The 114,701-nt window shown below is 40.0% G+C and overlaps 4 protein-coding genes across 8 annotated transcripts; all 4 read right to left on the bottom strand.

The window, feature by feature from the left end:
* Positions 1-12,549: 12,549 nt before the first annotated feature.
* LOC307030256 (BTB/POZ domain-containing protein KCTD12-like) lies at positions 12,550-14,222 on the bottom strand. The gene has a single exon (XM_079666588.1). It carries the CDS (start codon positions 14,075-14,077, stop codon positions 13,277-13,279), a length of 801 nt encoding a protein of 266 aa, XP_079522714.1. The 5' UTR covers positions 14,078-14,222; the 3' UTR covers positions 12,550-13,276.
* Positions 14,223-25,385: 11,163 nt separating this feature from the next.
* On the bottom strand, positions 25,386-32,916 carry slc5a7a (solute carrier family 5 member 7a). 5 transcript variants are annotated; one of them, XM_079667017.1, is made up of 9 exons: positions 32,796-32,916; positions 31,760-31,985; positions 30,316-30,429; positions 29,738-29,893; positions 29,484-29,632; positions 29,074-29,217; positions 28,583-28,736; positions 27,682-27,899; positions 25,386-27,557 (listed from the first exon to the last, which is right to left on the bottom strand). In XM_079667017.1, exons 2-9 carry the CDS (start codon positions 31,941-31,943, stop codon positions 26,889-26,891), a joined length of 1,788 nt encoding a protein of 595 aa, XP_079523143.1. In that variant the 5' UTR covers positions 31,944-31,985; positions 32,796-32,916; the 3' UTR covers positions 25,386-26,888. The 5 variants fall into 5 exon arrangements, with proteins under 5 accessions (XP_079523143.1, XP_079523142.1, XP_079523145.1 ...); XM_079667016.1 differs by having other exon boundaries at positions 31,760-31,988; positions 32,796-32,905; XM_079667019.1 differs by lacking the exons at positions 31,760-31,985; positions 32,796-32,916 and adding an exon at positions 30,787-30,871.
* Positions 32,917-35,935: 3,019 nt separating this feature from the next.
* Positions 35,936-43,795, bottom strand: arl6 (ARF like GTPase 6). Its single transcript, XM_079662555.1, has 8 exons — positions 43,623-43,795; positions 39,944-40,097; positions 39,229-39,290; positions 38,953-39,021; positions 38,755-38,849; positions 38,461-38,590; positions 38,300-38,355; positions 35,936-37,161 (listed from the first exon to the last, which is right to left on the bottom strand). Exons 2-8 carry the CDS (start codon positions 40,061-40,063, stop codon positions 37,136-37,138), a joined length of 558 nt encoding a protein of 185 aa, XP_079518681.1. The 5' UTR covers positions 40,064-40,097; positions 43,623-43,795; the 3' UTR covers positions 35,936-37,135.
* Positions 43,796-44,437: 642 nt separating this feature from the next.
* Positions 44,438-103,308, bottom strand: LOC307030103 (ephrin type-A receptor 6-like). The gene is given in 20 exon segments (XM_079666315.1): positions 44,438-45,250; positions 45,538-45,687; positions 46,069-46,262; positions 46,351-46,500; positions 46,605-46,820; positions 46,979-47,049; positions 47,052-47,312; positions 48,177-48,302; positions 52,594-52,664; positions 54,438-54,543; positions 55,303-55,465; positions 55,799-55,923; positions 73,564-73,914; positions 74,792-74,947; positions 83,284-83,512; positions 83,614-83,775; positions 83,882-84,031; positions 84,579-84,707; positions 96,079-96,143; positions 102,757-103,308. Coding segments are annotated over 20 exon segments (3,069 nt in total). The 5' UTR covers positions 102,836-103,308; the 3' UTR covers positions 44,438-45,135.
* Between the last annotated feature and the right edge of the window lie 11,393 nt (positions 103,309-114,701).

The following is a 114,701-nucleotide window of genomic DNA, read 5'->3' as shown; positions in this document are numbered from 1 at the left end:
TGTTTTAGATGACTCTTGTTACTCCAGCCTGACCCATTTAAATATCACAGGACAGTGAAAAAAAAGTAGAGTGTAACAGAACGGGCAGGAGACATTAGTTCCTTCAAATTTAGCTTGAGGGCTAAAATATTTACGGGATTGATTTAAAGCTTCCTTTTTGCAAAAATCAAAGAAAGTAAGATTTGACATGTTTTACTGACGAGTGTAAATCTGAATAGGTTACCATGAGACACATAATGGAAGAGATCTGTCTTGATCATCACTGGAACATTTCTTAAGAACTACTGTTGCTGTTTTTCTGGTTTATGATGCACAGTAGCCAAGTGGAAAAGCATGACCCTAATCTTTGGCCAATAATCTTCCCTATGCTGCCTGTGTGGCTGTATGAAATTGTTTCTCATCTAAAACTCTCCCCGGAAAGGTTCTGTGGGAAGTTTTCTGCTCAGTTGGCCACATGCTTTCTCATGAGCAAAACGTTTCCCGTCTACTGACTCTCTCCTAGTCAATTCTCTTTTGAAGACATCTTTTAATAATGTTTATCTTTGCTAACACATGCTTCTTTTCTTAGTTTGTATCCAATACATACAAAACCTATTCTATGATGTTTGCCGAGTGAATGAGATTATCTTTGAGCAACTGAAATGTATAAATGTTGATGACGTGCCATGGCCAACACAGCTTGCCCACAAGTGTCTCGTGTGGGAGCCCACACTGCCCACAGTAAACCCACACCTATTCAATAAGCTCTCAGATCCACTACGGACAAAAACTGCTCCTTTTGAGATTGAATTACGATTGAGACCTATTTCTCTTAACAACACAGGAAACAGTTGAAGAGTGTGTAACACAACTTGACGTTAAAACGCAACCAAACAACTGACACAGGAAACAGTTAAGAGGAAGGGTGCGTGTCTGGGCCCTGTGGATATCTGGACACTGTCCTCTGCTCTAACATTGTCCAGAGCCCTACCAGACAGGCAGTGACATAAAGATGTCCAGCTCAACAGACATACATGCAGGACACCTTGAGTCTGTTTTTACAGTCCTCACTTAAACTACTATTATGACTTAATTTAATAATAATAATGATGTGTCATGCATAAAGGCAAAACAAAGGTTGACGCTTATTTGAAGAAGAACTTTAGCTTTCTTTACCTTGATTAAATATCAGTTAATCACTCTTACTAACATATTAAATGCAGGTGCTGGCAATTAACATATTCTAAAATGGAAAACGACTGAATATCTAGCCAATTATGATGCGGCCTTGCTAGCAGCTCTGTGAGGCTCTTTGACCTTAATGCTAACTCTGCATGCTAACATGCTCACAATGACCTTAACCTGCTGATGTTTAGCAGGTCTAATGATTACTGTGTTCACCCTCCTGGTGTTAGCATGCAAACACTGATTAATTTGCACTGAACAAAAAGGCTAATGGTGATCTCATCAGTTTGGTTCGTAATCAAATGTCAAATATTGGACACATTTTGACCTGATGATGGCCCTTGGAGGTCAAGACATCATCAAAGTTATGAAAAATAGATTTGGATGGGGACATTAATTGTGTTACCAAAGGTTGAGGAAATCCACTGAATTGTTGTTGAGACCAAAATGAAGGACAGACTCACAGACTCTTCCATTTTCTGTTTTTAAAAAGCCAATTTATTTGGATTCAAATTGCAGGTATTGCTTTGTTGAACCAGTGCACAAAACCAACAATAATGTAGTAACTTTCTATTCGTGAGATGGCCTTAAAGCTCAAATTAAAATGACCTTAGTAGCAATCTCCCAGACACACTTCCCTCCACATCTTGCCCTTTCAGACAGCCCTGGAGGGAGGGAGATGTTGGGCTGCACTTCTTGTGAGAGGAAGCTGGCTGCAGCCACAGCAGGGGAGGAGGATGCTTCCTCTCTTGCTTTCTGTTCCCTGCAGCTGATTGATGCGGGCAGCCTTTTACCTTTTAGTTTACCGGCACAGTGCAGGGCTCAGCTTTGTCACTGGGAGCTGTACCAATCTCCGGTCTGCTGCTGGGAGCTGAAAGCAGCGGAGGCTGGCGACATTTACACCCTGCCTCTACCCAACAAAACTACAGAGAGCAGACAGGGAGACAGAGCTTTATGCTCAGAATACTGAGGTTGAATATTTGCAGGAGACGGATAACATGGACACTGGAGGATCACAAGTTTTAATCCGTCTGTCTGCAGCTAGACCTGGGTTTTATGGTTCCCCCTCCACCGGCTGATGACATGCAGCTTAACAGTTTTCAAAAAAGCCATAACAAATTGACATAGAGAATTCTACAAATATTTTTTGCACGAAAATGTTCTTTACTTGAAAAAAGTCATTTTAATTTTCAAAGGCTCATGACTGCAGCTTGATTCTTCCACTATAACATTTGTTGAGCCAGTTAGAATTAATAAAATAATATGTAAGCCCATATTTGGAGCAGAATTGCAGACATTAGTGCTGCTGCAAGTAATAAAACAAGGCTGTACTTTATAAAGTTCTTACTTCTGCTTTAAAAACAGGATATTAAGTATTTTAAAAAAATTGGGAATTGCATTGCTGTGGCTTTAGTTGCAAGATAGCAGAAGATGTGCAGGTGTGTCTTATTTTATTGCTCGGAATTCGCAAGTTGAAGCAGGGTTATGTCAGACTGCCCTTAACAGAGTCTGTTACGGAGAGGCTAAATTAAACTTAGAGTTTATTATCGTTTTTATTTGCCTGCAGCTGACCTTTTCTCCCCTGAAGGGAACATTTTCATGCGGTTCTCTCACCTGAACCTGCTCACACAAAAGACAATTATGAATCCTATAATAAACTGCACTGCAAGATTTCACTTCTTGTAACTGAAGAGTAAATTAGGTTATATCAAGACGCATAATCTCTTATCATAATAAAACTGAGTTATGTTACAGGATGAACGTTATCTTCATCGCATTGCTACGGGGAAGGAGTGTCAATATTCAAGAAACAGCCTGTAACATTATAGATTGTGGCTTGTTATCACACTCCAAACAAAGCAACATATTCAGTGAGTAACTAATGCTTGCCTTGAAAACATGTGTTTTTAGTTGAACACAATTCAGAATCACTGTTAATGATTGAAGTAATGTGGGAGCGTTAATGGTTTAACTGCCTGGTAACACAAACACTTTACTGGGATAGTGATTGGTTCAGGTGGCAAACACTAACAGAATGAGTCTGCAGTTGTGTAAGCCTACGATATGCTCTGTTACAATATGTTTACTCTACATTAACAGGCAATGGCTGCAAATTATGGTTTGATCAAACAGGGAAGTGTTTGCTCGTATTACTGAAGAGATTAAAGAGCTCTGAAACAAGCTTGAGAACCAGTGAGTAAGTGGACCTTGAGTTGAGATTCTTATGTTGCTGTTTCCAAGATCAGTATTGAAATGTCAAGTTCATATTTTAAGTCATACAGGTGCTTAGTATAATGGAAAATGTCAACATTTCCAATGCAACTGAAACAATGATAAAAACTTCAAGAACAGAAAAACACCTTTAGAAAAAGGAAGCTCAGCTTTGTCCTGCTTTACTGCATTTAATACGAAACTTTACAGAATGTAAAGGGACATTTGATTTTGTATACCACTCTTATGCCACTCTTAAAGCTAAAGCCTGTTAGCTAATTGACTAAAAAGTGTAGCTCCTATTGTCATTAGGGATATTTTGGGGTTCTGGTAGGCAGATGTTATTTTGTTTTGTGTTCAGTGAAATCCTTGTTTAGTTGATAAAGACTTGTTGCCATTTTAAGTAGATTTAAAGGGATTAAAGGATTGTAAAATTTGTTGCTTGCTGGCTTTCTATTACAGTAATTAGCTTTGTTCTGGCTTTGGAACTAATGTTAGGGAGAGCCAAAACATTTCTGTTAGTTCTTCAGAAAATACTGTATAATTAGAAAATAACCCATCCTCACTTCTTTCTGGTAATGTTTAGTCTTGTTTCATTGTTGAATCTATAATCAGAGTGTTTATTAATTTCTCAAGAGGGTAAAAGAAAAAAAAACTAATTTCCTACTCTTTTTCTTCACAACTAAGCCTGTATTTAAGAGATCCTGCAGTAAAGTATTGGTGATTGAACAGCCACTGCTGCCATTGGCTTTGAAAGAGCTCTGCTGCAAATAGGACGTTTCAGATACAATGTAAAATGAGGCAGAATGTTCTTATGTTTAGCCAAAGGCCAAACCATTGTATTTTCAGCTCTGACACTTACACAGAGAGAAACACATCGAATTCATTAATTATTCATGCGTTGTTCTCTTTGTGAACAGTATAATGTGTCTATAATAGAATTTAAAAAAATAAGACATGTAGGTTGCAGTGAGCTGGAGGTAGATACTGCGAGAGAAAATGTGAAAGATTTCACACATGGAGGCTGATATGAAGGAAGCTGTGTTATCTCCAACTCTGTAAATTGGATAATTTGGCTCTCTTTATCTGTCTCCATCCTGCACTGTGTGTGTGTGTGTGTGTGTGTGTGTGTGTGTGTGTGTGTGTGTGTGTGTGTGTGTGTGTGTGTGTGTGTGTGTGTGTGTGTGTGTGTGTGTGTGTGTGTGTGTGTGTGTGTGTGTGTGTGTGTGTGTGTGTGTGTGTGACAGCAAATAAATAGCATACATAAAGTGAAATGTGTTTCGGGGGTGTTTTTATCAAGGACACACAATACACACCACACACAAGGTCAGTATTATGATATAACAGTCAGTGATTAACAATCATAGAAATGCATCCTTATCTCAGAGCAACTCACAAAAAATACATTTAAGGAAGTGTTGTATGTGTCTTATACATTTAAGGAAGTGTTGTATGTGTCTTATCTGTTTTGCGATACAAGTTGATAAATGTCCATGTGATTTAATGTAAAATAACAGGGATACGATTGATTTATATGGGTTATACTCAAGCTGCATAAACCGTGTAATATGCAGGTAAAACATGGCCTGTTGTGCTATAAGATTTGTTTTCTGCAAATGATGTAGTAAACATTTTACCATAAAGTAAAACATGTGAAATTCATTGCTGGTTCACTACAATATTGAGAAACATTGACATATTCACTCTAGTTATATAATCAAAATGTACATGAAGGAAGGTAGTCATTTGGCTCACACATTGCAGTAGTGATGGCTGCACATGTGATGGGAGGATTATACTGTGCATGCAGAGGGTTGTCATTTTACTGAAATACTTTTTAGTGGGATGATTGAAAATAGTGAACAATTACAAAAAGCATTAAATGAGGATTCTTTTTACCAAAAGCTGCAACCTAGTATTCCTTTCTTATGCGTACAGTACAAATACATTCTTAAAAGCTCTGATTCTGATTACACATTGTAACTGAGTTAAACTTCCCTTGGACCTTCGTTCTGGAAATTGTTGGATTCTTTGCTACCCTACCCTGATAATTTAATCATAACATTTCATAGGATGTCATTGCCACTCAGCAATTTAAAGCATTCATCCATTATTGTCTTCTCCTAAATCATTCAAAGTCAGACATACAATGTGTCTGACTTTATGAGCCCCAGTTGCTGTGTTTTTGTCGAGGACAGCGGAGCAGTATTGTGACCTGTTTCTGGAGATCGCACTAGAGGAAGAGTTGCGGTCGATCCTTCCTTTTTCCTGTCCAGATGGCAGCTACAGCTGACAGCAGATATGAGGTCTCTTGTGTTGACATGTCTATCTTTGAAGCTCTTACAAAAGCTCATTGGTGGCAGAAGTGTGTGTGGGAGTGTGTGTATGTGCGAATTTCAGTGGCTGTGTATATTTTTATATGATTTTGTTTGCATATAGAATTACGTAAGGAACAAATAAATCAAAACAGGCCATATTTTTCATCTTTCTGAACTTGGCTTATTTTTACACATTTGTTCAAGCACTGCCTTGCACGGCCCACACAAAGTCCTTTTTCATTAGACTTGATCCTTGGATAATTTGGATTTGAGCCCCAGGAACCCATGAGAGAACAGACATTTGATTACTGTACTTGTCAGCCAAAGACAAATCCCCTCTCCTCCTCCTCCTCCTCCTCCTTCCCATCCTGCTCTGGGGAGATAACAGAGCTCTTCTGTGTCGCAGAGAGACACTCTGCTATGCTCTGCCAGATCGGCTACCAAGTTTTTATTTTGGCTACAATTTGTTGGCTTTTATCTTGGACTGGACATAAATCATGCTAAAGTATAAGGAGAAGCAATTTAGCTGAAACTGATTTGACAGGAATTTGTACAAGTTGTATATTCATTTCAACCTATATGAGGGTAAATACAAGTTCACTCTTCCTACATTTAGTTTAAATAATTTGTAATAAGCAGTAATCAGCACAATTGAATTTTCATGTAAAAGAGAAAGATCCATCATTTGTGTATTCTAGTAGCATGACTTCAGTCTTTACTAGGAAACACATGACTTGACAGCAAACTGAGTTTGATCAAATGTACTATCTCTACTGTAACAGTTACAACAAGTTGCGCATTATCAGGACAATATATTTCATAATGCACTATGTCTGTGTCATAGCATACCTGGATTTCGTGTTCTTCTGTTAAAAAACAAGTAACTTAACATCTTGTCTCTCTCTTCTTAATTCAGTGACCTCTGAATTAATTATGTGTTGTTGACATCTAATGTTAAAAACAATACAATCTGATTTAATTCAGAACAAATTAAATTAAATTACTATTTGGTGCCAATATAGTCTACTGAGGTTGGGGTGGATTTGTGTCACAGTCTGTTTATTTATTTTTGTATTACCTCTTGTGTCTTGTCTAGTTTTAATTCCTGTCTTTAGTTTCCCTCCTGTGACTGATTTTGTGTTCACCTACTGCCCCTGTTTCACCTCTACCCAGCTGTGTCTTGTTTTGTGATTACCCTTGTCCAGTGGCGGTTCTACGGGGTAGCACGGGGTGGCAGCTGCCACCTCAGAAAAATGCCTTGCCACCCCAGCTGCCACCCCATTTGGCAGCTTTGTTTTGAAAGAAAAGTGAGAGACAGCAAGCGCATTTCGTGGCATCTGCGGGCAGTGGCAAGTACTTCCGGCATCTGCCACGGAGGCCGCTACTCCGTGGTATCTGTGGCAAGTATATGCCACAGATGTGGTATCTGTGGCAAGTATATGCCACAGATGCCACAACTTGCCGTGGCAAGTATATGCCACAACCATGCCACAACTTGCCGTGGCAAGTATATGCCACAACTTATATATGCCACAACTTGCCGTGGCAAGTAAATGCCACAAGTTAAGAGTTAAGAGAAGGTTTACGGTAGCTGCCACTCACCTTCCGTGGCAAATGCTGATATTTAAACCCGTATTTATCGCGTAAAATGTCGCTGTTTTGGCATGACTTTATCGGACTGATCTGTACACAAGACTGATGATCTGTTACTGATGGTCCGATCATTTTTTCAAAAAGATTAAACATTATATGTTCTATAGATTTTACTTGGAGAACGTGGTTTGTTAAAATAAATAAACGTGCTATTTTTATGATAATACTCAAGATATATTATTAGTAAGTTGACATAAAGATCTAACATTGTTGACCAGAGGTGGGAAATAGGCCAACTTGTATACTCAAGCACTGTACTTGTGATTTAGAAATAGCCTACTTGTACTTTAGTTGAGTATGTAAATGATATATTACGTAGTAGGTTACTTACCCCACTACAATTCAGAGGTAAATTGTGTAATTGTAGCCTACTCCCCTACATTTATTTAATACGCTACCTTTAGTTACTTACTACAGATTCTGATTAATGATGATACATATAATCAAGTCTTAAATCAGACTTTATAGTTTCTCCTGGAGTAAATTCACAAGATACCCTACTACAGTATACAAAGTCATTAAAACTAGCTGCACCTTGACCAGCTTTGAGAACACTTTCATGATCAATCATTATAATCAAAACATGTAATATGCACTTTAAGTATATTGTTATGCTAATCATTTTGCGCTTTTACTTGAGTAACATTTTAATGCATGACTTTTACTTGTAACAGAGTATTCCAACATTTAGGTTGGCTACTTCTACTTTTACTTCACACTAGAACCGCCAGGGGTCGCTGTATAGCCTACCTAAAACCACCAACGTGTCAAATGAACGAATGCATTGGTTTTCAAGGTACAATATTATTTTATTTATCATACTAGAACACAATGAGTGTTGCCACTACTCGCCGTGGCATGTGCCTTGGCATTTGTGGCATCTCCCACAGAGGCCACTACTCTGTGGCATCTGTGGCAAGTATATGCCACAGATGCCACAACTTGCCGTGGCAAGTATATGCCACAACTTGCCGTGGCAAGTAAATGCCACAGATGCCAGAACTTGCCGTGGCAAGCATATGCCACAACTTGCCGTGGCAAGTATATGCCACAACTTGCCGTGGCATTTGCCATGCTGAATGGGAGTTGCCACAAGATGCCAGAGTTAAGAGAAGTTTTACGGTAGCTGCCACTCGCCTTCCGTGGCAAATGCTGATATTTAAACTCGTATTTATCGTGTAAAATGTCGTTGGACTATCACAGGACTGATGTGCGATCTCTATTTTTCAAAAAGATAATAAATTATCATTTATATTCAATTTTACTTGGAATAGCCTACTTGGTTTGCTAAAATAAACAAACGTGCTATATCTATGATAGTAGGCTAAACATAGGCCTATATTGTAATAAAAAAAGAAATATTGGCAAGTGAGCGTTGCAACGCAAGCCCTTGGCAATTGTCGCTTCTTGAGGGGAGTTTCCACTGCTTGCTACGATAACCAGGTGTATTGTTACTAGTAAAGACAAATAATTAAAAAATAAATATCTGTATTGACACAGCAACGTGTACAATGGTGTTATTAGACTTGGCTACAGACTTAGGGCAGCTGTAACTGATTGCATTTGCCACTGCTAGTGAGATGCTAAGATTTATATTTGATAAATGAGGCAAAGGAAAGTTATATTTTATTGTACACATGTATAAATATGTTATTTTAAATCCAGGCATATGTACTTAATTTGTATTATTTTCGTTGTTAATAAACAGATTAATGTCATTGTATCTGTTTTGTTGTTTAATATTTTAATTCTGGTTGAACATTTTTATTTAAATGCTTCAGATTATTCTTATTAGATATTGATATCAGTGAATCTAAACAAACCATGTTATTCCGTTAAGACAATCATGACAGTATATTAAAAATCGAGACACAATGCATGCTTTTTTATCCACCCTTTTATTGCGTTTTGAAACTGGCGAACAATTTATATTGTTCGAGTTCTTGACAGAACGCTGAGTCATGCTCATCCGTCTCCCCTTGCCAGCTTTTCAGTGCTTGTAGGCTTTGCGCTTGGTTGTCCTTATCCTTATAGCACAAGTAGGCTATTTCTAAATCACAAGTAAAGTAGGCTACTTGATACAAGTTAGCCTATTTCCCACCTCTGGTCAACAATGTTAGATCTTTATGTCAACTTACTAATAATATATCTTGAGTATTATCATAAAAATAGCACGTTTATTTATTTTAACAAACCAAGTTCTCCAAGTAAAATCTATAGAACATATAATGTTTAATCTTTTTGAAAAATAGAGATCGGACCATCAGTAACAGATCATCAGTCTTGTGTACAGATCAGTCCGATAAAGTCATGCCAAAACAGCGACATTTTACGCGATAAATACGGGTTTAAATATCAGCATTTGCCACGGAAGGCGAGTGGCAGCTACCATAAACCTTCTCTTAAATTGTGGCATTTACTTGCCACGGCAAGTTGTGGCATATACTTGCCACGGCAAGTTGTGGCATGGTTGTGGCATATAGTTGCCACGGCAAGTTGTGGCATATACTTGCCACAGATACCACATCTGTGGCATATACTTGCCACAGATACCACGGAGTAGCGGCCTCTGTGGCAGATGCCGGAAGTACTTGCCACTGCCTGCAGATGCCACGAAATGAGCCAGGCCCTACTGAGAAAAGTTGTGGTTCATCGGACATTTATGAGAGAAAATCTCTAATGTCCGAGTGCAAGTGAATGCAGCACAAGACGCGAGCCTTGTAACCCCTCCCCCCCCCCCTGGCGCGAGCTTGGAAATATGATTGGCGGCGATTTCATTTGAACGGGAGGACAGCGCAAAACGAGAAGCATTTCCGATACAAGTAGACAGAAGGAATGAGGTATTTGCGGTCAGGGTATGGCTGGGGTAGGCTACAGCCATACTAATAAATGGCTTAGCCCCACCGTGAAAAATGATGTTAAAGTAAGCAAAATAAAGTCTGCCAACTCGCGCGGAGTAAATTGCACAGACAGCAGTTAGTAAGATTGATTTCAGTAGCCACTTGTCTGGAAATACCGAAGACTAGAAACGGTTTTGAAAACTTTTGTCACGTAGTGATCGTCTTCTTAATAGAACATCTTTGATTATGTCTTCTGGCCAATCAGAATCACGATAACGGCGTGGTGTTGTTGCAGGAAGTCCCGACGGAGAATACTTTTGCTGTAGTACATCTCGATATACATCGGTACAACTATAAGACCCTACGGTTTGATGATTGATAGGTGTGTGGGCTGTCTTTCATTTTGACACACAGAACAATGGGGGCTATCCACCCTTATCCACAATGTAAAGTAATTCACAGCCTCTTCCCTCTCCTCTCTGTGAGGAGCAGCAGGTTCAGCTTTCAGAACAAAGTAACAAAAAACAAAAATGACATTCATTTTTTTAAAGACGTCGTGTAGTAATATATATTTATTTATTTTTCTTCTTAAGAGAGCACCAGATGGGTGTATTTGATGTTAGTATTTCAAAAAATCTCCTGGGGGAGAATCCCCCCAGACCCTCCTACAGGGGTTGGGTTTTCAACTCTTTCACCTGTGGGGAAATTGCAGGATTGGCTCCAGGTCGCCCTTTTTATTTACTACAAGACAAATGTGCCTTTTTATTTCATACAGTTCAATTTGGATTGAGACAGGGAAATAATCTAAACCTCACGCGTGGCGTTTCACTGTCAAGGGGAGCCTGTATGTAATTACATTGCAAATACTGACTTGAGCCCCACCACTGTATGGGTTAGCCCTACCATAGATTACCCAGCACAAATACTCTGGGGCCGCAACTGTTTGCGGTCTACTATGACAAAGAAGAGCCTGTCAAGTTTGGCTGTACTCAGCATTGAATCAAAACACACCATAGCTTTAAATCTTAATAAGTTTGTGAGGCGTTTTGCTGATCAAGATGGTAATCGCCACATTCAGCTGTTATAGGCATGCCAACTTGATGCTCTGCTCACGCATGAGTCGATGAGAATAATAAACTGTTAAGATGATGACCTTACATGTGTAAATATATGTTTCTTCTTTGTGGGGGTCTGCCCCCAAAAAACAGTTTCAAGTCCTGCGAAAGTCAAATAAGACGGTGTGTAAAACTTCACTGCCCAGCCAAAAGAAAGTAACCACTTTGATTTAACTAGGCCAGTAGGTAAGGACTTTCCACTGGATGATTATATACAGTATGTACTGTATATGTTTTAGCTGAATACACTTTTTTTTTTAACCCTAACTGATGCAGTTAGTCATTTCTTTAATGTTTGTTCTTTCTGATATAAAGTCAAGGTTGTAACTGTTTGCAATGAAGTTGTGGGGCGCTGAACTGCTCCTTTGATTATTTTGAATTATGATAGTAATTACTGGTCTTTCAAATTTGAAGGAGGGTGAGCAAGCATCTTGAGGAACGTTCATCATTAACTCCTCCAAAAAATATAGTTTATTTAATAATAACACTGAAGATGTGAATCATAACTGTGATTGACAGCTGATAGGAATAATATGATTGTTAATATTATCATATTCATAAAGACACACATTGATGAGACAGTTCATTAATGTATTTATTGCAGCAGTCTGCATATTTGGTACCCCTGCTGGTCTAAGAGTTAAACCAACTCATTCAGTTAAAATTCATTAAATTACGTGTGCCACCTTATATATTTATATTAAAGGCTTTACTGATGTGCCACAATAATGTCACCTAATGTTATTGAGTTAAAATATCAATATTGTGGCTTTCCAAGTTAACATTGATTGATATGACTGCGATTAAATCAGAATATACTTCTGCCAGGGGATGCCACCCCTCAAATTCTCCTGCCAGCCCATGAATATGTGTCTAGATCCGCCCCTGCCCTTGTGTGTATTTAGTCTTGCTTTCCCTTGTGTTCTTTGTCAGTTTGTCATCGTTTCCCGTGGTGTGGTTCTTAACGTCTATTTCTTTTAACTAATTCACCAGCATTTACTATGGTATGATCTTGTTTGAAGTGAAATATTTGCACTTTCTTTGTTGTTCCGACTTTCAATCTTTATGGTTCTTGTACTTATTGTAAATTGCTTTGGATAAAAGTATCAGCTAAATAAAATGTAATGTAATGAATGTTGGAGGGAAATCCTATGATCACAATGTCCAAATACAATTTTCTAATCTCATCAACTTCTAAAATGCTTTTCATAGTGATAAGGAAAGAAAATATTCAGACTACACAGTGAATTCAAGGAGATGAATACTTTTACGATGTCACACTTTATTTGCTATAGCTTTATACCTAGAAAGAAAAACGATGACAACAGCTCATAGATGGAACATAACACTGAAGCATCTTGAAAACAGTGATACCACAAGTGTGGTTGATAATACAAAAAAAGTAATAGTATGTTAAGGTAGAATATTAAAGAAGCACATGTTGTTCTTATCCATCAATCCCAACATTAAAGACTCCGGACTTTAGTTAAACATTAGGCTATTTCAAGAACATTCCTAGTGTTCGGTGTTCCAACAGCCTCTCCACTACAACATGACAATGCAAGTATAGTTCAGTGGGGATCAAAAGAAACCAGCTTCTTACATTTCTGCCACCTTGAGTAAACATGTCATTAGATAAGAACAAAGCAGTCTCTGTGAAAGCCAAAAAGGCTAATAGGCCAACTCGACCAGTCAATGACATATAAAAGTAGGTTTGCCTATTATTACTCCTCACTTAGTTAGCAATGACATTTAGGTTTCATAGTGGAGTGTGCTCCTCTTGCAGAACAGAGGAGAAAATAGCAGAAAAGTTTAACTCGGGCTGGTTCACAGTTACAAAAACACAATGAACGCTGGAAATGCCAATTTGGGATGTTAATGAAACTTTAAAGAAACAACTATTGTAACTAATATTGCTCCAGTTGTTAACTGAGATCGTGAGCAGGAATGTAGGCAGACATCAGTCTCAGTCACTTCATCGGGAGAAAACATACTCGGTGTAACTGGTCCACAGTTTGTCTTCCCCCGGGTCGTTGCTGCCGTATGAGCAGGTCCCGGTGGAGTTACAGGCCACCATGTGGAAACCGGCCTCTGCCAGCCGGTCAAACGCCTGCTCCAGAAAGTTATACTTGAGGTAATACCTGGCGGTGTATTTGTCAGCAGGGCGGTCCGGGTCACGGCTCTCATTCAGGGTTTCTCCAAAAACCTCTTTAGCCAGAGATATCTTGCTGCACACGGTAATTCTGGCAACCCTGCGGAACTTAGCGTCTGCCTGGATGTCCCTCCCGATAGTGTAGCTGCCTCTGTACCCAATGGTGATGTAGCCGGCGCTGGCCCCAGGAGAGCGCAGCGTAGTGCCCGAGGAGGAGGAGGAGGTGACCGGGGAGCTGAGCTCAGCCTCCTCCGGCTCCCCGCTGTCCTCCGTGAACAAGCTGTCTTTGCTGCCCGATGCCAGTCGCTTCGAGAGCTCCGGTAACTGGAAGAATTCCGCTTCTTTTTGCAGTCGTCTCCTCTCTTTGAAAAATTCGGGCAAGAAAAGCTCAGAGTCCCGCATGTAGTCCAAAATGTAGCGGAAGAGAAAGCCGTCCCGGTCGAAGAAGAAGCGGCCCTTTCCGTCTTTAGGCAGGTCTCCCGGGGAGCTCTGGGTGAACTTGGTCCACAGCAGAGAGTTGGGGACCGCAGTGAGAGTTTCAAGACGGGTCACATACACCTGCCCACCCACGTTTAACTCCACTATCTCGGGGAAAGTTGAACTTTGGCTGTCGGTTTGAGCCATCTCTCTTTCGTTGTGTCCCTGTAAGAGCCCTAACACGGACGGACAGCCTAAGAGTCACTCACTGTACAGTAATGTGTTTACTGGTGTGGCTGTGTGGGAGGAGAAGGAAAAAAGGACGGCCACCAGAGACATTAACTGTTCACTGGAAAGCTCTGCAAAAACATAATGGTGCCTTCGAGGGCCCTTTGGAAAACTCAACGTCACACTTGTAAAACCTTGACATCATGCATGCATTGGGGTGACACATATACATGTTCTTAGAAAACAACATTGTCTTTCCAAGAGTTGGATGAGAAGACTGATACCATGCACTAGGAAATATATGTTGTATTAACTAAATGTCCCAACAGCTGGCCTATTATACAGTATCAAGATGTTTACATGCACATCTTAAAACATGCACTGTTACAGTTTCAACTACCAAACGTTAAAGCAGAGTTTCATTATTGTGTTTTTTAACAGAAGAACACAAAATCCAGGTATGCTATGATGCAAACATGCATTATGACTTAATTTGTCCTGATAATGTGAATATTATTCAGTTAACTTATTATTACAACTGTTTATAATGTAGTAGCCTTACGTCACTATAATGGATGGTTAACATCTGCATTGCCTGCTGTAATGCCCTTTATGATAAGTCCAGTAAGGATGTGTTTATCTCTGTAACAGGAAACTTGTGTCTTTCTGTAGCAGCGTGCAAAACAGTAAGACATGTGACTTAAGTTCATGAACATTATTCCTTCAGGCTGCAGAAAGAGAAAGTCTGTGGTCTGTTTAGAGGCAATTGGTTAATTATAGAAGCAGTGAAGCTGTTACTATGAAGAAGACTTTATGAAACAACTCTCCGTTCATTATATTTACATAGAGCACTGTGTCATAAACCTGGCACATATAATGAGTGGAGTCATCATAAACTTTGTTTATTACATGAGGTTTAAAGTTCATTCTTGACCTGGGAAACAACATTCACTGCATTATGCATTTAGTACTTTAGTTGTTCTGCTTTCAATCACATCACATAATCCTGAGTAGCAGAAGTCAGGTTAGAGTTATTTTCGGGTCCATGCCTAATAACTGTGCTCAGAGGTCAAAGAGACCTAATGCATGATATGTTTTGTACAGGGTACATCATGTTGTCAATTTTGCCATGGAACAGTTGTATTCTGGGCGCCCAGGGATTCAATCCTCTGCCCTCCAACTTTTTTTGAACACTGCATTCTTAGCAAAGGAATGCTCAAGTTATTTATATTGTTATAACCAATGTTGAAAACATGTCCTTGGCTAGGAGTCATTATTTTGTTTCTAAGATAAATTGCAAGAACCCAACACTCCTGTACAACTGAGAGGGGAGATTTGTGTCTGGGGTCTTTGTGTGTACACCCCTGCACTAATATAATAACAGGCAAAGGTCAGTGCACACAATGTCTCAAAGACCTAAAGGGTAAAATAAAGCTGGTCTGACGGACCTGTGCTGTCTTCACAATCCCCTTAAAAGACTCTTCCTCAAATCCAAGTCTTAACCCAATATTGATTTTAGCTTAACACCAAAGAGCTCTTTCATTTACTCTTGAAGTGCAGTGTTGGCTGTATCATATTTCAGAGAGCACATCAGTATTTCTGCTGAGGAGAGGCACTGACCCTATCGCTCATCATCTGAGTAATTGGCCTGCTATATCAAATGTATGATTTAGTTTAATGCATAAAAAGCATCAGCTACTTTTGAGAGAAAATGTTGCTAAATATCTATCTGAATTTTTGGAAACAACACAAAAACATTTAGAGATACAGCTGCAGTCTCCAGAAATAATACAGCATATGAAAACAACCATAACAATCTTACAGTCAAAATCCTGTTGGTGCAGTTGTGCAATAAATATGATTATGGGATACATCTTGCAGAGTTTTTGAAGGTCTGAAAGGAAACGGTGTTCATTTAAAGATAAGACACAAAACATTGAAATGAAGGTAAATATTTTTGATGAAGCAAAACTGAGTTAAAACATCTGTGTATTCTGTCAAATCCAGGAATAATGTATGTTTTAATAAACTCTGTGAAAACAAAGAAGCTCAAATTAAGCACTAAAATACTTGTATATGTTTTATGTTGAATAATTTTGGTCCAAATATACAACAATTACATACAAACAATGATTGTTCCATCGTGTCATCAAATAAATGAAGTCTTCCTTTTATTAGGACATTACAAGCTCCATCAAAGACATTAAAATGATTATTGGCGTTTCTCCTCGAGACATCTCAAACGTAAGATTAGAGTGACATCTAGTGGACAATTAATGAAGAAGCAGGTTGTTTTTGAGTGACGATACTACTTGTGTACAATCCCAAGCCCAACTTCAAGATGACTGGCAATGCAAACGAATAAATAAATTGATTAAAAAGTTTTAAAAAAGTCTTATTCATAAATGTCCCAACAAATGTAAAACTGACCACTGTATATAATAAAGGCACCATGACTGTTTATGGGCTTGTGAAATGTTTTCCATTTTGATTCCCAAAAAACAGATCATTTGTTAATATAAAATAAATGATCAAATCTCTTTCTCTGCATATACACCTAACAGTTGTCCTCTGTCCAGACTGGACCTCATATCTGTGCTATGGTCTTAAAGGTTAACATTTCTCTCACTCTGGCTGCAGATAATTGGACAGATGAAGTTGTAAAGTGTAGCTTTTCAGCAATTTAACGAATATGAAGGTTAAGATATTGCAACTCGTTTAATTATCCTTCTGAGATTCCCTCTATAACAGTCTTAGACATTCATCATTTGGATTTGGTTATTTAGGTGTACATTATGAAATGTTATATCCTGATTCAATGGTTTGTATATAGAATGGTTTGTATGTTGATGTAGGCTAAGGCATAACACGTTTGAAGGGGGGACACATTTTGGAAGTTATGTTGGATTACAGTGACTTTTCAGAACTTGCACGCTGTGTGTTGGTAGGTGTGTGTGTGTGTGTGTGTGTGTGTGTGTGTGTGTGTGTGTGTGTGTGTGTGTGTGTGTGTGTGTGTGTGTGTGTGTGTGTGTGTGTGTGTGTGTGTGTGTGTGTGTGTGTGTGTGTGTGTGTGTGTGTGTGTGTGTGTGTGTGTGTGTGTCTCTGTGTGTGTTAAATGCTGTATTATGACTGTGAGCTATCATGTGACCTTCTGCCTGTGACATAACGCTGCGTCCTGATATGACACCCAGCCAAACACTGTCAGTCTGCAGTGTGCTGGAGCCGGACCCCCTCAACACTGTCTCTGTGCTCTCTAAAGCACCCGGCCCATCATCCATGGTTTGTCTCCCCTCTCTCACCTCCTCTCACCTCCTCTCCAGTGAAACTACTCCTCTCTGACACAACCAAAGACAGAAAACCCTCTAGTTCAGAAGTTATTGAATATTTTCCACAAAACACTCACCAAAAAATGAGGGAAAGCACATTTCTCCTAACTTAGTAGTGTAGTATAACGCAGGAGACTTATGTGCTAGGTGATTTTGGCAGCACTTGAATGTCTAACAGTGGAGTTATTAAATATTTCAAAAAAATTGAATACATAATTACAATTATTTAAAAGCATATTTCTTCAAATTAAGTGTTGTAGTTTGACCACTGGTAGTCCATAAATGTGGGAATATATATTTTTGCTAGCGTGTTACTGTATGACAGACATAAAAAATGTTCAACAACATTAAGCAAAGCATATTTTTCCAAACCAATTGGTGTTGTTGACAAACAGGAGACAGTTAATGTGCTAAGTGGTGTTGGTAGAACTTGAATGTATAAAAGTGGAGTTATTCAATGTTTCCCAAAATAAACAATTATTTAAATGTTTGAAAAAGCTTGTTTCTTAAAAATTATGTACAACCAGTGGGAGAACATTAATGTGTGAAGTGATTTTGCTAGCATTTCACTGAATAACAGACGGAAAAGTAATTAAATGTTTTCAATAAAAATGTTCAGCAAAACAAAGCAAATTCATTTTTTCAAACGTGTTGGTGCAGTTTAACTAACAGGAGACCATTAACGACTACAATGATGTTGGTAGCATGGTACTGTAGCCCATGACGGGGTTATTATTGAAAATGTTTGCACTATGTATTTTCACTGTTGCACTTAGTCCCTGGGCCCAGCTCAAATTATTGGGTTTTTTATGACAATTACTGTGTAGGGTGTAGCTTGTTGTTTACCCCATTAAGGTTGTTGAGATACGTTTTTTTGTGATTCAAGAATGTTTAGTTTTTTGATGTATCGATCCGTCAAGTTCAAATGTATCAATATCTTTCCAACTGTATCGAACTAAACCCTCTCCTCTGTCAAACTGTCCTAGCCGGGTTGTTCCGGGAGTTGGAGGGGTTTTCAGTTGGCTGCAATCTGCAACTCAACACTAGATGCTGCCAAATCATACACACTTAACATTGTGTTTTTTTTTTTAAAGGAATTAGTCACCCTGATCGCAAAATAAAATAAATGAAAGACCATACAGCAAAACAAATTGAAAAGAACATAGAACATAACACATGGAGCTTATAAACCTTTTTCACAGAACACATTTTAAACCCAGCTATAAAGAATGAAAGCAATGATGGGGGGTGGCAGTTCCAGGGTCTATGCAGAGCCATCACTTATGTTATTAGTAACACCTAGGCATTTTTCCTTCTATATTTAGATGTCCATTTAGTTTACACGCACGCACGCACGCACGCACGCACGCACGCACGCACGCACGCACGCACGCACACACACACACACACACACACACACACACACACACACACACACACACACACATACACACACACACATACACACACTATGCCACTAGAATCTAGCAAAACTTCTAAATATTGTTCAACCAATCTTGACAGGTTTTGCAGAGCTGCTCAGTTCAGATACATTTACAGTTGCTTTTCTCATCTAGGGTCAGTATTACGACTAGCAGATTCATAAATCATAAAGTTGTGTGTCTGCCATTTTAGAGGTCATAACATTGACTTACATTTATGGAGAGTAACCTAAACCAAACGTCAAACCAAGTTATAACTCTAAAATGTAATAATTGATTTCATGGGGACCACACAAACACACACACACACAAACATACACAACACACACACACACACACACACACACACACACACACACACACACACACACACACACACACACACACACACACACACACACGCACGCACGCACGCACGCATGCACGCACACACACATGTGGGTATGTGTGTGTGCGTGTGTGTGCGTGTGGTTTCTTGTCACCTTCTCTCAGGGTTACGTCTGCACCCTTTTGCTCTTCAATCAGCTCTAATGGATCCTCTGGCTCAGACTTAGCCAGGGCACTGATCGTGATACTCAAGATGTTCAAACACACAGGGTGGGGCTCGAGGCTGGATGTGCGTCGTGATGAGCTAAGAGGTACGACAACTGTCCTCACATTTTCTTCCTGTCTTTGTCCTTTGTTTCTTCTCTTGTGCTTCACCATTACAGTCCCTTAACGCTGAACCTCCTACATTAAACCTACAACAAATCAATGTTACACTGTCGAAACCAAAATCTGAAACCAAATCCCCAATGTGATGGACTTACAATAAAACATATCTCGATTTCTCTTTCTTCCAAACCTTAAGGCCAAGTTACTGCAATAATTGCATGACATACAAACAGTCTGTTCACATCTTCCCTCTGTGTCTTTGTGTCATGAACCCCCCACCCTTCACCACCACGAGGGCCCTTGTGTGCATGTGAATAGTTCACGTGGGTCCCATGCACCCTCCCTCCCTCAACGTCTTCGTTCTAGTCCCCTGGGGCTAATGTGTGGTTTGGTGTGTGTGTGTGTGTGTGTGTGTGTGTGTGTGTGTGTGTGTGTGTGTGTGTGTGTGTGTGTGTGTGTGTGTGCGTGCGTGCGTGCGTGCGTGCGTGCGTGCGTGCGTGCGTGCGTGTGTGTGTCTGTGTGTGTGTGTGTGTGCGTGTGAGTGTGTGGGTGAGTGAGTGTGTTTAGATGTTACATTATTCTCCCCACTGACTTTCTATGGGAAGGGAAATTGACCGTCCATCCAGCCGCCCCTTTCTCGCTGTCTTTAGAAAAGAGAAGGGCTGAAGGGGGACATGATGTACGGGAGGACAGCCTTCATATGACAAGTCTGTATACATGTTCACATGCATCTGTTACAGTTGCTTTGGCTCAATTTTCAAAACAATATGCAACATTTCTTGATTTGGCCTTGAAATGTCACCTAGCACACAATTGAAAGCATCCGTATGTGAACTGTTTGCATGTTTAATACCACATTTTAACAATAAGATTTTCATAATTAAATTATTTTGTAAGGAAGTAACTGATTCCCATAAATGATATGTGTTCATTTTGTTAATCAAATATGTTTTATTATTGTTAATATGGTTAAAACAGTCTAGAGTTGACCTTTTTACAGTAAATCCTACATTAATACAACAATATTATAGTTGTAACTGCATCAATTCATCTTCTCTGTTCGGATTCAACCATAACATTTGGGTTTAAGAAATCAAGCCATTGACATTATAATAATGTGTAAGTTAGTGATCAATTGTACAATCACATTGTAAAAATGTAAAGCAATTTTTTGTGAACCCTAATTGACTTGACACTAACAGCTAACAAGATATTGCAACATTTTGACAGGTATCAAAAGGAAATTAATTGTTTTACTTTGAAATTCCTCCACTGCCTGCTTCTGAAAATGTGAGTTACAGTATTTGGCAAGGCTTAGAGCGTAATATGAAACAAGGTGAAACTCTTGCAGAAATATATTTGAGCAAATACATATCTATAGCCCCTTATGAAATCGAACTTCTAATGCAAAATATATTTTTTGTGTCTCATTCCCTGCACCACTGACTCTCCATGCGTCCATGAACCTAATGGCTCTCCACCACTTGTAAAAACTTCTTCCCATTCTGCAGCATACCTATGTAATGAACAACACGGAGGATCTGAGTACCTGTTTTAGTCACAGCTCTAATTCCTAATGTGTGGTTTGGTGTGTGTGTGTGTGTGTGTGTGTGTGTGTGTGTGTGTGTGTGTGTGTGTGTGTGTGCGTGCGTGCGTGCGTGCGTGCGTGCGTGCGTGCGTGCGTGCGTGCGTGCGTGCGTGCGTGCGTGCGTGCGTGCGTGCGTGCGTGCGTGTGTGTGTGTGTGTGTGTGTGTGTGTGTGTGTGTGTGTGCGTGTGAGTGAGTGTGTGGGTGAGTGAGTGTGTTTAGATGTTACATTATTCTCCCCACTGACTTTCTATGGGATGGGAAATTGACCGTCCATCCAGCCACCCCTTTCTCGCTGTCTTTAGAAAAGAGAAGGGCTGAAGGGGGACATGATGTACGGGAGGACAGCCTTCATATGACAAGTCTGTATACATGTTCACATGCATCTGTTACAGTTGCTTTGGCTCAATTTTCAAAACAATATGCAACATTTCTTGATTTGGCCTTGAAATGTCACCTAGCACACAATTGAAAGCATCCGTATGTGAACTGTTTGCATGTTTAATACCACATTTTAACAATAAGATTTTCATAATTAAATTATTTTGTAAGGAAGTAACTGATTCCCATAAATAATATGTGTTCATTTTGTTAATCAAATATGTTTTATTATTGTTAATATGGTTAAAACAGTCTAGAGTTGACCTTTTTACAGTAAATCCTACATTAATACAACAATATTATAGTTGTAACTGCATCAATTCATCTTCTCTGTTCGGATTCAACCATAACATTTGGGTTTAAGAAATCAAGCCATTGACATTATAATAATGTGTAAGTTAGTGATCAATTGTACAATCACATTGTAAAAATGTAAAGCAATTTTTTGTGAACCCTAATTGACTTGACACTAACAGCTAACAAGATATTGCAACATTTTGACAGGTATCAAAAGGAAATTAATTGTTTTACTTTGAAATTCCTCCACTGCCTGCTTCTGAAAATGTGAGTTACAGTATTTGGCAAGGCTTAGAGCGTAATATGAAACAAGGTGAAACTCTTGCAGAAATATATTTGAGCAAATACATATCTATAGCCCCTTATGAAATCGAACTTCTAATGCAAAATATATTTTTTGTGTCTCATTCCCTGCACCACTGACTCTCCATGCGTCCATGAACCTAATGGCTCTCCACCACTTGTAAAAACTTCTTCCCATTCTGCAGCATACCTATGTAATGAACAACACGGAGGATCTGAGTACCTGTTTTAGTCACAGCTCTAATTCCCAATGAGAGAAGCTAATTCATGGCTCGGACTCATTTAGACTCAGAGGGGTTTGCGGTTGGAGGAGCAGTCGCCTCTTCCTCTCGGTGAGCTCCAGACGGTTCTACCTGCAGCCGTCCCGAGCAAAACAAGGCTGGTCCTATAATTAAGTCTCGGGCTGATTGAATTAGAGCAGTCGCTACATTCATTTTGCGAAAGATGCTCCTCAGTTGCTTGGAGGGACTAATGGAAGAGACGGAGAGATATGTGGGAAACAATTAGACATGACATGATGTCTGTGCCAAATATTTTTCTTCTATATTTACCACACACTTATCATATATCCGATTGAAACCTACATCAATTCTTCTTCTTCTGCATCCTTCCCTCTCCTCCGATGTTTCAATTAGATGCCTTGCAATTACATTACAGGGGACATTACTTAAGAGGGACATAAATAGTGGCCCCGCCAATGTGATGGTGCCTCAGCCAGATGAGATATGAGCTGCCGTGTGTCACGATTTCTGGAGAAGAGACAATCTGATTAGGAAACCATGTTCGATGCTCTACATCCTTTTCAAATCACACATTTTTTACTGTTTCTGTACTTACAATAATACATTGAAAGCACCCCCTCAACTTAAAACACGAGTTAAAGATATTGTTCATTAATTTTGATGTTTGACCCTCAAAGTGCCGAATGACGGATGTTTGGATCTGCTGACGTAGAACATTTTCTCTGCATATATAAGCAGGATTTTGTGACGATGTGGTAGCTTAAGGCCCCATAAAGAAAGGAAAAAATGGGAACAGGAGAGGTAGAGGGATTTAGATTTTTTGTGTCTGCTAGTATGAGTCATTCTCCAAAATTGTAGGATACTTAAACTGTCTTAATGTGATTAAATAGTGTCTTTCATGAGCAGTCCCTGCCAGGTACATTTCCATTTTGCATACTGCATACGCCCAGTTTATATTGCAGGAATTATTCAACTGTTTTTATGATTAGTAAACTGAGCGTCACGTCTTCAATTGGTGGAGTGCCCTTTTAAACTAAAACTACATTTTCGACTTTGATATTTTGGGGAATGTTTATTGTTCTACTGTGTAGTCCTTAAATGAAAATGTTGTTGAGTTAATGCTAATATTTCAGGCATTGTTGCAATTAAATTATTTGTGTTGATGCTATTATGTTGACCTCATTCATGTAACGTGGTAGCCTAGTCTGATAGTTGTAATTAGCTAGATTTACCACAGGTGCTCAGGCTGGAAAAGGGCAAATGTGGGTCTGAGTTAAACAAAAATATTTCAGATTACAAATCAGCAGCCAGTGTGATACCTGGACAGTCTCCTTGCTTCAAGTCCTCTCTCTGAAGGTAGCCTGACTCCAGCATGCTGATTATCTGAATGCAAGGTCTGCTCTTTAATCTCATCTCGTCATGTCCTCGTAGAGGAAAGTGCTCAAATGGGATCTTGATTCCAAGAATTCCTTTTTACCTTCTGAGGAAAGTCTGGGAATAGAAGGTAGACAGCTTTAGCAGATAAAAAGTTAGTGAAATAAAAAAGGTTCATTTTCAGATTCCATCAGCCAGAGTTAAAGTCTGCTGGTTCTCCTTTCTGATAAGTACATAATATAATAAACAATATTCCACCTGTCCAAGAATACCCAAAAATATGTGCGAGAGGTTTGAAGGGATAACTTTCATGGTCTTTAACCAGTTGACTTAACTTTAATTTAATAAATATGAAAGTAAAATGACATAATCTGGAGTTCTTACTGTTAAAATAAAGTAAATATTAGCTTTGGTGGAAGAACAGACAAACACAAAGGCCCAAATAATTTGAACATGCAGAACAAAAGTGTTCACTGGCATTATCAATGACTCCTGGAAAGACATCATAGGACGTTCTAAATATATCCAGTTATACACGATCTGTTTTGGTTCACATCCAAATGCTCTCAAGAAGAAAGGAAACGCCATCCCCCAACGTTCTCCCCCTCACCCGCAAAGTCTTGAATAAATGGATTGACTTTTGGACAAGCGACCGTTTTCCTTCATAATTGTTAATTATCATGAGTGCTCTCTGAGGCACTTTCTGTGAATGGAGATGGGACACTCTCCCTTCCTCCACCCTCTGCTCTTTTTACGGGATTGCTCTTAGTTCTCAAGGACGTCACAAAGGACACCACTGATGGAGGGAGGAGGTGCGGTGGATGGGTGGGGCACCTGCGTCATTCCTGCGCATCCGTTGGTGGATTTTATGGTAACGGCTGCCAGTAAACTACAACCCTTCTAACCACCCTGCCCAAGTCCATCTTTCCTGCCTTTCCTGCCCCACCCACCGCCGCATGGCTCCTCCCCGAGTCCCAGACGGGAGAGTACAGCACTTAAGGTAATGTAAATAACCAGAGAGCAGAGCTATTTTAAGATGCCGTCTTTCACTGTGGCCGTGGAGAGGAACAAAGATGCAAGCCAAGCGATTGTAATTTCAGTCACGTTTTCGGACATGTTCTCATTGTCCGTCTACCATCCAGCTAGCTGAAGGGCCCGACAGACAAGAAGAGCTGGGGCCGCCTGCAAATGCAATAACCTTTTTCTAAAGAAAGATGTTAACCTAATAAATGCATAAAGCCTACATACATGTTTTACAATAACAGACAGATGAAAGTCTGAAGCTTGAGATACAATATTTTAAGCTTAACAATAAAATATGGAAAAATATATCCCTTTTAAACAAGGACCCTCTAACAGGGCCGTAAAATAAATCTGAGGGGTCACAAAATAATTACAGACTAGGACAGCAAAATCTGATAATTGCTCTTTCTCTCAAGATAATTGTAACTTTAAAGTTAAGTTTAAAAACATACGACAATCCAACAGTAAAAATGATTGGTTAAACACAAGTCAACATAGCTTTGTTCAAAGTCATCCCATGCCTCACATTCTCGTCCGCGATGTTTTTCATGTTTCAGCATCACCAATAATAAACAGCTAAGAAACATCATTTTAATAAATAATAATTTAATTTAAAAATAAAATAGTTAACATAATGACTCCAGTATTCAGAAGAAATGTGTCATACCAATTTTATCTTCCAAAAGTAGAATTTATATATTTTCCTGAAATATTTTGTTCTTTTTTTATTGTTTCATCTTTTATGACATCAAAAATAAATAAACATTTAGACAGCATCCTTTCTATCTTATATGAACATTTTTAAACAGCATCATTTGTTATCTATGTATGTATTATTCTCCATATTTATACAAACATACACTTCACATTGAAAATATTCTGTACACTGCTGAATATATACGTGAAGCAGGACCTGCCGCCACATTGTTTACAATAGCTACTGCTTGACTTTGCAAAATCACAAACAAAAACATACACAAACAGCAGTAGAAGTTCACTACTCGATATATTGAGATCTTTTTATGCTGCTGCAACAAAAACAATTTCCCAAATTGGGATCAATAAAGTACCATCTTATCTTATCTTAGAGGTTACATTCATATTCAAGTCTTTGTTCAGAGCCAGAGTCCAGTCAGAACTGTGGGAATTCAATGTTCTGTTTTTACGAGCTTCATTAAGGCAGCTTAATATAAGATCATTTTAAACACTAATTTACACTGATAGTTATGAATAAAATCTACACCTGACATTAAAGAGAATATCAGCTAATGCTTCAAGTCAACTACTCTTACTACTTGTATATTTTCTACTTAGCTTAATACAATGATTGTTTCTTTTCTGATTCACAGTCATCGTGTGTTTACCAGTTTTTGTGAATAAGCCTGTCAAAACTGCATCAAACTTAATGAGTTGAGGGTGTTGGTTAATATTTACGTGTGAGTTGATTCCCGAATCAAAACACAATCATTTCATTAATACAAATCTTTGCTGCACATAACATAATTTCAGTGGCTTGATATGGCATTAATGCTATACAATCCGGTTATTCTAACTTTTGTTTTCCTTTTCCTTTTTTACTTCCACTCTCACAATCCTATTTTGAACAGGCGTTCAAACTATGTGTATGTGTTATTGCTTTTATTGATGTGGTACATACAGTAAACCCTCCACCTTCCAACTATGCTTGTGCCATCACTTGCTTCTTGTTAAATACTTGCCATTTCCTACCTCATCAAATATTGCACTACTTCTGCTCTGTAGAAACTGCATGCAGCATCTCTATCTGCACTCACGTCTCCTCCAGTTTGATCTGCTTTTTTCTTAGTGATAAATAAGGAAGAAAATAATTTAAATTAAGACAGTTTTCTTTAAATAGACCAATAAAAATGGATGCTGTACATCCTACTATCTAAGTACTATATGAGTGAATGCTTGATGTATTTCACAGAAAGAGAACTTCATGTCCTGACATTAGCAGGCTGCTACTTTATACATCCGCCATGTGGCTGGTATCACCACATGCTGGTTGTGGTACTTCTGTAGTCCCAAGGGCGGATGTTTGCTCGTCCTTTTTCTTTTTGGAAGGTCAGACAGAGTAACCAGTTCTTAGACAGTTCACTCTCAAGTTTTTTTCTTTTTTAAATAACATCCTGAGATTGTCATTATTCATCATGGTGGGAGGAATCAGGGCTGGACTCATCCTCCTCCTCCACTGTTTCAGCCGCCAGTGTGTCTCGCCGTTTGAAGGCCGCCGCCAAGGTCACGCTCAGCCGCGGTTTGACGGGCGCCATCTCAGACAGCCCAATGTTGTTTCCACGGGTCACAAGCGTCGTCTTATCCATAATCTCTCCACTGTCCTTGGACACCACTGCATCCAGGAAGTCGTATTTGTGTGAAATCTTGCCGCTCTCAAACAGGTACTTTGCCAGGTAGGAGACAGCAACGTTACCCAGAAAGGAGGCCAACATGGAGACGGTCTTAAAGGGGAACTTCTGGACAACCACATCCTCCATCTCTCCAGTCATGTGGTGTATCCTCTGCTCAGTGGTCCATCCAGGGTAATAAATGAAAGGGGGCATCCGCAGGTAGGGCTCACCTCCACCTATACGCAGCAGCATGCCGAACAGGTAGGCAGCCACAGAGCCGTACGTATTGGTGCCTTTGACAAAGAGCACGCTGATCAGCTGGGGGAAGATGATGACGTAAACCAGATCTGAGCTCAGGTACCACAGCCCGTAAACTGTCCCGGTCACAAGTGCCATCAATGTAGCAAGGCCACCGAATACAAAGATAGTAATGCGCATCACCCATACGATCTCACGGTCAGAGGCCTAAGGAGGTAGAGAACAGTGAAGAAAGGATTGTGACATGTGCAGGACAGTCAAAGAAACATGGGTTCTGTATAAACTCTGACAGAAAACTTCAGATGACTTCAGGGAAAACACAGGTACTTACGGACTGTCTGAAAGCAAGTTGGTAGATGTTCCTGGCAAACATGGAGCTTGCTGAAAGGATGGATGAGTCTGCGGAGGACATGACAGCTGCAGACACTGCACCAAGTCCGAAGAAAGAGACGAATGGAGGGCAAAGATGTTGGAGCACGATGGGTAGAATCATGTCGGCTTGGTCCCTATCTTTAGGAGCGATGGCCCCATAACTCGTCTGGTTCCAGTCTGAGCAACAGAGAGATCACATGACATATCCAGTGTGCCTAGTATACATGTAATGTGAGATAATATTAATCTCGCCTCCAGAGAAACCAACTTCTCAAATTTTTCGGAAATTCTATTAACTATTATGTAAAATACAATGTAAGCCTTAGATTACTCATCATATTTTAAAACAGACAATTGCTACAAAACATGCACAACTATTAGCATTGCAATATTTATTTTTCACTTAGTTTCTATTTTATTTTTTTCAATGTTAATGCTCATGAAATCAGTTTTAGAATAGTATCAATCTCAAGAAAACAACTGTTTACTGGAAATACATATAAGCAATGTTGAACTTGTTCAAGCAATGTTGAACCTGTGTCATTTTGATTCTGTAATGTTTGCTTGTGATTATTAATTTCATGATAAAACGAGACAAAATAAAGTTGTATATCCTGGTGTTCACTGAGAAATCCTACGCCTGGAAATCTGGAGATCAAACCACTAATTTGGTCCCTTGCCTCCCTCTAATGTAATATTTACACAGCCAGTGTGGTTATTAAATGGATTCTTGCTTCATTATGGATGAGGTGCACCAGCTGCTATTTACCAGGCTCTTTTTAGATCTAAGGGCAACATGTACCCACCCAGAGCATCCCCCCCCCAAAACAACCACAAACACAGACTGTGTGCTCTCTAACCTGTGGAGGCCCCAATGGCCCCGATGAGAACGGAGGGCACGGCCATGACCAGGCACCCGAAAGCAGCCAGGAAGGAGAGGACCTGGGCGTAGGTGGCCGAGGAGGCCGACAGGACCCTCTGGAAATACACCTGCCAGGGTATTCCTCCAAGCATCTGTAGCACATTTAGAGACCAGTGAATAACACTCGCATAACTTTAGTTCTCTTTTGGCTTTATAGCCCAAACTCATAAATGTGCCTCACTGGGACTTAGCCTTAGACTCTTAATCTGGAAAGTAAACACTTTTTAAAACACATTTAACAGGAGGGCATGCAATTCCTCTTCATAAGAAACCACTGATTTTGAAAAGAGCTGGAGTATATTCAATTTTTAATGACTGATTCATTCTCTGACTGTCTACTCAACTTGATGGTATTTAGTTAGTTAGTTAGTTAGTAAGTAGACCAATTAATGGTTATACAATTGAGAGGTGAATAACCGGTGACTGTACCAGGAGGCAGAAGTTGTCGATCCAGACCCAGGTGTCATTCTTGCCGATGCTGCCTCTCCAAGGAGACTGGTACACCTGCTTCACCGCAGTAACGGTGATGTCTGACACCGCGGGGTTGGTCAAAGCAAAAGGGACACTGATCCACTGCAGACAACCAGAAACAAGCACAGCAATAAACACCAAATGCCTATAAGCAAAATGGTAAAATAACTTCAGGAGAATTTGTCACAAATTCATTTTTGTCACACTTTGCACCTTTCATATGTGAAAATTAGTTCGAATGTTTTAGCATGTTTAAGGTCAAGGTCAAAGTATATGTTGTGCAAGAAATGTAACAAATCTAATCAAGAACCAAATCTAATGACACTATTGGCAATCAATACTCTTACTACTGCTCAACATAAACCTACCAGGCCGATAAAGATACAGATGAGCTGCACCACGTCAGTGTAGGCCACAGAGTAAAGTCCTCCAACCAGGGTGTAAAAGATTGCAATGAGAGCTGAGATAACCACTGACATCTTGATGTTGATGTCCACAATGACACTCAGAGTGGCACCTATGGTCATGAGAAAACGGGTATTATGGTCACTGCAACACAATACTCACTTTAATCATATGATCCCACTATAAAAAACTTTGTATATTGTTGACAGAAACTTACCAAGGGCAGATAAGATGGCAGCAGACCAGAAGATCTCTCCCATGAGTGCAGGTATGAAGAGGAGTCCACCCATACGTTTCCCATATATCTGCTGGAAGGGGTCCAACATGGTGACGTAACCTCTTGAGCGCATGGGCTTAGCAAAAAAAAGGCCACCTGAGACAAAGAGTGGACACATTAGAAGGTACCAGCCATCCACAGGCCATAACTAACTCTAGATTAAACTGCCTCTTGTACTCAAGTTTGCCCTCATGTATATTCAAATGGATTAATTTTGCAAAGTTTCTTTTAATTCATCTGTTAAAATTGTCAAAACTAATAATGAAACAAAAAAGAAGCTGATAATCTACAGTGAACACCAGGTTTAGGATTTAACAAGGGGAGTTAGAGTTAGCCCTCTTATAAGGATGAATGGTACCAGTGACGGTTTTACAGTATAACACCTCAATAATTTCAATCAGGTATGTACAGTAGTCAGTAGGTAAGTTAACGTAGAAACAACTAACACAAATCTATTGTTATACGCCTGAACACAAGTAATATTAAACATGTGTTTTTATAGTGATTTAACAACTCACCCACAACAAGGCTGAGGGCATATCCAAAGGGAGCTTGTGCCCAAGCCAAGCCATAATCAGGTAGATACACATACTCAGCTGTGCCATTTATATATCCTCCTCCAACCCAGGTCGCTGGAAAATCGTACATAAGAAACATGTCAGTGGAGAAAAAGCAGATTTAAAATAACAATTAACTTGTCCATTTTAGTAGAAGTAGAGACATCTGAGAAGTTCTTACAAAAATGTATGACAGAGTCCTACAGAGTTTATTTGCCATTTATTTAAAGGTGGGGTAGGTAAGTTTGAGAAACCGGCTCGAGATACACTTTTTGTTATATTCCATAGAATACTCTTAACATCCCGATAGCAATGAATATCTTAAGTGCTTTGACAAAAAATCCATTAAAAAATGTCATCTGTGGAAGCCGAAGTACTGTAAAACGCACCAATCATTTTAACCGGCCTGGCTAAAATAACTGGATTGCCTACCTGCCTGTTAGCCTTCCGTCTGTGCACAAATTTATCTCGTGCCCTCATTGGTCATGTGCGCGTTCGTGTGTTTTGGAGGAGGGGCTCTGTAAGGAAGTGGCAGATTTTTTCCGGCTGTGTATTTTCAAATTCTAGCGCACTCGAGCTGGTTTCTCCAAAATTACCTACCCACTTTGTAAAACAAAAATACTCAAACAACTCTGTTCAGCAAAAAACATCTGATTATTTACGCGTACAAAAAAAGGAAAGAATACACTTGTCTACAGAGTTTACAGTGCAAATGTTATGTGAAGTCTTGGACCTTCTCAATATAACTATAATGACTGTATGTTATTGAATTACAGTTTCCAGATTTAGAAGAGGCCCATAAGTCAATTATCAATGGTCTTTGCAATTATCAGCAGATGTACCCACGTTAAGTAAAACTGACCCAATGTGAGAGGAAGTATAAAGAGGCTGATTAGATTCATCATTATAGAGGTTCGTGTGTTAATTCATGTAAAGAAAAGTGTGTGCATTCATGTGCAAACGTAGGATATGTTTTGTTAATTGGGAAATTCATATCCTGCAAGACTCCTAAAGACGTCATGAGACAATAACCTTTCGACATCTGGAACATGTTGCTCTGATGTTGGTGCGTCCATATGGAAAACATGATGTTCGTGTGCTAAACATGCAGGGGAAATGTTCGTGTAATTTAGAAACCTATATAGGCTGTGTGAAACTTCTACTTTGTTGGAGCATTAGGCCTACTATCACTGCTTGAGAGCAAAGGTAATGTTTGCTTTATTATTATTGATTGTTGTACAACGAAATGATAATTGATCAACTATATCTGTGTGTGTGTTTTTTTTATTCCTCTGTTTAATTATTTCCTGTTGTGAGTTTGCCACAACATAAACTTTAAAGCCTTTTTTAAAGAAACATCGCTAATAAAATCACAGTTTTATTGAGCATTACATACAAACTGTACCTGTCATGGTAAATCCACCGACAAATAATCCGATGTCTCTCCCTCCCACCATGATGGTCTCGCTGCGGTTGGTCCCCTCCGCCTCCCCGGAGTGTTTGTTCTTCCATGCCGCCCAGATGCCCACAACCAGGATCAGTAGATAGAAGATCGCGATAGCCACAAGCCCCTCTACATGGATGGTCATTTTCGCACCGGTATGCCGCTAGGAACGGGAGGGCATGGAGACCTGCTGCCAAACGGATAACAAAGTATCATAGGTAAGTAAAATAATAATAAATAAAGAACAATACATTGGGATTAAGCTTCTGCACCATTTTTAGTTGTCGGTTCTTTTAATATAAAGATACATTTTAGATTTTCAGCTGGTTGTAGTTGGATCAGATGTTCAAAACTGCATTGACTTGTTGAACGGGAATGCTGTAATAAAATTAGCCACCACAAATGTTTAATTGGCTCATTTAATGGATTAAATGCGGTCGATTGGTCATGAAAGCTATAAGCATGTCTCTCCAAACTCAGAACAGGTAATTTGCGTCGAATCTCACTCTTCATTTTCAGAAAAGTAACGTGAAAATGTATAAAAAACAAACCTGGCTGCTCTATTAATCTATTTATATTCCTTCAAACAAAGAAAAATTAAGTTAAAATACATTCCCTTTAATTCACACAAATATGCCTAAATGTTATTTCATATACATTTTAAAGAAAATAATCAAACAAATATGTGAACATTTTTGAAAATAATCTGTTTGTCTTCTAGCTGCGCATTTTGATCAAACCCTTTTTCTCTTTTCGTTGTTTGTCCTTCTATCCGGACACTTGCACGTACAATTCCAATTACGCACAGCATTCACGATTAAAATATAAACACCCATAGGTTCAAAACAGCCTTATCCAAATGATATTGTGGATAATGACCCTCAACATGAAGACCTGCACTTTGGTCCTGCACAAATAAATAATGTATCATACTCTAAAATATGATAAACGCAGTCAAACAGATTACCAAAGCTTAGAAAACACATGCAGAACTTACCTTAAGTATTTCTAAAGTCATGTGTTGGGGCACCTGAGTCTGAAAAAAGAGAGCAGAACAGTTGGATGTTTTTAAGAGCCTTGTTTCCCCCTTTGCACCGCGAGGAACAGTGAAATGAAACGTTGGTGGAGGTCTCAGGGTGACTTACTGAGGCTTATAAGGGGGCATGTGCCGTCAGCGGGATGATACACACGTCAGAGGAACCAAACGTCGTTCTTATTAAGCACCTTGCATGGAAACACGTCAGAGTGTACTGGCCGAGGACGTGGGAGAGATTCCTTCACTCAATGTGGATTGTTGTTTGTTTTTTGTATTACTATTTTTGTAACTCTAAATAGCTTAATATGTATTTTATTATCACCGTTTTATTTTATTATCTTTATGTGCTTGAAGTATATGCTTCCAGTGGCTCCTGTTCCTCCGGACCGGACGCGTAACGGCCCTAATTGCGCAGCCATACTTCATGTGGCCTTTTATCAGCTGTCACCATCTATACAGCTGGCATTTTACCTTACAACCGCAATTAAGTTTGCTCAACAGGAGCAGAGTATTGGTGCGGATGACGAACGCAAAAAAGTGCTTTAATTTAACGCTCATCAATAATTCGATCTCACCCATGCTTGTTAACCTCGAAACTTGGGCCCAAAGTGGAATAATTATTTGAATAAAATGCTCCTCATCTTTGAGCAATTAGAAACCATTTGGGTGTTCTATGTATGCCTGCCACTTTCTCTTCTGGATATATCAAGCAACTGCGTCTACTTAATGGCCGCCTTTGCCTTAAATCGTTTAATCTCGGCTACTCTTGTCAAAACTGACAGACATCCAATTAGGATGGATCCTGAAGAGCTGCAGGAGAGATTTAATGATACAGTCTGACTTTAAAAGAAGAAGCTAAAACACACACACACACACACACACACACACACACACACACACACACACACACACACACACACACACACACACACACACACACACACACACACACACACACACACTATGAGGACGGTGTAAAGGAAGTAGTTATTTGCTAAAGAGGTCTGAGGTCTCAGCTCATAAAGGGGAAGACTTACGAGGTTATTTTTGACCTGTAGAAACACACAGCGCACCGTTTGAGCACCAAGGACAGAGGCCAATATTCTGTATTTGAAGGTTTATATTGTTGGACAACATTTCAATTGTGCTTAATTGTATCGGTTGATATGACTGCATCGTGAAGTCTTGTGAGATGTGAAATATTCGCTAATTATTTTTTGATACATTTTCATTCATTTCACATTGTAATCATTCATTTGTGGGTAATTTCATTTTCTAATACATTTTTTATTTCTGAAGTTTTTTCTATTAATAACACTATGGGCCATATAACTTCTAATTCAATCTTTGATCAGTTTGCCACAAATAAAGTTAAGCAATGGCAATACTGTTAACTTGACTGTGATTAAGTTTGACATCTGATTCAGTCTGATACTGATGCCAACATCGAAAACATCCGGAAGACAGCTGGACAGCTTTCTAACTGCATATTTGACAGATGGCTGCCACATGAACATGACACTTTCACAAACCAAACACCTGAGTATCTACCTGCTTGAGGCTTGGTGATGCTAACTACACACGGTTCCTTCTTTATTTTAACGGATTAACACAATGTATAACTACAAATAATAAAAAAATGTAATCCACTTGTACAACCGACAAATGTTTATGTTTAACCAAATACATTCTACAGGGCTGAGGACTCAATGTTTAATGAGCAGCTGTTGCTGGCACGCTCAAGATGTTCGTGAGAGAGGCACATAGAACGAGAGACAGAGACAGAAAGCACGAGAAGATAGCATGAGTCATGATTCCAAATCATGAACCAATATTCATTTAACACAGTATTTATTCTTAAAAATAAACACGTACAATGTTATCAACAACAAAGCTCATTTAGTAACAATCTATAACATATCTGATGCTAAAGTGAACTAGTGCTCACAGGGTCTTCGTTTTGAATTAGATGTCAGGAGAATGTGAAACATGATCTCACAGGACTCCTCTCATTGTTATGGATAACATATGGTGTCTTAAGGATATGAACCTGGAAAGTAAATCTTCACTCTGAAATGTCTTAGTTAGAAATAGACAATATATTACAAAATCAATATGGTGACCTTAAAGCACCTCCAAGCACAATTTCAATATCTTGGACTTGGGCGTCCCCCAGTGGTCTACACGAAGACACTGATATGAGTGGGCTTAAAGTAACAGGAAGATCCATTTCCATTGGTTATTTCTACCTACAAAATAAACCCAATACAGTTATATATTTCAAAAAGCAACAAAACTACACTTTCCAGCTTGTGTTTCTTGTCTTCAAACTAAAATAAAGTACTTGATATGAAGGATTGGTAGATCTGTTGGTGGCCCCGACTAAGCATGATTTTTCTTTTCATTCACTCACGACTTAAATAACTAAACTAAAACAAAATGTAAAGGAATAGTTTTTTCATCCTATCCACCCCATGCATTCTTGTCGTACATTCTACAGTGTCTACACCCATGGGTGATATCAAGCTGATCTTTTCTGACTACATAGTGGTTATTAAAATAGTTCTGCAGAAGATAAATTAAAGAACATGATAAAGTTGCGTATGGATATGATATAAAACACAATTATTTAAAATATTTGAATGTACATGTTGGTCAGTTGATACTCTTTGCCCTGACATTACTCAGAAACAGTAACACCCCTTCCTTTCTATTAAGTTCAGATGAGGTGATGCACAAAAGCTAAAAGCAACCACACACTCTGATCTGTACAGCAATTGTTTTTAATGCAAGCTTTCAGTCAGAGACTAAAGCAGATGATCAAAGGATTGCATTAAAAACTGTGTGCAGACTGAGCAGATGATTTTCCTTTTTCTAGTGGTGTGCCTTTGAATCACTGGAGTAGAATGAGTAAATTATATTATTAGGTTTTTTCTTGGGCAATAGAGTAAGGCAAAGTAAAAAAATAACACTGGTTAAAATAACTTTGTAAAGACAAGTTCTGATTTTTAAGCAAACTAATTCACTTTACATCCACTTCATAACAATCAGTTTTTACAGCTAAGTTTACTATACATGTACACTCAACCACAAGTAACAAATCTACATTAAATGTAATTTTTAATGCACAAAAATATATTTTCAAAGAGAGCAATATTATTCAAACATCAGAAGAGCTGCAAGAATATATTAGCTTCAGGGAAGATATAGTAACTCTTGCTTTATATGTGACCCAATATCCAAGTTTTTGCATTTGTAAAAGAAATACAAAAATGTTCTTCTGTTAAGTAAATGATTGTTAACTGACATGCTGTGATTCTTCAAACACAAGTAATAATGTAGCTACAGAAGCCTTGAGAGACATACAAAAATAAATTGGAGCATTTGGCATATTTCAGTGCTGGAAACAAATGCTAAAGAACTTTCCTACAGGTTGTTTTGTATGTAATAGCCCATACACACAGATTGCGCATACTTAACATCACTGCTAAATGTTTTTTTGTATCTGATGCATGGAGGCTTGAGACAGGCAGAGACTGCCACCTGATTTCAATTAGTGGACATTCAATCTGAGCATTTATTCCATGCTGTGTGGAAATGAATATGATTGTAGCACATCAGGCCACAAATATCTAATATTGGTGTTTTTGCCAGTGGAGAAGCATGCAAATGGTATAATGTGGTGTGAATCTGAATCAACCAGCTGTAAAACATATGCTTTCTCCTCCAGTAATCTGGCACATATCATTTGTGGAACACATGGGAGAGTTAAGTGTCTAACACATACACAATGACACACCCAACCATGTCTTTTTTTCCAAACTTTCTAGGTATCCATGCTCCCTAACATAAAGACAGCACCAATCAAAATAATGTGTTGTTGCTCATCATGTTCCCTCTGGGCCTGGAACACAACAACATTAAGAGTGTAAGGGATAATATAAATAGATGCTTTTGTTTAAATGTAACTCCCCCTTTAGAAAGAGAGTTAAAGCTAAGAAACACATTATTAGCTTGAACTCAAAACGCTTGCCTGGGAAAAAAAGAGTAAGTCGCAAAAAAATGTGTTAAAGTTTCCAATTTCTATGTTTCTCATTGACTTGGCATTATCAGTGGTATCATTTGTACTTTCATTACTAGTACCAGAAGAATCATGTAATACTTTAATGATTTTATTTTACCATCTAAATACCAAATTAAAAACATCACTGTCCCTTGGTACCTCTGAAAACAGAGTCAACCAATCTTCACATAAGACTTGGAGGAATGCTGCTTCTTCCAGCACATCCATCTTCATTCCCTCACGTTCTCATTGTTTTGATTTGATCTGGAAATGAAAGAAAAACACTGAATATATAGCTAAATACAGCTAAATATAGAGCAAGTTGTGTAAAAACCACAAAACCAAACTGTGTAATTTATGCACCACTGTTTCTCATAAAGGAGGAAACCAACATACAACATGTGGATCACCAACAGAGGAATGGATGACACTAGAGGAGACGTTTCTATGGGTGATTGGACTTCTTGTACATGCCATGAATCCAAACTGACTTTAAATCACAGAGATAAGAGACTCATTATAAGGCGCCACACGTGAAGAGCTTGGCTCTGAACTGTCAACAGGAGGGCGGGGGGAGCCTCGCTGCGGGGAAGCAGTGTGTGGACTTGTCAACGCAACTTACATGATGCCGAATTTAACAAACACATTTAATATAAGGACGATCGTCCGTTCTGTGATTCTCCAGAACACACAGATGGCCAGTCCGCCCCTGTGTAGCATGTTATTTCGATAAGAGATGAGCAGATCACCACTGGGCTTTCAACTAAAGACACAGCCACGCAAAAACTGTGGCATTTGTACAGCTCCTTATGGGTACTGCAATTTGTGAAGTGCTTTCCTCTGTGATGAAACGATCAGCACTGCACCACAGAGGAAAGCGGCAGAAAGAGAGCGTCTCCCCGTTACCTTCTGCAGGTAACAGGGAGACGTGCCCTGGTGGCGGTCTCGTTCAGGATCCGAAATACAATTTAAATATTTTCCACACTTATTAAGGAATAAGTGAGCCACTGGGGTTGCCGACCCCTGGTCCAGATGAAACATTTGCTCACTCAGCTATTTTAAGACTAGCGTCATAGAAACACATTAAACATGGTAAGGAAGTAAGGGGGTTTACATACACTTTTATAGCTATGCATTAACATACTAAATACCACCACACTTACAACACACCCAGTACTCACTGTACGATTTGATCTATGGAAGGATTTGAATGCGAGCGTTATACGTGATAGAAAGAAAAACACATGTTGATGAAGTGGAACACTATACAACTACACCCAAAGGACCTCAATGGAAACAAGCTCTTGTGCATTCCTTTGTTGTATCCTAAAATGTCTAATAAACTGCACTGTGGGATAAGCAGCCAGCAGATCACAATCGACCACACACACTCTCATCATACCTTGTAGCCAGTCGACTCCATCCTGTAAACCTTCTCCTTTCAGAGCATCAGTGGCACTGAAACAAATCCACATGTCCGATTATTAAAAACAAAAATCCTTTCAGGGCTTTTTCACATCTTTGGATACTAGCATGGAAACACTACTGCATGTATGTTCATACCAGATGTGCCAGGGTTTGTCCTTGATATTTGCCAAACACAGCAGCTGTGAGACCTTGACAGAAGACAGAGCGTCCCTGACATCCATCTTGTTTGCAAAGAACAGGATGGGAATCCTCCTGTGTTTAATATCTGTAGTGAGAGGAAGTTAGTGGTATAAATCAGCCATTTCATTCTGTTGTACTTGTAAGGAACAATGTGAAATCTAGACAACTGGAGTAGTAAATATTAGATATCTGTTGTTGGCCAAATAAAAACGTGTTGATATTAAAAAAAACTGTAACATGTGAGCGTACCCGGGTGGTTTAGTAATGTATCCAGCTCTTCTTTGGCTACTACCATCCTCAGTTTGTCTACACTATCAATGACAAATATGATAGCCTGGCCTTCCCTGAGAAAGAAGAGAAAAGAAAGAGAACATAATAATTACAACATTAACATCTAACGGCAACTAGAATTGGTTTTTATGTTTCTTTAAATGCAAGAACACTCACTTGTAGTAGTGTTCCCAAAGGTTTCTGTACCTGCCTTGACCAGACATGTCAAACACTGTGAAGGACAGACTACAAGAAGAGAAGAGAGAAAGCTTTTACACGCTCATTGCCATTGTATAGTTTGAATAAACACATTATAATGTATCGGAATTCTTCAATATGATATTCATTTATTTAATTCAGAAATATGCTAGTATTAGAAGATGACATAACATTTCTTGGATGACCAATTTTATTGAAAGACCAACACATTGTTGTTTAATGATCAACAGCTACCTGGATGTCTTAAACTTCTCAATGCTGAAGCCAATAGTTGGGACGATGTCTTGTGCCTGGGCCTGGAAAAACAAACGCAGCATATTTTAAATAAAAACATTAATAATGAGAATACATTAGAAACATCTATTTCCCGGTAACCATTAACCTGCAAAAAATCACAAGTGTTCTGTAGATACATTTAAAGATGATCATAAAATGGATAGTTACGCGCCTTGATTATAATAGGCTGAGCTAAGTTTGAAGCCGTAAAAAACTCTGTAAACATTCAGCTGTGACAGCAGTACATCTGTATAACGGTTTCAAACGAATTGTCACAAAATGTCAGATCATGTTGTGGATTTTGATTCTCTAGATGAGTGGCAGAGAGAGATGGGCAGGATAAAGGAGGAAGATACAAATGAAAGAAGGCTGTTTAATTACTGAAAAAGTAAGTACAAATCTGGAAAAAAAACAGACTTTGCCCCATTTGCAGTTTTCAGAACTGGTGTGTCAAGAAAGATCTGTCCGTTTTAAAAGAGTCATCAAGAAAAACCAGACTCTCTGTTACGTTGGACCAGGCCCAATTAAAAACAGAATGAAATGTGAATAAAGAATTAGAATCCAAACCAGTTTTGATTGACACCTCTGTACTTAACCCTTAACATGCATACCTTAGTTATATCAGAAATACACCAATGCTACCTAAAGGTGCAATGTGTAGAAAGTGACTTACATTAGCGGGCTTCAGCTGGTTGATGATGGTGGTTTTTCCACTGTTGTCCAAACCGAGACAAAGAACATTCACCTCCTTCTTCAACCCCAGCCATGCTGCCAACTTGTCAAACAGCCCCATTTGCTAGCAAGCAACCATCAGCTGCCTGTTTGACCTACAAGAAACAGGCCATACATTATCTTAAAATAAATGGTAACACCGGCTTATACACATATTGCAGTTCAGTTGTTTCACAGGTCTACATTAGCACCTGTATTGAAGCAGCTACTACAGAGTGACAGTTTTGCATTTCTACACTGCTATTTATTCTGCACTGCTGACCTCCTATTTGTGAACTATATTTGATATCTTCCTGTATGTTTGTGTGCTTTTTTTGTGTTTGAGTAGCCTGTCTTCTTTCCAGCTTACATTTTGGAGGTTATGTGGCTCAAGGTCTGATGCTGGCCACATCTAGAAGCTGCTTGACAACCTTCTGGATCCATCTTTTTCGCATGTTCTAATTCACATTTTGTGAGATGGATTGTACAACATATACTGTTATTATGTTTGTCTGTTCTGCATACTCGACATTTATTGCACTTTTGTCCATCTTGGGAGAGGAATCTCCTCAGTGGACCTTCCTGAGGAAGTTACATGCTGCCTCATAACAAAATAAAAGGTGATGTTTGATTTTACTCCAGGGGCGGATCTACCAGGGTGGCTAAAAAATAGCCTTGCCACCCCAGTTGTCATCTTTGTTTTGAAAGAAAAGTTGTGGCTCATCGGACATTTATGAGGGAAAATCAATAATGTCCGAGTGCAAGTGAATGCAGCACAAGCCGCGAGTCTTGTAACCCCTCCCCGGGCCCTAGCGCAAGCTTGGAAATATGATTGGCGGCGATTTCATTTGAACGGGGGGAAGGCGCAAAACGAGAAGCATTCGGACCCAAGTAGACGGAAGGAATGAGGTATTTGCGGTCTACAATGACAGAGAAGAGACTGTCAAGTTTAGCTGTACTGATCATTTAATCAAAACGCACTAAAGCTGTTGATCTTAATAAGTTTGTGAGGCGTTTTGCTGAACAAGATGGTAATCGCCGCATTCAGCTGTAATAGGCATGCCAACTTGATGCTCTGCTCACGGATGACTCGATGAGCATACAAAACTGTTAAGATGATGACCTTGTATGTGTGTATATATCAGCGACGTGCAGTCAGGGGAGGCAGGGGAGGCAGAGCCTCACCTGTCATACTCCAATGTAACGGAAAAACAACTAAAGAAAAAACTAAATAGTAATAATAATAAAATGTCTCCACTGATCTATGATGTAAGTGTTATTTATGTATGATTCCAATCGCTTTTTAAAGTCAAAATCAGCAAATTTGCCGAGCTCCGCTACAACTACGGGTAGCGATGAGAAGTGAGTCAGGGACGAGCTCTGTCTCTCGTAAGCCCACAGTAACTTGCTGGAGCACGGACACTAATTTAGCGCGGGCACTTATTTTGTGAGCGCGCTCAAGCCAGTTACTGTGGGGTGAGGTGAGGCACAGATGAGCTCTGCCTCACCTCAGAATGTGTCACCCCACAGAAACTGGCTGGAAAGCGGGCACTATGCTCATGCCTGTTACCATCTCACTGTATCACACCATTGTAATGTTTGTAGATCCCTCTATTAAATGTATCCTCGCCATCCATAGTCTCTAAATAACTTATTTAACGTATATATGATATTTAGGCTCACTGGTCTCATCATACAACGGCAATGAAAAAAGCAGCAGGAGAGGCAGCCATAACCTCTGCCGCACTGAAGGGGGCGCACGTGAGCCCACAGGTTCTTGTTGCTACTGTTATTCTACGCAGAGAGGAGACGCAAAAAACAAACTAGACTTTTGAAATTACAGGAAGATAAGGAGGACTTTTACAACAAACTAATTGTTGTCCAGAAGGACAGCATGGACTTAATCTTCAAGTCAAGGTAAGACCACAATTGTAATGAAAATGGGATCTTACTAAGAAAAAACAATCCAATATTTAGATTTTGGGTATCCTTTTGTTGAACGGTCTGTTTAAAATGAATCGAAGCATCAGACTAAAAAAGCTTTTGAAAATAACCGAATATTTTTATTAAAGTCAAAATATAATATTTGTACATCTGACTCATTGCCTCACCAACCATGAACCTCACCACACGTCACTGGTATATATTTTTTTCTTTGTTGGGGTCTGCCCCCAAAAAACAGTTTTAAGTCCTGAGAAAGTCAAATAAGACGGTGTGTAAAACTTCATTGCCCAGCCCAAAAAAAGTAACCACTTTGATTTAACTAGGCCAGTAGGTAAGGGCTTTCCACTGGATAATAACTGCAGCGATGTATATTTATTTAGCTGAATACACGTTTTTTAACCCTAACTGATGCAGTTAGTCACTTCTTTAATGTTTGTTCTTTCTGATGTAAAGTCAAGGTTGTAACTGTTTGCAGAAAAATCGTGGGGCGCTGAACTGTTGCTTTGAATCTTTTGAATTTTGATACATGATATAATTACTTGTCTTTCAAATTTGAAGGAGGGTGAGCAAGCATCTTGAGGAACATTCATCATTAACTCCTCCAAAAAATATAGTTTATTCAATAATAAATGAATATGTGAATCATAACAGCGATTGACAGCTGATAGGAATAATATGATTGTTAATAGTATCATATTCATTCAGACAAACATCGATGAGACAGTTAATTAATGTACTTATTGCAGGAGTCTTCATAGATTTGGTACCCCTACTGGTCTAGTAGTAGAGGGAAACAAACTCATTCAGTTATTGTTCAGTGAAAATTCATTAAATCATGTCTGCCACTTTATATATTTAATATGTAAGGCTTTACTGGTGTGCCACAATAATGTCACCAAATGTTATTGAGTTAAAATATTAATATTGTGGCTTTCCAAGTTAACATTGATTGATATGACTGCAATTAAATCAGCATATACTTCTGCCAGGGGATGCCACCCCTCAAAATCTCCTGCCACCCCATGAATATTTGTCTAGATCCGCCCCTGTTTTACTCATCGACAATGATTTAATTGGCGTAATGTTATCCTCCAATTTGGTTTAGCTCCTTTGAATGTGGGTTTAGTTTGGTTAATCGCATTTCCCTTCCCATTGCATAGTTAAACTGTTTAAAGCTAACCGAGTAACGTTTTCCTTGAGAACATTAAACATGGTTAATTAGCAAATGCATCCAACTCCTTACAAGACATTTCACATGATTTAATGTTAGCGATAACAGAAGGCTTTCGTGTTTATCACTGGGCATTTCAGAAAGAAACGCATTATCTCGTTGCCTTTATTAGCTAACCGTTAGCTTAGCTTGACGTGCTTAGAAGGCTCTTACCAGGTTCTAACGTAATTTACGTTCACTAACAGCTGTGTGGTTAATCTCGTTATTACTGTTGCTTCAGCTATCGTCTAGCCGCTAGGTTATTACTTCAGCTTGCTATGTGAACATGGGCATTAACTACTAAAACCTCAGGTAAATCATCCAGAACAATTTGTATCGCTAATTCTACAAGACAACATAAGATAGTGTGTGGTAAACTGAATAGATTAAACTATCCTACGCTATAGCGCTAGTAAACGCTAACGTGATAGCTAACGTTAGCTTATATTATCCTCTCCAAAAGGGTATTGTAAAGCTGGATTTTTACCTGTACTTTTGCTTCGGGGTCTTGCTTCCAGGATGCACCTTACCGTCCCTTAATCTAGCTCATTAAATGACCAGGGTCAAATCAGCGTTTCATTCATTTCTCCTCAGCTCTTTCATGCTCTCCAGCAGCCCACAGGGAATCAACAAGTTATTTACACCGTGTTGCTGGGAGACCAGCTGACCTGCTGATTTAAGCCTGCCCCCTGCCGGCCAAACAAGGCTTCCTACCACCTGCTGCTGTAGTAAAGGAAATGAAACAACAAAGTAAGAAAGACAGAAATAATGGAGAAAACTGAAACACAAGTACAAAAAACACAAACTACAGCCCAAGTGTATGTCGAGCAAAAAGAAAACTGAAGCCCTGCCATATATCAAATGCAGTCAGCATCTATTTATTCACATGTTCTTGTTTCATTTACCAATTGTGAGTATTTCATTAAGCAGTGTTTGCTTTATCTCGCATTTGTATTTTGTAAACTCCAAAGGACAATTATAATCAAAACAGGTTGAACAATTGAATATTGTTCAAATTTGTCAAAATGACATCTTATGTCATCTAACCTACCATACTGTAAGCACCTGTTCCACACATTCACCTGACAGTTCTGCATGTCCAGAAAACGTGTCAATCTCCTGAGTGACAATTAAGAGGACAGTTATATTGCATGTGTGTTTGAGAGCGAGAGCATGCTTCCATGGATACGTGTGTGTGTGTGTGTGTGTGTGTGTGTGTGTGTGTGTGTGTGTGTGTGTGTGTGTGTGTGTGTGTGTGAGATTTGAGCCTTGAGTGGTTAGAGTCTGAGAGAAAACAAAGTATTAAAATAGGATTGTTTATTAAGTAACAACCATACTGAATAAAACATACAACTTTCACAAGACTTTTTGTACAAGACATACTGCATTATCATGAGGATAGAACGTATACATCTCTATAAAATCTTTTGACATTCAGTGGTCTTAAGCTCAAAAAACATGATTGTATTTACTATTCTGTTGATCTTTATTCCTGGCAAATTGTTTCAGTAACCAGCTTGAATCGTTGTCACTAAAATCGCATACTGTACCATTGTTACCGTAACTTCTATCCTATCCACATCTTCTCTGGTCATGAGGTAACTGTCCTGAGACCAATCAAAGTCAATAGAAACCATTGGATTCTCACTTGGAAAGAGAAGAGGTATTGGTGAACACTTGAATGGACAATAGAGAAAATAAGTCCTACATTCAAGTGAATGCTAGTGGTTGCTGAGCTAATAGAGAGACCGCATTTGGCCGACGGTGACAGAGGTTGGTTGTTGTGGAGGCTCTATTGATGGTGGTCCAAACGATGATGAGTGAATTAACTAGACCACATGTGTGTCTAGCAGCGGAGCACTCCCACAGGAGCAGCGAGTGTTACCTGCTACACCTTACAGTCTGGTGTTTGTGCAATTAGTTACATGATGATGCCAAGGAAGTCGGTCTTGTTTCCGGCTCGGTGTGTCAGACACACAGTCTGTGTTTGTGCGAGGGTCTCACACTTGAAAGCCGCTCTGTTGGATGTGGTGAAGCTGCAGGCGAAGAGACTGTATGCTGCTTATGATTCTCCTCTGGTGGCCAATTAAGCAGATCCCGATACGTCTAATGTCCCTGTAGAGGAGAAGAAGTTTTGTATTAAACCTGAAACTAGCACATTGGTATAAAATTATAATATGAACAAAAAATACATTTAGAAAGGAAGGACAACATATTGTTACACTAGCAGTTATATAGTAAAACATACATATACATACTGTACAGACAATTTCTTGCTGATGGTTAAAAGTGATATCAATGTTATTACAGTTCCACCCTTTTTCTGTTCCTTTGATTCTTGTTTCCTTTTAGTGGGCTTTTTGATACTGTAGCTGCACTCTGTAAAATGTGGCTTCACTCACTCTATACTCATGGTTGAAATGGAATCCAGTGTTGTGTATCCTGCTGCAAGGAAGTTGTTCTTATACTGGCTCATTTTGATGGAGTCAAGCCAGTCGCCAATAGAGATGAAAAGAGGGTAGTCTGGCATGTCTTCTGGGGAGTCAGGGTAACTATGGAGACAAATAGAAAGATGGAAATACAAGTTAACATATTGTTGATCTAAATATATAAATATATATATATATATATATATATATATATATATATATATATATATAGCATAATATGAGTCTTTAATCACAGTTAATATTGCAGCTTTTACATATATGTATAGCATGTTAAACTATATTATTCTCATCTACTGACACCCCTCTATCACATTTACAGAGTCTTTTCAAGTTGTCAACGCTTAACTAAAGCAGCAGTTGATAACTTTATTAAAATAATCTTTTTGAGAACTTCACGGAATAATCAATTTAGCTCTTTCCGTTTAAAACTGCAAAATCACCAGTATGGTCCTTTGCTACATTTTTGTATATGTTGATACTAACCTCTGCCCATCATTTACCAGAGCCAGCAGATGACTGGGATTAATTATGAGTTTGTCCAGGAAAGAGAGCACGTTGTTGAAGCGTGGTCTCAGCTTAGACTCCTTCTGCCAGCAGTGCAACATTAACTGGTGCAGAGTAACAGGGCAGCCCATTGGTGCAGGCAGACGATAGCCTTCTTCAATTGATAAAATGACCTGAGAGAAACATCAATGAGTTAAATACAAATGACCAATGCAAATTATTTGTAATGGTTTTGATGGTGTAATGTAGTCAGCAGCTTACATCTTGATTCGACATTTCCCAGTAGGGCCTCTCACCATATGACATCACTTCCCACATGACAATGGCATAGCTCCATACATCACTAGATGTGGAAAACTTTCCATAAGCAATAGCCTCTGGTGCTGTCCAGCGTATTGGAATCTTTCCTCCCTGGCACATAAAAAAAACACAGGAAAAACGTATTATGAGGTGTTCAGCATTTCTAACTGTAATGAGGTTATAGTGTCCTGCAGTGACTGTAACTGTAGACCCACACTCACTGTAGCAGTGTAGGCTGCTTCACTGTCATCTTCTAGGACTCTGGTCATACCAAAATCAGACACCTTGCACACCAGGTTTTCATCCACCAAGATGTTGCGAGCTGCGAGGTCTCTGTGAATGTAACCAATTTCTGAAAGAAAGGTCATGCCAACTACGATGCCGCGCAGCATGCCCACCAGCTGGAGCACTGTGAACTGTCCGTCACGTGTCTGGAGTGGTTGTGGGAGAGATAGAGAGGATCAATATGATGTATGTTGGAAAATATTATCTTAGGGAACAGGTTTACAGGTAAGATTTTTAATCTCAATTAGTCTTTTGCTCCTGGTTAAATAAAAATAAACATCTGTAACATATTTTATCCTCTCACCCGGAGGAAGGAATCAAGTGATCCATTTTCCATGTACTCAACGACGATCATTACTGGTCTGCCTGAGGGAAAGGCAAAAGACAGGAGTTAAGTGACAAATAAAGAAAGGAGACTAAAGAGGAATGCAAAACACAGTAACGCAGCTTACTCCTAGTTACCACTCCCTCCAGCCGGATGATGTTGGGGTTGTCAAACTGTCCCATTATTGAAGCCTCTCGCAGAAAGTCCCTCCTCTGCTGTTCTATATAGCCACCTTTAAGTGTCTTTATTGCCACAGCAATGTCCACCCTTCCAGGTATGCGCAACCGACCACTACAGACTTCTCCAAATTCACCTGTCATAAAAACAACACAATGCATTCAATGGTGCATCTGCCATATATAATAATACTTATTCAAAATAGTATTCACAGCAACATAATGAAATTGTGAAAACAATACATGTATTGCATAAATACTGCCCATATAAGTTATCATTATTTCCTGTTCTTTGTAAAGTATAAGATAGAATTCAAGATGAGATACAAGATTGATCCCAAATTGGGACATTTGAATGTGTTTGCCTGTAAGAAAGGAGATGAAATAAATATTGTGATTCACAGTTTGTTAGTTTAAAACTTCTAAATGTAAAGCAGATAATTGTGTCAAGTCAACACAATTCAGTACGGACTCCTGCAGTTGCCTTGCCATTTAAAGATCTGTGGAAGACACACTGCCTCCACCAGATGGAGCCCATGTTACAGAAACTAGATCAATGCGAGGCACCTTCATAATTACTCATGGGCTAAATAGCAGACACAATCTGTTAGATGTAACGATCCAGCTAACATTATTATCCATAGTCAGCAGCACTGCCTTTACAATACTATACATTTCTTTAGAATCAGCTTTCTAAGAGTGGCTGTACAATGTTTAATTCAAACTTTATGAGGTTTCTCATAAAATCAAGATGTTACTCAACGTAACATGTGACAATTACTCAATTACAAAATGCCTGTGTAACCCTTAATAGGAGTTTAGGACATACGTAGATTAACATAATTGTATTATATAACCTCTTCTATCTGGTGTTATGTATTTCTCTTGCTCACAGGGGACCTCTGTGCTGTTCCTGCCATGAAAGAAGGAAATGCATGTACATTGCAGTATGAGTTGATGCTTGTATACATGTGTGTACGTACAGTTTTTATCCATTTTACCTGCACCAATCACCCTCTCAATGCATATGTATGAGGGTTCTATCTCTTTGGCAAATTCCTCGATAGCCTGAGTGGGGTCTTCATATGTATCTGGATCCACATAAGACTTTATCCCTGAGAAGGGGACTGAAAGAGAAGCAATGTTAAAAATAAAATGATTGACACATGAACATTTGACCCACATATACACACCTCAAACACACGGAAAATCTGCTGAAATGTCAATGTAACACCTCAGAGGTTTACAGATGTGGCACCATCAGCTCTTCTTCGTCATTGTGAAAACAGAAACATGGTTCACATCATTTGTGAATCCCCTATCCCCAATCAATTTGTAAACACAATAATTGGATATAATACAAGAGCACCTCTGCAACATGATGCAATCAAGTTCTATCCATCTTGATCCCACCATATACCATAGTAAAACCCCAAACACAGAGCTTAGTATACTTTCTTAAACGATTTATGTAAAAAAAAAAAAGATTTGCATTTTGCATCTTCTACTGCCTTGCCCAATTGTTTGCATTAAGACATTAGTATGAAGAAAAAATAAATGTTGTTTATTTTTTCATTTTGCTATGCGAGAGAAGTTGATTCAACTATATGAGTTGATAATGAATGTTGTATACTGTATGCTTGAATTATACTGTAAACATGTTCTGTCATTTTGTCAAGGCACGAAGAGAAAACACAAACAAATTGAAAGAAAGCAAAAGGGGCTGAAAAATGCCCCAGAGCAGCGTATGAAGACATTACAGGCAGCCAGGCCTCAGAGTCCTCCTGGCTGAGGCTGGGACGCTGCTACAGTGAGCACTGTGCATGATGACTGGCACAAATGATAACAGCCCCTGGTACACCTCCAGCAGATGAGCTGGGGACTAAATGTACTTTATAGCTGTGTCAGCTCCAATAGAGGGTTGAAGGCTTTGTCTAAGAAACCTTCCATTTTGGGGTCTACACTCTACTTCTGTCTCCTGGGCGTCTAAGCTCGGCTCTATATTAGAAAATGCCTTTTCTCAGTTTGTTGAACCTGCCTAGGTGATGCCTCCAAAGCACACCACAGCAACAAAGACAGACAGCAGGGAGGCAAAGGATTCTACTTAAATGATGTTGATAATATTTGAAGAAAAGGCTTTATCGTATTTGTATTAGAAAGATTCTTATCATTCTTTTTCATGTGCTGCAAGTAAAATAAGATGACTGATGATACGCAACATTAATATACTAAACAATAAAATTGATCTGAAGCAAATTATATCCAACTTTAGGTACATTGTAGGAAAAGGAGAACAAATTAAGAACTGACAGGCACACAGATGATCGAATGGTTGGATTTGTCTCAAGAGCATCACTTGTGTTCCTGCAAGCCTCAGATCGATCCGTCAATGTGTCACTGAACTGTCTTAGTAAATAACAGAACAATGTTGTGTCACCATTCAAGAATAAAATGCCTCCCCTGTGGGGCCAATCGATTTTATCTACAAATGTAGGACCACACTCAGATCAATCCTGTAACTGTGCAAACATTGCAGTGGTTACCTACATTTTGTTACAATCAAATAATGGTGGTGTATGAGATACTGTGATTGGTTGGTCCCCCCTTTGCAGCTATAACAGCTTCCACTCTTCTGGGAAGGCTTTCTACAAGATTTTGGAGTCTGTCTGTGGGAATTTTTGCACATTCATCCAGAAGAGCATTTGTGAGGTTAGACACTGATGTTAGACGAGAGGGCCTGGATCGCAATCTCCGTTCTAGTTCATCCCAAAGGTGTTCAATGGGGTCGAGGTCAGGGCTCTTTGCGGGCAGATCAAGTTCTTCCACAGCAAACTCATCCAACCATGCCTTTATGGACCTTGCTTTGTTCACTGGGGCACAGTCATGCTGGAACAGAAAAGGGCCTTCCCCGAACGGTTTCCACAACGTTTGAAGCATAGAATAGTCAATATTGACTTGGTAAAATTAAGCATTAAGATTTGCCTAGGCCAACCCCAGAAAAATACACTTCCTTTATTATTATCTCTCCTCCACCAAACTTTACAGTCGGCACAATGCAATCAGGCAGGTAACGTTCTCCTGGCATTCTCCCAACCCAGACTCGCCCACCAGACTGCCAGATAGAGAAGTGTGATTGGTCGCTACACAGAACACGTTTCCACTTCTCCAGAGTCCAGTGGCGGTGTGCTTTACACCACTCCATCCGACGCTTGGCATTGTGCTTGGTGATGTAAGGCTTGCATGTAGCAGCTCGGCCATGGAACCCCATGCCATGAAGCTCCCGGCACACACTTTTGGTGCTGATATTAGTGCAAGAGCTGGTTTGGAACTCTGCAGTTATTTAGTCAGCAGAGCTTTGGCGGCTTTTACTCACTAGCTCAGCACTTTACCTCAGCACTCAGCGAACCCGCTCTGTAACTTTATGTGGTCTGCCACTTGGAGGCTGAGTTGCTGTGGTTCCTAAACGTTTCCCCTTTGCAATAATACCACTAATTGCAAAGTGAAGAAGAGAGAAGAAAACTGCAACTGTTGCAACGTGCCATCACATTGCATTCAGTTAGCTCTGTAGAACAGCCCATTATTTCACAAATGTTTGTAAAGGCAGACTGCATGGTGCTTGCTTTTATATACCTGTGGCAATGGGACTGAATGAAACACCTGAATTCAATGAGTGGTCCAATGCTTTTGTCCATATGTGTCTTTGGGGAAATATTTTTTTAGACCCAGTTCATCAATTTATCAGTTTGTTTATCAGTGTATCAGGTTGTACTGCAGTACAAACAGTGAGGCATGCCCTCACTGAGCACAGGCCTGCAACCTTGGGCTGATGTGCTCTCAGTGTTTTCTCTCCCTATTCCTGCCTGTTGGCGTCAGCTGATAGAGGTCTTATAGAGATCCTCCTGTTTTATCTTGTTATGCAGCATGTTGATTATTCTCTCAGAACTAGCAGAATACCGGGGTCTGGGGTAGAGCTCTTCAGAAATGGCTTTGGCAACCGCTGTGACACCTCAAAGCTCCAAATAAACCATCAGTGCTTGCCATCAAAGTTCCTGCTCTCCCTGTGTCTCTCTGAGTCTTGTCTCCATTGCTTCAGAAGTTTCCATCACAGTAGGTGCAGTACAAATCTATCTATTTTTCATTCTTATATTTTGACACTGATTCTTTTGATTAGGTGTGGACATTTATTTAGTCGATACATTTTTTAATTTTATTTCTTAAAAACTGCACAGCACACAGAGTGCTAATCCACTTAACCCTTGTATGGTGTTCGGGTCTGTGGGAAGAACATATATCAGAACACATTTTCAATGACCACCCACTGTACACTCCCCCCCTACACATTTATATTACATACTCAGTGTTCGGGACACGGGGCGAACAAAAGTGTGGAAATTGTAGGTCCTGGGCCTTCTCTGTGTGTGTGTGTGTGTGTGTGTGTGTGTGTGTGTGTGTGTGTGTGTGTGTGTGTGTGTGTGTGTGCGTGCGTGCGTGCGTGCGTGCGTGCGTGCGTGCGTGCGTGCGTGTGTGTGTGACTTTAGTGTTTCTGCCCCTGACATTCCCGCACAAGGTTGCAACATTGTTGATAAATTCAAGCACCGACACCTGTATGCTCTCACTTTTTTTTTTCACATTCTATCCCAGCTGCACATTTGGGGAGAGACCATAGACTGTATATGCTTCGCCAGCTTGGGTCCTTATCACAACTGATCAAGATGGCCAAAAGATTCTCTGCTCAGAGGGCCTTTCAAATGATTTTGGAAGAGAGACAACCATTTGATGATGATGTATACTAGAGGAAGAGGAAGATGTTTCAGAATGTGAACATCACATTTCTGAGAATTCTGAGTCTGACAGTGACTTTGAAATAGAGGATAAGATTGAGCATCAGCTAGTTACAAAAAAAAGACGAGCCACAGGACCAGCCGGTCAACGGGCAAAAAAAAAAGTACCACTTTAATTCATTAATGTGATCTAACAAATGTAAAGGGGCAAATATTAACCATATATGCTGTTTATATTGCTTGTAATTGGGATGAAGTAAACATCTGTTGAGTTTGATTATGTTGAATTGAAGCCCAAAAAGGCAGTGGGTCCACCAGACCCACGAACACTGGCTGCATAACAAAAATATGAACACCACACAAGGGTTAAGCAAACAGAGACAATTAACAGTGATAAAATAAAGTTATGGTTCAGCAATGTTGTATCTCATTTGGTATCATTATTAAATTGTTGAATATTATTAGATACAAAAAAAACAACAATATATATATATATACACATTATACAGTATAAAGACCATTGAAAAAACGATGTTGGTACACCAATAATGAAACCCATACAAGCTATTGTAAAAAACACATATATAAGCAGACTTACACGATAAAAACTATATTCATATCTTTGGATGTACATTACCGTGTCTACTGCGGAAGCGAGTCCTCCTCTTCTCCTCTGACTTCATCCTGGCTTTAATGTACCCCTGACACCTGTAAAGAAGAACCACAGAGTTTGTGCCACAGAGTAATAATCACTTCATCCCCATATAAATAGTCCTCTAGTCTAATGTTCATCCCAGTCTTTTTCATCACCTTCTTCTCCCTCTCAGAGGTCTCACCCTATAAATGATTTGAAATGATCAGCAGCAGACACTTAACTAACAGGTTTACTGCCCTCATGACAAAAGGTGGATAAGTGAACACTTTTTTTCCGCCAGAAGAAATTGCTGCCACATCACCAATCATTTGGTTTGCAAAGACATCTCTTGCGAAATAATTCATTCTTTAAGTAGTCATTTTTGTCCTTGCGCTTATGTAATTCTTTTGTATTTTACTTCCATTTCCTTGCTTTTATCCCACTGACAGTCTTACAGATTCATAGTCTCCATAGAGAGAAAGAGTCTGGACAAAGGTAGCTATGGAGCATTTGCATCTTCCATGTAAAAAACATACCATGTCATCATCGGATCAAAATGTGCTGATACTTTAAAACATGTGCCTTAGGAAAGTTTATATATTTAAAAGTTAAAATGTTGATATGTCTGTTTAGGTTAAGCAAACCTTTATGATATTTACACTTAAATGAACATACAGTATGTGATAGAGAAAAGTAAGTTAAAGCAGGCATTGTTACTTTCCATTTACATCATGCAGGCTGGCTCTGTACTGTTTTGTGTGGCCAATTCTTGGCAGCTGATAAGGCTAAAACAATATACAAATTAACATTTACATCTCTGTAGTTTACTCAGGACAGGAACAGGTTTCTGACAGACACATCTTATAAGCTGTGATGTGGTATCATATACACAGTAATATTGCCTCCAATCTTTATAACTATCCGCAATGTTCACATTTTAAGGTATGGTAAGGACAGACTCCAGAAATAGCAGGAGTGTATATCCAAGTAATGTAACTTCCAAGAAATTCAACCCATTACAAAAGTACATCCATTGCATATGTTGAGATAAGGAACATACATAAATCTTCAGGATGGATGATTGCGAGATTGCATTTTTGCCTCTTTTTCTCCCAACACTGACTGTCTATCTGCATGAAACCAAAGCCCGCTCAAACGTGATTAGTCAATGAAACTCAGATTATAAACGGAGGCCAAAGCGCATTCCATCACCAATTTCTTGCTCCTTTGCATGGATTCTGAATTGACATGCAGAATCTGTTTATAGACATCATCCGGGAAACACCTGCATCTTTTTTTCTTTGTGAGACAGTTCATATTATGATTTTTCAGCAAATTAAGTTTGCACATTGTGTTTTCAAATAACGCTTAATCTTATACCATAATAAGGTATAAATTCAGACAAATTGCATACAGATTCTGCCCCATTATTCATTGTTTATGAATACGTATTTCCAGTGGTAAAACCCTGTGAACCAGAGGCAGACTGAGAACAATGGTCTGAGCTAACCTGTGGAAGTTAATGGAATGCAGCAAACTGCTGGTACATGCATTACACGCTGAGTAATTAGGCAGAAAATTGGTTCAGCCATTTGGAAAATAAGAGTGTCTGGTCGGTGGCAAAAAGAGAGTCCATTAACAGCCTTCTGGTTGTAGCGTCTCTCTGGAGATTATGTGAATCTGAAGTGTGTGTGTGTGTGTGTGTGTGTGTGTGTGTGTGTGTGTGTGTGTGTGTGTGTGTGCGTGCGTGCGTGCGTGCGTGCGTGCGTGCGTGCGTGCGTGTGTGTGTGTGTGTGTACAGTATTAGCAATGAGCCATCCCCAAAGAGCAAGAGGGTTTTTTTTTACCGTCCAGTGATGAGGAGGAAGAGTGTTAGGATGACCAACAGGGAGAAGCCTCCTACAGCCGCTGTGACCACCACCAGAACTTGACCCTGATCAGCGATATCAGGATCTGAGGAGAGTAATTACAAAACAAGACCAACACAGTCAGCACGTGTTAATAAAGCCAGCTGTCTGCCATAGTTTACATTTTTACATGAAGTCTGTTGGAATCAACAAATGTAATTAGTAATAGAAACTCCCATTTTACATTTAAGATGTACTTTTTGGAACATTGTTGGCCATCCCCAACTGCTCGTATAAAATGCAGTGACTGTAAAAAGGAAACTTTTGAAAAAGGTCTAAATCAGTGGCACTACAGTACTACTAATCGGTAGAATAAGGTGAGAGTAGATGGCACATTTGTAGAAGCAAGATCTAAGTATATAAATGGGAGTGTAGGTGGACATTTACATATTCATAACCTAAAGTGTGTATCTTGTAGGAGGATGTGCGTTCCTGCATATTTCAGGATTAGAATCAGCAGAGCGTAATATGTGCATCAAGAACTTACAGAGCTTATACACATTTAAATAAATGGCTCATGCCTGAAGAAGCACTGATGAGTTCCACTGATCCATAACAGAAAATGACCATAAAATGTCTCTTGGGATTTTATAAGGTTGTTGATCATCACTGATGACTTCACATACTTGGCTTTAACACTCTCCTGTGCATTGTTTTAAAACGCAAAACAATACATCCATTACATTTTCAACACAAATCCTACTGACTGGACGACTAAACGTCAATGCTGTTAGTCTGAAAACACAGCCAGTGTAAACACAAACAAAGACACAATTGCCTCATGCTCACTCCCTCGAAGTCATACCCTCAGCCGCAGTAGCAAACTCAAAGTTGGGGCTGTACGCTGTGTAGCCAGCAGCAGTGCGAACGCGAACGTGGAAGACATAGACAGTGGAGGGTCTGAGGCCTCTCACCACCACGCTGGGGTTTCTGGTCCTTGTCGATGAGTAGCTCAGCTGCTCTTGCTCCTAAAAAGATAAAAATTAGCAAGTTTAGGCCGGAGACACAAACAGTGATTCCATAAACCCATATCAAAGCAACATTTGAACAAAGCATAATATTTTCATCCTTTTGAGCAGATGGTGAATAAAGTCCAGAAAGCAATACATAATGCAGGCTCAGCATTTACGTACAGTACGGCTGCATGCTAACATGGACATTGTTATCTTTGTATGTAATCACTTGTGGTGCATTACAGTGCTTGAATAACTAATTCAAACCATTTACCACCAAGGAATTTATACATAAACGTATCAAAGAAACTTTCAAACTGTCTTTTAAAATATAATAAAACACTTGACCTTCTCAAAGTATTTGACTTCATAGTCCACTTTGTCTGAGGGAAGCTGTTCAACTTCTGACCAGGAGAGGGCGATGCTGTTTTCAGAGGCCCAGTCTTTCCTGACTACACCCACCAGAGCAGGACCTGAGGGTACATTCAGAGATAATAGGGATTTCAACTCTGAAAACAACATAACGACTTATTTTGATTAGTGACTGAGTTATGTACTAAGAGTGGTGTGCCATAGAGTGGTACTCCTCCCCTGTCACCTGTCGGAGAGCTCTGGGGGTATGAGGAAATGAGCGATTGAACAAAAAGTTTCAAAGCTCCAAACTGAAAAAGAAAAACCCTGAAATATAAAACAACCTTTGAGAAATGTACGAACCTTGTTGTAGTTTAGAAGATAGGTCCAGTTTGATGTACGGCCTGAGAGACACATTTTTGCTAACCCGACCACTAGACCTGCGGCTACAGTTTGTCATGTTTGTCATTGCTTCTGAATTTGAGGGAATAATTCGGACAGGCTGCTGAGGAGACACAAATTACCCAGCAGAGATTCAAATATTTCCCATCCATTATTCATAAAGCTTCCAGTTGAACAGAATATGATTTGGCAAACTACTACATCCAGTCCTTTTGTTTTCGGTGTGCGGTTTGGAGATCATTGTTGGAATACAAATAAAAGCCAGGTTTATGTCTTTAACTATCCACATGCACACATAACTAGTACTAGTATACACAGAAAGCCAGAGACAGAATGTGGCACTTCACGGAGCCAACGTTTGGCTCCATCAAGCTGGATGTGTTGGGCTTCAGTTGCGACTTAAACATTTTGTCAAAAGGCCAAGATTTTCTCACAGCAACTCAGCCTAGACACGCCCCTACACAGTCTAACAAGTCAACCGTATCGACTTGTATTAAAACAAAAAAGAGGGCAGAGAGAAAAATGGTGCACACGTGAAGAGAGATTTTGATGCTGACTATAGCAAATACAATACAGTCACATGCAGACTCCTGATTTGAGTCTGTTTAAACGTTTATGAACCTTAATGTTAGTGACACAGCACCACAAAACCTTGTTATGACAACTCTTGAAAACTGAATGAAGGTTTGTCATATCGAGTAATATCTTACACTTCTTACATGAATATCATTGCCTATTAAACATTTTGCCCTGTCATCCATGTTATTCCCGGTAACATGTGGCCTCTCTTTCCATGTTGCAGCTGGTGTCTGAGCTGAACACAGCGCCTGGAGATGTTGAGGAAAACCTCTAGCCTCTGTCTGTACCTGCTGCAGTTATTAATGGCAAACAGCAGACACACCAACAACACTATACACACTATGTATTGACAGAGCACTGCAGTGCAAAAGTGCACAGGCGAGGCAAGGACAAATTCAAGGCAGTTGCTTTATGAATCTCATCCCTGGCATTCCTGAAGGATTCAGAGTCATCACGACCAGCACAGTATCTGCTCAGACATTGTTCCAAAGCTCACAATGTTAAACGACAGTTCCTATAAACAAATCTAACAGCAATTTATCAAGGTGAAATATCTGACAGGTAGCTAAAAGTCATTCAGATTTTGCAGTGAATATATTTTATAATTTCCGTCTGATGATATAGGATCATATTGCCAATACAATGGGAGCACTGTTATCCAAAACCAAACATTTTTTATTAAAAAGCTCCACTGACCATCAACAGCTTGATGACTAATTTACTGATTATTATCATTATCAGTTTTTAATGAAGTGATATAAATAGTTTAGTTTTTTAGAAAATGTGTAAGACCAGAAGAGATTTCTACAGTTGAAATCAGGGTGAAACTCATGTTTTGTTATTAAATAAATATTGTAAAAAATAAAACAGTTCTGCATGTGATTACTTATTTCAAGTTTTTACGTTTATTTATATGAAAATAATGGGTTCTTACATCTAATATGCATAACCCACTTGGAATAACATTTCCGTGAGAATTACACTACCAGAGGGGATTTCTGTCTGCAGCAGTTTAATATTATGTATCTATCAGCGTGTGTGTGTGTGTGTGTGTGTGTGTGTGGGGGGGGGGGGTGTGTGTGTGTGTGTGTGTGCGTGCGTGCGTGCGTGCGTGCGTGTGTGTGTGTGTGTGTGTGTGTGTGTGTGTGTGTGTCTCTCACTGTGCTTCAGGAGTAGAGTTTTCTGTGCGTGGATATATTTTTAACGTGAGAAAACTCTCTAAACACCCTCTGAACTCTTATGCAATAAGCTGGGTTCATAAATTAATAAATCAATGGACTGGTTAGAAATCTGATGCTTTGTAGCTCAAAGAACACAATTAGGGTCATTACAGTCCAATCACCATCCACACATCAAAAGATAATTGAGAACCCAGTAGCTCTGTAGTTGATCTATTGGCAGCATGAACAAATAGGTTAACCCTGAACTACAGATGCTAATAAAAAAAAGATGAGGGAAGAACAAGAGAGGGAGTGAGAGAGAAAGAGAGTGAGATAGAGAGAAAGAGTGAACTAGGAGAGCTGTAAATAATTCCCACGGGCTTGCATCTCTCCAGCATCTGAGCATATAAATAGACGTCAGCCTTATTCCCAGAGCAAAGGAGATGAAAACAAGAGAATCCACTGGGGGAAAGGGGAAAAGAGCAAATGTAAAAAGAGAGAAAATCTCCTGAATCAGGACACCACCAAACTGTGGGAAATATTTACATGTGAATTAGGCATGTGAGAAATGTGCCTGACTATTGTTGTAATTATCTAATAAATACTAATGTTGACCACAACCAGAGCCAAGACCATTTCTGCTTGTACTGGAATTTGAAGTTAAATACAAAAAATGGACAAATAAATAGTCAGTCATTTCCAGTATGGGATGGACTTGAGGTCCATATGAAATGTAATAAACATCTCCACAGCAACAGCTCATCTGTACATTTGTATGTTGTGTAAAATCATTTGTATTCATTTTTTTAACATTGTTCTTCAAAGCTGATTTATGCTAGAAGAGGGATTATAAAAAATATGTGAGAAATTGTTGTCCTATATTTTGAGAGATAAACCTTTTAAAATATCCGATGACCCAGAGGACCAAGCCAAACTGAAGGTTTAAGAAAAAATACTGAATTATTCATTAACGTCTGGTTGCTAACTTTCAAATCATTGCAAAGAGACAACTATGAACTAAACCAACATTTTGATGCAACTGTAAACCTGTTATACATGTGGGAACACAAACTGTGTTAAAACAGCACCAAAAGATCGACAGTACCATCAATGCCAGATACTGTGCCCAATGTCCATGTTAAAATAAGGTCAACAGCATCTACTGACTTGTCTTTGATTGGAGGGTAATCTCTAAAATTCATGATGAACTTGGTGCATGAGCAGCTAGTCCAATTAGATACCATAGGCAATATACTGTATGCAATCTTATGAATGTAGTAATGTGACCTCTGTAGCAGCGTAGCACAAAGCAGTGGAGTCCGGATAAAACTGAAAGACAATGAGCACAACTCTGCAGGGATTTAATCATTCAAACCAGCAGCTGTTTAAATTAGATTATTTCAGCAAAGGATCAATACATCATTCAATCTCACATTCTGCAATTGATTTGAATCAATGAGATAATACAATTAATTAGTTTAGATTGTTCAGGGCTTCACAAATATAAAACCTAACCTGTACAACAAACATAAAACACACAGTCCAAACTTTCAGATTCTCAATAGGCACAATTTGAGCCTCTGCTAGGACGTGATCTTTTAGCTTACATAAGAATGACTTTTATCTATATTTGTGGCTATCTCTCTGCTCTTGTTGTAGGAGCACCGTTTTCCTTGGTGCAACAAACACCTTACACAAATTAACTCTCCTCACAGAATACTGCAGTGAACTTTGTGGGAGGAACTGTGGTGAGAAATGCTCTGCTGAGCAATAACTACAGTGTATTTTGAGTGGAGTGCAGTTGGCTGTTCATAGACACACAGATCATCCTGCTCACTCCGCTCTGCGTTGCTGCCTTGAAAGGCGTTATGACAAGGGATGACCTTCATCATCCTCAACAAGCAGAACACCAGCACTTTGAAAAGTGAGGAGGAGAGTGTGCACAAAGAGCCATTCAAAGTTATCAAATGTGTCCTCTGAGAATCTATGACAAGCTAAACAATTGAATGATAACTCCAGTATAACATATCGGCAATAACACACTTCACTCTGTCCAAAGAGTGACTGTGCATGGGCATTATGAACTATCAAGGTTAGAGAAGCACACAGGCAGAAGGGAAGAGCACATTATTAGTAAGCCTGATTAATACATTTAGCATAATTAAAAGCATAATGAGGCAGTAATATGCAATTTACAAACAGATAGCATGTCAACAGTAAACAAAGTCTCCCCCCTTCTTCCAACGAAAAATCCAGTTAATTGCTAATTCTGCTTTTGATTGGCTATTATTCTATCGTTGACATAATATCACAATCAATTACATGAATCAACTTGCAGCATCTGCCCTAATTGTAAACGAGCCAGTCCAACCCGAGTCCATCCAAACACAAGCTAAGACAGGCACAGATTTACAACCAGCCTTTCCCTCTCAACTCAATGACTGTTGCACCTCATTTGAATGTAAAGTATATTTTGGAGTGCTTGACAAGTGTTGTGCACTTAACAGACATACGGTGCTCTGAAGAAATGAATTAGATTTTCCAACATTGGTCTGTTTTTAAATGGCATCTTCAAGATGTTTAATGTTTTCATCTATGTACAGCTGATTCCATATGCACATTACTTATTCATTTATATTTTAGGAGTTGTTGAGAATGTGGCACGCATGACACTGATATATACAGGTAGGTATATACACACACTCACACACACACATGCATACTACCTATATGGCTTATATATGGCACATATGAGTGGGAGAGAGGAAAAACAGGAGCGAACAGAGGGAAGCGGTGGCTGACAGTATGCAATGTTGTAGATGGTACATGGATAGCAGATGTCATATGTGCATGGATTTGATTGCCTGCTTGTTTGCATGCATGCCTATCTGTGTGTGAAAACACTGTGTCTACTGAGGAAAGGGGGTTTGACAAGTTAATCCATTCCAAAACATCCTAATGGAAACATCCCCACAGGCTGCTTTTCTCCTCTGCACAGATTATTTTGCATTCCAACTTCCTCCCTTCAATCTAGCATCCTTTTCCAGGGAGAAACTCAAACACACCTGACACCTGATGTGCATGGTATGATGACAGCCTATCAGCAAAACAATTCAAAAAATTGTACTGACCCGATAAGCTATTGTTCTGTTTTTATCAGGGGAAAATTTGCCAAAAACAATGACTGTTGAAATATTTAACTTATCTGAAATGAGAAGGAGCCCCATTCACATCCTTTCTCAGTTGGACATTATAATTGGAACCATTTCTCCCAACATACAGTACATGCACTTCACATGGCCTAAAGAACAGAGAGAAGCATAAACACAACTATGCTAAATCCTTACGGAGAGCAAGAAACTCAGGTTGGTAGAGAATGAGAATATTTGGTAATGTTTTGCTTTTTTTTTAATTCACAAAATGAATTTGGAACTATTATCAAATGGAATGTAATGTTGTACAGGCATACATGTCCCCTTCAGGACAATCAATTATTTAAAGGTGACCTATCATGCAAAATGCACTTTTGTACGTCTTGTATACATGAATATGTGTCCCCGGTGTTCCAGGGAACTCACCAAGTGTCAGAAAACACAACCCTCTCTATTTTCCTCCATACCCAAATCTCTTAAAAAGGGGCTGCAACGGATCTGATACAGACTGGTCCAGATTTGAACACTTCTCTGACGTCACAGAAGTGGCGCTACGGCTATTGGGCCAACTCCACCAATCAGGAGGAGACAGCCACGGACATTGCCGTTCGAAAGCACTGGAGACGCTGTAGTACATATGCCAGGCCTGTAGATGGTGCTGTTCTCACAGAATCAGCCCATGCAAAGACAGTGTTAAAGTGAGCGAAATGAGGAATGGCTAAAATGCATGATCGGTATTTTGAAAAATAAAAAGTATAAATATGCCTTATATAGGTATGGTCCTACACTATATTATTCAAATATAGCATGATTGGTCCACTTTAAATTAAAACATTTATTTTCTTACAGATCAGTGCAGATTAAGTAGCCTACATACATCAGCTGTACTTGGTGTTTTTTGACAACTCAGGAGGGAGCCAGTCTAGATTTCCTTTTGAGGGCCACCAGCTGCAGAGAGTTAACTAATTAAAGGGGCGTGGCCCCACAGCTGTGAGAACTCAGCAATCAGGTGTCCATTTTAGGTAGCACTTTTCTGGAGCGTCAGACGAAGACTGACAAAGACATTAAGAGTCCTGCGGGAGTAAGACTGACAAAGACATTAAGAATCCTGCGGGAGTCACGAGGGAGGCAAAGAGGAGGCAAATCCTACTTTGATTGAGCTAAGTATCGCTGGTGTTTTATTTTGTTTTTTAGCCCCTCATGCTATAATCATGTGTATTTTCTCCATTCTTGTTTATGTGTCTTCTCGCAATTATCACTGGCCCCGTGTATCTCCTAATCAATATAAACTGCCTGCTCTCGTCTATCCCACATGCTCCACTGAGATCCAAAATATAGTTTCAGGGGGCCTGTGGAACTGCCAGTCAGCTGTTCCTAAAGCTGACTTCATCTCTGGCTACGCTTCCCTGCAGTCTCTGGATTTCCTTGCTCTCACTGAGACCTGGATTACTCCATCCAACACATCCACCCCAGCAGCTCTCTCCACAGCATATTCCTTAACCCACACACTCAGACCCACTGGCAAAGGAGGTGGCACTGGTGTCCTGCTCTCTTCCAACTGGAGCTTTTCCCTCTTCAAGCTACCTAACTTCACTCCTTCCGCCTTTGCCATGCCGTCACATTAACCCATCCTATACAATTAACCATTGTTGTTCTCTACCGACCACCAGGCGCCTTGGGGAACTTCTTGGAGGAATTAGATAATCTCCTCTCACACATCCGCTGTACTTCTCGGAGACTTCAACCTCCAGACAGGGAAGATATCTGAACTAACATCTCTGTTAACCACCTTTGCTTTCTCACTGTCTCCATCCCCACCAACTCATAAAGCTGGCAATGTCCTTGATCTCATATTCTCAAGGAACTGCACTACTTCTAACCTCTCTGTAAACCCGCTCCACACCTCTGATCACTTCTTCATTTCATTCTCTCTACCCCTTTCCAAACATAACGAACTAATCTCTTCTAATTCTGCACCTGTCCGCCGCAACCTTCGTTCCCTCTCCCCCTCTACCTTTGCCTCATCGGTGCTCTCAGCCCTCCCTTCCTCTGACTCGTTCCAACTCCTGCCTCCAAACTCTGCTGCAGAAACTCTCCTCTCTACTCTCTCATCCTCTCTGGACTCTCTCTGTCCTCTCACATATCGGCAGGCTCGTCAGTCCCCTCCTGCTCCCTGGCTAAATGAAGCACTGCGTGCTAATAGAACCATCCTTCGGGCAGCAGAGCGGAAACGGTGGAAATCCAAACATCATGATGACCTCCTAACCTATCAGGCTCTCCTCTCCTCTTTCTCTGCTTCGATCTCTCAGGCAAAAAGCACTTTCTTTCAAGATAAGATCCAATCTTCCTATTCCAATCCCCAAAAACTATTTTCCATCTTTTCCACCCTCTTGGACCCCCCCAAAGCCTCTTCCCCCTCCTCTCAAGCGACTTTGTTAACCACTTTGAAAAAAAGGTTGATGATATTCGCTCTTCTTTTTCTGACTCACCTTTACTCACCGCTGGGTCACCAGACCCTCCCTTCACCCACACACTAACCTCCTTCTCCCCTCTCTCTCCAAGTGAGGTTCTTACCCTCATTACCTCTGCCCGTCCTACCACCTGTCCTCTGGACCCTATCCCCTCAAACCTCCTTCAGACTATCGCTCCTGATATCCTACCGTTTCTCACCCATTTCATCAACACTTCTCTAACTTCTGGTCACTTTCCAAACAGTCTCAAGGAGGCAAGAGTAAACCCTCTCCTAAAGAAACCCACTCTCAACCCGTCTGATGTTATAAACTACAGGCCTGTCTCTCTCCTCCCGTTCCTGTCTAAAACACTTGAACGCGCTGTCTTTAAACAACTCTCCTGTTATCTCCATCAGAACAACCTTCTGGATCCGCACCAGTCTGGTTTCAAGGCAGGTCACTCAACAGAAGCTGCTCTCCTTGCTGTCTCTGAGGAACTGCACACTGCTAAAGCAGCCTCCCTCTCCACTGTCATCATCCTTTTGGACCTGTCTGCTGCATTCGACACGGTGAATCATCAGATCCTCCTTCGCACTCTCCAAGAACTTGGCGTTTCAGGCTCTGCACTTTCCCTCCTCACCTCATACCTCAAAGACCGTACCTACAGGGTTACTTGGAGAGGATTGGAGTCTGGCCCTTGTCAATTAACAACAGGGGACCCTCAGGGCTCTGCTCTGGGTCCCCTCCTCTTCTCCCTGTACACAAACTCGCTCGGATCTGTCATTAGCCCTCATGGTTTTTCATACCACTGCTACGCCGACGACACCCAATTTAATTCTGTCCTTTCCCAGCTCAGAGACCCAGGTCGTCGCACGCATCTCTGCTTGTCTAGCTGACATCTCTCAGTGGATGTCTGCTCTCAAGCTCAACCTTGACAAGACTGAACTGCTTTTCCTTCCGGGAAAAGATTGTCCCACTCTTGACCTAACAATCAACATTGGCACCTCTGTTGTTCCCCCGACTCAGACTGCAAGGAATCTGGGTGTGACCCTAGATAACAAACTGTCCTTCACTGCAAACATAGCTGCTACAACCCGCTGCTGCAGATACACGCTTTACAACATCAGGAGAATACGTAGGTTCTGGTCCAGACTCTTGCCATCTCACGCCTAGACTACTGCAACTCCCTCCTGGCTGGTCTACCTGCATGTGCCATCCGACCTCTGCAGCTCATCCAGAATGCAGCTGCTCGTCTGGTCTTCAACCTTCCTAAATTCTCCCACACCACGCCGCTCCTCCGCTCCCTTCACTGGCTTCCGGTAGCTGCTAGAATCCACTTCAAGACAATGGTACTTGCGTACCGTGCTGTGAATGGATCTGGCCCTTCCTACATCCAGGACATGGCTAAACCCTACACCCCAGCACGTGCACTCCGCTCTGCATCAGCCAAACAGCTCGCTGCACCCGCACTGCGAGGGGGACCCAAGTTCCCATCAGCAAAAACACGTCGGTTTGCTATCCTGGCTCCAAAATGGTGGAATGGGCTCCCCATTGACATCAGGACAGCAGAAAGCTTACACATCTTCCGGCGCAGACTGAAAACTCCACTTCGAGCGATAGAATTATTAACAGAGCACTTATATACTAACAAAGGACTGGCTTATCTAAAGCCAGTTGAGTAGCACTTGAAATGTTTTAGCTCTATGAAACCTGATGTACTTATAATATGATTCTGTTTTCTTCAAGTTTGTATTTTGTTGGTCGAACGCACTTATTGTAAGTAGCTTTGGATAAAAGCGTCAGCTAAATGCAATGTAATAATGTAATATTATGGGAAATATTATCATCAGCATGTAAGCATTGTCAAATCTTGGTAGTCTTGTTGTAATATCACACAGCACCAGACCTATGTCTTAGAGACTTTTCTCCTGCTATATTGTCTATTGTTAAACTCGAAAAGAAGAAGATATGATAAACTGTTGTATGAAGGTATGCTCTGCACTTTCTTCCAGTCACCTCAGTTTCCTTATTCACCAAAGGTATTTTTTCTGGTGAGCTAAAATAAAAACCATTACAATATTACAGCTACAATAATGGCATCCTATTTTTATATATCTATATTTATAGAATATACCTTCTTGCTGGGCTTTCTGAAAGCAGATTAAATGCGCACATACATCAGAGTATAATTTATTATTCATCCACTCCTTTTCGTTCCTTCATTACAACCTTCACCATCTATTATTCCATTAATATTCTTGCCCTTAAAAGATCAGGTTCAGGTTCCAGTAGTCTGTAGAACTCAGATGTCTTGATTTTTTTAATTCAAGCCTCAAACAGTGCCGCCTTGAGGACATCTATCTGTAGTAAATATCAGGTCAGCAAGATAATGCAAAAATATATCTAGGTTAAGGTCTTAAAAAGTACTATCTTATCTTAATGGCTCTGTCAGCTATTGAAGGATCTAAGACCCCATTTACACGGGAGCGCAAACGGACCGAATTCGTAATCAAAAAAGTCTTCCGTCCACACGCATTCGGCTCATTTAACGTGTCCGTTCACACGAGACCACTGGAAACGCTGTAGTACATATGCCGGGCCTGCAAGTGGCGCTGTACTTCAGCACGAGACGGCTCGTAAGCGCTGGAGATGCTGTAGTACATATGCTGGGCCTGTAAGTGGCGCTGTACTTCTGCCACAAAATACACCAAAAGCATTGAAGAAGACCTCCGAACATGGTTACCATGGTTGCCCTTCTGTTTATGCCCCGCGGTGGATTTAGCAACATGTAGTTCATGTAATTATCCATGTCCACCTGCTGCTGATGGTTGTGGTAGAGGAGCTGTAGATTTTGCACTAACATCTGTAGCATGGTCAGTAGCAGTAGCAGTAGCTACTGACCATCAGTGTTGGGACTAACGCGTTACAAAGTAACGAGTTACTGTAACGCAACTACTTTTTGCGGTAATAGCGTTACTAGTTACCTATTCCCATTAAGTAACGCCGTTATAGTTACTGTGATTTAAATGGGTGCGTTACTGCGTTACATTATGTGATGGAACTGAACCGAATCTCCCTGCGGATGTAACTTACAGGCGAATACAGCGATGTCCTCTCACAGCAGCATGGAAAAGTGAAAGTAACCAGAGAGGAGTGATGATTGGTTAACGCGGGGTAACATTTCAGGGTAAGCCAATCAGAGACAGAGTTGGGCGGGTCTTGCCTTATGGAGAAAATACACACACACGAACACATGCTAATGCTAACACACACGCACACGGCAACGCTCACCACCAGCACACACACACACAATGGCAGATGCAAGTATCAGCGTGAGCAGCAGCACATTTACAACTTGGAGATATAACCACTATTTTCAATTTGTGGGGATAAAGGACGCAAAAAATATTACGGTGAAATGTAAACTGTGTGCAGGACAGAAAGCATTGTCCACATCGAATAACAGCAATGCCAATCTCCTGAAGCACCTAACTAATGTACATGGCATGGGGCTATAAAACTAGTCGCCAAAGACCCCACCATCTCAACCACCGGCAGTGACCCAGATGGAGCAACCATCTAAACAGCCAAAAAACGATTCTTTCAAATCGCCACATGTCACCCAGAGTCAACTAAATAGATTGCCAGGTATGTTGTTGAGGACATGCTGCCCATCGCAACGGTCGAGTCTGTTGCCTTCAGAGAACTAGTCAGCAAAAAACAACACAAAAACTTGTATTTTTATTGTTATTATTTTTAAAGTAAAGTAAAGTAACTTGTTACATTACATTACATTACATTGCATTTAGCTGACGCTTTTATCCAAAGCGACTTACAATAAGTGCATTCGACCAGGAAGATACAACCTTGAAGAAAACAGAATCATATAAGTACATCAGGTTTCATAGAGCCAAACATTTCAAGTGCTACTCAACTGGCTTTAGAAAAGCCAGCCTTTTATTAGTATATAAGTGCTTTGTTAGTAATTCAATCGCTCGAAGTGGAGTCTAAAGAGATGAGTTTACAGTCGTCGCCGGAAGATGTGTAAGCTTTCTGCTGTCCTGATTTCAATGGGGAGCTCATTCCACCATTTTGGAGCCAGGATAGCAAACCCACGTGTTTTTGCTGACGGGAACTTGGGTCCCCCTCACAGTGCGGGTGCAGCGAGCTGTTTGGCTGATGCAGAGCGGAGTGCACGTGGTGGGGTGTACGGTTTAACCATGTCCTGGATGTAGGAAGGGCCAGATCCATTCGCAGCATGGTACGCAAGTACCAGTGTCTTGGAGTGGATTCTAGCAGTTACTGGAAGCCAGTGAAGGGAGCGGAGGAGCGGCGTGGTGTGGGAGAATTTTGGAATCAATCAATCAATCAATGTTTATTTATATAGCCCAATATCACAAATGTTACATTTGTCTCAGTGGACTTCACAGTTTGTACAGAATATCAGTATGACAATATGACACCCTCTGTCCTTAGACCCTGACATCGTACAAGGAAAAACTTCCAGAGAAAACCCACAGTTTAAAGGGAAAAATGGGAGAAACCTCAGGAAGAGCAACAGAGGAGGGATCCCTCTCCCAGGACAGACAGACGTGCAATAGATGCCGTGTGTAAATTGAAAAGATAATACATTTGCAACATAGGTAGTCCAAATGTTTGGAAATGCATGTGTGTATAATAGGAAGATGAATCCACGAGGATATCCATCCAGGACTTATGATCCAGGACCACAGCCACGACTCAAGATCCAGGACTCGCGATCCATGACACAGGACCGCAGGATCATCCATGACTCCGGATCCCGGCGTATATAGACACCAAAAAGAAAGCAATTTGGGGAAGCTGGGTTAATCGGAACATGAGAGTACACAGGTATAGACAGAGAGAAGGAAGAAGTAAGATGTCCCCCGACAAACTAAGCCTATATCAGCAAAAGTAGGGGCTGAATCTAATCAGCCCTAACTATAAGCTTTATCAAAAAGGAAGGTCTTAAGCGCACTCTTAAAAACGGATAGGGTGTCTGCCGTCCGAACACAAACTGGAAGCTGATTCCACAAAAGTGGAGCTTGATAAGAAAAGGCTCTGGCTCCCATTGTACTTTTAGAGACTTTAGGAACAACCAACAACCCTGCATTCTTGGAACGCAATGCCCTAGTAGGACAATAGGGTATAATGAGTTCTTTAAGGTAAGATGGCGCCTGCCCATTAAGGGCTTTGTAGGCGAGAAGAAGAATTTTAAATTCTATCCTGTGTTCTATAGGGAGCCAGTGTAAGGCAGCCAGAACAGGAGTAATGTGGTCCCTTTTCCTAACTCTGGTTAGTACACGAGCTGCAGCATTTTGAATCAGCTGAAGCGACTTGACTGACTTCTTGGTACACCCTGATAATAAGGAGTTACAATAATCCAGCCTTGAAGTAACAAATGCATGGACTAGTTTCTCTGCATCGTTTTGAGGCAAGATATGCCTGATTTTTGCAATGTTACTTAGATGGAAGTAGGCGGTCCTTGAAATTGATTTTATGTGGGTGTTAAAGGATCAATCCTGATCAAATATAACACCAAGATTCCTTACAGTCTCACTGGAGGCCAAATTAATGCCATCCATAGTTAATATATCTTTAGATAATTTGTTTCGTAGATTCTTCGGGCCAAGTACAATATCTTCAGTTTTGGTCGTGTTTAACATCAAAACATTTAAGGTCATCCACGTTTTTAAGTCCTTGAGGCAGTCTTGAATTTTATTTAGATGATTAATTTCATCAGGCTTGATTGATAAATATAGTTGAGTATCATCCGCATAACAATGAAAGTTTACAGAATGATTCCTTATAATATTGCCTAACGGAAGCATATATAGTGTGAACAAAATAGGTCCAAGCACTGAGCCCTGTGGCACTCCATGGCTAACTTTGGTTTGCATGGAAGATTCATCGTTGACACGTACAAACTGAGAGCGTTCAGATAGATAGGACCTAAACCAGCCTAAAGCAGTTCCCTGTATGCCAACTAAGTGCTCTAGTCTTTGCAATAGGATATCATTGTCGATAGTATCAAATGCAGCACTAAGATCGAGCAAGACAAGAATAGAGACAAGTCCCTTGTCAGAGGCTATTAGAATGTAATTTGTGACTTTAACAAGAGCTGTCTCTGTGCTATGTTGTGTTCTAAAGCCAGACTGAAAATCTTCAAATAAATCATAGTTTTTAAGTAATCACACAGCTGTTTTGCGACTGCTTTCTCAAGAATTTTTGAGAGGAACGGAAGATTAGAAATAGGTCTATAGTTGGCTAAAACCTCTGGATCGAGGTAGTGCTTTTTAAGAAGCGGTTTTATCACTGCTACTTTGAATGATTGTGGAACATAGCCTGATAATAAAGACATATTCATAATATTTAATAAAGAAGTGCTAATTAATGGAAAAACTTATTTTAACAGCTTAGTTGGAATCGGGTCTAAGATACACGTTGATGGTTTAGAAGAGAGAATCATTGAATTTAATTGTTCAAGTTTTATGGCTGAAAAGCATTCTAGTTTACTATCTAGTGTAATATCAGAACTTACGTTTCCGGGAGCTGTTGATAACACTATACTGGTCAAAGGTAATTGATTTTGTTTCTAAGAGTAACAATTTTATCGTTAAAAAAGCACATAAAATCATTACTACTGAGTGCTCTGGGAATAGAAGGCTCAGTCGAGCTGTGGCTCTCTGTCAGCCTGGCTACAGTGCTGAAAAGAAATCTTGCATTATTCTTATTCTCATCTATTAATGAAGAGTAGTATGCTGCTCTCGCTTTACGCAGTGCTTTCTTATATTCATTGAGAGTAATATGCCAAATTAAACGAGATTCTTCAAGTTTAGTGGAACGCCATATCCTTTCAAGTTGTCTCGACTTTTGCTTTATTTTGCGGGTTTCGGCATTATGCCATGGAGCTAATCTATGTTGTTTTATTTTCTTCTTTTTCAAAGGAGCAACAGAGTCTAATTGTATTCGCAGCGCATCTGTAGCACTATCAACAACATGATCAATTTGGGGTGGTGTACATTTTGTATAAGTTTCCTCCCCTACATGCAGACATGCTATCGAGTTAAGTATTGGTGGAATCTCTTCCTTAAATTTGGCTATAGCACTAACAGATAGGTTTCTGCTGCAGGAGCTTTTGGCTAATGCTTTGTAGTCTAGTAACAGTACTTCAAAAGTTACTAAGAAATGGTCGGATAAAGCAGGATTATGCGGTTCGACTAATAGTTGCTCAATTTCAATACCATAAGTCAGAACAAGGTCAAGAGTGTGATTATAGCAGTGTGTTGGTTTATTTACACTCTGACAGAAACCAACAGAATCTAATATAGAGTTAAATGCAACAGTAAGGCTATTTTTATCATCGTCAACATGAATATTAAAGTCACCTACGATAATTACTTTATCCGTTTTAAGTACCAAAGTTGATACAAACTCAGAGAATTCTGATAAGAATTCTGAATAAGGACCTGGTGCACGGTACACTGTAACAAATAAGATTGGCTGCAAAGTTTTCCAGGTCGGATGCGTAAGACTAAAAATTAGGCTTTCAAAGGAGGTATAATTTAATTTTTGTTTAGTATTGATAAGTAAACTTGAGTCAAAGATTGCTGCAACTCCACCTCCTCGGCCCGTGCCTCGGGCAATATGAGTATTGATATGGCTGGGTGGAGTGGCCTCATTTATGCTGACATATTCTTCATGTCTCAACCAAGTTTCAGTGAGACAGCATATATCAATGTTATAATCTAATATTAAATCATTTACCAGTATTGCTTTAGATGCTAGGGATCTTATGTTTAAGAGACCACATTTAATCTTCCTGTTTTGTTGCACTGTAGTAGTTGTTACATTTACTTTTATTAGGTTATTATGTATGACACCTCTATTAGGTTTTACCTTAAATTGTCCTTGGGCAGACACACACACCGTTAATATTGGGTATTTTATTGGGTTCGGGATTCCTATGGATGACTGCCTAGGAGAGAGCGCAGAGAAGCGTGTAAGACTGCGACTCTGCCTCCTGGTCTCAACTCCAGTTTGTCATGGATTAAGTCCAGGTTGAAGACCAGACGAGCCGCTGCATTCTGGATGAGCTGCAGAGGTCGGATGGCACATGCAGGTAGACCAGCCAGGAGGGAGTTGCAGTAGTCTAGGCGTGAGATGACGAGAGCCTGGACCAGAACCTGTGCTGATGTCTGGGTCAGCTGGGGACATATCCTCCTGATGTTGTAAAGCGTGTATCTGCAGCAGCGGGTTGTAGCAGCAATGTTTGCAGTGAAGGACAATTTGTTATCTAGGATCACACCCAGATTCCTTGCAGTCTGAGTCGGGGAAACAACAGAGGTGCCGATGTTGATTGTTAGGTCAAGAGTGGGACAATCTTTTCCCGGAAGGAAAAGCAGTTCAGTCTTGTCAAGGTTGAGCTTGAGGTGATGAGCAGACATCAACCGAGAGATGTCTGCTAGGCAAGCAGAGATGCGTGCGACGACCTGGGTCTCTGAGCGGGGAAAGGACAGAATTAGTTGGGTGTCGTCAGCGTAGCAGTGGTATGAAAAACCATGCGGGCTAATGACAGACCCGAGCGAGTTTGTGTACAAGGAGAAGAGGAGGGGACCAAGAACAGAGCCCTGAGGGACCCCTGTAGTTAATTGACAAGGGTCGGACTCGGACCCTCTCGTAGCCCTGTAGGTACGGTCTTTGAGGTATGAGGTGAGGAGGGAAAGTGCAGTGCCTGAAACTCCAAGTTATTGGAGAGTGCGAAGGAGGATCTGATGGTTCACCATGTCTAATGCAGCAGACAGGTCCAGAAGGATGATGATGATTACTAGTTACTTTGATAATTTAGTAACTAATAAAGTAACTAGTTACTTTTTTGAGAGCAGTAACTATAACTAGTTACTTTTTAAAAGTAACTTGCCCAACACTGCTACACACCATGCTACAGCAGTGAGCAGCAGAGTTGGGGCTATGGCTTAATCGTTATCAGGAAATGATCGTATAGGACGTACACACTGAGCCGTTTGGCCCCACAGAGCATTCCGATTGCAGATCTATCCACCTTGGTACCCGTTATCGTTTGGGTCCGTTTCCGCAGTTCCGTTACGGCCTCATTTCATATTGGCAGCATATCAGCGAGCAGAAGCATTTAGCCTAACATTGTCTCTCTAATCCAGTCCACAGATACTCAAAATAATGCCCCAAATGGTATGTGGTGGATGCAGGAGCAAAGCACTCCAAGAAAGGAGATTAAAATGTGGTTTAAATTCAGTGTTTCTGTTGAATACCTTGTTAATCTCGATCTCTCTGTCTGTACACACAAACAAAAAAATTGATAATAAAGCTGACTTTGACTAATTCTCATCCAGGTTAGGTAGTTTTGACTCGGGCAAGATGAGCTTGTGAAGAATCCTGGTAGTTTTTGCAACCTGCTTTTTTAACATTTTGTTAACATTTGTATCGGTGTTGCCTGGCTCCCTGCCATCCCGCTGGCTAAATGGTCCATCGGGAAAATTCCCACCACTCCAGACGACCATTTTGCCAGTGCCAGCAGGATTAAAATGATTAATGTATTGCAATGTTTTGTAGCTTATGTACCTTTTCAGCCCTGCAAAATGTTTTAAAATAGATTGATATTATGAAATGAATTGAAGCCACTAAAATCTGTTCTAATTATTAATAAATAAATACAAATGTAAATAGGTTAATCCGAAAATAGTGTTCAAATGAGACTGTGGAGCCCAAGTTGAAAACTCTGAATTCTGTGTGTCATTTTTTATTAATAAATGACAACAAAAAATATTTTGAAGTTAATGTCTGTTGATCAAATAACCATTATCTGTTTAATTTATTTGTTAAGTAATTGTAAATCTAATCCAATTTGTGAATATCAATATGAATTAATCTGCTCGTCATAATTACCAAAGCAGGATGTGAAGACAGTACATCAAACAGAATTGGAAAGATGCACTAAAGTGAAGAAGAGCTCTGTCACTCACCGGCTTGGTTTGTATTGACGGTAACATTCGCCAGCGAGCGTGGAGACACCCCGAGCCCAGAGACGCCATTCGCTGCCTCCACATGGAAGGTGTAGTTGGCGTGTGTTGCAAAATCTAAAATTGCCACAGAGGTTCCAGTCAGACCAAGCGGCCGCGGGATGAACCGCAGGTCTGGCCCACATGGTTCACACTGGGCCACACCACTGTCGCCATCTCTTTCCTCACAGCGCTGGCACAGGATGTTGTAAGTGATGTCCTTCCTGCCTCCTGTATCGCTAGGAGGCATCCACTGCAAGAAGAGAGCTGTGTCATTGATCAACGAGACCAGATTCCTGGGAGCCGTCGGAGGCCCTGGAGAGAGAAAAACGGAGTTTAGAGATCTTTTTTTTCAGAAATACCCTTGAAGCAAAACAGCATAACACATATACAGTAGAGGCGTTTGGTAAGTAAGACGATAACCAAACAAGAGAGACAAAACACATGATCAATGTTCACATTGTGATATGTCCGACTTTACAGCCACTAGTAGTCTACCATGTGTCATACAATGATGAAATGAGGAGAAAGAACTCCTATGATACGTATAAGTACTAAATATAACAGCAACTATATACCACTTGTTTGAACTCAAGGATAAAACTAGTTAACACATGATTACCAAAATCTGTCAATTAAGGGACAGCAAAGGTCCACATATTTTTTGTATATGTGCTATCGAAATAACACAGCCAAGGTGCACAATTAAGTGTGTGTGTTTAAGTATGAAGGCGTTTGGCTTTGAAGTTATTATGGAGTATTTTTGTTCCAATAGCCATATGTGTCAATTTCCTGGATGGTACACAGATTAGATTTTTTACCAATTTTCAAAACTTCACAATGTCTATTTTGGCAAAGTGATCATCTGTACTGGAGTGTGTCTTTGAATATCTGTGTGTAGGCGTGAGAGTGGCAAGCTTTCAGAGCGTGAAGTGTTTCAGTCCACCACGTTTCTTGTCAATTATGGATGCTTCTGTCAGAATGTATTATTGCCATGAGTTACGTACATCATAATAAATGTTTTTTGCAAAGTTGAGACATGGATACAGATCTGAATATGTTTACATTTAGGACTATAATTTTCCCAGAATGAAAAAAGCAGATGGATGGGTAATAGTTGGCACAACTAACTTAAATAAGTTGCAGACATGCAAACAGAAACTAAATAGTTTTTTTTAACGACTTTACTTACTCGTACAAGGCATGGCAGAGGAGTCTTTGATAGCTCTGTAGAAGCCTTTGTCGCAGTGGCAGATGGTGGCGGCCTGGTCATGGCTCGAGCTATGTTGTGGACAATCGGTGCATTTAGTGTTCCCAGCATATGCCTTGAAGAAGCCAGGTTTACAGGCTAGTAAAAAAGAGAGGGGGAGGAAGAAGCCAGTTACACAAGGTTAATGCTTCTCATGAGATTGCTTTTTCATCATCACACACACATTTAATTATTATTTCAAGCTCCTTCTGATCTGTTCTCACCTGTGGTCTGACCTTATTTCTTGAGATACTATGGATTATTGTAGCTCACAAAGCCACATGCTTATTAGCAAATGTTGCTGTTCATTGTCCAGTCTAACAAATGGCACACACCTGTAATGCTCATTTTCTTCCAAAAACACGTACAAAAAATGCCTAGTAGGCTTATCACTTGTGGAAAGTCACCAAAACGATACGTTACAAATTACAGGTGCTTCATTTCGTATGCAGTTTCTTCAAACGCAGAATACTAGGTTATTGTGGTTAAAGCCAGTGGTTTATAACGACCACCTGAAAGGCAATGGTCACTAACAATCAACTGCTAACGTAGCAAGGTGACAAGTGACAACACGCAAAACTCATTAAGTCCCGTCGTCACCTCACCTGGGAATATCAACACGAACTGGGTAAACCGAGTGTACTACGTGTATCGCTGGAACAATAAAGCTGCATCACGTTGCCGTTGTGTTTCAATGGAGAGAGCGGTGCCAACCGGCTAGGCAGAAGCACAACCGTGGGTGTTGCACACAGGTTGCGCATTGCTCGAAATTTCCAAGAGCTGCTTTCAAAGTTCAAATTGTTTCAAATTTGACCTCGTTTACAGCTGACCTTTCGATGAGCAACTAATCAAATGAAAGCAGTATAAAGCGTCGCGAGTGACTAGCTATTTTCACCGCAAGGCTCTGCGCCGAAAGGGCACATCGCGTATCATGTGAATGCAGTTTAAGGGAAAACCATATTAACACAACTGCATGAATTTAAATTGCAAATAACTGACAAAAATCTAGATCCAAAACTCAAAAATGAAAAGGCAAATAAATTGCAATATGTGTTGATTAAGTGAAAGCATTACACATCAGTGATCTTCGTTCTCTTTTTGGTGGAGAAAAGGTTCTGCTTTTGGAGCCTTCTATGCTGCGCCCTTGGCCTTCCTTCTAGACCAGTCTTCAGCTGGACCTGACCCGGACCCGATCCACTCAATTCCAGGTAAGAGCTAGCCATGATTACCTCCAAAATGTTGATTTAACACTGCGATAACTGCGTTGTGAAACTACAAATAAACAACGTTATACGTTTTATTTTAACCAATGGACTGTTTGCTTAAATTAACTTTACACTATTAGCATAGAAAACTTGCTGGATGGGTAACATACTAACGTTTCGCAGATCACATCTTGTTGGTGTTAATTTGAAGTTCGCTTGTTAGCTAGATTTTGAATGCAGGACTTTTACTTGTAACAGAACAGAGTATTCCTACTCTCTGGTATTTCTACTTTTCCTAAAGTACAAGCTTTAAGTACTACTCCCACCTCTGCAGAACAGGCATTGCACAAGTTTAACTTTAATAATGGAATGCTGGAACAAGATCGAGACTTAATATTTTTGTCATATTATACAAATAAAAAGGTTTTACTCTTTAAAAAAAAAAACATTTACAGGTTTTCTAAGGTAATTTGCTGAGCAGGTTTAGAAACACTACTCCCAGATATCCTTGAAAACAGGCAGAAGTATCTTTGTATTGTTTGTAGGGAAGGTTAAAAAATAGCGAAGCAAAGAGTGCTTCCAAACTAAAACCTCTCTCCACTTAAATGGTCCATTCTACTTACTTAGGTATTCTCCATCTTCCTGTCCCTTAACCCAGTTCACTTTCCTATCTCATTACTTCTAAAGTTCTTTCTTGTTTGACCTTTCCCTTCATTTTTTTACACCAATTCTCCTTTACTTATCCCTCCAATGTTTCAAACAGTTTTGCTCTGCTACATTCTCTTGTTTTTTTGTTGAATATGTTTCTTTTCCCCATGTCTTCTGCTGTGCTACCCTTCACTCTTTAGCTAAGATCTATCTGAAGGTGGCACACTGTTGCAGATTGTCTCCTTCACAGACTCATCTCATCAGAAAAGCAATAAAGCACTAATAATATTATATTATATGGACATTGGTATATAACGTATTCTAAAGTGATTTGTATGAGAATATTATGTTTGTGCATGGGGTGGAGTAATTTGAAAAAGTATCAAGTAAATATGCCTGTTATTAGACAGACAATGTAATGATATAAAAGGCAACATTGGGAAATATAATCAAGCCTTTATTGTATGACAGCCGTAGGGAGCCACATTTATTTATTTTCTTCCTCATTTTCTTAGTGACAGACCATATTACATACATCTTTTATTGTCTGATCAATTCTTGCCTCCATTGAGAAATATTACCACTCTAATCCTTTTGTTGATATTAGCCCTTTTTATTATACAGTGAATAGTTTCATATACTGTTATGAATAGTGTCAAGCTGCTCCAGTGGATTGTCTTGGTAAATAAAGTAGTTGAATTGAACTGCTGCTGGTACTTATATTCCTAAAATAATTGAGATTCAGATTCAATATACCTGAGGCTAGACATTTGTAACAGTGCTATTTTCAATCGCATACCATCAATTTTCAGTTTTTCCTTCAACTGATAATTCAATTCTGTGTAGAGACCTGTAGTGAACTATGTCACACCAGCAGCATGGAACATTATTTTTGATGAAATTCGAATTGGACTGTTTTGAATATATCTCCTCTTTGTCCATTTCCACTGAGACTTGAACTGAGCTCGGACCTTCTTAGAAATAGCAAAACTAATTTCTTGTTCCCAGCCACCTCAAATGATAGTACAATTTGATGACTGTCCAATATCTGAAAAAATAACTGTCTGCAACAGGTGCACATACTTGAGTATAAATATATTTATATAATGGATGAGATGAGGGTTCGACAAGCAGACAGAAATCCTTGCCAAAATCACATTGCTGATTAGCTTGTAATGGGAAGAGTATATTTGTCAGCAAGATTGCTATTTTTGAGTCACCTCAATCATTTGGTTATTACTTTCTTCCAATGCTGAGCTCCTGCCAAAGGCTACAAACACACCAGTTCATTTGAATTTCCAGCTGCTCCCCCCTCTCTGGTATTTGCTGGCAAAATCACCAACAAAAAGCAATTACAATTCTCATACCACTGTTTCTTTCAAAAGGTTTGAAAACGTCTCTGACACATATGCACACACACTGGCGGGAATTTATATCTTATTTGTACTCTATCAGCCTCAGTTCTTTGGCTTTTTTGCCATGAACACATTCTTATTCATGAAAGGAACACAAAATACCCTTTTCCATTCAGATCTACTGTAATACTGCTGTACCAGTGATGTTCATGTGGTGAAGTGCTAGGAATATATAAGTGGGTCCCAGATAAGATGTCTAATTGTTGACAAAACAAGTCAGTGTGAACTATCAAAAAGTCAAAAAGTGATCCTTTCATCTACAGTGGTTATTTGGATAAAACCACATAATTGAAATGCTAAGGAAATACATTATCTTCTTTTTGTTTAAAGATTTACTGTAGGTGCCATAACGCTACTTAGCCCAAGTTCATTATTTGTATTATTATTTTTTGTTTACGTCACTTTTATTTGTTTGTTGAGCACTGCCGGTAATTGTCACATGGGTGTGGTTTGGTTATGTAAGTCACCTGTTTGATGTTGAGTGCGGATGACAGAGGTTGAGCTTGTGCTGTAATTTTGTCTGTTGACCATTTTGTCCATAGTTACTATGTTATGATTTCGTTTATTAAATATCGTAAAACTATCTTGCTTCAGTATGGACTTTCTCTTCGAAAAGGCGTCACAGTTTATAGACAAGTTTAGCCTCTCGGCGACTCAAACGTAACTGGAAATTGAGCCGCCACATTTACTTTGATTCATAAAAAATATCAGAATTATTAGTTTTAATTATGTTTTATAAGCTACTTAAAGAGGTAGGGTCAAGGAGTTAAACAGGTCTTAATTCCCTCCATTATCCATTTTAATATCCATTTATGTGAAAACATCTTCACAAAAATTGGCTTGCTTAAGGTTCTCTGCTAAAACGACCTTTTACAAGGTAACATTTAGCCCATTCCTTTTCAACGTATCAAGTTATTGACTGATTGTTGCAGGCTTAAATACCATCACAGTTTTTTATCGATGAGACTTTCACAAATTCTCGCACAATGTCTTAATTCTATATGGTATGGCATCATAGCTTCTCTTGAGTAACTAAAGTTTTACTCTAATAAACATACATTGTAGTTTTTCTGGCCATTAAGGTGCAAGCTAGGAACTGATATAGAGCTATAGATGTCATCTGAAGCAATTTACTCACTTCCTCTTTATTGGTGTTCACCAAATACAAAGGGAATAATTGAAAAATGACTCTCGCTTTTTAGCGCAAGTTCAACAACAAGTTGCTTACTTACTGAGTTGGTGTTGAAAAGTGGGTTTTGGTGTTTTTTTTGTGCTGAAAATAAAACAATAGATATAAGAAGATAATGCACATCTTTGTAGAGCTGATGGAAGCTGCAGAGTGGGTGCTAATTCTCTGTGGGTATACATCATTGCAAGTGGTCTCTTTTCTAATAACATCACAATAAGATCCATGGAAATATTAATATTTGAGAGTATTACAAATACTTTGCAATGATTAAACTATCTCTAGGTTATGCAGCATGCTTGAGATTTGAGTTTCAAAAGATAACCTTCAGGGGTTTAGTCAAAGGAAGCTCATCCCCTTCACATTTGCAGTAAAGTAATGTCGTGCCTACTAAGAGAATTGGAGTTGTTTGGGTGTGTAGAGTTGGACGTTTTTTTTCTTGGCTTTATGTTGTCAGAAACAGATGGATCCAGAGAGTATGTTTACCCTGGACTCTGAGCTTTGATATGCAGATGGGAAGTTCACAGAGAATGAGTGATGCTCTAGTCTGGCAGATCTGCGTTAGAGGCCACAGTAAACATAGTCTGCAAATGGACAGAAGAGGTTGAAGCTCTACCATACAACTGAACTAAGAGAATGTATTGATTTCCTTATTTCCTATTCAACTTTACCTCAATTCAAGGTCACAAGTGTTACTTTTCCTGCCTGATCAGTCCTGTGTCTTAAGACAGCAGAGGTCATCAGTGAGCAAGCTAAGTTGTGTTACATTCTGGAGGACTCGCACGGATAGATCATGGAGAAAAGAGCAAATGGAGAAATACTAATTGACATTGTTGTTTGATTAAAAAAAATCTCATTTAACTAGCTTCCTCACTTCCTGGTGCAATAAGAGAAAAATGTTTGTGTTTGTATCAACCTAATGAAAAACACAGTAAGTGTTAACAAAAAGCATGAGATACAAAAGGTTTTGCTGAAACCTTAAAAATATGTTTTGTTTATTGTGTAACCCATTAGCCAACTGATGGGTTTTTGTTCTTGTCTGCAAATGTATTCTGATTCAAATGGAATTCAAAAGGAAGTCTCTATTAGTTTCTGCAATAATTCACTGCCTCCTTTTTAAATATGACGTGACGAAAGGATGTGGAACAAATAGCATTAGCTCTATGATGTTGCCTTATCTAGGTCATCATATAACCAACCTATCTCTGAGTAATCCTCTTGTGGCTGACACTGAATGAAAGGAATGGAATAATAAAGCACTCGATTGAGATGTCAAAACAGTCTGGCAGAATGCTATCGGGGGGGAAAGCAGGGTTTCATAAGCGCTGATGCCTTTGTTTAGGCAGCTGGGAGGGAAAGAACGACGTGTTGGTGCAGAGCTCTGCTTATATTTGGGAGCGCTGGGGTTTTCCCTATTCTCTCTTTCTCACTCTCTCGCTCTCTCCCGCTCTCTCCCTCTTTTGCTCTTTCTCCATGCTGCCTCTCAGACAGCTTTGATCACAGCACCCTTTGAAGCAGTGTTCCAAAATGAAAACGAGGAGAAAGCAGAAGTCACCTAAAGTTCATGCCTAAACTTCCTGCAACTACTTGCAAAGTGCACATCTTCATCACAGCTCAAGCCCTGCAAGACCTATGGAAATGATTGATACAAATACAAATTGTCCATTATTTATTAAAGCCATCAATCATTCTTTTCAAGACCATAATGTGTTGTTACTATTGATACCCTCTTGTAATCTCATGTTAATGAGTTCAAAGATGCCATTTGAGATTGCAAAGCAGATAAAAGTTGATAAATGCTACCTGACATTTCAGAAATAGACTAAAACTCCTGTATAGTGTAACCATAGAGCACAGCAGTATCCCTGGTTTTATTTACCCCAGATGCAACAACCGCATTTCGGAGAGGGGGGACTCAAAAAGGAACAACCATTTTGGGACATATACTTGTTTTTTCAGACACAGTAATGTCATATGTTCATATCCAGTGTAGAGATAACTCTTGGAAAGATTTAGAACACAATGGGAACAACCTTTATATCTCAGTCAAAATTGAGTATGTAGCTTAGGTTTTATAAAAGTTTTATAATTTTTTATTTACATGCTCTTGACATTGGACATGTAGTAATGTGTAAATTATTTGTTATCATTACAGGGACAATTATTTTTAATAACTGGATGCAAACAACCAAAAAGGTCACTGTGTACAACTCAAAACACTCTTCAGCATTCTCATGAATGAATCTGAACACGGCAAAGTTTGGCAGCTGCCGGTTCCTAAGTTATGATGTGAACTCTGTATTTTATCTTTAATGTAGTTGAATACATTTATTATTTGACCTAAGAACATATTATATCCATAGACTGTTTATGCTTATATCACAATTGATATCAATATTGCAATGTCAAATGTCAATAGAAGCTTTTGACAACTTGGGTTTTTAACTTAGGATGAACATGTAGAACACATCTCAATCGAGAGACACACGCACATTGCTTTCTAGTGCCAAGTGGGTTACTGCTGCATGAGTTACTGACCCATTCAATGTAGCGGCTGCCAAGATCCCCTAGACACTGTTGCTACAGTACAATCGAGAGAAGCTCCAGTTAGCCAAAGGGGAGGAAAGGTGAGAATAAAGATGTAGGACATGTACTCGGCACACAGTGATGGTGCTGCTGCTGTCAGTAATCTTTGGTGACAGGCTTCTGTGTTGTTTAAATACATATCTGAGATGAATGAGTGAGGAAAGGGATAAATAAGAAGCATGCACAAGAGGAGAAGATAAAAAGGAAAAACTACCCCCGCAGAGCAAATGTTGGAGATCTTAAAGCGTGGCCTACATATCAGCTTTACTAATGACTGTTGGAGATCTCTCTGTAATAACCTGAGTAACCACATCACCACAGGGGTACTACATGAATTTCACCCTAGCCAGCTGAGAGTTCTTTACATCTACAAATGTAGCAAGGCGCTAACGGTGTCCTGCAATTGTAATCATGCAGCATGGCTCCATTAGCACCTGCCTTAATTACAACAGTCAGTTCGAGCTTCATTAATGAATGCCAGGGTTGGCGGAGTTAAAGAATATACTAGGTGTGAGCTAAATTAGCTGTGAAACTAACAAATGAAGGCAATTAGCCAGCTAGCCCCCAGTCTGTCTGCACAGTCTAATTGAGAAACCAGGCCAAAATCTATTTCTGGAAAACCTTTTCTTCATCGGTTTCCCTAACAATCGGCCACATTTAAGAAATGCTACAAGTAATTAGAAACAAAGAAAAAAAAAACATTTATCAAAGTGGTTGGATTTGATTGTTTATGTAAAGTGTTTGCATTTAACTACGACATCATGTCATTTACCAAGACAGATTAAAATGTAACAGCAGACATAAAAGTAGCAAACCTAAAACTGTTTGTTATTACAGGAAGTTATCCCCCATTTGAACCAAATAATTGATAGAGTCCAGAGCGTTTGATATCAAAGCAGAAGTAATTATTTTTAAATGTCATTAAATCCTTGGTGACTCCAATAATCTCTTCCTATTCTATACGATCCCAGGAGAAGGAGAAGAGGTTGGTGATGAGAGACAGCAAAAGTGAGACTTAAAAGGGAAGGAAGAATATAGAGCAAATAAAGGGACTTGGAGGAGAAAGAAGGGCGGGGTGTAAGTGAAGCGTAAACAAGTGGACAAGAGAGGAGAGAAGATGATGAGGGGAGGTGGAGTTGTGAGGAGAGATGTGGATGGAGAGGATCAGAGAAGGATGCAGGATCTTAGAAAGAGAGGAGGGAGTTGCAGTTCTGTAAACTCAAACGTCTGCAGTTGAATGGAGAGGCCCTAGAGATCTGATAATGTAATCCAAGGCATTTTCCTCTTCCTTACCTTCTCCCCATTTCTCTATCTCTATCTGATTGTTCTCTGTATCTCTAGTTCAAGTACACAGTTGGTGTTCTGTGCTAAATTTAACACAAACACATGTCTTACCTTTGCAGTAGCCATCTATCTCCTCGTGGCCGATACTACACACACAGCGGCCCAGGGGTACCAGCCAGTCTCCGTCGGCACCACAGTACAGTTTGGGTGTGTCTCTCTCTTCTGCATTCTCCACACAAGCACCCCTAACCTCCACCAGAGAGGAGGAGTCCATATGTGGCACTGTGTCAGGAAACGCTGCCAGGTTCCTTAAAGTCGATGGGCAGCGTTTGTAGAACACCTTTATGTAAAAGGAACTTAAAGTGAGCTGCCTGTCTTAATAAAAACAAATAGATTTTGTAGTTCATGCAAATATCAGTTGTTCCACATCAGTTCACTGACCTTAACAGACACGAGAGCAATACACGCTCCCACGTCCTGGAAGGCTAAGTAGAAGCCCCTCTGGGTCACCGGCCCCACCTCCCTGACCTCAGTGTTGAGGCGAAGAACACGATCGCCAAGATCCGTCTGTGTAAAGCTCTCATCTGCCGCTATAGTGTCCACCTTAAAGCCAACAAGAAACAAGCAAACTTCATTATACTTACCGATTAATACCATTAGCCCAACAGAACACAATTTTTCATAATACAGTATGGCTCCAATAACCAACCTTGGCATAATCAGTAGGCCTGAAGCGAGTCCCTCCAGAGAGCTGCTCTTCTGTCTGCAGGTAGAACAGGTTGAAGGTTTCCTTACAGGTGCCAGACACCCAAGGGATGGAGTTACAGTCTCTCAGGGTGAAACGCAGCTCCACATACACCTGAATTAAAATATTTTTAAAAGCAAGCTCATTACACATAAGAAACACAGGGCTATTACACATTTTTTAGTAAGCTCTACATAGCCAGAGCTATTACCAGCTTTTTGTTTACATATTATAATAATATGAAATAAGTAAACAAAAACAATAATCAATACTAAAAAAGGATGACAGCCTATGAATGTTCATCAGATAAAATGTGTGAACAGTCTTTGAAAAACTGACTTGGTGGGATCAAACTATGAATACTTCTGGAGCTTTTGATACAGCTCTGTTTCAGACTTAATGAGCAGTACTCCACGTAATGAGTAGGAAGAAATCTTGCTCTTGATCTTTGATTTCTTATGAACTTTTCTGTATCGAAATTCTTCGCATATTAAGTTCATATTTTTCTTACAGTCCTGACATTTATTCGTCTTATAAGATAACATTTGCTCCAGTTAATTTGACACTTTCCCAACCTTAAGATAATGTCCCACCAAGCCCTGCTTCAACACTACTTCATTTGATTTAAATGTCTGAAGAAATGCTGTGATGTTGTCCAGACCCTCTGTGCAGCCTGCCTCTGGATCCATCCCGACCGCAGCCAGTTGTTCTGGTTTGGCTCCATTACGTGGCAGACCTGGAAGGTGTGAATCGGTCTGTTCTGCTCATCCATCTCTGTGATGGCGTCCCACTGAAGAGATAAGGGAAGAAATTACCGTATGGGTACATTTGCCATAAACCAATCTTAATAAATTTATCCACCACTCTCAACATGGCTTCTAAAAATAGACAATCTAGACAGTTTAGTTCGCTAGTATATTTGTTAAATAGTTCCTGCCAGGCATGTATGCAATAACAAGAATTTCCAATTACTTAATGCCATCATACTTTTTGATCACATGGGTGAACTGATCCTTTAAGACACGAGCACTTTTTGAGTTGGTGATTAATTATCTGTCTTTAGGCCATATAAAATGGACAACCTGTGCATTTCGCATTTCATGTAGTGATACCTAATTTCTATAGAAACATGATGTTTGACATCATCATGAGTTAGTCTCACCAATGTTTTCCTTGTGTTGCATCAGCCCGACTCTTTCATTTGTCTGCTTCACTTTAACGGTTGGATGATCACAGTTTCAAAGCTCAAACGTATATTTACTGAACCTCTTTCTCACAACTGTCACAACAAATGGACGGCTGGGATTGTGTAAGTTACACAGCTAGAAAAAGTGATATCTCAATAACTGGATAACACTATACAACGTTTCTAAGTGTTTACATTGCCTTCATTTACATCTGTTTTATTGAAAACGTATAGATAATGCATTTTTTGAACAATACTCGAGTTAATAATATGAACAAAGCAAATGTAAACACTGCAAGTGCACTGCCATGCATACTGTATATTGGTTGTGATTTAATAGAATTTCAGTACAATTTAAGCTGGGGTTGAAAGTATATTTTGGCATCACTGGGAAAAAATGACAAAAGAAAAACCTTTCAATAGATCTAATAATTATGTGGTAACCTTTTTTTGGAAATGCTGCAGCTGTGAGCATTTGGCTATGACGTGCAGAAGGCTAGATTATTATAGAAGAAAATACTTTTTTCACACCAGCTCAACACTCTGAACAGGTCAGCAGTAAGTATTTATCTTGATAGCCCGCAGAGAGCGGTCTGCCCACCCCAGATGAGACTAATTTCAACACAAAATGGTCCACTCATAAACAACTCCAAAACTTTCATGGCCATATTTATCATTAAAGTTACAAAGAGAATATTCACTTAACAATACTGTGCTTAACAATATATCCAAGCTAAAAAAGAACAAACTGAATAATTTATTCCTCCATTGGCCTGTCTCCATGTGTTTTCTGTTACATGGAATAAACTAGTGAAAAAGAGAGCAAATTCCAAAAAAATACAATGTCACCTTCCTTTACCTTACCTCTTGACATGGATCACTCAAACTTGCATTATGGATTATGGGATACTGAGTTCAGTTCAAGAGTACGGTTGTCATTTTGGGCAATAACACACTTTTGGGAAACCCTCAAAATAAAAGGGTCCTTTCAGCCTATTGCAAAGGTTTTGGTCTGGAAATCTTTATGTCTATGTTAGGATCAATCCCCTAAATGTGGACAGAAATACTAAATATTAAAAGGGTGTCACTATCCAATATGTCTCCCAGTGTTCTCCGAGAGGCAAGACACTGAAGCCTCTTCCACGATCATTTCCAGGAGTGGACTGGAAGGAGGACGTGAGAAAGCATAAATAGCTAAATGGAAAGCACTCTGCAACTGCTTATTGATTTCACTCTCTACCTTGTTGGTACCTACATTATGTAATCCTGTATCTGCGTGATATCTGCAAAACGGGCTGTTCAATAGGAGAACATTTGCAAGTCACTGCTCGAATGTGCTATGCATACAATTTAATTTTAGAATGCACACACACATGGTGTTGCTGCTAAGTCCTTAATGAACATCTTAAATATGTTAACAAAAGACCAGATGAAGGTAGATGACAGAATTGAGTAATAGAGAAATTGAAACTGAGGTAGAGTGTTCTCTAATATTAATTATTAAAAACACTTTAACCTTGACTGGAGCGTAGTAATTAATCTAATATTAATCAAGCTATCTAAATTAGCTCGATGTGACGCCTACAGGCTAAATAATGAATCAATCATAATCACATCCTCTTTCGTTTGAGACTCTAGCCAGATAATAATGTTACGTTGTGCCTTTTGAAGTCACGTAATCAAATATCATTGCTATGGCAACAAATGAGCAAAATCAAAAACTAGAAGAAACTCTTTGGTATATAATTCACTTCTATGTTCATACAATAAGCTTTATTATAATGTAATTAGGTTCAGATATGTAAACATTAGCATAATGTTATAACTATATTTGTTGTATTATTATCATTTATGTCCTCTTGGTTTTTCTTTGAGGGGTTTTAATTAAAGTTGTGGCTCAAGTTTGCAGTTTGAGACAGACAAATCAAACAGGTGTCTTCCAAAGTTTCTTTTAGTACAACATGTTTCCTTTGTATTACCATCAATGCATTGCAGCAGACTAACACTACCTGAGGAAACAAAAATTGAATTTTGCATTAGAAACGCTGCAACTTACGAAGATACCAAAGACCCATTTGATTTGATGAACTTTAGGATGCCTTTTGCTCTGAATGAGACCAGTGGATTTTGTTCCCCCAGTACTGACATAGGAACATGTTCCGAGAGATGTCTTTATCGCAAGTAAGAGCAGGAGAACTGTTTACAGGACACAGGAACTGGTTTGTGTTCAGGTGGGCATTTGGCAACTAAGGTATAAAGGAAGGTGGGGAGAAAGAGTGGAATACTTGCAGCAAAGTGACGTTCATCGTCATGGAACTTGGATATCTGTAGCAATTTCCTTGGCAATAGATCCGTTAGTTGAGATATTTCTGTCTCGACCAAAGTGTTTGACTGACTGAGAGAAATACATTGCAATCCTTAGTAACACTAGCATGACTGAAAATCTCAAATGTAATGATCATGCCAGTCAGCCTGTTACTGCTGAAACTCCCTACAAGTGTATCAAAGTGGAAATGCTGTAGTGTAGAAGTTTCTGTAACATATACTCTGTCATTTCAGTGCCCTCCTTAGAGACCAGAAACAAAAATTCAGTATCTTTAAATAAAGCAGGCTTTCTGGTTTGCATAAGATCAGCATTAAGTAATTTAAGTTCCATTATGCATACAAACAACCGAAAATGGTAATTTGTCACTTTGTGTGCCTCGGTGTTCTAAAATGCCCCCTTGGGATGTGGCATGGTTCAGAGCAGACAAAACAAATGCAGACCTCTATTTTGAAAGATGAGCTGCAGCCCACGCGCTCTGAGGCAATCAGATATGCACCTACTAATCGCTTTGCCTATTATCCCCAAGCCTAGCAGACTGTAGCAGGCAGAAAACAGGTTTTGAGAACAAGGTGTTTAATTAATTAATGTATTGAACTTACAATAATAGAGTGCAGTAAACAAGTTTTTTTAAAGGTCCCATGTCATGCTTTTCCAGTTATTACCAAGCGGCAAACTCTGGGGAAGAGCCGGGACGTCAATGCGGAAGTGCCTCAAACTGCAGTTCATCTAGTGGCCAGTAGGAGCAGTCTGCAGAAGGGAGCAATTTCCATAGACCCCAATGTTAAAATGCCCAACTTTAAAGAAGAATTAAACATGTTTACATCGTGGTTCAAAAAACCATATTCTCTGTATAGTTAGATCCCCCCTTCATGAATATGGATTGTGGGGGTGACATTTTTCTCAAGTCATCTGTTTAATTAATATTAAGCCTTAAAGCTTTTGCATAAATTAGGGCGTGGTCACTTTGATGGACATGTACATGCCTCACTGTCAGCTAACAGCAACTTGTCCACTCTGCTAGTCTACAACATTAGAGGCTACAACGTTAGTTAGTTGTAGTTATAGGAGCAAATGTTAATAGGGGACCCAATTATCCCAGTGGTGGCCGCCGGAGCTAACGGAGCCGCAGGGGGCTAGCTCCAGCCGGCGTCCCGGACATACTTGCCAACCTTCAGACCTCAGAAATCGGGAGCATTGGGGTGCTAGTGGATCGCCGGAGCTGTTAGATTAACATTAACATGCTTATTGTAGTTCTAAGTGCAATGCCTTGCGGCCTTTAGCACCATCCTGGATGGAGCATATGTGTGGGCTGGACCTGTATTTTACAGGAAAGGAGTGAGCAGAGAGTAGAGTAGTTGTCGATTCTTGTTCTGTTTTCTGTGACTATCTTCCTCACCCTCTCAGACTTTGAGTTGCGCGCGCTACTAAAGAGACGTGATATCATTGAAACCAAACAATGGGTTAGCCAGTGGCGGCCGGCCCATAGGGGCGGGCGCCGCCCCCCCCTCTTCCCACATGTTTGATTGTCATTAAAAATAAAAAATAAATAAAAATATATATTTCCAAAAAAGATTTTTTTTTTATTTGTATTTTTAAAGAACAAGGTAAATATGATATAGTTGGTATCAGTAAAATGTATAATCTACAATAAAATCTCATTTAAAATGGTTTTACGATGTCTAAAGTTACTGATAAGTCACATGTTTCCTGCCTGGCCGCAGCGTGTATCATTACCCTCTCTCGTCCGGGCGGTAGAAAGGAGCCCTCAGCCAGAGCAGCTGCAGCCAACAAGCTGACTGTTGCTACCTGTAAACTATGCCGCCGAAACATAATTTCAGCCAATCAGCGTCGTCAGATCTGATGCTCAAAGGGCGCCCTTTCAGCGCCCTGACCTGTGAGTTGTTTAGACTCGTATCCAAGGTGACGCTACAGTAGGGGATGGCTGCTTCTGCAGGTGTAGACTCCGGTGCTAGTGCATCGCCGGAGCTGTAGATTAACATTTGCATGCTTATTGTAGTTGTAAGGGCAATGCCTGTGGCACCATGGAGCACATGCTTGGGCTGGACCTGTATTTTACAGGAAAGGAGTGATCAGAGGGTCGAGTTGTCAATTCTTGTTCAGTTTTCATCTTCCTCACCCTCTCAGACTTTGAGTTGCGCGCGCTGCTAAAGAGACGCGCTACCATGGAAACCAAACAATGGTGTAGCTATATTAAAGTCCGAGTGGAAACAGTGGTGAGTAAATCTGATTTTGTCAGAAATCGGGAGAAATGCGGGGGAGTCTCCCGCGAAAATCGGGAGGGTTCGCAAGTATGACACACACACACACACACACACACACACACACACACACACACACACACACACACACACACAATGTTCGTATTTAGTCTCCTGATTTTAAATGCCCTAGTATGGTTTTGTCACCATTTCCATAGCCCCACCAAAAATATTTTCCACCAGCCGCCACTGCGTGTAGCTGTATTAAAGTCCGAGTGGAAACAGTCCTGAGTAAATCAGATTTTGTCAGAAATCGGGAGAAATGCGGGAGAAATATGACCCCGGGAGGAAACCGGGGGAGGGCAATGAAATCGGGAGTTTCCCGCTAAAATCGGGAGGGTTGACAAGTATGGTCCCGGAGCTAGCCCACTGCGGCTCCGTTAGGTCCAGGACCGGGCGGTGGAGTCCGTCTTTTCATAACGTGTGAATGATAAGCATTAAGAATAACAAAACATAGCTAATTCTCTTGCAGATTGTCTCATTTGATTATGAATGTAACGTTTATATAGGGGAACTACACTGTTAGCAGTAACTTGGTATGCACGTATTTCATGTTATCTTAGCTTCTTAGCCTGAGCTAGCTCTGTTTACTTCCAGTTCGGAGGCAGCAGGTCCCGCCTCGGCTCCGCCTCTTTGCCCTTATTTGGAGCAGGCGGGATTAGACTGACGTCGCTGTCAAGCCGTTAGTGGCCGACTCCGCCTACTAAGGGCTTCTCGGCAACTCTACAGAATCCTATGGGTGACGTCACGGACACTACGTCCATTTATATATACAGTCTATGGTTATTACCCGTGTGTGTTTTATGAAGGTTTTTATGCATGTAAACGGTCTGCAGAGTCAAAAACCCTCAAAGTACACCCTGTAGCGAGTAAAACTCTAACACAGAAAAGACCTGCCTATGCTGCCCCAAAACGCCTCGTTGGAGATTTCTCATTTTCCAATGTTTTCTTCCTGGGTATCGCTCTATGGTATCGCTACGGAGGGATGCCCAGTAGCCTCGCCCAGAGCTATGGCCACACCCTCTGCCAGCCTTTCACGAAACAAAGCCTCCCAAACCTTTCAGTTATTCATGCCGGATATGTACAGCGTAGGGCACTGAAGAACGATGCTGTTCCTACTTTGTTTGGACCAGCAAGAGATTCGGGTACACAACCTGTAAGTATTCATTGTTGTTTGTGTATTTATGATGTTTAAAACAAAGGTATCTACCACGACTGTTTAAATGGGTAAAAGTTTTTCGGGCTGCTAAGTTGGGATCGCGGACAAATGCCCTCCGCAGATCCTTTCTTACAGCGTTATAAACCTTTTTCTTACTCAATATCAAGCCACACTTATTGTTTTTACTTCAGGCTGTGAGTGTTTGTGTGTGCTCAGGATGAGTTTCGCTTGTTCTCCTGTATCGCCGACACGGAAGCCTGCCTGCTCCTCGCAGCAGCTGCGAGCCTCTCAGCCTCGCGACCAATCAGAGCACACTGGGCTCACAGGGAGGGGGGTCAGGAGCTCCAACAAGTCGTTTAGGACAGAGTGAATACCGGTGAATACACATACTTTACAGAGATGCTGTATGAGAAACCAATGTGAGTTTGGAAAATTGCACAGTATAAATCTATTTTAGTATACCTCAACAATGGAATTATGATCAGTAGAAATGGCCATGACATGGGATCTTTAAGTCTGGCTGGTAAAAAAAGTTATTTGTTGACTTTGTTTGGAGTCTGACTGAGACAAATTACTAATGAAAACTACAGGTGTATAAAAACAATTTGGGGCTTAATTAGTTTGGCTTTGTGACACTTGAGTTTGTTCTCACTTATTAAGCAATAAAAACACCTCATCAACACAATGACCATACAGTTAGACCGGCCCATATTAAGCGTCGTAATGGCTTTTTCTTGTTCAGAAACACTTTTAAATGTCCAAAGGGATTTCAAGTCTGCAACCAACACAGCAATTAAGGACTATGGTGTCTGCATACAAAAGGGGATTTGAAGGAGAGGCGAAGAAACATGGAGTACTTCAACATTATTGCTTAGTAAATGAAAATTGACTTATTTGCATTGATGATTTATTATTGTACTAATGTAAACTGCTAAATCACAAATAATGAGAACCAGTCAAAAATAACCATGCACATTGCTTGACATGCTGTTGTAGCACAGTACAGCTTGTTTTCTCCCATGTTTCCTCCCTGCAGTGTTTTTGTCCCGGCACTCAATACTGGACGGAACAGCTGCCACCTGTGCATGTAAATCCCAATATGTTTATTACACATCCTGTCTGCACCGGGCTTCAGGGTAGACTCCTACCTCTTAGGTGAAGTAGTGTTCTGCATCCTTATTTGAAAACTGACGATGCCAACTGAGCCCTTTTCTGAACTCACAGAGACACACACTAGCCTTCCCCCTGACATAAAGAAGTTGTTGCAAAGCCTCGTGCAGAGACAGCCAGAAAGTGGAAACTTTCTACAGTTTTCAAACATTTCTAACATTTCTAACTTTCTAAATTTTCTTGTTGGGATGTTATTAGTTTTTCTTGCACAGTTGTTCTCTGCAACTCAAGGTCCGCACTCGGCTCGTCACAGACATCTTTGACAGCCACTAAAGTTGGTCCCTGGAAAGTTGTTTTGAAAGATTTAGTAGTAAAAGAGATAACCTTCAATTACATGGTTAGGTGTTTAATAAAGAGACATCATCACAATCTTAACAATTGGCTGGGAATAAAGCTAGGTGTGCAAGTGTGACTTCAACTTTATATTCAACACAAGTTCGCTGTAGTACGTTCTAATTTTGTGTTACATGACTGCACTTCTCAGCCAGTTCCCTCTCCTCGCCCACTTATGGCTTATGTATGTTATTAAACTATAACGACACTGGATGTGGCAGCAGAAGAACTGTGTGAAAAGGGAGCTCAACAGAAAAGGAGCAAAGAGGTGCTCTTTAATGCAATAATTTAATGCAAATTCAGTGCCGTTAGTGCCAAGGAATACTTACACCCTTCAAGAGAGCTTTTGAATTTGGCCTATAAACTACAGTATGTGATCATTTTATTAAATCATAATCTCAAACTGGCACTTGACAATTACTTGTTTTCATGTACCAGAATATGTGAGACAACTGTTGACTTGAAGCCGATACAAGGACAGGTTTATTAACCACCTACTCTCTGCCTGCGGGACACATAACTTTCACTGACCTTTAGAACAATATAAATCTACTACATCATGTATTAGATGTATTTATCCATCAGTCATTCTTCTTTTCAGTCACTGTGGTATCCAACTGAAATCATGAAAGTGCGATTTGTTCATTTATTCATTCACATCCATAAATACAAGTAAACAAAAACACACATTGTACCTATATCAGCTAAAGCAAAAAAAAGCTAAACTCAGTTAGTATTTACTTAAATCTGATCAACCAGTGTCAACAAATATAAGACACAACAAACCAGTATCACTTAATTGAGCTGACTAGACAGACATATCGAGCATCAATAACCAGTACTAGGCATCCAACTATACAACACATAGATAGCCTGTATAAGAAAGGTCTGAGCTGACTACTCCCTGAGGAGGCTCAGGTCCTTCAATGTCTGATAGGGATGAATCATGTAAAGAGTCCTGTCACAGTGTGATGTTGGGAGCACCAAAAGAAGGCCAACAGACTGAATACACTTCTAAAGACGGCTGGGTCTGTCAATGTATCCAAGCTGGTCTCACTGAAGAAGATGGTAGAAGACAAAATGCTGGCAAAGCTAGCTATCATGGATTAAACCTCCCACCCTTTGCACAGCCAAGTTCATATTGGAACACTTTAAACATTTGGAAAAGCACACTGTAATATTGTTCATATTGATTGACAACTTTAATTCTATCCTGTGTTTGCTTCATTGTCATGGATGCCTATTTATGTATCTCGCTACGCTATGACATTTTAATTTAACTGCGGGAAGTAATAAGGTTAACTATCTATGAATATCACATCAGCTACATTAATCGAGCACAGATAATGGCATTCCTAAATACACTTTGAACATTTGAAGTATTCCCATGTTTCCCCTGTTTAATCCTTTTTGAGCATGTGCCCCCTGGACTTGAGGCCCCAGTTCTTCAAAGTTCAAAGATCAGGAGATGTCAGGGGAAAGTACCGCAAAGTGTTTCCTTAGCACAGGGAAGCATGGATCAGTGAGTCACTCAAATCCATTTACAGTTCTACACACTTTAACATGTATTTTGGTATTGGCTACCCTGACAACTATCTTTTTATTCTCAGTGGGTAAGCCAGTGGTCACCTGTATTTGTATCTGTATGTGTACAGGGAGGAACAAATGAATATTGTAGAGTTCCTTCAAGGTGATCATTTTGAGTATTAACCTTTCATGTTGCTAGGCTTTGAAAAAGACATTACACACGTTCTTACGCTCTTACCTACGTTGCACAGACAGATATTGTTGTAATAGCAAGGCTAAGAGGTGTGAGGCTTTGATTAGAACAAGACAATTTGTCATTGTCCGACTAAGGGGAAGAGAGTGAGAGAGGCGTTATGAAAATATCTTTATAATCTCTGTAGTTGTAATGAATTATTGATTTGCTGTGAATCTGGATGGTGGTGTTGTGTTTTTGATAAACCAATTAATGACGTTGTTGCTCCCCAAAGCAAAAACCTGTGTAGGCTGTGTGCAGCGGAGAAGCTGTTGCAATATTGGTATTTGGCCCCGAAAATATCTCAGTACTTGGTTTCTATTTATTGGTTTTGCTCAAAAGGATTTATCACACTTTTAATAATGGCCTGAAAGCAGAAATAGTCCCGCTCCCATATCTTGTCCTGAATTAGACACATTGTAGAAAAAATATTCATGTTTTTGATGATTGCTCAGTCCCAGCTGAAATATTTGTCAGAATTAAATCAACGGCATTTCCACTTTCTAAAATGCTCAACTCTGTAAAAAATAATTTTCTAAAATTAAATTAGTTAAAGGCTTGGTCAAATCTGTATTTATTGCGTGACATTTGAAAGACGTGATACCTGCTCTAGGAAGTGTTTATGTTCACACGATGGTCTTTTCACTAAAAACATTACAAAAAGCTAGTGGAAATGTGGCCTTTCATAGTAGTCCTTCATTATGTTCAAGGTATGATGTTTAAATAAGACATAATATAACCAATATCCCTGAACATTTGATATGGTTTCTTTCCAAGTCTGCTGTATGCACAAGCATGTACGCAATTAAGGAGAAGCCGACTTAATCTTTCATACTTTACTTTACTGTTTTAACTAATTCTAGTACCTTGATTATGATTCTGATCATCTTAACAACCTCTGTTTACTGGATGTGGATCCTCATTTCAAGAATAAAGGATGATGGTGACACACAAGTTTATCCAGGCATTTACCACTTTGACATGTAGACCATGATATTGTTAAATATTGTATTGTTTTCTGGTTAAAAAAACATCACATACCTATATGTTAATACTGGACTACATTTGGTTGAAAAGTTAACTTAAAGTAGCATATAGTCATGGTATAGACATCTTCCATTCACTGCAACATACTGTATTTCCAACACACACTAATCGTGGTAGTGTACTAAAGCCATCAAAGCTCTGCACATTCTGCATGGCAGCTGCCACGCTGCTCACCCTAAAGCTAAGCTGTCACTTGCTGCTCCGGCTGACACTGTTCAGCATTTCAAAAGCCCTACCTCTACAGAAGCATCCACCCAGATGGTATCATCGCTCTTCACTGCCAGCTCTGCCTTGCTTGATGCTTCCTTGTGTTGGAGGTCAGAGCCTTGACATCAATGCTGTATATATTATCATTCACATAATACTGACTTGGCTAACTTAACTACAGTCCAATATGAAGCACATGTTGAGGTTAAGCATTAAAATACCATTGAAAGAATGTAATGTAACCTGGACACCTTAAAAACCTCACTTGTCAACTATTTTTATCCTGGTTTTAACCTTGGCATAGAGGTTATATATTTGCAGATTTGTTTTGTGGAGTTGTTGACACTGAATGACACATAGGTCTGAATACTGTCAAAAAGGTTGGCATGAAAAATATGAAGCCTGCTGCCTGTATGTTTACACTGAGACCCAGGGTCCTGTCTCCTGTCTGTCGCTGACACTTACAGTTTGAGCACAACTTTGACAATTTTGACTACTCTAGCTCAGGTTGGAAGGGGTTGTAGGTCAGGTTTATGCCTCTTTGGATGTTCAGGTCCAATGAACATCAAACATTAATATTTCATGTTGTATAATATACATTGTGCTCCCTTGTTTGAGTGGCAAATATTGGCAAGTTTCTGAACAACAGACACAAAATACTGTTGTGAATATTCTTATTTACTAATGTTACTTACCCCATTGACAGGATATGTATTCCAGTCCAGTTCACCTAGCACTGTCGTAGTGTCCAACAGAACCACTAGAGAGAATGGGGTGGAGAAAAGAAAATCATGTAAGTTGGAGAAGAAAAGTTGGAAGAAGGACAATATAACATAAAGTGTGACATGAGAGGGGAAGAGAGAGTGTGAGATATGCTGGTCAGTGAATTTAAAAAGAAGTGAAATAGAGGTGACAAAATAAGAAGGGAGCAGACAATAGTTATCAAGCTGTCAATGAGAAGCAGACAGAGCTGTAAAGCCCTTATCAGATTCAACCAGCTATGAAATAACAGCTTTTAGGAAAGAACACCAACACTACCACCTGGAAGTCTGGCAGATTAGTACTCTCCTTCTCAGAGGTCAGGAGTGTACATCAAGATGAGCCAAAGATGCGTCAAGGAGAAAGAAAAAACTTCAAATATTTAACAAAATAAATATGACCTAATGAAAGGATAACAATAGCCAATTTAAGACAAATAAGTTCATCTTTTATCAATGGGGACAACCTTTCCATTAGGAACAATACATTATTGGAATTTCACTAAAGTGCCATTGAGCCATTTTATTCATCTCTTGATAGCAAAGCCTTGTATCCCAAAAATGATACCCATATTGGATGATTACTCACAATTTAGGTCCAGTTGCAACTATCAGTACCAATGTGCTTGGAATGCTGGTTAAGTGTACGGTAAATCTTTCATGCAGGAGGGGAGTTTGCCTTAAGCAACATATCTATCTTTTTATTAACAACAGTCATTCCTTAGACATGTGTATTAGTTGCCTTACTCTAAACATAATATATTGTTTTGCCATAATTAAATCACCATTCTGTAGCTGACATGCAAATATGTTATAGTGATAATTAAAAATATATACATATTAAAAGTCACTAAAAGTAATCCAGGGTTTTGCAGTTTCATACAATATTGACGTTCCTGTTTTGCGATAGCTGCAATGAGATGTGTGAACATGTTTTGTCAAATTGGGAAAGTGTTGTTATGTACAACAATAAATGGATTAGTGAACAGATGAGTGCACAAGACGATCTGGGCCTCATTGTTCTAAAAGGCAAATTTGCACTGCAGAGGTTATCCCCAGTAAGCAAACAAGGAAACGCATGATGCCAATCTGAACACGATCCATTGTGACAAAACAAAAGGTAGATGGACAGACAGATGAAAGACAGATGAACCGACTAATTATATGTTTTAATGATGAGGGACAGCCACTTTTTGCATTTTGGCTTAAGATTTTGTTCACATCTGTCTACCTCATGTCCAATTCCGACCGTACAATATCAGCATAACCCTCTGGCAGACTTGGGGCTTTGCTCATTTTAGTAATAAAAGAAGCGTTGCTTAACTGGAAAAAAAACTACTCAGCATTTGAGATACATTGCAATCAACAACAAGAGTAACAATTCATATTACTTTTCTCTTTTGTCTGGTTTTGCAAACAATAGAGTGGTGAAGTAACGAGCCCTAAAACCCGAAGTGAGTTAGCATTTTACCACCTCCGGTTCCCTCGTCTCAGAGTCAATGGGATTTCTCCATAGGATTTTGGAAAATAGCTGGAAATAAGGTCTGTGGTTGACACAAATTTAAGAGACGGATCACATTTTGTTCTATGACCTTAAATACATCAGCAGTGACTCCACTGGTGATTCCTGAAGAGTTTACCTGTCTAAAAAACGATGGTTGTTAACAAGTGGCTGAATAGGACTACAGGAGTTGTCGAGGACGTTGTACGTCATCACACCGAACACGTAAACACTCCTTCTAAGTTTGTTTGCCCTGTTCTGCTTGAAAGCAAGTACTTGCCTCTGGCAAATTGTTCAAACAAACGCTTCAACTTGTACAATTTTGAATCTGTATTTATGAACATCGATCTCAAGTTGGCGTGACGTTGAAGTCGTGCGACCCTGCTGTAGTTCGTTTATAGCATAAAGTTAGCATTTTACTTCTGGCGATTAGATTTATGATTAGAAAATTATAAAAGTAGAGTAGACATCTGGATATTATCCAGCTGAACAAAATGTGCATTTATCAAACAGGTTTGTATTCCACAGACCTTATTTCGAGCTATTTTCCAAAATCCTATGGAGAAATCCCATTGCTTTTTTGTCGAGGGAACCCATGTGCAGCTTACTTCCGGGTAAATATGTCATCCCTGCACCACTCTATGCAAGTCGTGAAACAGCTTACCTCTGATTCGTCCAGTTCTAAAGTTTAGCATCGCTCGGCCATGTCATGCCAAGAAGGACTATAGCTAATTTGACACGGTGAGCATGTTAAAATAAGTAAACATGTTGTATTCTAATCTTGCCATTAGTGTTAGGTGTTTTTTTTTTGGATGAGCATGTTAACAACTGTGACCACATTGTGTACATACAGGTGTAACATCCTCAATCTGTCTGCACTCTGGTCACGGCTCAGGCATGAAGAGCCATTATCTGGCCCCGCGCTAAGCCCCCTCAGCCAATTTGATAGGATGAATGTGCAATTTCCTTTGTCTCCAAACAGCCAATAAAGTGCGTCCCACTTATTCAGTCGACACTCTAGACGAAGGAGTCACATCTTCAGATGACCTGTCACTCCAGTTTACGGCGGACTTTGCCAAATCTGGACTAATTTAATGGGGTTGCTTCTGTTTTGAGAGCAAGTCAGATAACCAGAGCAGGTACACTTTGATGAGACTAAATGAACCGCTTCAGTATTTACAGAGACTTAATATAGCCTTGATCCCTTGCTGGTAATTAAGGGCTGAGTTATAATAAAATGGCCTTGGTTCTGTTCAAAAGTTGGACACAGAGAGGAGAGAAAAATAAATACTGTGAGATTTGGATTTTTTACTTAATTAGCCTAGAAAAAACCATCCTGACTGATGACTGATCCGTTCCATATCATGTTTGAAAGCAGAAAACTTTTCCCAACAACTCCCTTCACTGTGTTTCTGTCCGTTTCTTACACACACACTAACACTCACACACACACACACAAAACATACAAACACAGTATCGTAGTCATAAAATAATTAAATTCCTGCTACTGTCTTTGCAGCCAGGAAATAATAGATGACCCAAGACCACGGTGCTGAATTTGATACACAGATTTTTATCACTCAGGAGGAAAGCAAATCACATTACTCCTGTCTGGGTATTGTGTCTGGGAGCATAGTAATCTGTAAATATCTTTTGCTATAGGACCATCGGAGAAATATCACATTTCAGAAAGATGGTGGGTACAAATAATCTCTATAGCAATAAATTGCCCCATTTTCTCATGTGATCTCTTACTGATACACTTGCACTGCAGTTACATTGTCGGGTGCACATGTTCATTGTGTCAGCAAACAAATGCTTAACAATCAAATCCTGATGCTTTTTCAGCTAATCTGTGGCATTCAGTTTGTTTCTACCTGCTTGAAGCTCACTCACACACTTAATTTGTAATAACTGTCCTGTTGATAGGCGGTTGCTTAGCTATAAATCATTAACGCCTAACTGCTTTTATAGGCATATTGTTCTATCAAACTGAACAAAAAAGTTTGAACCAGTAACAGAGTAATCTTAGCATCTGACCGTGAACACAGTCCAAAACAAAGACAGTGTGAACGTCACGGCTTCAATGTCACAGGAGAAAATAACTCGACGTGTTGCTGGATATTTTTGCAGATAAATCAAAGACATAAAACTTAAAAGTGGGCTTTTTTTTTGTTTTGGAGAGAACCAGGCTAACTTTTTACACCTTCTTCTAGTTATACGTTATTGGATTATATTGTGATACATTTTTTAGACCTTATACTTGCCAACACTCCTGCACCAAATATTATTGTTTTGTGTCCACATGCACCACATGTCAATGCCTCACCTACTTACTATAGTGGCATAGATTACACACATCTCTTCAGTACACAGCCTTCTATTGAGCGATACATATTTTTAAACTTGCTCTGGGTGACTACATGCGGCTCATGAACACTCAAAATTAAAACAAGTTAGTATTTGTCTGAGTCTATCCAAGAAGACAAGCTTGGCTTAAATCCGCCAGAGACAACAAATTATATAAGGCTCCTCTTTTTTTTTCTGTTTCTAGGATGTGGTTACAGAAGACCATTGGGGGAGGAACAGTCATTATTTTCTTTATGAGATGATGATAAAAGTTGACATATTAAAATAGGAAAACAGTGCAGCATCTGCCCCGACGCTACTGTTGCGTCAACTGTTACCGAGATGTCCGACCGATCCTTTTAAAAACACACTAGATAAAGAAAGGTTTAAGTATATAGTCGATTAAGGAAATCATTTATTTACAGCTAATTTGCACAGTTTATGTGAAGACATTTGATTGGGGCATGTATACTTTTCGTACTTCTTAAACTAGAACTGGCCTAATTTGACACAATTGATAGTAAAGTATCTTTATATTGACTGCATTCACAACAGCTAAAATACCAATCGATATCATGTTAAATACAAACTACATCTCATCTCTCTCACTTCCCTCTGAATGCATTCATATTCAATTCACATTCACTAGCAAACTCACTCAGATAAACTGCATCAACTAACATATAGAAAAGCCTGCTCTTACTCAATTCTAAACTCCTCACGTTGTCTTTTTCTAAAGATTCCCCTGTGCATCCCCTCGCCTTCAAACCTGTCACCACCACGGGCAGACAGGCATCCTAAGGGGAACACTGAGCAAACACACACACACAAAAAAAAAAAATGAAGTGAAGGAGACTTTGACATTTGGCTCCTGTAGTCTTTGAAAATGTGTATCCTAAACATTAAACATTCAGGAAGGAATATTAAACTGACCCCTGCAAATGTGCGAGGTGGAATATGTCAAGAACAGATAACATCATGGAAAACCCATTTCCCATGTGACTTATGATATGGACTGAATGTAGATGAAATCATTATGACCCATGTTTCTCATAAATATGCACATGCTGCCCATATGACTAGAAAATACATTTTGAAAAGCAGGAAATTATTCTGTGTAAACTCCAACACAATAAATAAATAATGTTTTGAAATAATTATAGCTAAAGTAAAGGGAATCTGGTGTGGCCATTATTGAAAGATATTATCAGCTATGAATGAACTCAGCATGGGGGACAGAAACAACTCTAAATTATGACTACATTTGACAGAGTTGGCCAGAGGCTGACATTTACTGTAACACTCTGTGATCTCTGGCTTTGCCCATGTTACTGTGCACTCAGATTTGGATGGTGAAGTATCAGAGCCTTAATAATTTGGGTGATGGAGATCTCAATCTGTACCGCACACAGAACCCAGGTATAAATGTGTGCATTTTGATTCTGTAAATGTATTTCAGCAACATACTGTAACTGTATATTTTGAGATGAAGTGGATAACAATGTACTAAATGATGACTTCCATTGGCATGTTTAGTCTTTTAAAGATGGGTGCTCTAGTTGTACAGCATCAGTTATTAGTATAGAGGAATGATATCAGGAAAACGGAAATGTAATGCTGTCAATGTGTTTTTTTTGTATAGGAGATTGAGCGTGTTGGAAAAGTGGCCAGATATCGCAAGATATATATGGCATCAATGATTGGATGAGATTAGATCTACAACCAATTTTTTTGGACAAATTCAGAGTAAGATTGATACTGAAAGTAACCAACACGTGATTATTACTGCTAAAGATGATTTTCTTAAACTAGCCTTCAGTATCAGTGAGGAGTACCGTGAGCCTCTGCTAAGATCAATGAACTTGATTCCAACACATCGACTATATTACATGCATTTTGAAGCTGTACATTTTTTAATGTGGATTCCTTGTTAACTTCTGAACCAAATAAATATATTTAGTGAAGGACTAGGTGTGTGAGTTATTATTAATACTGCCATATGTTAAGTCTTTCAGTGATGTGTGTGATCAGGACAATAGATAAAAAGGATTACCAACATTGTTGAATGCATTTTTAGGCAACACATGCATACATGTGTGTTGTTCTATATAGATTCATAGCCAGATCAGAGCCAACACATTGGTATACTGCCATTTTTAGTGTACAAGGTGTTGTGTAAGCTTTAAAGTATTGTTATGTAAGATACTGCAACACAGAATCATATATATTGGTTCACACAACATATTTAAATATTTGACATACATTTTTAGGCTATAAATAATGAAATTGTTTAAATTGTTTGCACATTTCAAACCAAACCTCCACTCAACAACCAAAAAAACGATGCTATAGGGTCCAATCAATGTCGATGTATTCGTTCTTGAATAACTAATACATTTACATTTATGGGGAATGGTAAAACACCTGAGTTAAAAAAATAAATCACTCAGTGTCATTCTATCATTATGGATACAATTAAGACTTTATACTGTTACTTTAGCCTAGTGTCACCTGTGAAAAGATTACACTTAACCACAATAAGGTGACTGCATTATATTTATTAACTATTCTTATTTTGTTTAAAGTGTATATATATTAATGTCATTATACATTCATGGTATAGATTGAACGGCACAAGATTAAGTTACCTTGTGCGTAATGGAGAGGGCAGAGGTTCCGTGTTTCTGGAAATACTCAACATTTGTCAGATTTGTTGCACCCAACCTTGTTCTTAAGTTCGTGGTTTGAATGCTCTTTGTACTCACCCTGGTTTGTGGTTCCCGGGTCCGACAGAATACTTCTGAACAGAAACAAAAGCACATAGTATTTCCCCCCGGAGCACATCGTTGAGTCAGACACGAGTGCGCTCGGAACTAAAACGCTGCACAGACTCCTAAATAGATCCCCAAAAGGGAAATATGGGGTTTCATGTAAGAGGCTACTGAAATGGTCCCCGTACGCACACTCAGAAGGTCACTCTCAGATCCATAGGAGTTCTTATTCATTTCTCAGCCATCCCAGACGATATAAACGGCCAGCCATTGAGCGCAAAGAGCCCGATTGCTTTAGCTGTAGCGAGTTAAACAACTAACAAAAATAAGTGGAGTAGTGTCCGTGTCTTAAACTCAAACAAGGACAGGTCGCCGGGTGCAGAGTATCCCCAAAGTGTCCCAAAGTAGTAGTGTTTAAGTCAATTAGTTTGACAGTTAATGTTGGTACCCCTATTATCGAGAGAGAAAAGGGAAAATCCCGGACTTCCCGCTTCACTTTCAGCCAATGCATCCCTCACTGTGTCTCTGCATCCGTGCGTGCATCTACCCCCTCGCTCTCTCTCTGTCTATCTCTCTCTCTCTCTCTCTCTCTCTCTCTCTCTCTCTCTCTCTCTATCCATCTATCTCTCCCTCTTTCTGGCGCAAGCTGAGGAGCCGATTTTTAAATCACAAGTCATTGCGCGCACATCTAACTTGGTCTGTGTGAAATCTCTCACTTTGCTTCTTGTAAACGCGCGGGTCATTCCTTCCCATCAGAGCAATGCGCGGGCTTCTCTGTTATTGATTCAGGGGGATACACTGGGGAAATGGAAGGAAATATGAAGCCATTATTAAAGTCAGTGTATCATCTGTGCCATGATGTAGCCTAGGTTATACCTGCATTGGATTATGTTGTTGGAATAGTAATGTGTCTGGGCCAGTTTCTATTTATGGTGGCAGGAGAGGAAGGCGAGCAGACTAATAGTATAAGTTGATATGGGGCATGGTGGGTTTAAGCTGCACACACACACATTAATTTACACTTCATTGCTGTGAGTGAACATTTAAAAGCTATAATGCAGCCTATTCAAGTACTGTAATTAACTGTTCCTCTTGCCATCACATGACGCAACACAACGGGGGTATCCTAGCTCTATAAGCACAGGCGGAGCCCTCTACTGGACTCTATGGGTACTACTCTCATCAATGATACGCGAGCGTTCACAAACTGAAGTTGTACAAACATAGCCGGCCAATCAGGGCGAGCCTACCTGAATGTGCGCGCACACAGTATATAAGGCGGCTACACCTCCTGACTGTCATCCTACCCTCTTCAGCGAGCGGCATAGGAAAGACAGGGCCCCTAGGTAGAGGGCTCCGTAAGGTTACAATACGTAACCCCCATTCTATCTCACACAGGCTCCGCCCTCTACTGGACTCTATGGGTACAGTGGGTGGAGCCCCGATGTATAAACGCCCTGTCGTCCTACAACATCGATCCGCCACACTGCCCCTGACCGGCTTTTGGTTAACAGCCACCGCACCCCAACTTCCTATCATCCGGTTGTGACCATAGAGAAGTCGGGGCCGCAGCTTACCTGGCTGGGTAGAGCCTAATTGGTCTGAATAAGCCCATAGCTCCACCCTGCGGGTGCCAGCGCAAGTGACCATACACTGCGCCTAAGGAGCATGGGGAGAACGTAAGTGTACCGCGTCCCTCACACTCACACGCTTACCTCGTGCAGAGTGTACATGGACTGCACCTCGAGCATGGACTGCACCTCGAGCACCAACGGCAGATCCCATTGCGGGGTGGAGACATGCACCACTGGGCGCTGTCTCCTGACCCCCTGCAAAAAACGCGACGTAAGCGGTTGACTAAAGGCTGACCTGCCGCCAAATCCCTCATGGTAGGACAAGATGGCTGCTGCATAATTGTGGAATGAGCAAGCTCCCTGTCCACCAGTATCTGTAAATAGGACAGAATAGAGTACATGATAGAGGCTCTAGACTCCTTTCTTCACACCACCGCTGGAATCTCAACCACTTCGTCCTGTAACAGGCTGTGGTGGATCCTGCTCTTGCTGCCTGGATAGTCTGAATAACTTTGTCAGACAGTCCCTCCCGTCTCAGCCTGTACCTCTCAGGAGCCAAGCCTGGAGAGGTTGGCCCAGAGTGGGTAACGTCCCTATTGCACCTGCTTCCTGAGACAACGCCCCCCAGACCTGAGGAACCGTCCAGGGCTGGCCCACCATCATCTGTGTCACCTCTGCGTACCACGGCGCCGAGCGGCGACTGACAATCGTTCTCGTCTCACCCTCTCCAGGAGGGGGAGAATGACACGCAGCGGTGGAAAGGCGTAGAGCATGTAAATAGGACAGAATAGAGCCCAATGTACCGGACAGAGGCTCTAGACTCTCCTCCTCGCACCAACGTTGGAATCCCAACCACTTTGTCCTGTAACAGGCTGTGGTGGATCCCACTCCTGCTGTCTGGATAGTCTGTATAACATTGTCAGACAGTCCACCCCTTCTCAGCATGTGCCTCTCAGGAGCCAAGCCTGGAGAGTTGGGCCCAGAGTGGGTAACGCCCCTATTGCACCTGCGGTGGAAAGGCGTAGAGCAGCCATCTTGGCTCATGTGCAAAGGTGTCCACCCCCAAAGGTGGATTGTCCTGCCGAGCCAGGGAGAACCACCATTCGTCTGGCAGGGGCCCAGCTCTTGAATGTAGGAATGTGGGGGGCCTTTAGAGATAAAAACATTCTCTGAGGCCCACAACCACAGATTCTCCAGTGCGCTAAACAAGGCGGCTGAGATTACTCTGTCCTGCCTGTTGAGGTAAGCCTCTGTGGTGCGGTTGTCGCTCCTCACCAGCACATGTAGTACCCTGTAGTAAGGGTTTGCAGTGCTGTAGGAGCAGTACTACTGCCCGTAGCTCTAGAACAGGGGTGGGGAACCTCCGGCCTCCGGGCCGTATACGGCCCGCAAGACCATTTGGTACGGCCCTCGAGGTAATTTATAAACACACGCAAAAAATTTAAAAAATAAAGAAATCTAGACCGCAAAAAAAATTTAACAAGCAAGTGCCTGTTTTTCCTGGCCAAGGTCAGGGTCCTTGAACACAACACGAGCCTAACGTGTCATCACGTGGTATATGTCTCGTCTGACAGGGGTGCACTTCTGACGGAGAGCACCAGAACACGGCTCCAACACTTCACAAATTGCAGTAGGCTTACCCATAAGGAGCCGTACACATGCCGCAGTTTTTGCGTGGCTCGGTGGCTGTGTCTTTAGTTGAAAGCCCAGAGGCGATTTGTTCATCTGTCACACTGATCATACAGTCAATAACTTTCTTGTTATTAGCATCTGGTTAGCTAGCTATGCTAACGAATATAAGAAGCTTTTTCTCCAACCAGTGAGGTAAAGGCACATCTTTATATGGTCATTATAGGTATAACAAAATAAGAGAATAAAGTAAACAGGTATAAAATACTATATGACAGTAAAAAAAGTTGTTATTAATAAACAAGAATACAGTTTGAAAGGGGAGTGATTTGTAAAATATCCATAAAGAAAAATAAATCTGCTTACAGTTCTGTTTCATATGGGTGTTGAGAGATGTATCCATAGATCTCTTCATGCTGCTCTCAAAGTGCAACCGATTGATGCTTTTAACTTCAACATTAAAAAAAGAAAAATCTTCCCGGGGGAGGATGGACTCCCCCTAGAGGAGGTTCGGTCCCCCCCCCCCCCCCCCCACACTTAAACCATGTTCACATGGATAGGATACTAAATACATTTGCACACATCTTGTGTCCATATCTTTCTTTTTTGGTGTTCATGCCACAAACGTGCACGTGCATGCATGCGCGAGTCATGGTGAGATATCTGGATTAAGAGGTTGCTGTTTCTTTGCACAGCATGAAAGAAAGGCGAAATGAATGGGCTGTGATTTTAGTATTTTTAAGCAGAGGTCAATAATTTGTACGGCCCTCGGAGGATGTGGAAAAAATTGAAATGGCCCTGGAGAGGAAAAAGGTTCCCCACCCCTGCTCTAGAAGGTCGATGTGCCGAGTGTCTGTCAGAGGCCACCCACCACCTATCACCTACACATCCACTGGACGTGGATTCTAAAAATACGATATACACCTCTCGCTAGGACTCTAATCAAAAAGCATTTTAATGGCCAAACTATCCTACAATTTAGGATTTTAAAGAGAGGGTTATTTGTGAATAAACAACCCTCTGTAACGTTTGCAGTCAACGGGGGCACTAGAGGTCGAAAACTTTAAAACGTGATTAGAGATCGTACTAAGCGCTTGAACAATCGACCTATTTGGTCGTATTAGTTGTTGGTACAATAACGTACGATAACTAATAATAACCATAATCTTCCAATTACTTTTGTTTGGCACGATTGGGATGAAAGCCCTTTTGTTTTTATGATTTTATGTTGTAAGTCTTGTCTTCCTCTCTGCTTTATCCTCAAATTCTACCTGCTGTTTGAGAGACTATGTGGCTATTGATTATAATGGTCAATTGTAAACCATTTACCTCTCTACAGAGTAAAAGGAGCATAACAGCTTTCTACAGTTTCATAATTTCACTTTTGCCCTACAAGCGGTCCACAGGCTGTCAATTCCAATGTTCTGTCCATCTGTCCAAACAACACATTTGTTCAAAGCATGATATCTTAACAAAGGTGGCATATTACAGACTTTGGTGTGAATATTATTCGCATTTCCTGCAAGATAATTTGCTATTTGTGCAGTTTCAAAAGTGGCTGAAATTCAACAAACAGTGTTTTGGGTATTCATTTTCAAGAAGATCCTGACTCTGTTTTAGGTGACTATCTGACCAATGGCATAGCTTCAATTTCAGGCCAAACTTTCCTCTGGAATTTATAAAGGATTGTATTAACTTACTGCTGTTGTTACATGTCTTAGCGATTAGCCCATTTTATTTTTGCTAAAGTTGTTCTAAGTCTTTTGTTGAGAAATGACCTCGTGACGTCCCTTGAAAAAGAGACTCAGTGGCCGTTTCTCAATGTCGAGTAAACCTGCTGCAGAGCCACTATTTCAAGTATACTACGTCATCGAGTGGCGCCATGCATTTAAACAGTCCTTCGGCGCCACTCAATGACGTATTATATTTGAAATAGTGGCTCTGCAGCAGGTTTACTCGACATTGAGAAACGGCCAGTGTTGAGGTTTGCGACTCTGCTACATTAGCTGCTACAGCATCTCTGGTCCGTTGGTGGTCAGAGATTATATCATGGGTAATGTTGGCAGAAGGTTTTTAAGGGAAAATGTGTTGCATAAAAAAGGTGATACCCTGGTTTTGTTGCTTAGATGAGACACAACCTTTAGAGATATCACTCTCATTTACATATTTAAACAAAATATACTGAGTGCATTTGCGCTCCACAGAGAATTCATTTTAAACACTAAAAAGTACAATTTAGCTTTTGCCTGAGATCCCAGGATGTGTTTTTATTACATGTGCCAAGTGCAAGGACTGTTTTAGGTACTACAGCTTTTATGTGTGCTGCTCCTCTAGCTTGGAACACTATGCAAACATTTTTGAAACTGAGCATGTTGGTTCCCTTGTATCATTTTAAAGCTCGGATAGATGAAATGTTATTAAGATATCTGTCATTGTGAATAGGTTTCTAATGTATACCCCTGTAATTATGTTGTATTGATGTCCTTTTTGTTTTTATGTGTAACCAATGTGCTGCAGGTCTCCCTTGAAAAAGAGATCGTTGATCTCAATGGGATGTTCACCTGGTTAAATAAAGGCTACAAACAAACAAACAAACAATTGTAAAAACATGACCTGTAGCTCATAGCTGTACTTTTGAACGCATACAGTAATGGCTAGTACTGGATAACGATTTGTTAGAAATGCAAATCATCTTGGATGAGATTTGTCTATTCTCCAATGTATTATATCTATAATGCATAATGTAAAAGGATATCATGGATTCCTGCTGAGGGGCCATGAAGAGACGAGGCTAACACACATGATGCTCAGCAGCTGCATCATGCGCTGACTAACAATCAATTATTCTAATGAATGATGCTGAGTGAAGGGCTACAGCCCCCACTGTCTTTCAATCAACGTCTATAATTATATTTGCTGTGTCAAAGAGCGGTATCAAAATTTTTAAAAAGCTTGAAGGTGAACTCGTGCTTCTTCGAATTGAAAATTGACACCGCTTTTGGCTCCAAACACTGAAATATATTTTATATTATTATTAATATTTGATTGTGTTGCACTGTTGGAGGAGCCTGTGACATAAGATGTATCATCATAAATACACTGTAGCTATGCACGTATGACCAATAAAAGCCTTGAGCCTATAGAACCGGCTTCCTCTTATATATTTTGGGTCTTCAAAATCCCTCTAGCTCTTGCACACTTCACTTAAGATGAAAATATATACAACATTTTCTACTTGAGTGTTATGTAGCACTTATGTGAGACACAGACCATGAGAAAAACAAAGGCAGAGTTATGCTTAAAACAAACGAACAATAAACAGCGTGACATCCAACCCTGTCTGACGGCCGTGTTTATAGCTGTTCCAAATGGCTTCACTCAAAGTGAGGGTGAAAAGCCTGCTGTCATAGAGGGGTGCAAGACGCAATAATAATTCAAATGGGCATAACAGTCCGAATTTACTTTTTTCTGGACAATTCATGGTGGCTGTATCAGAAAGTTCCAGAAATGGTTGAGGATGACTGTTATGACCTAGCTCAAAAGGCCACAACAAGGAGGAGACACACCATATCAACGGTTAACAAAATATGTTTATTTAAGCAAGTAAATCAAATTTACCAAATTAATTCAGTGCAAAGTAAGTAAAGCATGAGGTGTGGACGTCAGTGGTATCAGCAGTAGTGTAAATGCAGGGTGAGGGTTGCATGGACATGTATGTGTGAGGGTGTTGAGGTGCACAAAGTGAAGCAACTGAAATAACTAATGGCATACTCAACAGAACCGGGTGCCTGCAGGAAAAAGCAGAGGGGAGCAGAGAGGCTTTAAATAGCTGCAGGGCCCCAGACCCAGGTGCCCTGAGTTACTGCAATCAAGGCGGCTGGATGCAGCACAGCCACACCCTCTCCAGATGAACCCACAGGGGCATCACAATGACAAAAGCAGAAACATCAGTATGTCAACAAAAATTAACATATCAACATGAATGTGAAATTTGTATGGCGTTTTGTCCAAATCCTTACCAATGTTAGCATGGCTTCAACACTGAGCCATACAGTGAATAGAAGAGCAGATAAAACTGACAGTGTTTACATGTTGTAAAGATGGACTCTGAAACTGTTGTTTGTATCAGAAACTCAAAACTTCAGAAAATGCCATTGAAAATAATTACAAATGAGTAGTGATCCTTTATAGCCGAGGTAGTAGTAGAAGTAAAAGCAGCTTCACCAGCGGGAAGTCTTTGATGATACTAGGACAGAGTGACCTGTCAAAAACGAACTCCTCATTAAGTTCTGGATGGGGTGAATCACTCCTCACCTGCTGACTGACTGGGACCACAAACAGCTTTAGAGCATCATTTAGTGGGAATGCTGATACAGCATTCCTTGTTATGCTACGCACAAAATTCTTTATTATTCCGCCGGGTTATTTTGCGCCTCTTCTGCTCCCACATTCCACATCACAGAAACTCTGTTCGAACATCTAAACGTTCAGCTCGGTCGGAAATCGATGGCTATTACTTTTCTCATTCAGAACTTTCATAATTCCAGAGACATATCCCATAATTCATTACATTCTTCTTAACATGGAAGTCAATGGAGAAACTTTTCAGACTTGAACAATTTTTATGCGACCAACTGCTAACTGTTCCTTAATACTTTCACTCAGAAACCTCATTCCAACTTTAAAATGTTACACATCTTTCTGACATTATTTGTGTAACACAACTTTTACATCTGATCCATACTTTTAGAGATATTAAACATTGTTCAGACCTTGGTAAAGAGGCCTTCTCCAGATTTTAGAGTGCGTGATGTCACAGCTAGAGTGGAGGACAGATTTAATTTTGCCTTCTTTTAAACCTGCCATAATTCCCAAACCCTACATTCCTGAGACATAATTTTTCACGAGAAATGTAGGAAAACATCTCGTAGCTTGAAAAATTCAACAAAATTAAGCAAAAATAATTAAACAAAATGCATCTTGAGGGCATGAAGTGACAAAAACTTTCAACATGTCTCCATTAAACCCCATTGTAAATTCAGCCTCACCTTTCCCCACTACAGCAGCCGCACACCTTTAGTTAATCTGCCAAAAAGGCCACATTATTAACCCTAAAGTAAACAAAAAGCACACTTCAGATGCTCAAAGTTCTTGAGATGCTTCACGCTTTGAAATTTCACCGATATCTGTTACGGTTCTTCAACAAAACGTTCACATGTAAGAGGTTTATCTCTCATTCAGAACAATGCAAATGCTATCACCATGGAAACCTTTGATCTCTGGACAAGTCGTTAGCTCAATATAAACACCTTTGTCATGGAACACGATGATGTCATAACTCCAACTGACATGCTCTGAGCAGCAGACTTCAGATAATGGTTGACACACACATTGTGCTGCCTGATAATTCGTGATTTTTTCTGCCTGTCAGTCTACATCTTTACTTTCTCTCTTCATTTACAGCAGCCATCCCTGCTCCTCTCTGTCCTGTCACACTCTCTCTTGGGTTATCCTCTCTCTCTCCTTATTCTTTGACCTTCCCTCAACACCTCCTCTGCATTTTCTCCTCTTCCTCTCCACAAACAACCCATTCCCCTCCTCCTGGTATTCTGCTCTAGCATCGAGCTACCTACCCACGCTCTTTTTTTCCCTCCGTCCATCTTTTTCTGCTATGTGTGACCTCTCTCTCTCTCTCTCTCTTTGGTCCTCTTACTCACTTCTTCTCTCTCCCCTCCACCCATCTCTCTCTGTGAATATTTCATGATTTGGTGGCACAGTGCTTAGGTGAAGAGCCTTCCTGCCTGTCTCGAGCTTGCACAGCGCAAATATTTCACAAATATTTCACTAATATTTACTCTGAGCTGAGCTTAGTTCAGTGTTAGGACAGACTATCTGTGTGTATGTGTTTGTATGTGTGTGCGTGTGCCTGAGAATGTGCATTTTTGTGTTTAAGTAACAGTGATTACATGTGGCATCATGGGCCCCAGAGGGGAAAGGAGGTCTTTGGTCTCTTCCTACAATGATGTAACTGCTCCATTGCCCAATCTCTGAAGTCATCTAGGAAAGACAGACAGACAGACATACAGACAGGGAGGATAAACAAGGGGAGAATGGATAAAAGTAGGACAGAAGAAATGAAGGATATGGAGATAAAATGGAGGGTAACAGCAGAAAATGTGTAGAGAGTGGGGAACCTCTCGCTGCCTCTGCATTGACAATGTCTGCTCTGTTTTGGCTGGCGAGAATGGAGCTCAATTGCAGGTCTGGAGGAACATCAAAACACAATTAAGGGCTGACATGGAACTGGTCATGCAGAAGAGCGAGGACAGGGGAGAGAGAGAGAGAGGGGAAGCGCAGCTAGAGGAAGGAGGACAGCTCTTTGAAGAGAGAAGTACACAAAAGTGAGATATTGGAGAAGCTGACAGAGAAAAACAGAGACACTTAATGGTGTTTTATAGGGTATGATTAGAGTAAAAGTGGGCAGAGTATTGATGGTAGAGGAAATAGACAGTACATTCATTTAGAAAGTGTGTGAATGGGAGGGAATAGGTTAAGCTTGGTACTGACTTGCTCTGTAATAATGATTTCTCATAGGATTTATAATGCATTTAGATTGGCTGGTTTCATTTTCCACTACATGATTCTGAAATGTACTATGCATGGACTTGTTAGAAGTTTTCAGATGCAACCATCAATTCATGACAAATTGTGGGGAGGCACAATTAAATGAGGTGGTTTCTATACAAACCAGATTGCAGTCCCTTTGGCCATTACCCGGAGCGTGGCTTTGGTCATACGACGTGGACAGATGTACTTTGTATTTAGTGCTACTTGGCAAATTTAACCAGGCTAACCATGCAATAAACTAAAATGTAGAACATGCTGAGAATTTAGCTCAGAATATAAAGTAGAAGCTATAATGCAATAAGATGTAGCTTAGCTTAGCATAAAGACAGGTAGCTATCCTGGCTAACCTTCAAAGCAGCAAAAAGATGCCTACCAACAAATCTAAAGCTCACATGAAGGGCTATCAGTCTTACTTGGAAAACACAAACTGGCCTTCCCAATTAGCGTCCACTCCTTCCAAGAAGCATTATTATTGACATTCTTGAAAAATATGGATTTGGATTCTCAAATAACTGTGCTGTATAAAACTGAAGAAGTAATCTACCTTAAGACACAACAGCTTCAAACTTGTGAAGTCAGCAGTAAACGACCTCATTAACATTACAGTCCAGTGGACTAAGCCCACATCTACTGTGACTATTAACCACAATTTCATTGCTATTAAAGGAACAATGCATTGAACGGGAAAATGGTTCATATGAAAATTATGTGTGTATGTTGAGTTTAATATCCATTGCGAGCTTGTTCTGCCCTTTTGCAGGTGTGTAGTGTTTGATTGATAAACGTTATATTCCCTCAGGGAGAAGTTTAATTTCAGTCGAAAAGCAAAATTAACATTTTGTTAATGTTTAGTTTTTATCCCTAGGAGCCGTGAAAATAAAGAAAGGAGACAAAAAGATAAACACTAGATTAAAATAACATACATTAAAATATCTGAGACATTAAAAACAGGGCACCCTTCATGAGTGACCATCATTATCACATAAAAAAATATCTCAAAGTTATAACAGAAGTTTGTTAACAAATTGGCCCTGAGTCTGACCTTACCTTTTTTTAACAAATCGCATAAAATTGTTTTTGAAAAGAAAAGTCAACTTGAATTGAAAGTGTTCTTCAGTATGGAACGTAAAAGTAAGATATAAAATAATAATAAAGAAGAAGAAGGGCTAAACGCACTCTTCTAGCAAAGGGTAAAAAAACACCTTTAATCAGATGACCATTTCATGGTGAAATTCTAAAAACATAGACACTGCTTTTACATGTTAAAATAGATCTGGTTAACCACCCATTTATATGACACATTGGCATTCTTGCCACCCTGAAAGAGGATCTAAAAATGTTGATCAGGGAGAGCTGGTCATTGTAACGAAAAATATATTTAACAGTTAATCCGATGTTTCAAGTTAGAGGACGTTTTAGGTATTTAACTCTACATCTACAGTACAAAAGGAAGGTGACATATCAAACATAGAGGACATCACATAAACTGCAAACCCCCTCCCTCCCACTGCCCACTGAACTGATTTTCTTTCTTCTAAAGCTGAGAAAGACATTCAGTCGATGCGTGAGCACATTGGAACACCTGTGAACGCCCGTTGTTATAGGATCGATCTCAGTGGCAGGAGGGGAAGCGCAGATTTCTGGTTCGGGATTTGAATTGAAGCTGTGTCAAAGAGGCCCAGTGGGATGTTGAATCCTCTCTGTGATTAAGGGATGTCAAAGGCTTCATGCCCTTCAAAAGTGTTTTATAACTATAGGTCTGACACACTGCTATTTGAAATAACTATCCACAATTGTAAACAAATCTATGACATGATAAAGTAATGAAAAAATAGCACTTCAAATAGATGTGAAAGCTGTGCTCTGTGGTAAACCTTTGTATTAAAGGTCACCTATTATGCAAAATGCACTTTTTGATGACTTTTATACATAAATATGTGTCACCGGTGTGTTAGGAGACTCACAAAGTGTCCAAAAAGACAACACTCTCTCTTTCCCTCCTTACCCACATCTCTAAAAACGGGGGTAGAACGGAGCTGATCCAGATTTGCTGCGGTCATGACGACATTACTGAAATGTCTTTACGTTGAACTCCTGGCAACGTTCCCC

This window comes from Notothenia rossii (genome assembly GCF_949606895.1).
Source record: "Notothenia rossii genome assembly, chromosome: 2".
In the NCBI taxonomy this organism is placed as follows: Eukaryota; Metazoa; Chordata; class Actinopteri; order Perciformes; family Nototheniidae; genus Notothenia; species Notothenia rossii.
Note: the sequence above shows the minus strand (reverse complement) of the source record. Positions and strands in the feature narration are given on the sequence as shown.

Bases quoted from the DNA above. Each gene is read 5' to 3' on its own strand.
- arl6 (XM_079662555.1), bottom strand. From the start codon at position 40,063: ATGGGGCTGTTTGACAAGTTGGCAGCATGGCTGGGGTTGAAGAAGGAG. The intron at 38,850-38,952 runs GTGAGTGTTCTT...CTTCTTTCTCAG, and splicing joins CTTTGGGAACACTACTACAA to GGAAGGCCAGGCTATCATAT. The intron at 38,591-38,754 runs GTACGCTCACAT...CTCTCACTACAG, and splicing joins TACATTACTAAACCACCCGG to ATATTAAACACAGGAGGATT.
- slc5a7a (XM_079667017.1), bottom strand. From the start codon at position 31,943: ATGACCATCCATGTAGAGGGGCTTGTGGCTATCGCGATCTTCTATCTA. The intron at 29,218-29,483 runs GTAGGTTTATGT...GGTTGTCTGCAG, and splicing joins TCTGTATCTTTATCGGCCTG to TGGATCAGTGTCCCTTTTGC. The intron at 27,558-27,681 runs GTAAGTACCTGT...CTACCTCCTTAG, and splicing joins AACTTGCTTTCAGACAGTCC to GCCTCTGACCGTGAGATCGT.
- LOC307030256 (XM_079666588.1), bottom strand. From the start codon at position 14,077: ATGGCTCAAACCGACAGCCAAAGTTCAACTTTCCCCGAGATAGTGGAG.